This window comes from Arachis stenosperma, chromosome 8 (assembly GCF_014773155.1).
Source record: "Arachis stenosperma cultivar V10309 chromosome 8, arast.V10309.gnm1.PFL2, whole genome shotgun sequence".
Taxonomy (NCBI): domain Eukaryota; kingdom Viridiplantae; phylum Streptophyta; class Magnoliopsida; order Fabales; family Fabaceae; genus Arachis; species Arachis stenosperma.
In genome coordinates, this window is record NC_080384.1 from 10769383 (window position 1) to 10910738 (window position 141356).

Genomic DNA, 141356 nt, shown 5'->3' on the forward strand with positions numbered 1-141356 from the left:
ATGATGCTAACTCATGCATCACATTACACACTATCGTACCGTACCGTCTCATCGCCTTCAATCATATATCATAATTTGATTATAAGTCTTTAATATGGTTAATTGTGAACTAACAAATATTAGATTCCGGATGAAAATTGTTCCTATCGACCCATAGGCTTCTCTTCATATCTGCTCTAGTCCAGCTAAACAATCTGTGTAAAACGAGTATCAATTCTAAAATATATAATTTATTATATCTGATCTGATTTGAAGAGTGCATTAGTAGCTAGCTCCACACTTACGAGAGGGTTCCGCGTATTAAATGGGACTTTAATCTTCTAATAGACAAATGACCATGCCACCGAGGGCCGTAATAATTTGATTTATACCCTAAACTACTTATAAATATAAAATACCTCTTCCCGTAATATTTTTAATCGAGTTAATACTCAAAATCGTCCCTGAAAGATACTCGATTTCCATTTTGGTTCTCAAAAGATAAAATTAATCGAAATCGTCCCCAAAAGATATACGACTTAGTCACGTTAGTCCTTCCGTCAGTTAGATGATGACGTGGTGGGTTGATACCACATGTCACGAGATGATTGGTTGACGTATCAGGTCAGTGACACGTGACACGTGTCACCTGACATGTAAAAAAGTTATTTTTAATTAAAATAGTCTTTGAAAGTTCAGACGTAAGTCATTTTCATCTCTAAAATTTTAAAAATTAATCAAATTAGTCCTTATATAATTTATTTATTTTTTTTTGATAATATTAAATTTGAAATATTTTTTGATACTACTAATTTTAATAAAAATGTAATTGACAAACAAAAAAAATTGTAATTGTATCTTTTCTTCTTAAAAATTTTATCAATAAAATTATCGCTCTCCTTTAATTCTTCTGAAAATCTCTTTTATTCTTTTCTATTCTAAAACATTTTTCTTACATTATCACATTTTGCTGGAATATATATACTCAAAATTGAAATGTATGTATTTGTTAACCTAAACAAAGTTATATGCTCAAAATCAAAGTTTATGTATTAAAAGAAAAATTATATAATCTATCTCAAACATATGAAACACACAAAAATTTATGTATTAAAAGAAAAATTATATAATCTATCTCAAACATATAAAACACACAAAAATTTATCATGATAGATTATATGTGTATTTCATATGATAAATTACATAAATTTTTGTGTGTTTCGTATGTTTGAGATAGATTATATAATTTTTTTTAATATAAATTTTGATTTTGAGCATATAACTTTGTTTAGGTTAATAAATACATACATTTCAATTTTGAGTATATATATATTATAGTAAAATGTGATAATGTAAAAAAAAGGTTTTAGAAAAGAATAAGAGAAATTTTGAGAAGAATTAAAGGAGAGAGATAATTTTATTGACAAAATTTTTAAGAAGAAAAGATACCATTACTAATTTTTTGTTTGTCAGTTACATTTCTATTAAAATTAGTAGTATCAAAAAATATTTCAAATTTAATATTATCAAGAAAAAATTAAAAAAAATTATATAAGGACTAATTTGATTATTTTTTAAAATTTTAGGGATGAAAATGACTTACGTCTGAACTTTCAAGGACTATTTTGATTAAAAATAACCTTTTTACATGTCAAGTGACACGTGGCATATGGCGTGCCACGTGTCACTGATCTGACACATCAACCAATCATCTCGTGATACGTGGCATCAATCCACCACGTCATCATCCAACTGACGGAAGGACTAACGCGACCAAGTCGTGTATCTTTCGGGGATGATTTCGATTAATTTTATCTTTTAAAGACTAAAATAGAGATCGAAATATATTTCAAAGATGATTTTGAGTATTAACTCATTTTTAATCTAAGTGATTTATACCCTATTTATAAACGTGTTGATTTTGTTATTAGTCTCTTGTAAGTACTTAATATAATTGTCATTCACATGCAGAGACTCTGGACCACTCTCACTCCAAGTTCATTTCTAGAGTAACACTTCAAAACAAAAATATAAGGAAAAAATAATAAATAGATCTTTAACCTTTTAATTGGTAAACATTTAAGTTTTTAAAAATTTAAAAAGATTTTGTTGGATAGATAATAATTTTTGTGAATAATATGAAAAATAAATTTTAAAATTGACCCAATAAAGTAAAAACACACTACACCTCAAATTATTCACCTAAATTTTAATATTAGAATAATTATCTGCACACCTAGTAAATTGAACATCCGATATATCTATTGTTCACATTGTTTAATATTTTTATTGTCTATCTATACTTTTTCAATTAAAAAATATATTTAAATTTTTAACCTTTTTAAAATTTGGATACATTCATTTATACTGTTCACTTGAGTTTATCATATATCAAACCTTAAAAATTAACTATGACTCTCATTAACTTTTTTGTATATATATATATACACACAAAAAAGTTAGAGAAGACATAAATAAAAGATTGTAATAATAATTGAATTGTTAGACTGTTTTTTAAGAATATTAATAGTATTTTTAATTAGATCAAGATTTACATACAGTTGTTTTTATATAAAGTTATTAGTTAAAAATTATTAGATAAAAATAACTATTATTTAATAACTCTTAATTGTTAAATTCACATAAAGATAATTACAAGTAGATTTTTACCTTCCAATAAAAGTCGAATGCCATATTTCCTTGATTGTTTACATGTACATGAAAACCCATCAGATGATAGTCATAGATACATTATTGTTGAGGATGGACGCACCTCCGTCCCTTGTTTAGGACTTTAGTATATATGTTACTTGGGGTTACCCTTGAGACCCTATCTTTGATGGTGGTGCACACAACCATCACATGGAAGTTAATTTGTGCTTCAAAATCTTATAGTTTAATTTGAGTGTACACTTCATCAGTTTTACTGAAATCATATAAAATTTGATTAAGTTGAGATTGTGAGATTGAACGCCAAAAATCACAATCAAGTAGTTATGTACTAGTCTCAAGTAAGATATGCTTTATTTATGACTATACACACTTTTACATTTACTGCCACATGGTTGGTTCAAGACTTTAAGCGGCAGATTCACTTAATGAAATGAATACGTGATTAAATTGACCATACTCTATAGTCTACTGTGTTACGGAATGTTTAGCTATCTATGTAGGAACCTTTTTTTTTTCTTTTGTATACATACCCCTCGAGTATTCTCTCAATAACGAATTCTAATACAACATTAACGGCATTCTCAAAATTCAAGTACTAATTAACTATAGACAAGGTTATATGAGTAAGCCACTTGGCTTTACTTTTGTTTTTACTCTTTAGCAACCTGTGTATTTGAATCCGTGATGCACCTTTTTTTGGGACTAAAAAGTAAGGGTTTAAGTTATCGAAACGGACCGAAAAATACCGCAAAATCGAACCAAAAATTATAACAACTGACTGAAAATCGAAAAAAAATTGGTTTTTTTTTTCGAATCAAACCGATCGGTTCGGTTCGATTTTCGGTTGGTTTAATAATAACCGAACCGAAAAAGATGCTACATAAGGATTCTTTTTACTGATTTATCCTTACTGATTTAACCTAAAAATAAAACCCTAGACTCTGAATACCCTCACAGTCTCACTCTCTTTTCCTTTCACTCGCGCGGCACAGTCACCCACTCACCCTCAGTGCTCACTCCTTACATAGACACGAGATACCCACCCACCCACAGGCCACAGCTCACTTTCATCTTCCATTCTTTCTCCTCCATGCGGCCATGCCTGAGAGAATGAGAGCATGAGAGAGCCAGAGAGCGTCGTCCATTCATCTCTGTCGCAGGCTCGCAGGCGTAGCAAAGAGTAACGCCATCGTGTAGCCAGCAGCATCGTCCAGTTCGCGTCCTCGTGCAGTCCTAAGTCCACGTCGTCGTCCAGTCATAAGCTGTTGGAACAAACCCTAGGTCGTGGCAAAAAAACCCTAAGCGGAGCAGCACTCCAGTCGCCGATCAGCATTCTGGTCGCCGAACCCTCTCCTGCAAAAAGCACCTGAACAATGCTTTCTTCAGAGGTTGGAATCTGATTTTCAAATTTTTATAATTGATTAAAGACATATATATTAGTTAAATTCACAAATCATTATATTGCCATAGTATATCAAATTTAATTTGCCCCTAATTGTCGTTGCTAGTCTCTTCTTAATTAATGAGATGAGTTTGATTTTTAATTTTTATCTCTGAGGACTGTTACTGGTTTGTGCTTAATTAGGAAGACAAGTTTGATTAAAATTATTGTCTCTGATTGTTGTTGCTAGTTTGTGCTCAATTAGAAAGATGAGTTTGATTGAAATTTTTTCTACAGAATTTTTATTGTTGTTGCTTAATTATTATTCTTGCTTTTTATCTTGTTTACCAAACCCTGGTCTCTGTTTTATCCAATAAAAAATTAACAATTTTTCTTAGTTTCTACTAAACAGCTTTAATTATTTGGTTAATTTGTTTGCTGACATGGTGTCTAAGTGGTTATAGGAGTTCATATTTGTTGCTCCTATTTTTTACAAAGAGTGTGTCTGGTAGTTTGCTTGTGACTTCTTCTCAATATTTTCGTAAATTTTGTAAGATCTTGCGAGTGTACTGTTCAAGACTTCTTGTGGTAGTCGAGATCCATTACTTGGGAGTATGACTGAGAGGATGAAGCTTAAGTATAACAAGTACTGGGGTAACATAAAAAATATCAATATGATGATTTTTGTTGCTGTGGTTCTTGATCCTAGATACAAGTTGAAGTTTGTGAATTTTAGCTTTGAAAAGCTATATGATAAGGATGATGCTGATTTTTTGGGTGCAAAAGTGAAAGAGATATTCTCCAAGATGTTTGAATTCTATGTGAATGCAAATAATGGGGGTAGATCTTTTACTTCAGCAACAATGGATGGTGCATCAGATGTGGGAGTACCTGATGGCGACATGGCTGGTGATTTTTTCAAGGAGGTGCATTTTCATGAGATCATCAACAAGAATGAGGTGGATTTGTATTTGAGGGATGGTTTAGAGAAACCTCGTGATCAAAGTACTTTTGACATATTGAATTGGTGGAAGGTAAATTTTAGCAAGTATCCTATCTTATCTCAAATAGCTAGAGATGTCTTAGCAATGCCGGTCTCGACTGTTGCTTCAGAATCAGCTTTTAGCATTGGTGCAAGAGTGTTTAACAACTATAGGAGTTCTTTAACTCCAAAGACATTTGAGGCATTGATATGCACACAAAATTGGCTTCGTGCTTCTCCAATGACAACTGATTTTGAGGAGCTTATTGAAGAGTTTGAGAAACTTGAATTAGGTATGCAAAAAAGAAATTTGTAGTTCCTTTCATGGTTTATGTTTATAATTTATAATCTATATTATGTTTATAATCTATATTATTTTTTGTTTTATTTTTGTAGAAATTGCACCAACCGGAGAAGATGATGATGAGTCTGATATGGATTCAGATTAAGCATGGTAGCTGTTTGGATTTTATTTGTTTTAAAGTGACTATTTCGGTTTAAAGTGTGTTTATTTTTGTTGTTTTACTAGACATTTTTAATTGTCTTTGTTTTATGTTTAATTAAGTTGAATTTGTATTGAATTTGGATGTGATATACTCTTGTTATTCTAGTTTATTGAAGGTTTTAAACTTCATTTTATGGTAATTTAAATTCTGATTATTAGGTGTAAAAAAACTGAAAAAACCGACTGAACCAAATTGTTATTGGTTCAGTTCGATTCGGTTCGGTTGTTTAAACAACAGCCAACCGAATGATTAGTATCATTATAGAACCGATCAGGTTAGTTCGGTTGGTTTTCGATCCAAAATCGAACCGATTACACCCTTACTAAAAAGGCGTACATGTATGAAACATATTTATTTATTCTTTTTTGGACTGAAAAGAAAAAGACAAGTAAGGATTTAACTATGGACATAATTCTGATGTCAAACTCCAAATTATTTGAGTAAAATTTTACTTCAGTCTTTATCCATTTCACGAACTCTTATTTCGTCTATCGTCAATTAAAAAGTGATATTGTGGTCTCTAACTATTATTTCTATCAGATTTTTTATTTTCTCCGTTAATATTTTCATCCAGAATTAACGAATTTTATTTACGTAAACTGTTAAGTCAACACGTGTCAAACAACAATTTAAAAGAACAAATCACCTCCTGTACAATCAGCAAAACGTCATTATTTTGGAGAGTTCAAGAACACTTTACTTCTTTTTCTTTCTTTTATTGTTCAATTATAACTCAATGCCATACCTCTTTTCTCCTCTCCTCCTCTTCACGAACCAGATCACTACCAAACCAACTCTCTTTTCTCTCTGTCTCTTCTTCACCATTTTTGACCACCATCATTACCAACATCTATGGCACCACCATTCTCTGTTCTCACTGCACAACTCTACTACCATATCCTCCTTCTTCTTCTTATTCTTCTTCTTCAATTGAGTAATTTTATCTGTTTAAATATTTGAATTTAGTTTATAATATGCTCTTACGAGTTGTCTTTTTTTGAATTTTGATGATTGAATATAGATATCTACTTAAAGTATCAATTTTTATGTGAAAGAGTGATTTGGTGATTATAGAGTGTGTCAGTATTTTAATTGGTGTATGGATAATATTTGCAGTCAACTAATTATTGGTCCATAAAAATTCACTGTCTTTGTTTAATGTCAGATTTTCTGGTTGGAATGCGAATTTAGAATTTAGTGTAAAGCTAAATAGAGACAGAGGCGAGCTAGATGTGAAGGATTGTGTTTGTGAGGATAAGGAGAAGAAAAAGGAAGAGAGGGTAGCTGTGGTGACACTGTGGTTGTCAGCAATGAACAGAGAAGTAAAGAAAGAGATATAACTTTGTGATTTTGGTTCGATTAAAAGAAGAATCATCATGGTAGTGAAACGGTGCAGTGAAAACAGAGAATGATAGTAGATGATGATGATGGTAGCCGAAAATGGTGGAGAGGAGAAGGAGAGAATGTAGAGAATGGTGGTGGATGTTGATGATGATAGTGACCAAAAATAATGGAGAGGAGAAGGAGAGAAAGAAGTTGGTCTAGTGGTGTTATGGTTCGTGAAGAGGAGGAGAGGAGAAAAGAGAAGAAGAAGATCGAGGAGCAATTTATCCCTTTAAATTGTTGCTTGACACGTGTTAACTTAACAGTCTATGTAAGTAAGATTCGTTAGCTCTGAACGGAGACATTAACAGAGGGCAAAAGGTTTGACGTAATTAGTGGTTAGGGGCCACAATGTCATTTTCTAATTGATAAGGGGCAAAATAGAGTTCCTGAATTGGTTAAGGACTGCGGTGGAATTTTACTCTAGAAATTTTAAATACAATAGAAAAATGGACAGTAAGTGGAATTAATATTCAATTTGATCTCTGAATTTACACGCGAACCTCAATTTAGTTCTTACAGTTTCAATTGCCTCTTTAGTCTCCAAACTTTGTAAACGTGACTCATATTAGTCCCTAAATTATTTTGCAGCACAAAAACGTTAATGAAGCGTTGATATGGACAACCAAATGTCATGTTAGAACTTGTAAAACAATGCCGTTTTGATTTTAACACTCAAATAGCACAAAAACGACACCAAATCACTTGCTTTAGAAGGAAAAATTTCAATAAACACCATTTATGATATTTTTTGGACTATTTGAGTCTCAAAACAAAAATGATGTCGTTTTACAGAATTCAACGTGTCATTTCAATGTTCTGTTAAGGTGTGTGCGTAAAAAATTATCTCAAAGACTAACATGAGTTATATTCACATTTAGAGACTAAATAAAGACAAATAAAATTAGCGTGCAAGTTGAAGGACCAAATTAAATATTATCTCACAGGAAGTATATATATATATAAAGTTTGTGGTCAAAATCAAATTTATCTCCAACGTTATTTTGGATTTAAAATCGTCCCCAACGTTTCATTTGATATTAAAATTGTCATTTTTAATAAATTTTTAATTTTATTACTAAATTATCCTTAATAAAAAACATTATATAAAAAAAAGAAAGAACGCGAGGAAAGGGGGAGAAAGGAAGAGGGGGAAGGGGGAAAGGGAAGATGAGGGGAAAGAAGAAGAGGGGGAAGGGGGACAGCGCCGACGAAGTTTGGAGCCACTGTCACCGTCGAGAATCAGAACCAGAGGGAGAGAGGAGACGTGAGCCAGGGAGAGAGCTCGCCATTGCACTCCGCCACTGCCGTCGCTACTGCTGACCTTGCTGCCACTTTGCGTCCTTGCCGATTCTGCTTCTGCTTTGCTTTGGATTTGGCTTCTACTTCGACTTTTGCTTTCAATTCGGCTTCTACTTCTGTTTCGGGTCTGTTTCTATTTCTAATTTTGATTTGTTATTTTTTTTATTTTATTGTTGTTGTGTGTTGATTTTATTGTTGAATTTGATGTTGTTATTTCTAAATTTGAATAATGTGTTATTATTGGTATTGAATATTGTGTTCTTGAATCTGATTATTGGTATTTTCTAAGAGTAAGGAAGGTGGTGATGGTGGTAAAGGTGGTGGTGGTGGACTGGAGGGTATTTTTATCCGTAAAAGGTCAAAAGGACGATTTTAATATCAAATTAAACGTTGAGAACAATTTTAAATCCAAAATAATCTTAGAGATGAATTTGATTTAGGGTCAAAATAATATTTATCCCTTTATTTATTTATAGTTGACAGAAAAAAAAATCAAATATGGTTATTACAGCAGCTAAAGTAGAGCTTTATTGTATATATGGGTCCGTTACATGAACTTTAATTTCCTTCTTGGTTGGTATCAAAATAAGTAACTTAGAAGTAATCTCTGTCCTTATGAAATAATAGGAAGAAGAATACATGATATATATCCGGAAAATGAGATGTATAGACTCTAATTAATTAATTGATGACGAGGAGGAGAAGACTTCCATGGTGGAAAGATCAAAAGAACTCCAATTATTAGTGTTCCAAGAAGCGTCATCACTTACTAAATTCATAGAAGATGGCATCATCAATAACTCATCATCATCATCATGATGCTCATTCATCAATGGCACCATGGAGAATTCCATCTCCTGCATCTGCATCTGCATCATTGATGGTGGTGGTAGTGGTGGTTGCCATGTAGCAACACCATCATCATGTTGGACCACATCATCAAATCCATCCAACTCGATCCCACTCATCAGACTCAGTTCTTGTTCAAACGAAGAAGGTTCCACGTCAGCACATAGAACTCCGAAATCATCACCATTGTTGTTGTTCTTCTTCGGCTGCACAACTACTGCATCGTTCTCGGTCTCACCGCTGGAGGAAGACGAACCGCCATGATCCTCACTTATTGGAGCTTGGTTCAAGAAGTTGGCAAACACAACCGCCATGTCTATGTCACGTGATGATGATGGTTGATGAGCATCAGCAGATGACGATGAGTAGTCTTCTCCCTGAAGGCGGTGTTGCGTTTGGTTTCTGGCGGACTTGGAACGGCGGTTCTTGCGGCATCCACCGCCGACGGGGACGTTGCGGAGGGAGCCGCCTTTCGTCCAATATCGGCGGCAGGCCTTACAGAAGTAGCGAGGCTGAGAGAGGCTGTAGTTGTTGTAGTAACAGAATTTGGTGTTGGTTGAAGCGCAGCGGGGGCAGTTAGGGGCTACCTCTATGGTAGGTTTCCAGGTTGGTGGCATAGGCATAGGAATATGGTTATGCAGCATTATATGGTGATCTACACTTGATGGCAACATTTAATGGATGAATTGAGAGTTGAGAGTGAGAAGAGAGAAAGCAGAGAGAGCAGAGAGCATGTATGTATGTATTTGTGTGTCCAGAGGAACTATAACGTGGGCGGTTGAGAAATCGTTAACATTAAGGAAGGGTGTGTGCAACTGCATCATATCTGCACTTTCATAGCCGCCTCCCCCGTCTCTATATATATCATTCCCTCACGTGCTCTACCTTCTTAAGTCAAACCAATTTGATAGTCCAAAACTATTAGACGAGCCAACTAAATTATTATATAACAATTTTTACAATCGATTTAGTTAATTATTAATTAATTTAGATTATTCGTCACTTTATTTATTCGCTTAAGTAAATATCGAAAGTTTAAATTTTATTGTATATATAATAATTTATTAGTCAGTAACTAATTTTCAAGTACGATAAAATTAGTCACGTATATTAAAATTAGAAATGAGAAAATTTAGGAGACTAGCATTTTTATTAAAATCTGACTAGTACTTAATTAGTAAAAAAATGAAAAACTTTAAAATTATTAGATAAAATTTTATACTACTAAAAATATTAATAATAACTGATTAATAACTATAAATCATAAAATTTGTTGATCATTAACACTAAAGATATCTTATTGCATCTAAAGGGTTGGTCCATTATTCAAAAGTATATGAAATTAAAGATCCATTCCTCTCTCCTTTATTATTCAAAGATCCATCTATATCTAGCTACTTAAGTCATTATAACTAGTCTTGGTCTTAAATACCCTATTCTTTAAAAAGATTTCATTTCCTTAAGAAGTAAATACTTAGTATTTTAAGGAGAAATTAAAGGTGGGATTTGAGTCTCTAATGAAAAGTCGGCAAGAATGTATGAGTATGAAACAATACTGTGTATTGGATTTAGTGTGGACGGTACTTTAATTTGGTTTATGCAGGAAGCTTCACATACATATGCAGTTGCCAGTTATACACATCATATGGCACCATCATCACGTGCATTACAGGGTTACGTGGCACATATCTTTCCATCATTTTCAAATTCTATAATCATCCTTAATCCACAATTGACCATTCACATATCACCACATTTACATGCCTAATTTTTTATTATAAATTACTCATCTTGCTCAATTCCTCTTTTACACTATGTTTGGTTTGATAAAAAATGAGTGAAAAGAAAATAAATAAAAAAAAAAATGGGTGAAAAATGATATTTTTTTTGTTTGGTTATGAAAGAAAATAGAAAGGAAAGAAAATTTTAGTGTGGGTCCCACTAAAAAAATTTTCTTTCCATCACAAGCAAAAAAACTAGAAAAAAAGTGTTATATTTTTGTATTTCCAATACTACCCTTAGTTATATTATTATTAACAAATATTAATATAAATTTAGTTTTACTATATTATTATAATAGAAATTTATATTTAAATATTATATATATTAGATAAATAATTTAAATTAAATATATAAAATTATAATATTTTATAATATTTATAAAATATAATAAAATATGAATAAATAAAAATATTTATATTTTATTTTATAATAAGGGTATTAACGTAATTTTATACTATTATGATTTTCTTTCTTTTCACTTTTCTTTCCATCCAAACAAAAGAAAATTTTCCCTCTATTTTCTTTCCATCTATTTTCTATTCATCCAAACAACACACAAATAACTCAACTTTTCTTTCCATTTTCTTTCCTCTCATTTTCTTTCCTCTTATTTTCTTTCCTTCCATTTTCTTTCCAACATCCAAACAAACCCTTAATATATTATTAGTGTGAACTTGTATTCACTTTAAAATTATTCATAACTCATATCAATTGCAAAAATACATACCGTGACCAGAATTTTAAATACATTAATAATTAAATTACTTTCAGAGAATTCAATCAAATTCCAATAATACTTTTCAATTTCTCAGATATTATTTTATCCCACAATAATTAAAAAACTTTTTATTAAGACCGGTGATGATGATGACCATTATTACTAATTAACCTATCATATGAATATAATATATATACATTGTGGTGCTCTGATTTATATGAAAAGTTTTTAGATGATTAAAAAATATTAATATTCTAATCATTTTAGTCATAGATAAAAAAAAATTGAAGATGAATAATACTTGATTCTTCATCTGTTTTTTTTTTTCTTTTTTATAGATGATTATTTTGAATATTAAAAAACTTTCAAACATTAAAAAATTTTTAGAGAAAAATCAAATAAAAAAATACCTGATAAAAAAATCTCACATGTAATTATTTTTATATAAAATTGATAATAAATAACTATTAGATAATAATTTAATCAAATTTATTAAATTATATAATAATTTTTACTATCAAATTTATATAAAAATAGCTGCACATCAATTTTTACTTAAAAAAATAAACACATATCAAACTCAAAATCTTAATATATCGAATTAATTAATATCTTATCTTATAAACTCTTGGCATCTTAATGTTTTTTCAATGCGAGATTAACACTTTATACTCTTTATCCTTACTACCTAACAGTAGAAACAGCAATTTGAAGCTAATTAAGGTTAGAAGGAGTTGGTAATTAATTAGAATTGATGATGAAAAGGAACAGTATAAATTAAATGAGAGAGTATGGGGCAGCTAAGGGTTGCAATCATAGGTGTGGGGATTCGATCCAAAAAGGAACATTCGAATCACGTGGGGGTTTAACGTTGCTTTCACGAAAGATGCCAACGTACGTATTCGTAGTTAGAGGATCACTGGCTTCCACGTCTCTAACTCCTTATTATTCATTATTTCCAATAATAATTAATATGTCAATATATGAAATTGCTTGCATGTATGTCATAATTCACTATAGCTTATTAGGTAGGTAGAATTAAGCAGTAATAAGCGTTACGTTGTTGGTGCAATCATATGCAGATATCTATATATGCGGAATGTGCATGCATAAAAATAAGAGATTAATTAAATTAAAGAGAGGGCTTGATCCATGCATCGGTTATAAGATGATGGGCCATGTGATGCTTGCGGGTCTCTGTTAGTTACGTTGATCAATACTATTGACCTTATTCCTAAAATCATGATCAGAGATTCAAGAACGAGTAGAAATAAAGCCATCATAATTATTGTATACTTGATTATTAGATCATACAGCAATGTATATTGAAAAAACATTCACACTATCGTTTATTATTGCCTCCAATATTTCCTTTTAGTCCAGCTATTCTTTGGAGAGTATGGGGTGAAAAAAGAAAAAAGTTTCCTACCTAATCAACTAAAAAATTCAATTTTGACGTATCTTTTGCAATATGATGCAATTTGGTAGGATGTGTTAGGAATAAAATAATTTATATATATATATATATATATTAAGAATTTAAGTTTTTAGGACAAATAATCATATGTTATAGTATAAAATTTTGCATAATTTAATAAAGATTTTGAGTTTGATTCTTGTTAATATATGAAAAATACAAAAGCTTCAACAATAGTACGAGCTTAGGATAGTTACATTTAATGAAAAAAATATTGGTGGTTCTTAAGAAGATTTTAACCTGAAACATGTATATATGCTGGATGCAAGACAGTGAGAAATTAAAAAAATCGTTGACCCAATAATCTAAACAACACAGTCAACACTCATAATAATAATGTGAAGTCCACTAATAATATCACAATTAATAATATCACAATTACTAATGAAAACTAGTTGCAGAGTTGAATTTTAATATTATAATTTATAGGGAAAATTCCACTCCCCTTCCCTGCGAGATGTTAAAATGACACTCTCCTCCCCTCTATTTTATAAATGTACATTCCCTTCCCTTCTAACTTTTAAAAAACCTTCTCTTTAATCCATTTTAAACTTTTTGTGTTAACTAATGTTAACTTTAACCATTTTTTAAGAAAAAATAAATTATTTTTAAAAAAATACCCATTAACAAAAATTTTATTTTTTATTATTATATTTTTTTACTAAAATATTTTTTAATAAATTATTTTTTATTGATTAAATTGTATTTTTTTAAAAATTTAATAATTATATTATTTTTTTCTAAAATATCCTTCAATAATTTTTTAATTATTAAATTATAATTTTACCAAAATTTTCGTTAACGATTTTTTTATATTTTATTATTAATTTTTTGATATCTATATATATTATTTTAACATTAAATAAAAAATTTTAGTAAGATTATTTTTCAATATCAATATATATTAATTGTTATATATATTAATTAATAGTGGTAAAAATTTTTTATTTAATATTAAAAAATAATATATATTGATATCAAAAAATTAATAGTAAAATATAAAAATAATTGTTCATAAAAATTTTGGTAAAATCAAATTTTAATAATTAAAAAATTATTGAAAGATAGATATCTTAGAAAAAAAATAATTTAATTATTAATTTTTTTAAAAGTATTTTAATAAAAATACAATTTAATCAATAAAAAATAATTTATTAAAGAGTATTTTGGTAAGTAAAATTTAATAATAAAAAATAAAAAATTTTGTTAATGGATATTTTTTTAAAAAATAATTTATTTTTTTTTAAAAAATGGATAAAGTTAACACAAAAAATTTAAAATGGATTAAAGAGGAAGTTTTTTAAAAGTTAGAAAAGAAGGAAATGTACATTTATAAAATAGAGGGGAAGAGAGTGTTATTTTAACATCTTATAAGAGAGGAGAGTGAAATTTTCCCTAATTTATAAGCACCAAGTTGGTAGTTTAAAAAGAGAGAGATGACTGGTTAAGTGACCAACTTTGACCAAACAAATTAAACCAAGTGGATATTTTATCACCGAGGCAAGTTACAACTGAGACTCGGATTGTCATAGAAATGTGGAGTTGCATCCGTTCGTTCTGCAGCCGCATCTAGTGAATATTATAATTGATACTCCTATAACCGGACTAGTAAATTACGCATTAGGCCAATTTAAATTAGTTTTTATATTTATTATTATTATTTAAACAGTTATGTTATTTATATCAATCTTTTTAATATACATATACATAAGGAAATATATACTTTTTTTCCTCTTCAAATTTTATCAAAAGCATAAGCCTCTTCCTCCATTACACATGCAAATTCATTTTTAGTAGAATTTGCACCATAAAAATCTTAGGATTTATGATGTATGATGTACGAATACTAATACGGATACGGGACACGTCTACATGCGAATTTTAAAATTTTACATGAAACGAAACATACATACATATAAAATATAAAGTATTTTTTAGATAAATCGTAATGATATTTTATTGATATTAAAATATAAATTAAAATTTTTAATTATTTTTAATGTCTTATTTTAATTATATCAAATATTTAAAATATTTTTTTAATAAATAATAATATATATTATATCTAAATTTATTTTAAGAATATATGTTAAGAATAAAATTAGACACGCTGACACGTGATAATTTTTAGGTGTGTCCAAACGTGTTCGGAGAATAATTTTTTATTTTTATTAAGACACAGTTGGACATAGCAGACATGCGTGTCGGACGAGTGTCGGTGAGTGTCATATCCAAAATATATCCGATAAACGAATACGGCAACTCAGTAAAGTGTCCGTGCTTCTTATTATTTATCTAGTTAAAAGAGAATAAATCAGCTTGATATAAACAAAATGAACAATACAAGAATCTGTTCTACGATTTGAATTCCAGACGATTCTTTTTTGGTCAGGGTCCAGGCCCACACATGGGCCCAAACCGTCGAAAAACCCGGAGCCCCAACCCAAAGAATATGTATAAAATACACAACATTAGAACTTTCCTTTTTGGGTCTGGAGCATTGGAAGCTCTTTATTTTAAGTTTCACTGTATAGTGACTAACCATTGGATCATGATTTGTGGAAAGAGCCCAAGTGGTAGTGGTGATTATAAAATCTAATTTGGGCTAGGCCCATTATTTCTTGGGCTAAATGAGGAAGTTGGGCAGGGTAAATGCCTAGGTTGACTATTTAGTTCAAAGGGCCCGAGAGCTCTTTTATGCTTATAGTATATAAGGGGATGAAGTTACCAAAAATAAAAATGTATATAAGGGGATGCAACAACTAATAACCATTACTTGATATCAAAATTGTAGTCAGCAAAATGATAGCAAAAAAAAAAAAAAAAAACCTGGTAACCGTTCCCTATTCAACAAAAAAAAAAAAAAATCATTAGCTATTCTTAAAAACCAAAAAAAAAAAAAAAGATTACCTATTCTTCAAAGAATATCATAGCCTATTATTTAAAAACCAATAAAAAAAGAAATCAATACCTATTATTTTACTAGATTAAATCAAACTTAAGTCACTTTTATAGTTACATTGTGAGATAAATAAACGAAATATTTGTGATTGAAGGATGGCAAAAAATATGTTGAAAGCCCAGAAAATATAACGACAAAAAAAAGGGCCCTCCAATGTTAAGTTAAGTTGTGATAAGAATGTCTGTTTTCCAATTTTCCAGCCTCAATTTAATGCTGAAAGGAGGGGACTCTTGGTTGCTCACACTCTTTGATTTCCTCACAAGTATTAAACCTAATGTGTCCAAATACTTGAGACAAATATTTATCTGTTTTGTGACCCCATTCACCAAAACATCATCCCCACACTTTTTTTTTTGAGGGTGAAAAATAATATAACTATCAAATCTGGATCATTGGGTGCATGATGGCCATATTTAATACTATTATCCTAGAACTACAACATATATATTATTGAAAGATAACATAATACTCCTCACACTGCTAATAATATAACAACATTGATTTTTTAAGTACTAGTTATAATATAAACTTTGTAGTATATCATAAAACAAATTAAATAATGCAATAATTATGGACAAGAAAACTAAAGAGAGTTTGGGCATGTGTCTATTGTTACCTTTTCAGTAGTTCTTAATCATTATGATTGAATTATTGATATCTTTTTTAGTTGAAGTAGTATAAAAACTACTCAAAATAAAAGGAGAAAAAACTCTACAATTAACCTTCGTTTTCTTTTATCCATTTTGCAAGAGAGAAACAGCAAGGTAAGTCAATCTTCTAAGGAAGAGGTAAAAAAAAAAAAACTTTAAAAGACAATAAAAAATTAATATAAAAATACTTAAAAGTTATTTTATTTTATATTATTTAATTATTACTAGAATAATTAATAATTTAAATATAATAAATGTGTCTTATAAATATTATATGCATGAATTTACAAATATTAATTTAAATAAGATAACTTTTAAATTGTTATCTCCCTAATATTACCATTAAAAAAATAATAATCAAAACACAACGGTTTGTAATATATAAACACTTTAATTAAAAAATTAACTATCCTAAAGATATATTAAAATTTAATCATAAAAGCACTTATATAATATATATATATATATATATATATATATATATATATATATATATATATTAAAGTTTAAAATACATACTAAAAATAAGTTAAATAATATATATATATTTTATGATAATTTTTTTTTGGTTGTTTGAAATTTCTTTTATGATAATAGATTAAGGAATAATTTATCGCGGATCTGAGTTTAATTAAGAGTCTCTCATTTGGTTAATGGATTGTATTTGTCACATGCATAAAGTAAGATTTAAATTCTCAATATTTATTTAAATAGACAAGTAGACGAATGAACTAATAAACTAATCACTCAACCAACTTAAGTTAATTTTATGATAATTAATTTGATATGGTTAATTTTTAGTATGCTTGTAATATTTGTTGGATATTTACTGTACAAATTAATTATTCGTTAAGCTGTAGTTGTGGTTAGGGAATCATTTGTCCCCACCTTCTAAATCCGGGGCTAACCCTAGCTATGGGACCCACATGATGCCTAAACAGATACTCATCTTGTTTTCATCCCCAAATCACTCAAGCCATCTCCTTAAGCACTGTACAATTGAAATATCATTTTCTGTCTTCCAATATTTTTTTCTTCCTTATGTCTCCTTTAATTAATTTCTTCTCATTCAAGTACCCTTTTTCCTGTTCCCTAACAATTATTTCCCAATTGATGATCTCACACACCATTAATAATTCACTAGTGATGCTAATTATTATCACATATCAAAATCCTTGACCCACATATGTTCATTCTCTAGTTACATCCCACCATATATAGTGTATGGACCAAAACTAATTACAATTAAATTACCTAAACTAATTTTCAAACAGAGACTATTAGTGACTTGAAGAGTTAGATTTACATTATCAAAATTAGTTGGAATTGGAATTGGAAAGGGTCCATGTATTGGAAGAAAGGCATATTTTATTTGCACCTATATTTTTTGTCCCTTAGAAAGGTGACTCACTCACTGGCTGACTTTCATGATAAGAAATAATTTTATCAAATACAATATGATTTTGAGACCTTACCATATTCATATTCTAGTTTGTACCAATTTAAAAATATGTGTTGATTTAATTCATTTGTTTATTAGGTGCATCTCAGATCAACACTTGGATTCTTATGCCAAGTTAGATGAACCATCATTATGATGCATTTGGAAATTCCCAGCAACTCCTATCATTTGCACCTAAATAGAACTCCTGTCATTCTCTTTACATCTGATACAGCGATATATAGAACCAGCTTCAGTAACTATGCTATGCTTTCTGTTTTTTATTTATTTATCTTTTGGTAACAATATATTTTATATTTTAAAAGACTATCACTAATTGATTATCCTATTTTTTTTCGAGTAAAATGACAAATAAATTCCTAAAAATTTACACTTTGGACAGATTAGTCCCTAAAAAAAATACTAATAAAATCCTTCACAATAGCAAATGTGGATACACTACTTTCAAATTAGTTTTTATGATTAGGGTAGAAAATCTTAATTTAAACTAACTTGTTCACGTTTAATATCTTAGAAGACTTTATTAGTATTTTTCTTAGAGACTAATTTATCCAAAATATAAATCTTTAAGAATTTATTTGTCATTTTATTTTTTTTTCTCCTTATTTTTTTGGTAGTCTATGTAAAACTACATGCAATTAATTAACTTAGGTTGGTTTAAATAGTACATGTTTATTTTTTCTAAGATAAGATTTTGAGATTGAGTATGAGAGAAACAGTCTTATTATGACATGTATGTTTTTTATTGGAATAAAATTATCTATTATTATAGAGAATACTGATGATTTTGATAAAAAAAATGTTTAGATTAGGGGTAAGTATTGTTTTAGTCCCTAACGTTGAGGCTGAAAATCGATATTAATACGAAAAAAAGAACGTTAAGGACCATTCTAAATAAAAAATTAGATGAAGGACGATTTCGATTTTCAGCCTCAACGTTAGGGACCAAAATAATACTTACCCCTTTAGATTAAATTATTATTATTATTATTATTATTATTTTTCATACAATTTTTGCATCAAAGTTTATGTAATTTTTAATTTCCTTACTAATATAGGGAAAGAAGATAGGACCTAAGTCCACCACTAGTCCACTCCACCAGCTTGCAGGCTTGGTAGTTACATTTAGGTCTCATAGTTTATCTAATGATTCTTATCCACCATGAAGAATGTTCTGTCAATTTATAGTAATATTTAAATTTCCTTTTTCCCTTTTGCATTTTGCAACTAGGTTTCTATAGATACATGTGCATATGCACAGGACCCCAGTACATGCTAAAAATGCCAATGCTATCATTTTCACACCCAATATTCACTTTCATGACATCTATACAGCACAATTACACTCTAATGAAAATTTGCTTCTAAATCTCATAAATAGTTGGTAGCAATAGCATCACTTTCTTTTATACTGTCTTCTTGCATTTAAAATTTACCCATTTACAGTCTAACTATGAATTTCAATATAAATTAAATTAAGTCTGAGGTCAAATGATATTGCACACAACACTTTTTAATTAAATTATTAAGATTATACATTAACTTTACACTTGATGCTTCTGTATTTTATAAAATATGAGACTACTATGTGTTTAATGCTTCTAGTTTGTCGGTTTCAACTTTCTAGAGCTTTTGGTGTAAAATAAAAGAACTTCAAAGTGAAGTATTGTTTTCAGGGTGAAGAATGAATAAAGGAAGTGTCTACATCTTTATGAGTAGTAACCTTAAATGGGGATATATGGGAATCATAGAAATTAAGAGAGTAACTTTGAGAGAATAGTGTTGCTGCTACCTGCTATGTTTGGATGAGATACTCATCATCATGTCAAGAAATGCATCATCAACAACTCTTCTTATCCTTTTTCTTCTTAACATCTCTTTGCTTCTTCCACCACAAATCTCTTCTCTGAACCAAGAAGGACTCTCACTACTTTCATGGATTTCAACCTTCAATTCCTCTAACTCTGCTACTGCTTCTTCCTTCTTCTCTTCATGGGATCCAACTCATGAGAATCCATGCAGATGGGACTACATAAAGTGTTCCAAACAAGGCTTTGTCTCAGAGATCATAGTACAATCCATTGATCTTCATAGCACCTTTCCAACACAGCTTGTTTCCTTCAACCACCTTGAAACTCTTGTAATCTCCAATGGAAACCTCACAGGTGAGATTCCAACTTCATTGGGAAACTTAACATCTCTTGTTACCTTGGACCTTAGCTTCAACACTCTATCAGGAACCATTCCAGATGAAATAGGACAGCTTTACAACCTTCAATGGCTATCCTTGAATTCAAACGCCTTAAATGGTGAAATTCCAACAACAATTGGAAACCTTACAAAGCTTCAGCAGCTAGCACTCTATGACAACCAGCTCTCTGGAATGATCCCCGGCGAAATAGGCCGGCTGGCGAATCTTGAAACGCTTCGAGCTGGAGGCAATCCGGGCATCCACGGCGAAATTCCAATGCAGATATCAAACTGCAAGGCTCTTGTTTTTCTTGGACTAGCAGATACCGGAGTTTCTGGGGAGATTCCACCAACAATAGGAGAACTCACCAATCTTCAAACACTTTCAGTATACACTGCACATCTCACAGGTCACATTCCACCAGAGATTCAAAACTGTTCATCTTTGGAAAACTTGTTCCTATATGAAAACCAGCTTTCAGGGAACATCCCTGATGAGTTAGGCTCTATGCAAAGCCTTAAGAGAGTGTTGCTTTGGCAGAACAATCTAAGTGGTACAATTCCAGAGAGTCTTGGAAACTTGACTAATCTGAAGGTGATAGATTTCTCTTTGAATTCTCTGGCTGGTGAATTACCTTTTAGTCTCAGTAATCTACTCTCATTAGAGGAGCTTCTTTTGTCTGATAACAACATTACTGGAGAAATTCCTTCCTATATTGGAAACTTTTCGAGGCTGAAGCAACTCGAATTGGATAACAACAAGTTCTCTGGAGAGATTCCAACTGTCTTAGGGAATCTCAAGGAGCTTACACTCTTCTTTGCCTGGCAGAATCAGCTCCATGGAAGCATACCAGCAGAACTCTCTGACTGCAAGAAGCTTGAAGCAATTGATCTTTCGCATAACTTCCTCACCGGTTCGATTCCTCGAACACTGTTTCATCTAGAGAATTTAACTCAGTTGTTGTTGATATCAAACATGCTTTCAGGACAAATTCCACCAGATATTGGCAGCTGCACTAGGCTGAGCAGGTTGCGCTTGGGATCGAACAATTTCACCGGTCATATTCCACCAGAAATAGGCCTTTTAAACCGGCTGAGCTTCCTCGAGTTATCAGATAATATGCTCAGTGGAGATATTCCCTCTGAGATTGGTAACTGTGCTAATCTAGAGATGCTTGATCTGCACGGCAATGCCCTGCAAGGAACAGTTCCTTCCTCATTAGAATTCCTAGTTTCTTTGAATGTCTTGGATCTTTCTGCAAATCAAATAAGTGGAAGCATTCCTGGAAACTTAGGAAAACTTTCATCTCTAAACAAGTTGATTCTAAGTGGAAACCATATCAGTGGTTTGATTCCTCTGTCACTAGGCCTCTGCATGAATCTGCAGTTGCTGGATATAAGTAACAACATGATCATTGGTTCGATTCCCGATGAGATTGGCCACTTGCAAGGGCTAGACATCCTCTTGAACTTGAGTTGGAATTCTCTAACAGGCACCATTCCAGAGACCTTTTCGAATCTTTCGAAACTTTCCATATTAGACCTCTCTCACAACAAGCTCTCAGGCACCCTCCGTGTGCTAAGCAGTCTTGAAAATCTTGTCTCTCTAAATGTCTCCTACAATAGATTTTCTGGTTCTCTTCCTGATACCAAGTTCTTCCGCGATCTCCCTCCGGCTGCATTCGCTGGCAACCCTGAGCTTTGCCTTAACAAGTGTCGTCCGGAGGGAGATCGCCAAGAAGCAAAGTCAGTAAGAAACATCCTTATCTACACTTTCCTTGGTGTTATTTTAACATCTATTGTTGTAACCTTGGGAGTAATCTTAGCACTCAGAATTCAAGGGGCTACTTTTGGGACAAAATTTGAGGAAGGTGGTGAGCTTGAATGGGCTTTCACTCCATTCCAAAAGCTCAACTTCTCAATCAATGACATTGTCACAAAGCTAACAGATTCAAACATTGTGGGAAAAGGTTGCTCAGGGATCGTTTATCGAGTTGAGACTCCAATGAAACAGTTAATTGCAGTTAAGAAGTTGTGGCCAATAAAGAGCGATGAGCCGCCACCAGAGAGAGACCAGTTTTCTGCTGAAGTTCAGGCCCTTGGATCAATAAGGCACAAGAACATTGTAAGACTCTTAGGATGCTGTGACAACGGACGAACCCGGCTGCTCTTGTTTGATTACATATGCAATGGGAGCTTGTTTGGATTGCTCCATGAGAAGAGACTGTTCTTGGATTGGGATGCAAGGTACAAGATCATGCTTGGAGCAGCTCATGGTTTGGAATATCTTCATCATGATTGTATCCCTCCAATTGTTCATAGGGATATCAAGGCCAATAACATCTTAGTTGGTCCACAATTTGAAGCTTTTCTTGCAGATTTTGGCCTTGCCAAACTTGTCAATTCATCAGATTGTTCTGCAGCCTCTAACATTGTTGCAGGCTCTTATGGATACATAGCTCCTGGTGAGTATACAACTTCTCTTACCTTGTAAATCCATTCTTTTGAATTAGTATTCATTGTGCCTTATTAGTAGTATTCATTGTGAAACTGCAGAATATGGATACAGTTTGAGGATCACAGAGAAAAGTGATGTGTATAGTTTCGGAGTGGTGCTACTCGAGGTGTTAACAGGGATGGAGCCAACAGATAACAGGATTCCAGAGGGTGCACACATTGTCACCTGGGTTAGCTATGAAATCAGAGTGAAGAAAAGAGACTTCACATCAATCCTTGACCAGAATCTGATACTGCAATGTGGAACAAGGATCCCTGAGATGCTTCAAGTTCTTGGAGTGGCTCTCCTATGTGTGAATCCTTGCCCAGAAGAAAGGCCTGCCATGAAAGATGTAACAGCAATGCTTAAGGAGATCAGACATGAAAATGATGAATTCGAGAAGCCCAATTTCCTCCATAAAGGCATGGTTACAAATCCTAAAGCAGCTGTTCATTGTTCAAGTTTCTCTAGATCATGTCAGCCACTAATAGATTCACCATCTTCTTCTTCATAGTGTTATTATTTATTAGACTTGTTCAATCATATTCTTTTTTCTTGTGACAAATTATTTAATGCATATTAGTATTAGTCAACCAAAGAGAACTCTTATTTATACATGAAAATACTCCATCGTAGACATCTTAGATAATTTAGGTCTTTTGATAAATATTTTAGATAATTTTTAAGGTACCCAAAATTTAGTCTGAAGAATAAAAATTAGCTTATATTTATAAAGACTATCAGACTTTTATTTTTAAACAATGTGAAGCGATATAATCTTTTAAAAGGGCTGCATCTACTTGAAGCGTTATGGATGAAAATGTTAAGTTCATTGGATCTTAAGGAATATGTTAGTTAAATAAAACCAAGAGATAAAACATAAGGTTTTGTACTAAAATACCAAAGTGCAAGTTGATTGCACTAGGATCCAGGAAGAAGAGGCTTTAGGACGTAGTCCCATCTGACCAATATAAGAGTCTACTTTTGCCGACAAATGTATCATGACAGAGGGTACCGTTTCTTTTCCTTACATTCAATTAATTCCATGAACAATGACTGAAGATTTTGTTTTTGATATTGGAGTTGCAAACTTGCAATGGTATTTTTAAAAAATGTGGGTTGATGGGGTGTTATTTTTAAATATGGAACCGTTTAATTAGATAAATAAAAATTAGACTGTCTGATTTGTGAGAAGTACAGAAATCGGACTGAAGAATTTATGAGAGTATAGAAATCGGACCGAGGAATTTCTGTTAAACAAAATTAAAAAATTTGAAGTATAGAAATCGGACCCTCCAATTTGTGTATCTTCCACACTTTTGAAAAACACCAAAAATTATCATGTTAAAATATATCACTACTTTTACTTCCATATACAATGACTTGTTAATAGAAAACAGCTCTTGCTAACAAGTACTTTGATAAATTTACAGATAAGTTAAATTTTTATGAACTTAATATCAGAAAACTTTAAAATTTTATCTTTTTTATAACATCTTTCTATTTTCACATCCTTAAAATGCACACCGAAAACATTTATTAGTAAAAAATTGGACTTTGACAAAACAAAACGGACATAGCTTTCAAATGTACTGTGAGAGATGGGCCAAGAACCAAAAAGCAAGAGTTGACACTGCCTTCTTTCCTGGCATATATATATATATATATATATATATATATATATATATATATATATATATATATATAAGCAATAATATACTAAAAAAAATTTAATTTGAGTTAATCAAATGATTAGTTTCCTCATTCACTTAAACAAGTATCATGAGTTTGAATTCTGATTTGTGTAAGTAACCTATTAGCCAGCAGCAAACCTTTAGATGATATTCGACGAATTAATCTTTAATTTGTTAGGCTGAAAATACCGTAGGTAACAAAAAAATATATATACCAAAAAAGAAAAATATACATAAGCAACATTAGAATTAAAAATTATATAAACAAATAAAGAAAGAAAAATAGTAAAAAGAAAGAGAAAACCAAGCATATGGACCACCCAATCCTTCACAAATGTCCCTCAGCAATTATTTGTGTGAAGATAGAGATAGCTCTGTGCTGCATGTTACTCAAAAGAAACTTCGCTTTAATTCATGTGATTGGAGACCATACTAGCCCCACACATACATATAGTTTCATTTCATATTATCTATCTTATCTCCCTTGGTAAGGAACTCAAGCAATCATCTCCCATTAAGTAACTCACTATTTTTCCTAAGAAAGAAAAAAAACTGGAAAAGTAAGTTTTGTAGTTCTTAATTAAATTAAAACACAATGAGAAAAGTTAATATCTGTACTTCAGTTCATTAATAACACCAATAACACATGCCATATAGCTTCCTTCTAGAAACTAGCCATATAGCTGTTGGAAACAAACGAATTAATGTTCCTAAAGCAACACCCTATTTACTAGAAAGCAATTTATTATATTTTATGATTAAATTATATGAGACAATTCAGTTTGTAATATGCAGAATAGAAAATTCAGTATGTTATTATATTATATATATAACTAAACTAGAGAACTAAGGTAACTATGACACGTATATAAAAATAAATCATAAACCTGTGATTCCTAACTTGATGAGTATTAAAGGGTACTCATTAATGAAGCACAACAATCCTTGTTTGGTATCATGGGAGACAGATGGAAGAAGTAACTAGTGACTTCTCAAAAATTAAAGTATGAATGCAAACTAACAGATGTTTAAACTAAAGTAACACCAAATGTCAGAAGAACTAAGGAAGAGTCAACTGAAAAAAATGATAAAGACTAAGCTTTAGAGGCAATAAGAAGTCAATCGAATAAATTTTTGTAAACCAAGTTAGTGAATGTATTTAAGCCACCAAATCCTGCAGTGGGACATGCAATGATGACGCTTCTGTGTTTATAGTTGCAATCTGCATGTGCTACTTTTTTTCAAGTGGTCACAAATGTACTGATGAATAAACGTGGATATATATTATGGTGAAGTCACAAAGAAATGAAAGAATATTAAAGCAAGCAGTATTCATATATAGGAGACAAAGACTTCATAGAGAATCATCATTTAATTAAGTATAGAAAGGTTATTATGATTACCACCAATTGATGAGACCAATAAACTTTTTGGTGTGAACTTTTGGACTAAAAGGAATGTGTTATGAATATAAGTAAATAATTAGAGTGTTTTAGAATATAAAAGTAAGTATCATTTTAAATTAGGATTGGAAAGTTCTAGAGTATTGCTATTGTAATATGAATATGTTTTATGGATGAGAAAAATTACAAGAAAGATTATCATAGTTAATAGTACTTTTTCTTACTTTCCTGAGCAATACTTTTAGTTTTCTTTTTTATAATTATGCTTAATTTCTGCACATAACAGAATGATTGCAAAAACTAGTGGCATGAAGTATTTTCTGTAAAAGTGTAGTAGTATACACTTGTCTCTTAATTAGAGAAACTGGAACAAAGATTTCCATATGGTGATGATAATTTCAGTGCAATATTCATTTGAAAGAATTTATACTGTTAGATTTTATTTATTTTTTAATTTCTAAACTAAAAAGACACAGGTATGAATTTAGTTTAGTACATTGTGATATGTGAAATCAAATGGAATTCATGAAAATAGAAAAGAGAGAGTCTGGCAACAAAATTTGTCATATTAAACCTTTTTCATTTAAAAAGATCTCAAATTTACACTTACATCCAAAATATGAAAAGAAAGCCATAAGGAGTTTGAGTTACATGACTCAGCATTTAAATTAAATTACCATCGAAACGCAGACTATTTGCATGGAAAGAACTAGATTCTATTTCTTCACACTTTGCAACTCCAGAAGCATAGTTTATTTGTATTTAAATTTTAAACACATTGAATTTTTAATACACCAACTAATTCAAATGGATAGTTATTTTAGATAAAGGGGAAGAAAATGGCTATAATTTTATTTTAAAGGAGATACAAATAATATAAAATCTTATCCATGACATAGTATTTCCAAAGGCTTTGCTAAAGAAATTTCTATATTATATATTACCACATAATAAGCAAAGAACATAGATACCCGAACTTAATGTGACTGAATGCTTTCTCATTTTGTACATACATAGTCTTATACAACTTGACTTATCCAGCAAATAGAAGAACCACAAGTTACCCCATCGTCTTGTACCTCACACTTACCTGATAGACTGAATGGAAAAGGAAAGAACAAACTGGTATAAGAGTACACAATGGTTAGTGACATTGAATGGAAACATACAAAAAAGAAATGCAAAATGAAAGCTTGAACTCACTGGCTAGTATCTTATCCAAGATAAATACAATTTACAGATCAGGATTTCCTCTATGGGTGCCACTTTATGCTGCATCCAATACTTTATTCAAATAGAAACTCACAACCGTAAGTATGTGATTATTGATTACAACAGAGACCAAAACTCAAAAGATTCTGAAGCTTTCGGAAGGAGAGTAATGTACAATACCTAGGCTTTTGCTCTGAAGGTACTGGCTGGCCACTCAAAACGCGATCTATTGCTAAGCTCAAGTCTCTTTATACAGAAATAAATAAATAAATAAATAAAAGGTGGTTAATACAATAGGGAGATTAGGGAAGTTCAAACAATTGCTCGATGATAAATAATGTGAAGCTAACCTTCCTGTCACTGGTACATTATTACTTGGTCGCGAATCATCAAACTGACCATGATAAACCAGCTCAAATGGCCTCCGACCATCCTATCATTGTTTGATTAGCAATTCAGGGCTTGTTAGCAGCCAAATCAAAGTAATGCTGAACAATGTGCAATACAATGAACAATGCTGGCTGTATTTACCTTTTTGTAGAGGAGAAATTCAGGTGTACAAACTGCTCCAAAATCTCGTGCAACATCCTGTGACTGCAACCGAAAAAATTCAATCAAATATACATTTTTACCAAATTACAGAAAAGATAGCATCGGTTTCAATAAGTTCCAATTAACTGATCAGAAAAAGAATGATCTGCAGTCATGATTCAGGCCTGATTGAGTTATTCTGTTATTGCTAGTAGAAAAGAGCTTCCAATTTTATGATAAAAAAGCGCTAATATGATTTGCAAACACAACCTTTAGAACATGTCTTCAAATGAACATAATAATTAATAAATAATGACATTCAATATCTATTTATGGCAAACAAATTGGTTGGTCATGTACATGTAGGTACTTAATAAAAGGCGACTTAAGTACTGAAACATACCTCATCATATAAGTATGGAAAAGGATAGCTAAACAACTTAGCTTCTTCTGCCATGAATTTCGGTCCATCCTGTAAGGCACAACTCCAAGTTTGACAAATCATTCAATACTTTGCTCATATCTCAATTAAAGGATATGTAGTTATGATAACCTGGGGGTGAGTGGCTACAGAATTCGAAGAAATGGCAACCACGGCAAGTCCTCTCTGTAGAAAGAAACCATAAAATTCTTAAAATGTTTTTTTGCTCATTCAATTCCAGCCTGCTACTGAAGAAAGTAAGATATTTCTTCCTGGGTAATCGATTTACTTACCTCCATATAGAAATTCGTAAGCTTTACAATATCCTTTTTCAGATGCTTAACAAATGGACAATGATTGCATATAAACATAACCTGCATAACACATAAAGAGGAAAGTAAGGGAAAAAAGAAAAAGAAAAAAGAAGGGTCACTACATATTACAGTCTGAACAGATAGAAATTTCACATGTTCACTGAATAAGCATCTGGAGAAAGAGATTAAAGGAACAACTTCTAGAACAGTTCTCAAAACTTAGCCACTATGTTTTAGCACATTGCATAAGAGAACTTAAATAGCATATATTAATCCACACACTAAGAAACCTAGTATTAAGCAAAAAGGAAGCTACTGACTTGGTGGTGTATAGCTCAGCTCCATACAATTGGCGCGCGAAGTTGGTTAGAACCTAAAGTTAGAATCAGTTACTAATGCAATTAGTTAGCTAAGTCCCAATGTAAAATGTAAGGTAGTAATTAGCTCTGTGCTTATAGAAAGTAGTATATAAGGACAGAGTACATCACTCTATTATTGAAACTCATTTTGAATGCCCTCAAAAACTCTGCTCATGTAACTTCTCTCTCACCCTCACATCTGAGTTCTCTGTTTACCAAGAACAGATTTCCACATGACTAGAATATCTGTTTCAATGAATTCTTACATGGAAAAAAAACATGCTTGGAAAATGGAGCAGAACAAAAAAAATAAGCAGAAAGATAATAAAGAATAAAAAAAAGTGGAGGATGGTACCAGTAGAGCTGGATATGCTTCAAAATCCTCCAATGACCAAACTTTACCAGTAAGAGGCTCTGGAAGCTGATTCAATCCAAACAATTAAAATTAAATTAAGGAAAATATTCCATTTTCAAAGTAAAAAAAGAAAGAGGGAAAAAAAAACCCTAAACCTGAAATTGAGGTGCTCTGGAGCCCAAGGTTGCAGCTTTGGACTCGGTTCTAGAAGCACGAATCATTAGTCTCGTTGGTGATGAAGGTGTGGCTATGGTGTTTGGGTGTAACCGCAATGCACGAAAACCAAGAGAACGTGGTTGGGAGAGTGAGAATGATAATGTAGGGAGAGCAGTGCTTAATTGAATTGAAGGTAACACCCTCAGCTTCAGTGCCATTATTCACATCTACCACCTTCAATTCTCCGTCTTCATCTTCTTCGTAACACACAATTTTTTTTTCTGGTCTTCGTTTTTTTCCCGTAATTTTCTTTCTTAAAAAAAATAGTCCTTATTGGGCTGAATTGGCTGGTCCTCATAAATGGGCTGGGCCTATTCATTAATCTTAATGGGACGAGCTGGATGTGTCAAGACTGAAACAATAGCTTGTCCGAAAAAAAGGACCAAACGGGCAGCACGAATAGGAGAGTATGCGAGCTAATAATTAGAGGAGAAGGGTGAAATAGAGCTAAGATTGAAGCAGAATTTTCCCAACATATGATGCAAAAAATCTTTCAGACACTAATCAGCTTGAGAAAAAGGAAAGATTTCTTATACTGGCCTTATAAATAGGACGGGATGTACACTATTAAATCGAGATGTTACATAGCAAGAAAGGAAGCATCGGCAGGAAAACAACAAAAGTCTTCGAGTTCAATAACTGGAGCAGATTAGAGAGAGTTATGAAAAAGTATACGGGAGTTACAAGTACCACAAAAAGTTAAAAATATTTTTGTGGAAAGCTTCTCAAAATGTTGTACCAGTAAATTCTAATTTACACAAAAAGAAGTTAACTAACACACCAATATGTCATATTTGTCATGAAGAAGAGAAAACTACTGAGCACGCCCTTCTATATGCCTGTGGACCAGAGCTACTTGGTTTGGAGCACAATGTCAGTGCATTCCAGCAAAAGAGACAGTCTCATTTTTTGGGAATTGGTTCTTAGAAAATATTTTGAAGATAAAACAAATCGAAGAGAAAGAACAAGACATCATGATTAGCAGAGTTGCAGTCTTATGCTAAGAGGTTTAGAAGACACGAAATTGAGTAATATACCAAAAAGAGGAGGTGAATCCTAAGTTGATGATCATGAAAGCCAAAACATGAGAACAAGAATACAGAAAAGCCATACAATCAGACATAATCAACAAACACAGAATCAGCAGAGAAAGAGTGGGACACATTACCGGGAGAGCACCGTCAGAGGGTTGGTTAAAAGCTAATGTTGATGCATCATTTAGAGCAAGCACAGGGGAGACAGCAACCGCGGTTGTGATCAGAGACATAGATGAAAAGCTTCTATTGGGAGCAGTAGAGATAATTGCTTCATGTTCAGCACTAGCAGTAGAAGCAAATGCTATAAGAAATTCAATTATCATAATAAGTAATTTAGGACTAAGCAATATTTTGATAGAATCAGATTGCTTACCCTTAATCCAAATATTGAAATCAAAAGGTAGCTTAGGGGAAGTGGATATGATTCTGATGGATATTACAGAGATGAAGCAGGAAGTCTCTGGTGGAGAATTCACATGGACACCTCGGAAAGGGAATCAACTGTCCCACCTTGTGGCCACCCTCATACTTAGCGGAAAATTCAGCAATGATTGGAACCGGCATCCATCAGGAGAAATAGCAAGAATCCTAAAGAGGGAGGAGACGGCAGCATGGAGAAGCAGAAGAAGACAGGAAGATTCGCCTCAGTACCTCAATCAGGGAGAAGAAGTGCGGAGACACGATATCACAACAGAGCAAGAGCGGCCGTGGACCACAGCGACAGCGAACGGCGAGGCGTGCCAACGGACTCTGGTGCAGCAAATCAGCGATGAAAGGGGTAATAATCTACGATGGCAAGAGAAATCAATGCAACCGGCAGCAGAGATGCTTCGAGGAACACAAGCACAACGAGGAGCAACCAGCAAGCAGCAACGACGATCCTCGGAAGGAGAGGAGCAAAGTAGTGAACTTGAAGGCGTGGTATCAATGCAACCTTTGGTGGAGGCCGGAGGTGGCAACGGATACCAGGCCGATTGGGGGGGGGGGACGACGTATCTGTTAAGAATGACGGCGCGAAGTCAATTGGAACAGAGGACAATCAGTTGAATCTAGGCAGATGGCAGGGTGGACGGCGACGCGAACGGCGGTGTAGAAGTGTAACCGAAGCTGCAATGGAACCTGAGAAGCAAAGCAAAGGAAGATCGACAATTACAGAACCAACGACGGTCGCGACGGCCATGCGAGCACGAGAAGGAATTGGCCTAGCGGGTGATGCGGGTGACGGTGGCATGTTTGCGGCAAATGAAAGTCTTCTTGGAAGTTCGGAGGTGTTATAGGCTTAGAGTGGTGAGAAGCACACACGCAACTACCTAGAGAAGAAGGAAGAAGTTTGAAATCTGGGTCCAGACCTGGGTTTGACCCTCGTTCCTTGGTTTTGGGCCTGGATCGGACCAAAAAAAAAAGAAAAAAAGGACCAAAACAATAGACACAATTCTGGTCAATCAAAGATTTTCGACCTATAACCAATTTGGGTTGATCGAATTGTCAACTCACTTGTCCACTTAAATAAGTGTCGATGGTTCTATGTATGCATATTTGACCCATAATACCCAAAAGAAAAATAATTGACCCAGAAAAGTAAAAAAATGTGCACACAATCAATTCTCAGCATTTTTTCCGTCAAAGATAATATCCTTTAGTCCATTTTCCGATGTGATTCACTAACGGAAGACAAAACAATTCCTGGCAAAGAGGACAAAATAGTCTCTAGTAGCTTTCTTCTTCCTCCTTTTCTCCGCCGCCATCACCATCTCATCAGCTCAAAAATCATTCAAACCAAAAGCACACGATAATATTGTCGTCTTCGCACACGGTGTTGTGTTGTTTCTGTTAACGACTATAACAGAAAAATCCAAAACAGATGGTAGTTGTAGTAGGAAGAGAGGGATGACAGATAATCCAATTTAAAGAGGAAAGTGAGAGTGAAGGAAAAGAAGAAATGCGAAACAGTGACGTTTTGGCCTGGGTTGAAGTCATTAGTGGATTGTATAGACACGACGTTTTCGGCAAACTCGCTGCCGGTGGCGGTGTGGGGGGTGGTGTTATCTGGTATAAGGCCGCAAGTGTTGTTATTGTATCCTGGGTAGGGAAGGGCGTTGCAGGTGTCACAGGAGGTGAAGCTGGCTAAGGAGCAATGGGCGGAGCCATAACAGGCAGGCAGTAGGTGGAGGAGACATAGTTTTTATTGCAGTAGTCGCTAGGAAGACCAATGCTTTTGGTCTGAATGATTTCTGAGGTGAAGAAACGGTGATGGCGGCAGAAAAGAGGAGGAAGAAAAAAGTTACCAAGAACTGTTTTATTCTCTTTGCTAGGGACTGTTTTGTTCTTAGTGAGCCATTCTAAAAAATGGACTAAAGACTATTATATCTAACAGAAAAAAATACTAAAAATCAATCTGTATATTAATTTTTTTGGATTAAAATATCTGTTTTTAAAATTTTTTTAAATTGATTTAAATAATTATTTTAATAATAATCTAAATAATTATAGGGTAACTCTTAGACAAAAGCATTCGTATTTCGTTGAGTATAAAAAATTCTGGTTAAAAATAAAATATAGAAAACACGACGAAGCATTTTGATCGTTTGTGGAACCATTTTCAAGAGAATCATATAGAGTTCATATTGAACTGTTTTAAAAACAAAAAAATTATGAAGTGCTCAGGACGATGTGCATATATTAAGTTGCTTAGGATTTGAAGCAGTTCCAAGAGGTGGAATGTAGTATTCACCAGGAAAAACAAAATTTGTTAAGAAATTGAAATTTATGTCATCTTCTAGTGAACATAATCAAATGTTAAAGCAGCCAGCAAACTTGAGAAATCTTCACATACAGAGAATCTAGTATGTTCACACTTCGGTACAGTACGTTGATACGTAATAAAGTATATTTTCTACTTATTATTTATTTATTTATTTATTTTTTTGGTGTTTTATCTTTAGGTGACTTGAGTATGGTGATATAGATATATGATATGAATTTATATCAAGGAATAGATAAAATTAGATAAAAATTTATAGAAAATAGAATAGAAATCTTTAGAATTAAGGCTTAGAGAGAAACTAAAATTTTAAATTATAATATTACATCATATATGTTTATATTATTGCATCATATTCTTATTTATAATATAATTTTTTAAGTTGGACTAAGTCCAATACTAATTCTAACAATATATCAGATTTGAGAAAAAAATATGATGAAATTAGCTTTTGGTTTGTAAAACTACTTTTAGATAAGCAAAGATTTTAGATTTAGACGAAGAAGAATTAATATTTTAAAATATTGCAATACTTTATGTATAGCTTTAGACATAATAAAGACTAAAATTTGTCTCTATTTTTTCATATTCAGATTCATTGTAATTGAATGTTAGTTCACTCTTAATTTATAATAATTCAACATAAAACATATCTCATTTTATTTTTTGAATCAAAGTTATTATTTTTAGTATTTTATAAGCACCGTTTAACATTGTTTCATTGTGATGAATAAATTTTTTCTTCTGTTTAAAAATATATATATATTCTACTTTACATAAAAATTAAATAACTCACATAATTTTTTTTAAATTATTTTTTCACTAATTATTAATATTTTTTGTTCTTAATGTGTTTTCCAATTTGAATATTTGATAACTCAAAAATTAATTCATGATAAATATAAATTTTATACAAGAGTCTATTATTTATCAATAAATTACTGAATACATGAAATGAGATTTAAACTTTCAACAACACTTGAGCAACCCAAAGTTTTAGATTTGCAATCTTCTGACCTCATAACTAAAATAAACTGAACCTGATAATAAGAATTTATATATCCATTATTTAATTTGGAACTTTGTTATGTCATCCATGACATCCGGCAATAAAACAATTAATAAACAAGATGATATCATTCTTTCAGGATGAGCCAAGTATTTTTAATATTCTGATCTCTTTTTAAATCATGAAACAATACATGCCAATCTAATTCTAATTAATAACTTATATGAAGATTAATTAATACAATAAACATCATAATATCTGGTGAGTTTGTATAAAGTTAAAGAATAATAAAAATGTGGATAAGAATCTTATAAAATAATGTTCTCTTCAAAACAGAAAGCAACAGCTTTATTCACATTTAAATTAATTAATTATTTTATTATATCAATGAAGCATATACATGATAATGAATTATAGTTTGATATAAGGACGGGCAAAATAATCTTTATTATTTTCTCATTTTGAAAACAATATTTCTTTTAATCATGCATGTACTAATCAGGAAAAATTAAAGGGAAAAGCTATTTAATAAAAGTTTCATACTTTTAAAAATAAAACTAGCTCCTCGATCAAGTGTCTTCTATCTGCTCTTTTTATTTTATTTTATTTTTTAAAAGCATCCATAATTATGTACTTTTTAAAGTTATTGTATGTGATGCACATTGTTCGCTTAAAAACATTTTGAGAATAGTAAAATGACATTTATTCTTTATTGTAAACCATAACCACATTTCAAAAGAAAAATCATAGTAATAATGAAAGAAACCATTAACCAATTACATGAGGTAGTTATTGCCCAACTATTTTGCTTTTTTCTTTTTTTTCTCTCAACTAATTAAAGTTATGGTTATGCTATTCAGAAGATTATTATTTTAATAATGTTAGAGATATATCTATTAATATTATCTTTTTCTATTAACTTAAATTTTTAAAATGAGTAATTTTATGACAAATAAAAAATTCAGATTGTTCACTTTGTAATAAAAAAAATAAAAATAAAAACAGCATACACAATATACACTCTTTTAGAATTTCAGTTATAAACTTCATTTTTCATTAAATTTTACCTTTTACCAAAAAAATTTCCTTTATATGTAATCCAAAACATATGAATTTTTTATTTTAAGTAATTACTTTGGCTAAAATAATGTGAATGCTTTAACCTTTTAGTACAAGTAAAATTGTTTCTATTTTCTAATATAAGATACTTGTGATTTACATTGACTAGAAGATAGTCAAGATACCCTAGCTAGACTAGAGACTCCATAAAAATATGATAACACGCACAACTTCCTTCCACTAATTTACTTTCAACTTTAATAAATAAATAAAATAATATACTCTAATAGATTTTCTCTTTTTGATACTAAAACATATTTAATAATAATATTTTAAAATTTTAAGATAATATAATATATGTTCAGTCAATTGCATCAATCAATATTAGCACCGCATAAGTGAAATTCAAAGCTGGTGATGATGTCAAAATACACAAGCCAATAACTTATATTTCTTTGTATTTTAAAACTAGTTATAGGTCATCAATTTTCAATTAACATCTAATAATGCTAACTTGTGAAGATAATTAACCTGAGGGGCTGAGGTACACTTGTATTTAAATAGAACACTGATGTAAGTATGAAATTTATATTAGAAATGGAGATGCTTATCCTCAAATGAACAAGTAGCTCACCCAGATGATTTGAAATCTACCAAAAATTAATCAATATGAAAGCATTATTCCGCATATAATTTCTATGGTCTATTAAGCTCTCTTAAAGTGTTTTTTCTTCTTTTTCGGTCACTTTTTTAATAATATTTTTCGTCATATATTATAAAAAGTAACTCTTTATTAATTTTTGCGTTATAAATAATAAATAAAAATTCAAAGTATCTTTTTTTATTAAGAAAAATTAATTTTAATTTCTATATTATGGTAACACTTAATTAATTAATTAAAATAATTAAAATTAATATAGTTACTATTTTTTATAATAATATTATTTAAATTTATAAATTTAAAAATAATTTATTATTAAAAAATATTAATATTAAAAAAATCATATATAACAATAATATACAATATATAATTCAAAATTAAATTAATTTATAAAATTACTTAATATAAAAAAAATAAAAATTCAAACTGCCCCAATATAGTGAAGGAGGGAGAGAAAAAACAAAAGAAACCAACTCCGGTAAACCTAATAAAAAATTTTGTCCGTTTTTTTGTCCAAGAAAAAAACTCACAATGCAGAAAATAAGAGAATGAAGTACAAAGCAATCCCAAACTGCTAGCACAAGAAGGAAGTAAGGGAGAGACACAAGGAAGAAAGGAGATATTGGAGGAAAGAAACTGTAGCACCGAAATGCAACAACAATAATTCAGGTTATACTACACAAAAAAATTTGTTCACATTTGGTGCGAAAGAGGGTGAAGGGGGACAACAGGGAGCTAGGAAATAGAATTTAAAGCAATTGACAAGGAAGACCAACACCCACAAAAGGAGGGATGAAAATGATGATGTAAAACTGTCAGGGTTTGGGGAAATCCCTGACAGTTCACAACATAAAAGGGATTAAGAAAACTCATTCCCCCGATGTTTTATTCCTATGTGAAACAAAGAATAACTCCTCGACTGTGGAAGGTGCGTTGCGGAGGTGTGGTTTCAATTCTATGTTTACAGTTGACCCAATCGGTATGGCAGGAGGATTAGTAATTGCGTGGAAAGAAGAGATTATAATGCAGATTGTGGAACACGATTCCTTCTATATTTACTTCAAAATGGAGAATAGACAAGGCAAAATGAAATGGGAGGTGATAGGTGTCTACTTGCACACTGAAAAAGGTATAAGGGCGGGACAATTTAATAAAGTTCTTGAAGTTCTCGAGAGATGGGGTGAGAGTATTATAGTGATGGGTGATTATAATGCAATCCGTTTCAATCATGAAAAAGAAGGTGGCGGAATCAAGACTGCAACGTCTATCCAGCAGTTTAATGATTTTATAAATTCCAGATGGTTAGTAAACATGGGATATGAAGGTGATAAATTCACATGGAGCAATAGACAATTCAAAAGAAACTTTATTAGAGAAAGGATGGACAAAGTCTTAATTACGAATAGCTGGCGAATTGAATTTTCAGTGGCTGTTGTGAAGCATCTAGAGGACACAGGTTCTGATCATAGACTGTTACTTCTCAATTCGGGGATGGAGGAAAGGAGGGGGAAGCGCCGTTTCAGGTTTCAGGAACGCTGGTGTGAAAATGAAAAGGTTATTAATCTGATCAAAAGGTCTTAGAAGGTAGACATTCAAGGCTCACCAATGTACAAGCTGGTCGGGAAATTAAAACATTGCAGGCATAAGATTGTTGAATGGCAAAGAACCTCTTCCTCTAACTCACAAACCAATATTCAGCACCTTAAGGACCAGATTGTTCAAGAATCCAATAAAGGTTTCGAGGCGAATGAAAGTAGTATTCGAATATGGGAAGTGAAACTAGAGGAGGCATTGGAGCAAGAGGAACGGTATTGGAGAGAAAAATCGAGAGTGCAGTGGCTTAATTGGGGAGACAAAAACACTAAATTTTTTCATTCTAAATTTTAAGCCAGGAATAGAAAAAATAAGTTAGTGGAGTTAGAGGATAAAGAGGGTGGAGTTGCTAATGATCCGGAGGGTATGGCAGCAATAGCGCAAAAGTACTTTGAAGATCTCTTTGCTACTAGCCAACCTAAAAATCCGGAAGTCGAGTTGCAAGGTATACCAAACAAGATAAATGTAACCACAAACAGGTCCCTGATTCGTCTAGTTACTGAAGCAAAAATAAAAACAACAGTTTATTTCATCAACCTCTTTTTCTCTCCGGGGGAGGATGGTTTTACAGCCATATTTTTTCACTTTTTTTGGAGAATATCAAAGGTGACGTGGTTCAGGCAGTAAAAAGTTTCTTTTTCGGAGGTAAAATTCTTAAAGTCTTCAATCACACACATATCTGTCTTATTCCAAAAGTACTGAATACTAAATCTATGAAGCACATCCGCCCTATAAGCTTAAGCACTATTTTTTACAAAATAATTTCTGAAATTCTGGCCCATAGGCTACAAATCGTGATTAACAGAATTATAAGTGATTCTCATAGTGCTTTCATCAAAGGCAGGTTGATTAGTGATAACATATTGATTGCTCATGAATATATGCATTTTCTGAAAAATAAGAATTATGGAGATTATGATACAGCATTGAAGTTAGATATGAGCAAGGCCTATGATCGGGTTGAATGGAGCTTTGTGTGGAATATAATGCAAAAATTGGGATTTTGTGAAAAATGGATGGTTTGGATAAAGGAACTTATGACAACAGTTTCCTATTCTGTTATTGTGAAAGGTCAACCTTATGGTTTTTTCAAGCCATGTAGAGGGTTACGACAAGGTGACCCTATATCCCCCTATCTATTCCTGTTTTGCGCAGAGGGACTCTCCCATCTGCTCCATAGAGGAGAACAAAGGCTGAAAATATCTGGGTTGAGACTCAATCAGAGGTGTCCTAGAATCAACCATTTATTTTTCGCAGATGATTCAATACTTTTCAGCAAAGCAAGTGAGAAAAAATGTCAAAAATTGCTTCGAATTTTACAGGTTTATGAGAAAATAAGTGGGCAAAAGGTTTATCGTGATAAGTCATCTGTCTTTTTCAGCAAAAATACCCCAATTCACATCCGTGACCAACTAGCTCAAATTCTTTTGGTACCACACATTGGAAATCAGAACAAATATCTAGGCCTCCCAGCAATGATTCAGAGATTCAAGAAGGCTACTTTCAACTTCATTTAGGATAGGGTGATTCAGAAATTGAGTCATTGAAAACGAACTCTTTTATCTACTAGTGACAGAGAAGTGTTAATTAAGTCTGTGGCCACGGTGATTCTTATTTACACTCCAAGTTATTTTAAATTACCAGAAACTCTCCTTGAAGAAATTCAAAGAACCATTCTACAATTTTGGTGGGGCCAAAAGGAGTCTGAATGGAGAATGCACTGGATTGACTGGAGAATTACTTGCAGACCAAAGAATCAAGGAAGACTCAACTTCAAAGACCTTAAAGCCTTTAATTTGGCAATGCTAGCAAAGCAAAGATGACGTCTACTCACCAGGCCAAACTCTCTTATTAGTAAAGTTTACCAGAGTAAGTATTATCAAAATTCTGGTTTCCTAAGAGCAGAAACAAGTACAAATCCCTCTTGGGGTTGGCGTAGTATAATGGAAGGAAGGAAAATCTTAGAGAAAAGAATTCTCTGGAAAGTAGACAGAGATCTATCTTTTCAAATTAGGGAGGATTCATGGGTCAGAGACTATGTAGCCATCACTCCTAATCTCTCACAACATACAGAAGAAAGACCAGAGAGAGTCTCAGACCTAATCATACCTAACAGGTCATGGAATCAACCACTAATTCAATCAATCTTCAGCCCAGAAATTGCTACAACAATCCTTAACACACAGATACATGAAACCAAAGATAGAGTTACCTGGATGAAAGAAAAAGGAGGTAGTTTCACAGTAAAGTCGGCATATAGGATAAGCTTCCAATTTTTTCACCCACCTTTAGAATACCTACCGGAACAGTGCCAACACAAAGCATTATGGTCTAATTTGTGAAAAATAAATTGTCATCCAAAATTTAAGAATTGCCTTTGGAAGATTATGCATGAGGGACTACCTGTTCTTTAGAAGATTCAATCCCAAATTCAATTAGTGAACCCAATTTGCCGGCGGTGTAACCAAGTTGAGGAATCAACCTTTCATTGCTTTTGGGAGTGCACATAATTGAAGGATGTTTGGCAAGCAGCAAATTTGCCCACACTAGACCAATAAGAAGAAACCTGAAAATGGTGGATGAGACTGAAAAATGAGTTAAGAAGAAATGAAGCAACTAAAGAAAGAAGAGAATTTGCAGCAAATATTACTTGGCAAATTTAGAAAACCCGAAATATTTTCATCTTTGAAGGCCGTTAAATCCCCCATCTGAGGTCTTGGCAGCAGCTCGGAGGGCTATGGAAGAATGTTGAAGAATATGAAAGCCTCACTTTCCCTTTTCTTTTTTCTTACAACAAGATATGTATTAGAATTTTGGTGGATCTATCCATTTTTTACTCTTGCTTGTAGTCCATTTCGGACCATCTGTTTTCATTAATGAAAACCATATCCTACCATTGAAAGAAAAAAAGAAAAAAAGAAAAACACAGTTAAATTCTATAGTTGACGACAAGTATTGTGAAATTGTCATATGTGTTCAATCAAGTCCTCTTTCAACTGTTTATGTTGCTGCTTATTTTGAAGTTTGGCATTTCTTTGGAGAAATTGATGGTATGGTGCAAATCTTCTTCTCCCAGCTGAGGGTTGTGATAAGCCGTTTTCGACATCGTCATATTCTAAGTCTTGAGCAAAATTTCCCGCATAAACGCCTTTTTCTTCCTCAACAATTATATTATGCAATATAATACAAGCTCTTATTATGTTTGCAAGCTTTTTCTTTGTCCTTTTTAGTATTGTGTAAATAACTTGTGTTTCTCTCCTTATGGCTTTCAGATTGATTTGACAAATATAATTCATTCAGGAAAAATATCATCTGCTAAATAGTATCTCATAGTATAATTATTATCATTAATAGTATAATTTGTATGTAATTAAAAAAAGAGTTGAGTTGGTTTGGATCTATTTTTTCAAACAAAAAATAATATTTTCATAAACTTAAAAGAAGATGAAGAAGAGTAGAAGAAAGTGTGAGAATAGAAGTGTATCTAAATAATATATATAGAGTAATAAAATATCAATTTATTAATAATAACAGTAACATAATAATGACTAGTTTTCAATAACTGATTTTGCAACGGCTAGTTTTATAATGTGGTTAGCATTTTTAAATTTTATAAATAAAAATAAATAACTCAACCAAAAATTATTTTATAATGTGTAAAAGTTAAATTTTTGTTATGTAAATAAATTTAATTAATTATAATTTAATATAACAATGTACATAATATTCAATAATGATTTAATATACTTATTTAAATAATTAATTAATTAATTATAATTTAATTATTTAATTAATTATAATTTAACATAATTATTTATTTTAAAGATAACTTACCACATAATAAGTTATTATTAGACACTACAAATCCCTCTAAAGAGAAACTCCTTCTCCTTGAAATATGAGCAGGGACGCCATTTCTCTCTTCTCTAACGGTTCGGACTCCATTGTGTCGGAAAAAAGGGAAATGGAACCTTGGGAATTTATGGGTTGAAAGTGCTCTTATGCATCATCGATTGTACCATCATGTGTTTTAAAGACATAAATTTAATTCACTAAAAAGGTTTTTTAGAGAAAAATATATAAAGTTTAGGGTTGAGCGTGTGATTTGTGTATTTAATATAATTATTTAATTAATTATAATTTAATATAATTATTTATTTTAAAAATAACTTGTCATATAGTAAGTTATTATTGGACACCACAAGTTCCTCTAAAGAGGAACTCCTTCTCCTCGAAGCATGAAAGCATGAGCAGGGACATTATTTCTCTCCTCTCTAACGGTTCGGACTATATTGTATTAGAAAAAAGGAAAATAGAATTTTGAGGATTCATAAGTTGAAAGTGCTCTTATACATTATCGATTGCATCATGTGTTCTAAAGACATAAATTTATTTCACTAAAAAAATTTTCTAGAGAAAAAATATAAAGTTTAGGACTGAGGGTGTGATTTGTGTTTTTATTATTATTTTGTGAAGAAAATAAAAAATATAAAATAAAAAAATATCATATTTAATTTAATATCTTAAAATACCTAAATTAATAAATCTCATCTTATAATTCAATTTTTTTGTTTTTTTTAGTGAGACTAATTTCATACACTTTTTACACTTATAACATTAACATAACGCACATAATACCTAAACACTATTCTGTAATAGTTGCAATTCAGAACAATAACAATCAATGCAATTGTTGATCTGAGCCATTAATTTAATTTATTTAAACTCAAAAGATCATGGAATATCTTAGGCTCCCAAAGTACTAGCAGACCCAATGATTAAAGTATATCATAGTACTGCTCCCAAGGCCCAATAATGAAGCTAATTACTTAACACAAATAGCAAGATCAAGCATGTATAATATCCAAGCAGCACATGGTAGTTCATCACAGACGGTTAGATTGTAAAGCCCTTGTCTATTTCAAGTATGGGACCTACATGGACTTGATTTATTCAGATAACGTTTTATTGTTTTCTTTAACATAAGGTTAGATGATAAACCCAAGGTCAAATATAATGTCACAATCAAATAGTTCATTGGAGATTAAAAAAAATTGATAGCCCAAGAGTTTTATTACCGTAGAAATTAAAAGAACAATGATGTAACTAGATGTGTAGAACAACAATTTAATAATTGATGGCACAGCAAGATTAGTTTAGTTCTTCTATTTCCAGCAACTTGTGATCAAAATATAGGAAGCTTCATTGCTATTCATCTCTCTTTCTATCTATCTATTTCCATATGCATATAAAGTATTTGATAAAAGTCCAAGCTTAGTTTTATATATATACGAGAGAAGAGGAAGAGGGACAAGGAAGGAACATAGCATAGGTGAGAGATGAAGAGGAAAAGGGATATGGAGAAGAAGAGTTCAGAGATAAGCTCTGCCATTGAAGAGTTATCTATGATGGTTGTTGTTAAACCTTCTGCAGTTGGAGGGAATCATGAACATCATGAAGATGGTGCTTCTGCTATAGAACAAATCCCCACAAAGCCTTTTCTATCTATATGTCACTTGGTTCTACAAGTTCTTGGTTGGTTTATCACTCTCTTTGTTTTCTCAAAAACATGAATAGTAGGAATGTGATGTAGCAACTAACACACACATTGTCCTTTTGCTTCTTTTTTTTTTTTATGCTCTTGTAGATAAGATAGGGCCAACCATGGCTGTCTTGAGACAAGACATTCACCAGAATATTAAGGTAAAAATAGTCAATGCTTAACCTTGAAAGGAGGGAAAATCTGTTACTGTATGGTAACTTTTGGCACTATCTAAACTGTTTTAAGTTCTTTTTCACTGCAGAGATTGGAATTGATGTATGAATCAAACCCATCATTGAATTCAAATTTGGTTGAGATGTTGAAATTAGAAGCTAGTAAAGGCACTGCAAGGAAGAGGTGTAGTTGTAGTAAAGCCCTTGTTTGGCTCACAAGGTTAGCAACTACAAAATTTGCATAATCAGCTCATAAGATTGTTCAGGAAAAGAAAAAGGGTCAATTAGTTTACTTGCTTTCGATATTTTAAGTTGCGTAAGTTTTACTTAGAGAGGTGGCACTCTGCAGATCCCTTGATTTTGCCATGGCTCTGTTACAGTCACTTGCAAAAGATCCTAACAAGAGTATGGAACAAGTAGTTGAAGAATCTTATGCTGCAACTTTGACTCCATGGCATGGATGGATTTCCTCAGCTGCTTTTAGAGTAATAATTTCCATTGTTCAATCAAACTTTTTCTTTTATGATTCTAGTTGGATTCCACAGGCTACCCTTCAATCATATAAAAGCTTGCACTTGCATAGTTTAGCATGGTGGCTAAACTTGATAGAAATGACACTATTTATTTGCAGGTGGCTATAAAACTAGTCCCAGATCGCAAAACTTTCATGAATCTCCTTAGAGAAAAAGATGAAACTTGTGAGGCCCTAAAGGAGAAAATGCAGATGTTGGTTTCTTTGCTTGTTCCTTTTCTTGAAGATGTCCATTGTATTCTAGTAAGCCTCAATTTTCATTCTTCATAACATATTGTTCATATCATAGTGATACCAATTTTAGTGTTAGGTGCTTACGAATATTTATTTTTGCAGAAAGTGTATAACTTGGACAGGCTGAAGTCAACCTGAAGTCAAATAAGAATCAAGAATCCATGTATAGTTTATCTTTATCATGTAAATGGCTTGTACAGTGAAATTCGTATCCAAACAACTCTGTAGTTGCAAGTTTGCAAAAGGCTGATTAGCATAGAAATTTTTAACAAATTATACATCAAAGTTTTGTTAGTTGAGTTTGAATCCCAATCTATTTGCTTGGTGGATCCAATTTAAGGCTATGCTACGTCCAAAAGGGGCAAACTTGATTAGTTTAAATGATACGTGTCAAAATTTGTACACACAAGAGAAGAGTGAATTGTCTTATTTAAGGCTGTGTTTGGTTGCTGTCTATGTCCATCTTAGACATAAATTTTTAGAAAGACACACTCACGTACAAAATACATGTATTTAGTATCTTGCTAGAAAGTTGACACAGATATTAGACATGAGACATAGTTTTTTATACTATTTTATCCTTTCAAAATTTTTAAAATTCTACTTTCTACTCTCATCACCTTGATCACCAACAACTTCTTCCTTATTGGGGGTAAAATTGGCTTTTGATGATAAATGTGTATATATCTTCTAGTGTTATAACAACCAAACAGACTACATGTATTCATGTATATCTATGTTTGCGTTCATGTATGTCTGTGTCTGCATTTTTATTGTTCTGAGATAATAAGCAAATATAGCCTTAATATACATGGAAAGGATTAAGTTACAGTTTAATATGCATGTTTGACAAATTAAGTCCCTTACAAATCTTATTGTAAGATAATTAGACCCACAAAAAATATCATTATAAGATAAATTACTCCTTTTTAAAATGACAGAGAACTATATATATGACGGAAGTAAGTATCGAAGACTTCTAGAGAATAAAAATTTGTTGGGGGAGCAAAGCAAGACTTTTAGAGAATAAAAATTTGTTGAAGAGCAAAATCTCTAATCTAAAATTTCTTGAAGACCAATTTAAGTGTTTACTTACTATAAAACATAAAAAGCTCTCCATTGGTGAAAATATCTTATTTATAAAATCTTTTGCTCTGTTCTTCTCACAAAATTGGACGTGAAATTTACACTAAGATCAAAAGATTGATGTAAAAATGAAACCAATTTGATCAAACATAGTATAGCAAACAGAGAAGTTCAAAATGAATCCTTCAAGCCACATGAGTTATCAGAAAGTGCAATAAGTGCTGCAACTAAACCAGCATTGCTTGCTATGTTTGGCTCAGTGAACCTTGAATTGTTCCTTTGATCTATGAAACCATCATGCATGTCTGGCCCTCCCACCATGGCTCCAACAAGAACTTGCAGATTCGGATCCTTCGAGTTGAGCCATTTCTTGCCACCATCACAACTATAATGCTTCTTATCATCCCATGGAATTGATGCACTTCTGTGATGAACATGCACTGGAAATTTGTCACCATATCCCACTAAGTAACTCATCTTCAAAGGATTCTGTCCCAATATGTAGTTAACCTGAGGAGCAAGTAACACAAGGAATCAACATTATAGTATAGTTTTTTTTTTTAGAATTAGGCTATTTTCAATGGAAAGTGTTGCATGAAAAACATAATTAGAATATTTGTACTCTTTTTTCTATGATCATTTAATAGGAATTTGCCTGAGAACTAGCAAATTCGCGAAGCATAGCCACCGAAAACACATTACTCTTGCATTTTGCACCAGAGAACTTGAGATGATGAAGATAATCACTATATAATTTACTGAGGAATGATGCTGTTGCAGCATACTCTAGTAATGGCCCATTATCATCTTTCATGATAATCAATCCACCTACAATTATCATGAATCATATAAATAGATAATGAACACTAATTACACACATGAAAATCTATTGATAGAGCAGCTTTAGAATTTACCAGGTGTCCTGCTAAAATCATTGAACAGCAAAGAGCACATGAGGGAGTGTGTTGAGTTTGATGAGAGCCTCAAAGCATGTTCATACAATCCTCCGGGATCACGAAAGTATCGAATTCTTGTTAGCAAAACCTGCCAAGAATCCAAGATCAGTACATTAGAATTTCAAGTGTAAGTAGTTTAGTCCTACATCAGTTAATTTTAGATTACCGCGAGCGCATTGAGCTTGTTGTTCCAATCAAAGGTTCCATTATCAAAATCTGATTCATTGTTCTTGGCAGATTTAAAAGTCTCAGTAGCATAATCAAGGTAAGTTAAGTTTCCAGTAGCAAGAAACAACCATGTTCCTCCCCATGCCAATTCATCTTTGTAACTTGATGATTTGTAGAAATCTCTTGCTTGTTTTCCACATGCATCAACCATTGTGTAAGTTCCTTGCTTCTTTGGATCTTCACTTGTGACTAACTTGTGTAGAGTTTCTGCTGCTTTGACTAGTTTCATTGAGTATTCTGTGTCATTTTTTAATACCATAGATGATGCAGATAATGCTGCAACAATTTCACCTCCTAAATCTGAAGCAGAACTGTCACAAATTGAAACTGGTCTTGCATAATCCATGTCTTCAGGTCTTTGCCAGCAGCTTATATCATTTTTTGGCTCTCCCTTATCACTAATGGTATTTCCAACCTAATCAAATAGAAGGTGGAAAAAAAAAGTAAATTAAGTTTTTGGTTATGTAAAATCAGCAATTCACAATTTTGGTTCACAAGTTTCCAATCATATTCGTTCTTTTAGATAACAATTCATGTGATTAATGTAAAAAGTAGTTATTTTTGCTTATGTGGTGTTACGTAATTGGATCCAAGTATGAAACTGTTTTATACTGATAGTATATCAAAATTAACTTCAAGAAACAATGATACAAATTTAATATAAGTTTACCTGCGAGTATATTGTAAGGTTAGATTTAGATGAAGTTGGGAGAATGAACACCTTTAGGAGATAGTCACTTCCCCATCTGATTATGTCCCTAACATGTTGAAGCTCACCAAGATCAGCATATTTACTATGATATTCCATCACACTCCAACTCAACAAGGTTGTAGTATAAGCTGTGGTGAAAGTAAATTTAATGTTATTGCCAGAGTCATAGAATCCACCAACAAGATCAGTATCTGCTGATTTTCCATCGCCTAATCCTGAATCGCCTCGAAATTTCACTGGGCTGTTCTTCGGATAGTGTCCAGCTTCAAAGACAAAAAGTTAAAAATTAAAAACATAATGATCTGAAGAAAATATGTTACACAAAGAGAAGTAGTGTAGTGTAGTATAGTATAGTACTAGTACATTTTTGTGCATCATAAAAAGTTAGAGCATGGTTAATTGCGAGTTTGAAATTGATTGAAGTTCCTTGATGCTTGTTCTTATGGGGTAAAAAGTGCAAGATTAGAACCAATGCTATGATGGCAAGAATGATTGTTAATGAAACAAGAAGGAAATTACGGAATTGGTCCTTATCAGTGATAACAAGATTGTAGTGATAATATTTTTGGTAGTGAGAATGAGAAGGGAAAGGTTGATAGGCAGAGGAAGAATCTGAAAGTGAATGAGTATATGTAAGAGGCAGCTTCTCTAACTCAAAAGTTGCCATACTTGGTTGAAATTGAAGATGGATTTACATAGTATATGGTATTGATTGATATTCATAATTCGTAATATGGGTTGATATTCCAAAGCATAGGTTTGTCTTTGTTCTAAGTTTGCCGTCCAAAAAGAGGAGAATTTTGTTAGGCTTAATCTAATATAAAATTTGTTCTACCCTGAATTTCTAACTAACGAAAAAATATTTGTATAGTCCTCTGAGATGATTTTGGTTTCTACTTTTAGTATGAAATCCATTTCACATTTTTCTTGTGACTATCCATTGAGTATTGGTTACTAACTACAGTAATTTTTATATGGAAGTTCCCATCTTGTACTTCATTAATCATTATACTACACATAACGCATGCATGGTTTGGTAACAAAGGAGGAAGGTTTCGTTACGATGAGTTTGGAAACTCTAAGCTAATATTTGTGATGACTAAATATTATTACTTTGATAAATAGCAAAAATATTAATTCACATATTGTTGTGAAATAAAAGATATATTAAATATAAAATAAAGATGTATTAATATAAAACTCTAGCATTAAAATAATTAGCTCAATAATGATTTATATATATATAATAATATTATATATTGTAATGTGTATATATATATAAAGATAGAAAATAGTATAAAAAGTAAAGAGAGAGAGAATTGCATACATATATATAAAGATAGAAAGAAGTATTAAAAGTAAGAAGAGAGAAAATTGCATTTGTTTATAGTAAGAGAAAGAAAGAGAATATTATTATATTGCTGTGTGTGTAATCTATTTGCCTCGTCCATACTTTTATAGGCAAATGAATTCAACCTTTCAAACCATATTAATTGTGCTGTCATGAGAATTTGTTTCTTTCACCATAGAAAATCAGATCCACCATCAATGAGCATCCATCCTTATCCTTGTTGTAACACTCCCCCTTGGATGCTTATTTAGGAATATGCCTCATTAAAACCTTACTAAAGAAAAACTCAGTGGAAAAAAAAACTTTAGTGAAGGAAAAAGAGTACAATATCCTTTGTGACGGGGACTGCCTCATTAAAAACCTTGTCAAGAAAAACCCAATGGGAAAAAAACCTGACCAAGGAAAAAAGAGTACAGTCTCCCCCTCATACCGACATCATTTAATGTCTCGAAATCGGCGCATCCCAATCTCATGTACCAATCTCTCAAAAGAGGATTTTGGGAGTGACTTTGTAAATAAATCTACCAGATTGTCACTTGAACGGATCTGTTGGATATCAATTGTCCCTTGATTTTGAAGATCATGAGTGAAGAAGAATTTGGGAGAAATATGCTTTGTTCTATCACCTTTGATGTATCCACCTTTAAGTTGAGCAATGCATGCTGTATTATCTTCAAACAGGACAGTTGGAGCTATCTTATGATCAATCAGTCCACATGATGACAGAATATATTGAATCAAACTCCTCAGCCAAAAACACTCACAACTAGCTTCATGAATCACCAGTATTTCAGCATGATTAGAGGAGGTTGCTGCTATCGTCTGTTTCGTGGACCTCCATGATATAGCTGTACCACCATATGTGAACAGATATCCTGTTTGAGATCTCCCTTTATGTGGATCAGACAAGTATCCATCATCTGCATAGCCAACTAATTGTGACTTGGATCCATAGGGATAAAACAATTCCATATCAACCGTTCCATGAAGATATCGAAAGATTTGCTTGATTCCACTCCAATGTCTTCTGGTTGGAGAGGAACTATATCTTGCTAGTAAATTCACCGTGAATGATATGTCAGGTCGCGTATTATTAGCAAGATACATTAGCGCTCCAATGGCACTAAGATATGGTACTTCAGGACCAAGGATATCTTCATTCTCTTCTTTAGGGCGGAATTGATCCTTTTCCACATCCAAAGATCTTACGATCATTGGAGTACTTAATGGATGTGACTTATCCATATAAAATCTTTTCAAGATCTTTTCTGTGTATGTTGTTTGATGAATAAAGATCCCACTTTTTATCTGCTCGATCTGCAGGCCGAGACAAAACTTAGTCTTTCCAAGATCTTTCATCTCAAACTCTTCTTTTAGAGTTTTTATAATTGTTGGAATCTCTTCAGGAGTCCCAATGATATTTAAATCATCAACGTACACAGCAATTATAATGAACCCAGATGTAGTTTTCTTTATGAAACACATGGGCAGATATCATCATTCTTGAATCCGTTTTTTGGCCAGATACTCAGTAAGACGATTATATCACATTTGTCCAGATTGCTTTAGACCATATAAAGATCTTTGCAATTTAACTGAGTATAACCCTTGCGAATATTCATTGGATGGTTTAGATATCTTTAGTCCTTCAGGGACTTTCATATAGATATCCCGATCTAATGAGCCATATAAATAGGCTGTTACCACATCCATTAAATGCATATGCAGTTTATGATATGCAGCTAAACTGACCAAATAACGCAATGTTATCGCATCCACTACAAGGGAATACGTTTCTTCATAATCTATACCGAGCCTTTGTGAAAAACCTTGTGCCACAAGTCGGGCTTTATAGTGCACAACTTCATTTTTTTCATTTTGTTTTCTCACAAATACCCACTTATATCCAACAGGTTTTACATCTTCAGGTGTACGGACTACAGGTCCAAAGACTTCACGTTTTGCAAGTGAGTCTAATTCAGCCTTCATGGCTTCTTTCCATTTTGGCCAATCATTCCTTTGTCGACATTCTTCGACTGATCTTGGCTCAAGATCCTTACTTTCATACATGATATTTAATGCCACATTATATGCAAATATTTCATTGACAATTGTCTTATTTCGGTCCCATTTCTCTCCTGTAAAGACATAATTTATTGAGATCTCGTCATTTTCAAAATTTTCAGGTACCTGAACGTCTTCTGGCATTATATCAGAATTTTGGACAACTGCAGGTGTCTCTACTATGTCTTTTTCAACAGGAATATTATTTACCTCTTTTCTCTTTCGAGGATTTTTATCTTTGGAACCGACAGGCCTGCCACGCTTCTGGCGTGAATTTGCTTCAGTGGCTACTTGTCCTACTGGGACATCAATTCGAATTGGAACATTTTTTGCTGGTATATAAGATTTGGTTATCCTCTTTGTATCGAAAAATGCATCAGGCAATTCATTTGCTATTCTTTGCAAATGTATAATCTTTTGAACTTCCAGTTCACATTGTCCTGATCGAGGATCTAAATGCATCAACGATGATGCATTCCAGTTAAGTTTCTTTTCAGGAAGCTTATTCTCTCCCCTTAATGTTGGAAATTTTGATTCATCAAAATGACAATCCACAAACCGGGCTTTAAATACATCTCCAGTTTGTATCTCAAGATACCTCACTATAGAGGGAGAATCATATCCAACATATATTCCCAATTTTCTTTGGGGTCCCATTTTGGTGCGATTAGGTGGTGCAATGGGAACATATATCGCACACCCAAATATTCTCAAATGGAAAACATTTGGCTGCTGGCCAAAAGCTAGTTGCATAGGAGAGAACTGATGGTAACTCGTTGGCCTCAAACGAATAAGTGCTGCGGCATGTAAAATAGCATGCCCCCAAACTGAGGTTGGGAGATTTGTTCTCATAAGTAAGGGTCTAGCAATTAATTGGAGGCGTTTAATAAGTGATTCTACTAACCCATTTTGTGTGTGAACATAAGCTACTGGATGTTCATCACTTATTCCATTAGCCATACAATAAGCATCAAAGGCTTGGGAAGTAAATTCACCAGCATTATCAAGACGAATTGCTTTGATTGGATTTTCTGGAAATTGTGCTTTTAATCGAATAATTTGAGCCAGTAATCTCGCAAACGTCAGGTTGTGAGAAGATAATAAGCACACATGTGACTATCTCGAAAATGCGTCTATTAGGACCATAAAGTATCTAAAAGATCCACATGGTGGATGAATAGGTCCACATATATCACCTTGAATCCTTTCTAGGAATTCAGGGGACTCAAATCCAATCTTTACTGGTGATGGCCTTAAAATTAACTTTCCCTGAGAACATGCAGCACAACAAAATTCACTAGTTTTAAGAATCTTCTGGTTCTTTAGTGAATGTCCATGAGAGTTTTCAATAATTCTTCTCATCATGGTTGTTCCCGGATGATCCAATCGGTCGTGCCAAGTTATGAACTCATTTGAGTTAGTAAACTTCTGGTTTACAATGGCATGTGATTCAATTGCACTAATCTTGGTATAATAAAACCCAGATGAAAGTAAGGGTAATTTTTCTAATATAACTTTCTTATTTGAATCATGAATTGTGATACATAAATACTCATGATTTTCCTCATTCATCGTCTCAACATGATATCCATTTCGGCGAATATCTTTGAAACTCAACAAGTTCCTCAGAGACTTGGTAGATAATAGTGCATTATTTATTATAAATTTTGTTCCTCCAGGAAACAAAATTATAGCTCTTCCGGAGTCTTCTATCACATTGCCTGAGCCAATAATAGTATTAACATATTCCTCTTTTGGCACAAGATGGGTAAAATATATATCACTTTTGAGAATAGTGTGCGAACTTGCACTATTCGCAAGGCATACATCTTCATTACATATCATTGCCATTCTCTTAAAAAATAAATAATAATAAAATGAGTAGTATACACAGTTAAATTGAATACTTGATCAGAATTATTTTTCTAAGAAACACTGTACATAAAATAATGTCATATACTAAAATTTTATTTTAAAATTTGACATATTTAATAATTTCAAAATTCATAAACATTAATATTTCATTATTTATGTACATCACATTTGAAACTTAAATACATAGAAAATAAAACTTAACAATAAGTTCTTTACATTATTTATTTACATAGACACTTCACAATCCCACATATTAAACTATTCCATCATTGATCAAATAACCAATATTTTCTTCAGGATCCTCAAAGAAATCAGATACATCATAATGAGTGGTGGAGTTCTCAGCATCATTTGAAACAAAATTTGTTTCCTTTCCTTTGTGGTCCTTTTTCAAAGATGTCTGGTAAAGATCGACTAGGTGCCTTGGGGTACGACAGGTACGTGACCAATGGCCCTTTCCACTACAACGGAAACACTTATCCCCTGTTGATTTATTGTGCCCGATATTCCTTTCTTTATCCCACTTCTGGTGAGATCCTCTCTTTTGAACATAATCCTTTTTCCTTCCACAATTTTTCTTATTATTAAAACCTTGCCATTTACCTCTTCTGGGGTAATTTGCCACATTTACTTCAGAAAATGGGGCAGCGGCAGCTGGGTGCGCTTCATGATTTTTCAATAACAACTCATTGTTGCGTTCAGCAACAAGAAGGCAAGAAATTAACTCAGAATATTTTTTAAACCCTTTCTCTCGATATTGCTGCTGCAGGAGCACATTCGAGACATGGAAGGTTGAGAAAGTTTTCTCCAACATATCATGATCAGTTATTTTTTTCCCACACAATTTCATTCATGAGGCAATTCGAAACATTGCAGAATTATATTCATTTATAGATTTAAAATCTTGTAAACGCAAATGCGTCCATTCATATCGGGCTTGAGGAAGTATCACCATTTTCTGATGATTATACCTTTCTTCAAGGTCTTTCCAAAGATCTACAGGATCTTTTAATGTAAGATATTCATTTTTCAATCCTTCGTCAAGATGACGACGAAGAAAAATCATGGCTTTAGCTTTATCCTTCTGGGATGCATTATTTTTAGCCTTAATGGTATCTCCAAGATCCAATGAATCAAGATGGATTTCAGCATCTAGTATCCATGATAAATAATTGTTTCCAGCTATATCAAGAGCATTGAATTCAAGATGAGAGAGCTTCGACATAATGAAAATTTGTTACCTGAGTCTTCCTAAAAATTTGATCAGAGTCTCGTGCTGATAACGCTTTGTGAAATAAAAGATATATTAAATATAAAATAAAAATGTATTAATATAAGACTCTAGCATTAAAATAATTAGCTCAATAATGATTTGTATATATATAATAATATTATATATTGTAATGTGTATATATATATAAAGATAGAAAATAGTATAAAAAGTAAAGAGAGAGAGAGAATTGCATAAATATATATATAAAGATAGAAAGAAGTATTAAAAGTAAGAAGAGAGAAAATTGCATTTGTTTATAGTAAGAGAAAGAAAGAGAATATTATTATATTGCTGTGTGTGTAATCTATTTGCCTCGTCCATGCTTTTATAGGCAAATGAATTCAACCTTTCAAACCATATTAATTATGCTGTCATGAGAATTTGTTTCTTTCACCATAGAAAATCAGATCCACCATTAATGAGCATCCATCCTTATCCTTGTTGTAACACATATGTTAATAATTTAATTTTTGCTATGCAGGTATGTTTGGGTCGAAAATAAAAGAATTCTGGTGCAAGCCCAATTATATAAAAAATATTCAGCTTTGGTATTAAGATATTGTGATTATGGTGGCTGAAAACATGGTTATGATATTTGGGCCAGAAATTTTTACTTAAGCCTAATTGGTTAAATCCATCAGCATTGATGCAAGAATATATGATGAGTATGGCTGAATTGATTATTATGTTACTTGGGCCAAATTGATCCATTATTGTTACAAGCCCAAGTTAATCATTTTTTGCTATACACCCCAATGCATGATCCGAAAATAATTAATTAGAAAAGCAAAGGTTGTTATTGCTTTATGCCTTCAACGGATCTCACACTTCACCATGTGATGGAATTCAAATTTTATTAGTATGAAGTTAATAAATGCATTGGAACTATGAGAGAGAAAGTTTCATTGATTTGATTGATGGCCTTAATGAAAGGCACACTACCAAGAAACAAAAGGGAAGTGGACATTTAATTTATTTTGTCTAAATCTTTTAGTTAATGTTCATATCTTTTCTTCTTCTCTCTCTGCTTCTAACCCTCGATCATAACACAGAGAAACCATGGAAGCTAAGCATAGCCAACGAAGAGAAAAAGAAGCACGCTACAAGACCATCAAAATGATGGCATGAAAAAGAAAAAGAAAAGTATGCTGTGGCTAAGATTCTCATTACTTGTGGTAAGATTTTGTGATGAGATCTTGGCTTCTTCATACCAAAAATGGTTGAAGAAGATTCGGCCAGCAAGGTGAAGATTCTTGGAGGGATGGATTGTCTCTGATTCTGCTCAACCACCACAGAAGGTAGCTAGGGTGGCTACGTAATAGAAGAGGCAGAGATTAGAGCAGATGAAGCTATCATCATCATGAAGCATCAAGGGCTAGAAATTCATCTTGGAGAGCAAGCCAAGGATGGAGCGCTCGGATTGATGAAGAGTGATGACCAAGGAAGGACTAGAGGTAATTGCATGTTGGTTTTTGCATGGGTTATCTCTTCTCTCTCTCTCTAGCCGAACCAGTTTTATTCTTGGAGAAGAAGAAGTTGGCTTAGTTTTTTGCTTCAAAGGTGGAGGCTTCCCTCTTCTATAAAAAGAGAGAACAGCCACAAGTTGAAGCAAGGAGTAAGGAAGAAGAGTGAGAGTGCAAGGCACAGAATTCTCAGAGCTACCTGAGCTAACAGATTTTCTTCTCCTTTGTAATTTTCTGTTTAATTTTGTCATGTCTTGAGTCTCATGGAAAAAGACAAACAGTGAGCTTTGTATAAAAAAATCCATAGAGCGGAAAAAGGCAGAGAGTGCAAAATTAAAAGAAAAAGCCATAGATGTCCTTAGAGTTCCTTTGTACATCTGTGTTGTATTTTATGATTTTGTGGGAATCCCCTTGTAAGTTGGGTTAGCACTTTACAATCTGTAATCAAGAAGATTATAGTGAAATTCCATCATTTTTGTGATGGAGACTGGATGTAGGCTGCACTGCACTTAGCAGCTGAATCAGGATATATCCGGGTGTAATTTTCTCTCTCTTCTACCCTATTTCTATTTCTACTGCACATGAGCTAAAACTGAAAATATCTCGTGCCAAGTGACGAGACAAAAATAAAAGTCTCGTGGCTAGGAACGAGACAAAATTAAAAAGTATCCTCAAAGACCAGCAAGTGTAATCAAGCAAAAAAGGAGGCTAAGATTCAACCCCCCTTCTCTTAGCCACTGAAAACCATCAATTGGTATCAGAGCTTCGTCTCAAAGAGATCAAGCTTTGCAGCTTGGAGAAAAGATCCATATGGCAGAAAGCAGTGGCTCAAATTTGGTGTCCTACAACCTTACAGAAGGACAGTCAAGCAACAGACTGCCTCTTTTCAATGGAAAAAACTATACCTATTGGAAGGAGAGAATGAAAATCTTTGTGCAAGCAGTAGACTACAGGCTTTGGAAGATCATCCTAGAGGGTTCTCAGTTTCCAACTAACACAAATGCTGAAGGAGTAGTTACTCTTAAACCAGAAGCAAGCTGGACCGAGGAAGATAGAAAGAAGGTGGAGCTAAATACCAAGGCTGTAAATCTACTCAATTGTGCTATCAGCTTTGAGGAATACCGACGGGTATCACGATGCACAACGGCAAAGGAAATCTGGGACAAATTGCAAATCACTCATGAAGGAACCACTATTGTGAAGAAGACTCGGATAGACATGTTAAACAGAGAGTATGAAATGTTTGCAATGAAGGAAGGAGAATCTATTGACGAACTGTTCGAACGGTTCAACACCATCATCGTTGGCTTGGATGCTATGCGAATAATACATTCTGATTCTGTGCTTGTGAGAAGAGTGTTGAGATGTCTCACTAAAGAGTGGGAAATAAAAGCTTTAATCATTTCTGAGAGCAGTAGCCTTGATTCCATGACATGTGATTATTTGAGAGGAAATATTCTTGCTTTTGAAAACACTTATTTGAAAAAAGATTCAAAAAAGAAAGAAATTGCCTTTTCTTCTGTAACTAACCCTCTGGATGATGAATCCCGTGATAACTCCTCTGAAAATGAATTTGTGTTGTTTGCCAAAAAATTCAGAAAAATGGTGAAGTTCAAAGGCAAATGAAGAAAGACCTTAGCAAAGTAACTTATTACAACTGCAAGGAAATGAGGCACTTCAAATCTGATTGTCCCAAGTTAAAGAAGGAGAAGAAACTAAAAAGAGGAAAGAAGAAGGGACTGATGGCTTCATGGGAAGATTTGGAAAATGACTCAGATGATGATGATGAGGAATCCGAGACCAAGTCACAACCATGTCTCATGGCAGATCACATAGATCAGGTATGCCTAGCATCCAAATGGAAGAAAAATATGTGGTATATGGATAGCGGATGCTCTAGGCACATGACCGGAAAGACAACCTTCTTCATAAAGCTTGATGAATATGATGGAGAACTTGTCACTTTCGGTGATGATGGTAAAGAAAATATAGTGGCCGTTGGAAAAGTTGGTAAAAGCTATTCATCTTGTATAAATGATGTTCATCTTGTATAAATGATGTTCTTCTTGTAAATGGTTTGAAACATAATTTACTTAGTGCAAGCCAATTGTATGATTTAGGATTTGAAGTTATTTTTAGAAAGTTTGTGTGTTTGGTTGTTTGTGAAAAAACTGGGGATATTCTTTTTGAAGCTAAAAGATGCAACAATGTGTATGGTTTAACTCTTGAGGACTTGAAAGAACAAAATGTAACATGTTTTACTTCTCTTGAATCTGAAAAATGGCTATGGCATAGAAAGTTGGGTCATGCTAGCATGTACCAAATTTCTAAGCTAGTAAAGAAAAATCTGGTTAGAGGAATTCCTAAAATCAAATTTGATAAGGATCTTACTTGTGATGCTTGTTAACTAGGCAAACAAGTTAAATCCTCTTTTAAACCAAAAGATGAAATTTCAACCAAAAGGCCATTAGAGATGTTACACATTGATCTTTTTGGTCCAACAAGAACTCAAAGTCTAGGAGGTAAACACTATGGTTTGGTAGTGGTAGATGATTACTCTAGATTTGGTTGGGTACTTTTTCTTGCTCATAAAAATGATGCCTTTCATGCTTTCTCAACCCTTTGCAAGAAAATTGAAAATAAAAAAGATCTAAAAGTGGCCCACTTGAGAAGTGATCACGGAAAAGAATTTGAAAACCAAGACTTTGAAAAATTCTATGATGACTTTGGAATTACTCATAATGTTTCATGCCCTAGAACACCTCAACAAAATAGGGTTGTTGAAAGAAGGAATAGAAGCCTTCAAGAAATGACTAGGGCTATGTTATGTGAGAATGAGGTTCCAAAATTTCTATGGGCTGAAGCTGTAAATACAGCATGTTATATTTTGAATAGGACCATTATTAGAAAAGGGTTAAAGAAAACTCCTTATGAGCTATGGAAAGGAACCCCTCCAAATCTTAAGTATTTTCATGTTTTTGGATGCAAGTGTTTTGTGCTTAATAGCAAAGAAAATCTTGGCAAATTTGATCCAAAATCATATGAGGGCATGCTTGTTGGATACTCCACTACTAGCAAAGCCTATAGAATTTACATCAAATATCATAGAACTATAGAGGAATCCATACATGTTACTTTTTATGATTTTAATTTAATTCTCAGTACTGTGATAAATAATAATTCAGATTGTGAAGAAGCTGGAACAAGCAAAGAAAATCCCAAGTCTACTCAAAATGAAGAATCTGCCAGTCCAGTTTTGTCTTGTCAAAATGGAGGAGACACTTCCATTCTGTCTCCTGAGCCAGCAAGAGAAACTGAAACAGTGAGACCCACAGAAGTTCATCAAAGCTCAACACCACAAAGGAAGCCTAGAGAATGGAAGTCTATGAGGGGTTACCCTCATGACTTTATCATTGGAGATCCTTATCAAGGTGTGACCACAAGATCCTCAACCAAAAGGCAATCTGAACCAAGCAATTTTGCACTCTTGTCACAATTGGAGCCCAATAATGTCAAACAAGCTCTTGAAGATCCATCATGGGTGAAAGCCATGCAAGAGGAGCTTGCTCAATTTGACAAGAATGAGGTTTGGACACTAGTACCTCATCCGGATGGTAAGAAAGTTACGGGTACTAAGTGGGTGTTTAAAAATAAACTTGATGAGGATGAACAAGTTGTTCGTAACAAGGCTAGATTAGTGGCCCAAGGTTACAATTAAGAAGAGGGTATATATTTTGATGAATCTTTTGCTCCGGTAGCTAGAACGGAAGCAATTAGGTTGCTTCTTGCCTATGCTGCCCATAAGGATTTTAAAATGTTTCAAATGGATGTTAAATGTGCTTTCCTTAATGGCTTTATTGATAGAGAAGTGTATGTGGCTCAACCCCCCAGTTTTGAACATAAGGATTTTCCAAATCATGTTTTCAAACTTTCAAAGGCTCTTTATGGCCTTAGGCAAGCTCCAAGGGCTTAGTATGAAAGGCTTAATGCTTTCCTATTAGAAAATCAATTTCAAAGGGTGCCACGGACACAACTTTATTCATTAAAGCATCTAATGATGATATTCTCCTAGTTCAAGTTTATGTGGATGACATTGTGTTTGGATCGGCCAATGAGTCCTTGTGTGAAGAGTTTGAAAAACTCATGACTAGTGAGTTTAATATGAGTTTAATAGGAGAGCTTACTTTCTTTCTTGGCCTCCAAATTAAACAAACTCCTAGTGGTACCTTTATTCACTAAGAAAAGTATGCAAAAGAACTTATCAAAAAGTATGGCCTAGAAAACTCTAAACCAATGGGAACACCAATGCATCCAAACACTAAACTTGAAAAGGATGATGATGGCAAAGATGTGGATGAAATACGGTATAGAGGAATGATTGGTTCACTAATGTATCTTACCTCCTCTAGACTGGATATTGTTCAAAGTGTGGGTATATGTTCAAGATTTCAATCTCACCCAAAAGAATCTCATCTTACAGCCGTTAAATGCATCATTAGATACATTAAGAGAACTAGTGATTATGGCTTATGGTATCTAAAATCTGATAATTTTTGTGCAGTAGGGTTTTGTGATACAGATTATGCAGGAGATAGAGTGGATAGACGAAGTACATCCGGCATGTGTTGCTTCCTTGGAAGTTCACTTAACATGTGGTCAAGCAAAAAAACAAGCAACCGTAGCTCTATCCACAGCTGAAGCTGAATATATTTCTGCATCTGCATGTTGCTCACAATTAATTTGGTTAAAAACGTAGTTAGAATATTACAAATTAAAGATTAATAGTATACCATTATTTTGCGATAACATGAGTGCTATAAATATTTCAAAAAAACCCTATTTTCCACTCAAGAACAAAACACATTGAGATCAAATATCATTTTATTAGAGAACATGTGGAAAAGGGTACTATTGATATTCAATTTATGAAATCTGAAGACCAACTTGCTGACATTTTTACAAAACCCCTCTGTGAAGACAGATTCTGTTCACTAAGAAAAAGTTTGAGAATGATTGATCTTGTTTCTGTTGATAATTTGTGAAATTTTGATTCTTTTCAGTTGTCTCGTAGGAATGGACAAGATAAAAATAAAAGTGTTGGAAGGAATGTGATCAAGGGAGAGGCTGCGCAGAATTTAATTTTCGTGGGCCATACCAAATATCTTTGACCCCACCATGACCGTTTTGTTAGTTCCTCATTTTTTGAAAATCACAATCTCTTTGTGGTCTTATCAAATCTTGTTGAAAGAAGCATAGTGTCAAATCAAATCTTTCCTTTCAACTAATCCCTTGATTCAAGGAAACCACTTTTTCAAATAAATGGAAACCACCTTGGTTAATAACCGTGCCCCCTTGATGGTCATTAACTTCCTCCACTACCTCTTTCCAATCAGCATTTAATGTCTCTCTAACCTCCCTCCACTCACATCAACCTTCGGCCTTCTCTTCAACTTACATATCCACTCCACTTCTTCATCTTCTCTCTCACTTCCAACCAAACAGACCAAAACCATGCACACTAAGGTGATTGCTCAGAAAAGTTCAAGAAAAAGTGGGAAGAACAAAGAGCCAAGCATTGAAATAGAAGAAGAATCACTCACTTCCACCAGTTCATCACCGTTGCACTCACCACACCAAAAAAAATCACACCCGGAAGCAGTGCTCAGAAGTCTAAAGGGTTTGCCTTGAATAATACCAAGGAGTCAGCAAACCTGGAGACATGGGATTTCAAGAAAAAGCTCCAAAAATCACATTCTCACTATGATCCATCTAGGTTCAACTCTTGTGTATCCTATGAATTCCACAAAGAAGATATGAGAAAACGTCATCTCTGCGCTACTTACCTCATCGATCTTAACTCACTCACCAACAAAGGAATCCATGTCTCTTCTCTGTTTGACAACCTTCAATGGACACCACTGCTTCACATTCAAAAACCGGTTTATCCCGGTTTGGTCTGTGAATTCTATGCCAACATGCGACTAATGGATGGCATCATTCACTCCTATGTGAAGGGAGTTCACATAATCCTTGATATTGCAACCCTTGGGATGGCTCTAGGCTACAAAGAAAAGGGACCAAGGGTATACATGTCCAAGAAATGGGATTTACAGATTGGGATCACTTACCAGATGGCTTTAAATCAAACCTGCGAAAGTCTCTCTAGAATGGATGGTACGAATCCAACTCTCAAGGAACTTGGTCCAGATAAGACAATTCTTCTTTACAAACTCATATCTCATGTTCTTATACCACAAAGTAGTTCACGCCACCGGGTAACAATTTCTGACTTTCTTGCTCTTGTTACTTCTTCTCAAATTTCCTTTGCATACCTTATGATAAGGCATATGTGGAAATCTGTAAAGGATACCAAAAAGGCTAGTCTTCCATATGGCATGTTTCTCACCAGCATTTTTGAGTATTTTGAAGTTGATTTAACAAATGAAGCTGTTGAGAATAAGGTTTCAGTCATTAAGGGAGGATGAGTTACAAGGAGGATGATGCTAGAAAATCTTGAGGACGAGTTGGGTGTTGCCAGTGAAGAAGGAGTTGAGGAATATGATTTTAATTTCTCTAATGATTAATTACTGTTTTCCTTTTTTTATTTTGATATTGGCATACTGAGGCTCAATTTGATATTCTGTTTTATTGGGTTGGATACTGTTAGTACTATAACTCTGTGATACTTTATGGATACTTTTGGGTTACATTTTGCATACTCTGTTTTCTATGTCAAAATTTTTTTTGTAGGTGCCCCTTTGATGACAAAAGGGGGAGAATAAATGTTGAAAATTGAAACTGAAAAATATGGAAATTGAAACTGGAAAACAGGGGATGAAATTCTCTTTTGAGAGTTCATGATCACCCTTGTTAAAAGGATACACCTAATGCTTGATATTGCATACTAATAGTAATAATGCTTGGTTGATTATATTTGTGATGCATTTGTTTTGATATTATGGCTGCCTGGTTATTAATTGGTTGTTAACATGTATTCTTGTGATAGTTTTATCTTGATGAATATGCTTGCTACTAGTGGAATAGGAATATTCTGACTCATATTGGTAAACATGTTTGCTGAATATTTTATTTTTGGCAATTTCTTTAAGCATTGGGTATGAAAATAAATGTTGAAAATTGCTGTGATCATGCTGTGATTAAAAATATTTTTTTACTATAAGTATGTTGCTCTGATTTAAATGGAAAATATTTTAAACATCAATTTATTTTCAAAAGATTTTTTGGTTGATCATAGTTTGAGCAGAAAATCAAATTATTGATAACAAATGAGTTTTGATTATCATCCAATTCTGCTCATAAATTAAGCATTCAACATTTCAAAATTTTTATATGTTGAATAACATAGTTGCCTCAAGCTTGATTTGAAAAGTTACAGGTATAAAGCTTCCCTTGGTAAAATAGCATATATTAAGGGGAAGCCATGTAACAATTTGAAAAGGAAAGAAATACAAATCTTCAAAAGGAGTATTCTTTACTCAATCTTAAATTTCTTTCCATTTCAATTTTAATAATATTTGTCATCAAGGGGAGATTGATGAGTTTGGAAAACTCTAAGCTAATATTTGTGGTGACTAAACATTATTACTTTGATAAATAGCAAAAATATTAATTCACATATGTTAATAATTTAATTTTTGCTATGCAGGTATGTTTGGGCCGAAAATAAAATAATTCTGGTGCAAGCCCAATTGTATCAAAAATATTCAGCCTTGGTATTAAGATATTGTGATTATGGTGGCTGAAAACATGGTTATGATATTTGGGTCAGAAATTTTTACTTAAGTCCAATTGGTTAAATCCATCAGCATTGATGCAAGAATATATGATGAATATAGCTGAATTGATTATTATGTTACTTGGGCCAAATTGATCCATTACTGTTACAAGTCCAAGTTAATCATTTTTTGCTATACACCCCAATACATGATCCGAAAATAATTAATTAGGAAAGCAAATGTTGTTATTGCTTTATGCCTTCAACGGATCTCACACTTCACCATGTGATGGAATTCAAATTTTATTAGTGTGAAGTTAATAAATGCATTGGAACTATGAGAGAGAAAGTTTCATTGATTTGATTGACGGCCTTAATGAAAGGCACACTACCAAGAAACAAAAGGAAAGTGGACATTTAATTTATTTTGTCTAAATCTTTTAGTTAATGTTCATATCTTTTCTTCTTCTCTCTCTCCTTCTAACCCTCGGTCATAACACAGAGAAACCATGGAAGCTAAGCATAGCCAACGAAGAGAAAAAGAAGCACGCTACAAGACCATCAAAATGATGGCACAAAAAAGAAAAAGAAAAGTATGCTGTGGCTAAGATTCTCATTGCTTGTGGTAAGATTTTGTGATGAGATCTTGGCTTCTTCATACCAAAAATGGTTGAAGAAGATTCGGCCAGCAAGATGAAGATTCTTAGAAGGATGGCTTGTCTCTGATTCTGCTCAACCACCACAGAAGGTAGCTAAGGTGGCTACATGATGAAAGAGGCAGAGATTAGAGCAGATGAAGCTATCATCATCATGAAGCATCAAGGGTTAGAAATTTATCTTGGAGAGCAAGCCAAGGATGGAGTGCTCGGATTGATGAAGAGTGATGACCAAGGAAGGACTAGAGGTAATTGCATGTTGGATTTTGCATGGGTTATCTCTTCTCTCTCTCTGGCCGAACCAGTTTTGTTCTTGGAGAAGAAGAAGTTGGCTTGATTTTTGGCTTCAAAGGTGGAGGCTTCCCTCTTCTATAAAAAGAGAGAACAGCCACGGGTTGAAGCAAGGAGTAAGGAAGAAGAGTGAGAGTGCAAGGCACAGAATTCTCAGAGCTACTTGAGCTAATAGATTTTTTTCTCCTTCAATGTATTTTGTTTTGTAATTTTCTATTTAATTTTGTCATGTCTCTAGTCTCATAGAAAAAGACAAACAATGAGGTTTGTATAAAAAAAACCATGGAGTGGAAAAAGGCAGAGAGTGCAAAATTAAAAGAAAAAGCCATAGATGTCCTTAGAGTTCCTTTGTACATCTATGTTGTATTTCATGATTCTGTGAGAATCCCCTTGTAAGTTGGGTTAGCACTTTACAGTCTGTAATCAAGAAGATTATAGTGAAATTCTATCATTATTGTGATGGAGACTGGATGTAGGCTGCACTGCACTTAGCAGCTGAACCAGGATATATCTGGGTGTAATTTTCTTTCTCTTCTACCCCATTTCTGTTTCTACTGCACAGGAGCTAAAACTGAAAATATCTTGTGCCAAGTGACGAGACAAAAATAAAAGTCTCGTGGCTAGGGACGAGACAAAATTAAAAAGTATCCTCAAAGACCAGCAAGTGTAATCAAGCAAAAAAGGAAGCTAAGATTCAACCCCCCTTCTCTTAGCCACTGAAAACTATCACCTTAAAAGGGGGCGGCATCATAGGTAGGGATGGCAAAACTTCCCGAGGCGCGGAGATTTCTGTGGAGACCGCTTGGAATGGAAATCCAATTGTGAAGAATGTTTTTTTTCTCTGTTCGCGGCGTTCTTTCTCCTTTTAGAAGTGCGTCTGTTCTCTTCTTTATAACTCTCGTGTCCGTTCTCCTCTTTGCTACTGGATCTCACACCTCGTTCACTGCTCTATGTTCTACCTCGCCATTGCATCTGCCCACCGCGTCAGTTCGAGAATGTAATGAATGCAATGCTATTATCAAAAGCTTATTCATAATTTTGGCTTACTCAAGTAATATGTCTAGCCTCTAAAATGTTTTGTATCTTCAAACAAATTTATGCAAACCCAAAGAGAATTAGCCCTTTAATTTCTCTCTAATTTATTAATTGTAGAATTAGAAAAAGAAAATATTTTAGATATATTATTCTTAGGTTGATAATATATATCATATATGTAGATACTTATTATTATTGTTGGATTATTCAAGTGGTTAGTTTGCTCGTCTACTTAAATAAGTTTTAAAAGTTTGAATTTCGTTTTTTATATGCAGTAATTCATTAGGTAGCAACAAACTTTTAAATGAAATTATGATAGTAGTGGATTAGTTATTAAACTACTGGGTTGAGAGATATCAATGGAAAAAAAATAATAAATAGGCACTACAATGGCACAAGAACCTTTATTTGCCTGTAACCCTGTATTACAATCTGAGTCTTAAGGTTAGGGTTGTGCTATCTATTCCTTAGCCAGTGTTCCTAAGTACAGGACAGCTTGAAATAGCATCTTCACCACTTGCATCAATGGCAGGACCTTTCAGGAGTCCACCAAGGAGTTCAGCAGGATCATAAAAGAACTCCACCTTCACTATCTTCGAGGCCTCATCCAACTGTAACCATAACAAAAACCATGACTTACTAAAAATTGAATTTATTCCATAAATGTATGGAAAGCATAGTATAAATAATAAGTGTTAACATCAAAGCAATGCTATATATGTTGCTGCATACAGTTAGATTCAGATTCTTAATTGAAGCAAATATCTTTCTTTTGGTTGTCCACGATAGACTCCAACTCCATAAGTCAAGGACTAAATAACTAATCTATTAGGATCTGAGCTTTATTTAAAGGTCTGCTGGTCGATGGATTGCTGTTTGCACAAGGTGAGATTCGACCCTCGACACTTGTTTAAGCGGACGAGTGAGCTGACCACTCGAACATCCCAAGCTAATTTTCTAATGTTCTTTCTAATATCATGCATATATGGATATTACTATTTCGAAAATGGAGCAAGCAATGATATAATATACCGTGAAAATGGCGATTCCAAAAAGTTCAACTTTTTGACCAGTTGGGGCATGGCCCTTGAAAGGACCCTCCATGAATCCCCAGTGTCTGAACTTGTAAATAATAACGGGTGGTCCAGAATAGACACGAAGAATCTCCAGAGCAAAACCACGTGGGAAAGTGGTGGTGAAAATGTTGTGAGATGAATCTGCTGTTTCTTCATTTGGGTCGTATACCCTTAGTTCTTGTGGCATCGATGTTTGCAGCAGTGCATTATACCCACCTCCAAGCTTCTTTTTCTCTTCCAACGTCATAGCATTCCTTCCTATCACCATTAATTCTCAAAAGCTTAAGAACAACTTTTCGCTTTCAACTTATAATCTGTCCAAACTTTAGAATAAGTAATTTCGTGACATGATATCAGAACTAATATTCCAACCAATATAAGGCAAAAATGGAGATATGCTAATTCCTTATTGCCTGAAGTGTGGTATTAGACAATAGTTTAGTTAAATATGTCAAATCTTTTAACAATTCTTAATCATCAATTTTACAAACACTCGCACGTGAGTTTATGAGTTTATAATACATGGTTAGATATATAACGTGATGAAAAGTGAAAATTCACACACAATTATTTTTATGTAAAGTTAATAATTGAAAATCGTTAGATGATAACTTAACTAAATATATGTCCAATTATTTAATAATTTTTAACTATTAACTTTACGAAAACAAGTGCATGTGAGTCTCTGCCGTATAATACATGGTTAACTTATTATTACCATTGAGGCTGAAAGTGTATTTCTGTGGATCCAGTGATCTGTATTGATTTACATCAACTTTATGGAAAACTTCCATTTCCCAATTCTTGACTAGAGTCTGCACCTGCTCTTCAAGAGATCCAGGAGGCCATTTCTGCCATCAAGAATATAATACTAGTGTATTATATATATTACTTAGTAGTAGTTATTCTAAAGTGTGGGGGTACCTTGGTTCTGCCCTCTTCAAAAAGCTTGTTGACAACATCATAATTAGGAGGGGCACCAAATCTCCATTTGGTGTTCTTCTCTTGCTCTTGATGCAAAAACGTGCGGTATTTGTCCTCTGATGAACCCATCAATCTCTTGCTGCCATATAACTCAATATCTTATTAGCTTTGTGATGATATCTATATATATAATTGAAGAGGTAAGATGACTTTTCATACTTATTCCAGCAGAAAACAATGGCTTTATTATTATATTGTAATAATGAGGAAAATAATATCATGGTCAATTTTATAGGAGAGAATAATGCCACAATAACTATAATGGACTAGCATATCACCTAACCAAAAAATTAAATAGGACAATTTCTCTTAATTATGTGGCAGTAGTTTGTTTGATTTTTCAAGTGGTGATAGATGAGTGGATAAGGCCATATGTATCTATGAAATAAAAAATGACAATTACTTAAATGTTACAAAATTACTTCTTGTCAAAGGTGGCAACTCAAATGCATTGAAATAATTTAGGTGAAGTAACTATTATAAACATCACACAAGAAGAAGAAGAAGAAGCATCATAATAGTATATTTCCTTTGTGATATTGGTTGACAGTTTTGTTATTTTTAGTTACTTTTATTTGTGAGGAGTTTTGAATTATACACTAGTTAATTAGTTTAGTATCCTGAATTATTTTGAAATCTTTTGAAATTTGAGTTTGTGTGTTATTGGTTACTATTTTAGTATCTTATTAGTGATTTGATTTAAGTGAAATTATTATCTATCTTGTACGTTCCTCATATTTTATAGGAAAATATTTGTTTGTCATATTTGTATATAAATGTTAAAATAAACTACTTAAATTTTTCTTGTGTCAATTTTATTATTCTACTTCTACTCTAGTGCACGTCTTGCCTATTTCCTAACCAATCAACCACTCACAGCTTACTATTTTGTTAAATATATTAAACTTGAACAAAATATTATTTAGGGTAAAGTACTAAGTTAATTGCTATGTTTGAGTGTAATCTTGTTTTTATTCTTAAGGTTTAAAATTTTTTATTTGAATTCAAAAAATTTTCATTTAGCTTCAATGTAGTCTCATCCTAAGGTCAAAATTAAATAATTAACGGAATGTCTTACGTGACAGCAGTGCATGAATAAAGTCGATAATTTAAAGAACAAATACAAGTTCCAAAGGTAGAAAATCAACAATGATACATCAATACACTTATTTATTATTCTCCTTAGTTCTATAAAAAATATTTTATTTAAATTGTAAGGAGAATGATAAATAAATGTATTGATGCATCTATCGTTGATTTTGTGTTTTTGAAATTTGTACTTATTCTCTAGATTATCAACATTGTTCTTGCATTGTTGTGACGTATGACATTCCGTTAATTATTTAACTTTGACCTTAGAGTGGAACTATATTAAAACTAAATAAAATTTGTTTGGATTCAAATAGAATACTTTAAACCTTAAGAATTATAACAGGATTATGTCCAAATATAAAGGATGAATTTTATACTTTACCCATATTATTTATTAAAAAAGCATGGACATTTTAAAAATGAGTAAATTGTAAAATTAGTTTCAAAATTTTTACTAAATCAAATTGTCTTTTTGAATTTACAAACATTAATTAAATCGATTGATTATCCATGAATTCTTGATCGATTTAGACTATTGAAAACTTTAGTGTTTCACATTAACTAAATTATGTAGGATATTTTGTTTTAGGTAGGGTTTTTAAAGTTATTATCAAAAATTGATTTTGAGGTGAATATTATGACAAAATTAAAATTATTTTTTATTTGTTTACAATTGTGCATGTTGATGAATGATAAATATACATATTATTAAAAGTCGTTTTAGTCACAAAATTTGACTATATTCAAAAGTCAAAAGAAAATTAATAGATTTCAAGTTAAGGGTTAGCAACAACTCAGAAACTGTGTGTACAAGTTAATAATAAGATAGTTAAGTTGCAGAAAATCTTATTATAAAAAATCAAATATCCAATATAAAACTTGTTAAGAATCAATTTAAATATTTATTCTATATTAAAAAGTTTTAAAATTAATCATTGAGAATTTTAATTTATCCTCCAAATATTCTAAACATTTAAAGGAGTAAAAATTAAATATATATGTCCTTTTCTAAAAACATCAAAACTAAAAAATTAAAAAAAATTATTTAAAAATTAGAAGAATAATTAGAAAATAAGTTATCACTCCCAATCATTTTTCAAGTTTTAAATTGCTGTATTCTTAATTAGTCTCCACAAGACAGCAATAAACTATTAAACTCACGAATATTGTTATTTCATTACTCATTGGTTAATGGTTAGAAATGGATTTTTTTAATTTTTTTAATAATTGAAGAAGTAAAATATAATTTTAATTCTTTAATTTTTTTATATTTTTATTTGATTTTAATTATAAAATTAATTATAAAATATCACATTTTATTTTTTTAATTGTTAAAAAAATTGAGAGTTGAGAGTATCTATTCGCATGAATGGTGAGGTCATAGGTGGCTAAGAAAAGTGACCCGAGAGAATGAACTTGAGCAAGAAAAGCGGCTTCATCCAATAGCATCCACTATTTTCTCACACAAGTTTATTACTACAATCCAAAGTATGCTTTGACTCAGCAAAACCAAGTAATTGAATCCTAAATAGTATATAATCTTTGGGATGTGCTAACGTTTTTATTTGTGTGCTTGAGGAGTTAGGAGAATGGAGGATAGCATATGGGAATAGAATAGGATAGCATACAAAGCTGCACTCAAGGTGTTTGTGTATTTGTCTGTGTGAGAAATGGGGAAGTTGACACTCCCATTTGTGGGGATGATCATGGCCGAACTTGCTCAAGTTGGATTAATCATACTCAGCAAGCAAGTCATGGCAAAAGGAATGTCCAGCTTCATCTTCATTTTTTACTCCAATTCCCTTGCTTCCCTTATTCTTCTCCCTTCTTCCTTCTTCATCCACAGGTAAAACATACTATTGCAATTGCTTTCTTGTTTTGCAGCTGAAGAACTTCACTATGTATTAATCTTTTCAATAATTGGCTTCTGAATTCTCATTCTTGCAAGATTTAACCGCCCTCCAATTACCTTCTCCACCATTATTGGATGCTTCTTCCTTGGACTACTCGGGCAAGTTTAATTTTGCCTTATTATACTCCATCATCCATATTGTGCAATATCAAGTTCAAAGAAGAATAATTGTGTTCTAAAAGTTCGATTTTTTTTGTTGGACCACTTGGAATTAATTGTGTGGATTGAATTCTAATACTCTCAATTGTGTTTGTTTTTTTTTTTTTGGTTTTAGATTGTCTTCAGTTTTATGGCACAGGCTTTTGGGTATGCTGGTATTAACTACAGTTCAGCTACACTCAGCACTGCAATGCTCAACCTTGTTCCTGGCTTTACCTTTGTACTTGCCGTTCTTTTCAGGTTGATAATCTCATCTCCTCTTTGTTGCTAATAGCCACTTTTTATTAATTATATCTATGGTCGATGTTGTCATTAACTCATTTTTGACATAGTGGTGGGGGTAAAATAAAAAAAGAAAGTATCTCTTCTGTGGTAACTTCAAAGATGTTGTAATTATGTACACAATAAAAATGATTGATGGCATTCCACTAATATCAATGGAGATGGAAATATTGTTTTGTTGGATTAACTGTTTTTTAAAATTTAATAGCTTGTCAATCAACATGGCTTAAGATGAGACACAATGGTATCGTCAAATCCATATAGTTGGCCCCACCTAGTGTGAAAAATATTCTGTTGTTATAATCATTTGATTAATTTCCACAACGTAAGGGTTCATTTTAAATTACATTATGTCTTGAGCGATGGCTTGCAGAGTCGCAGTAGTTCATCATCTTACTAGATTTCTCCCCATCTGTTTAGTAGTTGCATTTATGAATAAATTGTTCCTTTAAATAACTCTGTTGAATCAAGTCATGCCAATTTACAGGATTAGCTTTTTGTATCCTGAAGTCCATTTGTGTATGTAATTAGTACACTTTAAATGGCATATAACATCTGCAAGTGGTCCTTATTTCCTAGATTTTCCTTAGATCATATTATAAGTGACTGTTAACACCTGAACAATAAATCTTGTACTACTAAAAAAAACCTCTGAAGTTGTATCCAGAAAACGAATATACAAATATGCCATTTTGGTAGGACATCTGATCCCTACATATGAATTTGGATTCAACATTTGCATAAACATATATCCAGATCACCATATGTGAACTTAGTTTGATTGGTCAATTGAAAAATCTTTAGAAACTCTTATGAGAAAAAAAAGGCTAATAAACTAACTCATCCGAGTTTTGAAAAATTTTCTATTGCTTCTGGGTGTGTCTATCCTTCTTTCAATTATATATAGAAGGCTCAAACTAAATATGCACTTGGGGACTATAGTTCACTGCTACATACTCTGTGTAGCTTATCCATCTCGCTGGTTTCAGGTTGGAACAATTTGATTGGAAAAACTCTAGCAGTGTAGCTAAATCATTGGGAACAATAGTATCAATTGCTGGTGCATTCATTGCCACTTTGTACAAGGGCCCTGCAATTCTGATGGGACTATCACCTGCTAACTCATCTCTGCAGCCACTTTCGTCACAAGATCCCAACTGGATACTCGGAGGATTATTTCTTGCACTGGATTGTGTGATGGCTTCGGCATTTTTAATCGTACAGGTGAAGTTACCAGCTTGTAATATGGCTTGTATAATATGCAATTTCAACTTGCTTGGTGAAAAAAAATACAAGGAACTTAACTTTTCTTGAAAAATTACTTTAACTGATTAACCATAACTGGATGTTTTCAGGCTTATGTTCTTAAGAAATATCCAGCAGAGTTCATTGTTGTATTCTTTTATTGCTTCTTTGTGGCCATTCAATCTGCTGTGACCTGTTTGGTTGTGGAAAGAGACATCGATGCTTGGAGCTTGGAACCGATGCAAAGATTGCTCACAGTTCTATACTCGGTAATCAAAATAATAATGAATCGAAGCACAACTAGTAACAGCTATTCACCTATAATTCAAGCTTCATCTGTGTAAACATTTTCAGGCAGTCTTTGGTTCTGTCTTTCAAGTTGGTGTTGCTACTTGGTGTTTACACCAGACAGGACCTGTTTTTGTTTGCATGTTTAAGCCTGTAGGAATCATCATATCAGTGGTCATAGGCGTTGTTTTCCTCGGCGATGCATTCTATCTTGGAAGGTACATTTTGTGTTTCTCTTGTAGACTGTGTTTGGTCATAGTAATGATAAGATTTGTTTCATGTTGCACAATTTCATTTGCTGTGTTTTATCTATGCAGTTTGGTTGGTGCTACTGTGATTGTTGTTGGGTTTTATTCTGTACTGTGGGGAAAAGCCAGAGATATTGAACAAGTTAGCTTGGAATCAAGGGGGAAACAAACCCCTCTTTTGAAAGAAAACAACATTGAAGAGATATAAATGTGTTGGATGGTTCATTCTAAAGGATGCTACAATTCTGCCACCAAATTAGGCATTTTCTATTTTTTTAGTCACAGCAAGTGGCTATCATACTGCCATAACCCTTTAAATCTGTGACAAATTCTGTTACAAAATATTGGAAGAAAATTATTATGGTAGTATTTATGTCGGATATTTGTACCATTGGCTTTAAATAAGGGGGGTATGTTAATCCATGTATGTATAAATAATACTGGATAAATGGGGAAGTCTTTGAAAGTTCTCTAATACACTGGAATGTTTCTCCTTAATTTGCAACTTTTTTCTATTACATATCAAAATTTGTGTACTCTTCACACTTTTTTTTTTTTAATTTTAGTTTTTAATTTTATTAGTATTATTTTGTTGTTTTTATGAAGCAAGAAATTCCCATGTTAGAAGCAGACTATCATATTCTAGGCACTTGGAATTAGCTAGCTTTCTTTCTTTCAATGTTCAATTAATTTTGGTCCAAAATGAGAGAGTATATATCCAAATTTAGCTAAGAAATTTTATTATACATTTACATATTCAATATTGAAGTAACTAAAATCTAAAAATACAGTTAGCAAACTGGTATTGTAATAAGAATTTAGCTAATTTATATCTTAAGGACATATTTTAAGAAGATAATAATAAAATTTTTAAAGTTTTTGATATATTTAATATATTAGAAATATATAAAAAAATAACTATTTTCAGTAACTTTTAGTAAGGATGGATTTGTAAACATGAAAATAGAGCTTTTATATAATATAATTCGTGACTTCGAATTAAAGTAAAATATTCTTCTAAACAAGTCAATGTTTTAAGGCACCTTGTCCATTTTTATGAGTGAACTAAGTTTATCAAAATTTGTTTTCTCTTCACACCATTTATCTATCTTTTATTTTTATCTCTCATTTTTTTTCTTTTTCCTCCTTACTCTTTCAAATTAATGGTTATGATGATGAGATGGATGGTGACATGGTGTATATAAAAATGACTCTTAAAAATACTTGCATTCTAAACACTTCTGAGCATTTCATTTCGTTTCATTATTATATCAATGAAAAATAGGCCGAATGGCCCATCAAATTGATGACGATCTCATTAATACAGCCAAGTTGAGACTGCAGATCTGGTCCATTCGGGTCTTGACAAAACTGGTGAAAAGATTCACAAAAAATTATTCCACATGAAAACATTTTATTCAGATTCCAATATAGTCTTTCTTAATCACACGCAAATTAGGCAGGTTATATCAATAAACACTATTGAAAAGAAAAATCTTCTCTAATGGTAGGGCCACAAAACATGCCAGCCACTAAAGGATTCCAAACCATACTAGAAACTCTTCACTCATTTGTCCACATTTATTCATTAAATATCCTCTATACCTGCGTCATCAACTTTATAAAACCATGTACACATCATAATAGGATTAGTTAATAACAAGCCATAGAGTAAGACTAAACCAACCTCATTGGCACATCTTTTTAATTTATAGGGTTGCAATATGCATACCTAACTTTTGATAGTTAACGTAAGACTAGAAAATGAAATAATAAGAATAATTACAATAGTATTAAAACAAAGATTTTACCGCAAATTAAAATAGTAGTCAGGTATATTATGTATTAAGACTATACTGTCTACACTCTACAGATAATAGATGTTCAACAAATATTTTTCTATTAAATATTAGAGAATCAATTGTTTTCGGTCAATGTCAGTTAATTTTTTTAAAATTATGAAAAAAAGACAAATTAATTTCTCACCTTTTTATTTGCAGATATTTAAGTCCATAAAAATATAAAAATACATTTAAATTTCTGATTTCTTCAAAATTTGGACACATCTATCTTGAGTCTAATTTGTTCTATTTTAAAAATTCTCTCAGATGTGCATCCGTATCAACCAGGTCAGTATAACGGGAGTCACGTTTGATTTTTTTGATAGGTCTGACAAGTCCAAATAAAAATGAGAGATCGATATGTCCAGGTTTTGAAAAGGTCAAAAATTTAAAAATATTTTTAAATTCTCGAAAACTTAAATGTCTGCAAATCAAAAGATCAATTACCTATTTGTCTTTTTTTTCTAAAATTATTTTATTTATTTTAAATTTTAGATCTCAAATTATAAATTTTTATTTTAAATTCTAAATTAAAAATTTTAAATAAGATTAACATTAATTAATTAAAAATTAATTCCATGTATTTTTTATTTTACACATATGTAATATTTATTTTACCTTTGGTTAATTAAAATTTAGAAAGATGGCAAATTGGGCCAAAAAGAAGAGTAATAATGAAAGAATAAATAGGTAACATGTGTACAACTTCCATCCAATAAAGAAAAAAGTATGAATGATTTAACACCACATGACACGTCATCATTTGGCCCCTTGTTTAAGAATTAGGGACAACTCGAGTTGCAGCTTCTCTTCACAAAGTAGCTCCCTTATTCTATGAAGGGTTAAATAATGGCCTCATTCTCTTCCTTTACCATTGATTCATTCTTATATATACAAGCTAAGCTTTTCAATTCCATACCTTATAATAATTAGCTAGCTTTATTTATGTATGATATTATATATAGTGTTCAATAGTAGCACACCATAATAATAATTATTAACTTGTGGAGTTTGTGGTGCATATCATATACTTCTCAAATTAAAAAAAAAAAATTCCATTTATTGCATTACAACTATATAACATAAATTTGATTCATCAATGGAATCTAAGATCACAAAGATATGGGAAATCATGCCATTCATAGTGATGGTGATGATGGAAGGGTGCACCATAGCACTTACAATTTTTGCAAAAACCGAATTGAATAATGGAATGAGTCCTTTTGTGTTCATTGTTTATACCAACGCTCTTGCTACCATAATACTCTTTCCTTCTTCATTTTTATTACACAACAACGGTGGCAGGTCCTTCAATTTCTCTTCTCTCTTTAATTAATTTAATTCACTCTATCTTAGCTTGTTCCACTTACAAAATTTTTTTTTTCTTGCGTGAATTTGTTTGCATGGTTCATTCATTTGAGTTCTGATGTTCATTACAATCTCGTTTGAACAGAAAGGAGCCAACACCATCTTTTACTTTCTCTTTGTTCATGAGATTCTTGCTTCTTGGTTTTACCGGGTAATATATATATATATATATATATAATAATAATATTTAATCAAATTTATTTACTTATGTTTTTTTTTTTTTCACATTATATTGATGGATTATTTATTTTAAATTTGTAGGATAACAATGACTCTGAGCTTTTCATTCTTGGGTCTAAGCTATAGTTCACCAATACTTGTATGTGCTATGGGACTCTTGATTCCAACCTTTAATTTCCTCCTCTCACTCATTTCCAGGTTATTCTTCGTTAATTTAAGTTTTAATTATTCTGTGGGATTTTATAATTTTACTTCATTTTTAATTATATTTTTATACATTTTTTTAATTAAATTCCTCTATTATATTATATTTGATAATTAAATTCTTGCCGTAATAAAAACGTTAGAATTAATAGAATATTCTATTAAACAAAACGAATATGTCTAACACTTAAATAAATATTCTATTTTGTTTATTCAGTTGATTCCAATATTTTTGTAATGGCAGAGATTTAGTTACAAAATTTAATATGTTATAGGGATCTTAAAAAAATATATATAGAGACCCTAATTGAAAATTCGGTAAAACTATAAAAATCAGCGAAATAATTATACCTTAATTTAATTACCTATACTTTATATATGTATATATAACATTATTAATTTAATTTCTTATATTCATTATTTAATTATAGAAATGAAATTTAAAAAAAAAATAGCAGGGAGAGAGAGTTGAATTTGAGAAGTAGTGGATTCCAAGTGGAAGTGATTGGTGTGATGGTATCGATAATTGGAGGAGTGGAAGCTGAATTCTTCAAGGGTCCACTAATAAGACCAACTTCTTCTGATGACAAACTTCAATTCACTAACACTAATAATAATAATAATAAGCCACTTTTTATGTTCTCTTCGGTCCCTGAATTTTGGGTTCTTGGTGGCATTTTGCTTGCTTCAGCTTCCTTATCAGTTGCACTTTGGAACTTTATTCAGGTAAAATCTATAACTGTTATATTTCTTATTCTTTAAACATTAATTAAACTATAATCATTTTTATATTTATTGTATTATATAAAAAATAAAAAGTAGTACCTAAAAAAAAAAACTAGTATTAATAATACCTTTTTGGCTAATCTATTCAAATAATACTCGAAAAACAAAAATAATTTCAAAAAATACCAATAATATAAATAAGTCTTGAAAAAATTTAAAAATGTAACAAAAGTAATATAAATTATTAAAAAGATTTTATTGATAAAATTTTGACGTGATTTTTTTCAAATATTATTAGAAAAACCAGACATTTTAATTTTACGGCAAATGAATTTTTTTAAAAAATGAAAAAGTCTGAATATTAAATTTTGCTACAACTTTTGCATGCATCTTTATCTAAATATTTTTATAAAAAATTTTAATTATATACACAAGTCATTTGCTAAATATAAATCCATTGCTATTTATAATTAAAAAATAATTTTATTTTATCAGTTTTGTTACATTCTTAAATTAATCCAGATTTATTGGTGAGAATTTAATTTTGATCCACTATCCGTGTAAAATAATTTTACACTGCATCCAATTATATTGACCGCGTAAATGGTCATTCAAGAGGAAGTCACTCAGATAAAAACGTCTTTTTTTAAAGATGTTTTTTAGTAATTAAAATTTAACACATATAATCGATTAAATCGTATTATTTTTGTCAAAATTAGGCCAGATAAATTAATTTGACAATCAAATATTGAACCGATCTAAATTAATATTATTTTTTATAGAAAATAACTATAATATCCTTATTATAAAAAATTACTAAAATACTCCTATATATATATATATCGAAAAATCTAAATCTTAATTCTACAACGGCAAAGAAGTAAAATGCTAGAATTTAAAATTCTTAAAATTATATATATAATAGATGTAGTCTATGGTGGCCACAAGTTTTGGTGCCTATGGTAGCTATGGACTTCACAAAATGATATTTTCAACCAAATAAAATGAAAAATTGAAGCACGTTTTAGTATCTATCATATTTTCAACCAAATAAAATATTAATGCAATGTAAGTATTTTTAGATACTATCATTTTTTAAATTTTGGACATTGGTAGCGACTTCATTTCCAACGACAAGAGAAAACGATAGATCATTTTTTTTGTCAAAAAATATGATAAATTGTCTAATTTTTTTCTTTTATTTACACTCATAAACATGTCATTATTTATTAATAGAACTAAAATGTGCTTCAATTTTTTATTTTATTTAATTGAAAATATCATTTTGTGAAGTTCATAGCCACCATAGGCACCAAAACTTGTGGCCACCATAGACTACACCATATATATATATATATTTCGAAAACTCTAAATCCTAATCCTACAACGACAAAGAAGTAAAATGCTAGAATTTAAAATTCTTAAAATTATATATATAATAGGAGTATTTTAATTTGCCCATGAAAATTAAACTCTTATTTGTGATTGGTAACTTTAGAATTACTTTTGTATTGGAAATGGATCATTCATCATAAATCCTTTTTGTTCTGTTAAATAGAAGAAGACAGTAAAGGAATATTCGGAACCAATGAAGGCGGTTGCATATTATTCCTTAATTGGGACAATTCTGAGTGCCATAGTCGCTTGGATTGTGGAGAGGGATGATGCAACTGCTTGGAAGCTCAATCATGACATGCAACTCATTCTCATTCTTCTTACTGTAAGCCTCAACACTTCTATAACATTTTTTTTCAAACAGTATATATTGATGATTGATGATTAAGGTGCTATATACATTATGGTGCAGGCACTATTTGGAGGTGTGATTCGTCCAAATATTCAAATTTGGTTCACTCGAATGAAGGGACCATTTTATGTGCCATTGTTCAAGCCCTTTGGTATTGCATTTGCCACAACTTTTGGTGTTTGCATCTTTCCTAACAGCCTCCACTACGGAAGGTACTTGTATTTATTTATCTATTTTTCTAATATGTAAAATATTTTACACAATCATCTAATTGTATATGTTATTTTATATGGCCATTTATGTGTTCAATGCAAAAGATAGTTATTTTTTTACATTCACGTATACAACTGTTTTCTGCGAATTGAATTCTTTTATATAAACAAAATTGTGCAGTGTGTTAGGAGCAGCTATAATTGGAATGGGGTATTATACAATAATGTGGGGACAAATGAAAGGAGAAGAAGAAAAAAGATCAGATGAAAGTTCAGATAACTTGGACAAGAAGATACCTCTTTTGCAAGAAAAGATGGAAGAAGTGTAAAAAGAAGGGGTTCAAAATTTCATTGATGCGATGCAGGGGAAGCCACCTTACCTATTATCAAGAAGCTTTCTCAAAATTCTCTTGTACAAAGGAGCTCTCAATATCCTTGCAAACTCTGTTAGAATTCTTTCCCAAGTTGCAAATCTTTTTTGTTATGAACTGCAACTTTTGTGTAAATACAGTTATATAATTTGCAAAAAAAAAGTAAGTTGTAACTGTAAATATAATATGTATTGAATGTTGTATATATTACGTCTTAATAGGTATTAAGCCTCTTAAGCCGCATTTTTTATTTTTATTTGTTTGAATACTAAAATAATTTAAGACTTGCATGCTTTATGTAAATTATTAGGTAAAGTAGCAAATATAAGATTTATAAATATTGTACCATAATATGCCTTTAATAGTAAAAGTTATTCTAGGGTTGGATGGGTAATATATGGGGGATATAATACTGCAAATTTTCATAACCAAAAAAAAAAAAAAATTATCAGATAGAAGAAAGAACAAAATATAGCCTCATTGCACCTCTTCCAATGACAATATTTTTTTCTTCTAAATTTGCTTCGTCCAGTCAATATATTTTTAAGAATTCTTGTATGATTTTGTCTTGGAACAAACTGTTCTCTTTTTAATTAATTTATTTAAACATGGATCCGACTCCTCTAAAGTTGTATTGTCATTTTAGAGGAAAAAAATACATCATTAATCACCATTGAATTAAGATAATGAGGCTCACAAATAATAAATGTTACAAATTCAAATGTGATTAAAGTATCACTTTATCACTTTACTAATATTGTCATTTTAGAAGATCTTTTTCTTTTAAATATTTCACAATGTTGTGTGCTATCCTTGACGTGTCCTACAAAACTCATCGCTCTCCCAACTTCTATACTAATGGATCTTACTAAATAACCCCAAAAGTAATTACTATTTCATTTCACCACTTTGCAAGTTTTCTCACTTTTTTTGTTATTATTGTTTGCAGAATCTAAATTCAATTTATTGATATAATTGATTCAAGTAGTACTGCATAATTCTATTATTCTCAACTCCAATAGAATTGCCTCCAACACTCTGGTATATAACTATGATAATGATACCTTAGTGGCATCACCGACACACTAAGTTCAAGCAATTTTCCTTTCTTGTATGGACTGAAATGTCAGCTTCACTTCCTTTCAGCATTTTTTGAGTGGTTGTTTGCTTTTCTTCACAATCCATCACATCTTTGTGGCTCAATTTCTTCTCAATTTCTCAATCCATTACTTTCGGGTCACACAATGGTTACGCCATCACCATAAGGGTGGACCAAACGTTAGACATTCCAACCCCTCTCAATTCTTTTTTCGTATGTTATACGCTATCATGTATATCTATTCAACAAATGTAATTGTTTCTTCTTTTTTAAAAAAAAGAAAAAGCTATTTTACATTTTCCCTTTCCCGAAAGCACGAGACTAAGCAAGACTTGGGTTGAGAATATGCATGACTATGCTATTACATGTCAAAATCCTTGTGAGAAAATTTTCCCCTATGTAATATGTGCAAAAACTATATACAAAGTAAAATGGTGAATACTATCTTTTCATCCTGGAGGCCGAGTCTTTGGAGTGTTGTTGTCTCTTCCCACTGGGCATACCACTATCACTCACACTTCCTTCCACAAGTCCATCATGAACATCAGAGTACTCTGTTCTCCATGAACGCATCGGAACGACATAACTGTCGTCCTTTGTGCTTCTCCTCCGCTCCTCATCGTGGCGTTTCACATTTTCTGATATCTGATGGAAGGTTTTGTTTATCTTTGCAATGCTCCTTTCAACTGGTTCCACCACATGCGATACTGTGAATTTCATGTCATCAACAATCTGAAACACAAGGGATAAGCAGAAACAGCACCGATGAGTTTTACAGAGTGATGAGTGAAAAACTTTAAAAGGTTTGAAACTATTGGAGTGTTGATATCTCACAATTTCACCGCTCCCAACAACCACATCACGAACATTATGGGTGAACTTCACACGCCTCTCTTTCTCATCTTGTCTACCCAGATGCACTCTGGGTGTTCGCTCGGCGTCTCGGACCTCTGCTGGATCTGGAGGTGATCCTAGGGATGCATACTCAGCCATGACCGCTACATTGCGTACACACCTCTCTCCCCTCTTGTATGGTGTCGCAGGAAAGACATAAAGATGCACAACAGCAGCAATGCCCATCTGTTAAATTACAAAATAGAGAATCATATTTTTAATAAAAAGTCTTTCCTGGAACATACCATAACACGCTTAAATAAATAGGAATCTAACTTAACATATACGTGTGTGAGTGCGCGCGTGCACACGTGTCACAGCAACCTCCACAACATAAAAATAGCATACCTCTATACAGATTATATAGTCTTGTATACGTGTTTTCAGCTCTTGAGCAAGTGCCCCTTTAAATGCTCCCATGGAAAAAAGAAAAGCAACAGCCACACCTTGCCACCATGTCAGAAAGATAATTGACTTGAAAGTTAGAAACTTTGCCAATGGTTTGATAGGCTCCAGTTTATCTTTAGTGACAGTATAGAACTGTACAAGGCAATATAGGGCCCACGTCTGACTGAAATTAAGAATACTTGCCAAGTATGGATACCTACAAAGCAACAGATGACAGGCTACAATGAGGATAATAATACTCACCCCCAACCCCCTAAATTTTCTTTCAAGAACCCAAAATACAAGTAATTAGAAAATGTAGAAATAGTTTAACCAGTATTCGTCTTTTCAATTGCTTTTCAATGGAACAGAGTGCAGTCAAGATAAGGAACAATCTTTGTAATTGAGAATTTAGATTATATACTAGTGGTGTGCATTTTACATAAGCAGACAAAATCAAAGACAGAGAGCAATATAATCTTACCCATATTTCCATTCAAACTTCCCCTCTCCATAAACCCCGAAAGCCTGGAGGATCATTGCCAGCAATGCACAGATCATTTTTAGTATCATCTGAAATGTAGGTTTTAGTCAGCAACAAAAAGGCATGGATTGTTCTTGCCCAAACTTGGAATGGGGAAGGGAAGGAATGGGGAAAAAACATTTTACCAAAATCCTACATACATATTGTACAATGCCAATTTTCACAGACTGATAGAAGTCGGGGCCAAGATACCAATCTCTTAAACAGCAGTTTAATGGAAATGGATGCTCTACAACTCCATATGCATATTCTTCTTTCAGGAGAGGAGTGTTGGAATCTGTTGGGCTTTTACCTTCCATAAATTCAATTGTTTTGTCCTCACCACCTAAAGGCAGGCATAAACAGTTTTCCATCTAAGAACATGAGAAGTTCAATATAATTCAAGGTTTGAGTAGACCTATGATATCTTGAGGGATTGGAGAAGCAGGTTACAGTAACTTCTATTAGAAAACCTTGATTGTTATCCTTGACATTTATGGGAACTATATATACATGAATAATAGCTATAATTGTTGAAAATCATACTGGTAACCAATCTGTTCAACATACCTAAGCTAGCAATCAAGTATCTTTCAAAGCAATATAATGCAAATGCCTCGTAGCAATCCCTTATAATTTCACAGTTAAATGCTGCGCTGGAATCCAATAGTGACAAAAACTGCATCATGTAAACACCAGAACTCAACAATGTACAATTAGATATATCAAAAGAAACTATCATAAAATCACACACGTGCATCAGAAAGCAGACATGCAGATTCTAATGTTCAATGCAACTTACTACATTTGGGTTTTTAGAAAATAGCAACCAAGTTTTTCCACTTATCGGTCAAACAAGAATCAAATCTTAAGTATATCATGAAAACATACAAAGCAGTCATTCTTTTAAATATCAATATTTAATTTAGATACCATAAAGATCAATGGAATTTAAAAAAACAAATTAACCTTGTATAAAGATGCATGTTAAGAAGCTATAAAAGCAGCATTTTAATCTAACGGTGAAAGACACTGGAACATGAATCCTTTGATGATCAAATGCACAATTAGTCATTTTAGTACAGAGGTAAAGCTGAAAAACAAACGAAACAAACAAGTATTGGTAAACCCCAATGGATTCCCAGAAGAAAACAACTTAAGAAAATAGTGTAGAGAGCTGCAAGAACAATGGCAAACAGTGATTTTCCTCAGAATGAATTTAATTAAGACAACAAGAGATGCTATGCAAAGATAACAGATAGTATTTGGCCATTGGTGTCTCTTACCGATTCCAATGAATAAACAGGAATCATTAAAATGAGACCAATCAAAAACTTCTGTTCCTGTAATTAAAAATAATAATAATAATAATGAATTAGACAATATTATGAAAGGAAAGGAAAACATAATACAGGGGACGAATAGCCAAGTCAGACAAATGGGCAGAGTTATAAGAAACCTAAAAAGTAAAGGCGCAAAAGGAGAAACCTCAGGCTGATTATAGGCAGCTAAATGCTCAAATATCAGATACGTTGAGAGAACAAGAGCAACAAGTACAAATATACTTGCAGTGAAGACTGTCCAGCTTACTGTTCCCGTGGACTCAGCACCAACATTGAGGGGCCAGATATTCCCTGATCTGCTGGTGGCCTCAACCAGTGTAAACAGAAATACAGAAGAACACAGAATATCCAGCAAACCCATTAATGGAAGCTCTATTGTTTACTATGTGAAGTGAGTGCACTTCCCAAGAGCTATTTCATTTAATTTTCCCTCCAGCTGTCTCTTTTGAATGGCAACAAACAGTAAGATATGCTATATATTGCAAGAAAAACACTATTTTGGAGCAACTTGTAGAACTAGCATATGCCATCAACAATAGACAACGATGTCTGCTTTTGATTTACATAGGAAACCCGAACTGAAATATGACAACAATCCTGCAAAGATAATCAGATTTGTTTAACAAATAATGTACACTGATAATAAAAAAACAGAAGACCTAGTAATGATAAATCTTAAAATTACCAGAGGACAAAAAAAAAGAGACTCATATTTGCATTTGGACCAGAAAAACTAAACTATGAAGAATCAGTCCTACCTTACACCTCAAGATGTTAACAAGTATAGTAACAGTTGAACATGTACGCTCAGTTTATTGAAAGTGTTAACAACTTAGGTATTGGTAGCTCCTAATGTAGGAACACTACTAACACAACCATCAAAGAACATAGCAATCAGAATAAATAATTCTACTCCCCACTAGAATTTAAAGCTGACAAGAATTAACAACTTTTAAAACCCATTTCCACTCTCCCAAACCCTTATTAGCTCAATCACAGATAATTACAGTACAAATTGGGATATAACAAGTAGATAACTTGAGAAAAGAAGAGAGATTTCACATTTCATGTAACACAATGCTCTGCCGACAACAACGTCCCTCAATTCTCAATTAACAGAAACAGTGAGGTGCATACCACCCATCAGTTTCAATCAAGCACCATATATATTCGTCGGGGAACATAATATATGTAAAGAAAGAAATAAAGAAATATAGACAATGCAAAACGCAAAAACCCTAGAGCATATGCAGATGGGGTAAAAGTAAATACGACAATGCGAGGGAACGAAAATCAATGCAAGAAGAAGAAAACAAGTGATGGCGAGGATGTCAACTACGACTTTGCAGCAGGGGTGCAAAGGAAAATATGAGGAGAGAGAGTTCAAACCTGCGTTCAGCATTTTCTCTGCATTTTCCGGGAAAATCCAGACTGGGATATTATTTTCCGGGAAAATAGAAAGCAAGAAAGGAGGAGCAGAAATCGCATAGATGAGGAAGAATTTTAAAAAAGAAAATTAAAAAAGGGGCACGAAAAATGAAAAAGAGACAACTGAATTTTGCTTCGGCGGTTGGGAAAAGATAAATCGGGAAATTATATTAAATGTTTTTCATAAATTCGAAAAAGATAAAAAAAATGAAAAAGAAAAAAAAAAGGAAGGGGTGAAGGTTCTAAACTTACCAAGAGGGGAAAATGTTTTTTGGTGACAGGTGCAATCGGGGACGTTGGTTTTGGGTGGGTTTGTGATTTGGCATTTAAGTGTAGGGTTGTGACAGTGAAGTATGTTACTGCTTTGTAACAGTGAGAAACTGTGATTGGCCCACGTCAGCTGTGTGTTCGTGGCGAGTGAAGAAGAGGGCTGAATGTTAACTTAGATTTCAACGAAACACGTCAATACGTGAAAAAAATTTGGAGCTTCTTAAACTTTAGATACGTGATCAGATTTATGAGGGTTTGTCCTTATTGTTTTACATTATTTGGTAATTAAGTATTGCTACTAGACGTTTAAAAATTAATAGAAAAACTAGATATACAAGTTTTTTTCCTGTCAAAATCTTAGTCAAGTTATCCAAAAAATGGCTGTATTTTTTCTTTCTCCCTGTTACACGTGTAGCAATACGTAAATGTATCTTAGTCAAGTTACCCAAAATCTTAGTCCTATTATGAAATATTCAGCAAGTAATAATCATTTCGATTTTCCTTAATTCATTTGGCACTAGTTAGAAAAACCTACTAAATGTATCTTATTTATTTATTTCTGGCGGCGGCACTACTCGTTTGCCAAACGGTCAAAGCGTAATGTTTGGTCCAAGTTTTGTCTTCTGTATAAGAATTGAACGCCCGTAACTTAGCTATTAAGAATTTATTTAAGATTTCTTAATTTTTCACGGATATGTCTAAAACGAGCTCAACCATTATGTGCTTATTGAATGAATCACATTAATATAGGTCATTAGATTTTATTAGATAAAAATCAAAGGCTAATATAAAACAAGAGCATTGATGAACTCTAATAAATATAGAATATCCTAGTACATAAATAAATGTTTTAAATAGCAATATTTTAAAACACAATACTTTAAATAGCAACAAAATTTTTTATTCTTTAATAATTAAATATAAAATATATGAATATTTTTTATTTAATAAAATTAATTATTATGCAAAACTTTTTTATAATATTAAAAAATTATATTAAAATAATATTTTAAACATTAACATAAAAATATAAAATCATTAAAATTTATTTTATAATACTTGATAAATAATTAGATTATTATATTCAAAATTTATTAACTAACTACTTTTATTAAAGATATTATTATATAATATAATTTTTTATAAAAATATTTTTAAAAAATAATTTATTTAAAATATTATATATAATACATGAAAATATTATTTTTTAATTTTTTTTAAAAAAATAGAATAAATAATATAATTTTACATACATATCTAAATAAAAAAGTTAATATTTTCATGTATTATATATAACGTTTTAAATAAATTTTACTTTTACAAATATTTTGATAAAAAATTATATTATATAATAATATATTTAACAAAGTAATTAGTTAATAAATGTTAAATATAATAAACTAATTATTTGTCACGTAATATAAAATAAACTTTATTTATTTTATATTTTTATGTTATAATTTAAAATATCATTTTAATATTATAAAAAAAATTTGTATATAAGAATTAATCTTAATGAATAAAAAATTTATATTTTTTGTATTTATATTTTATATTTTTTAAAACAAAATTTTTTTATCTTTATATAATAAAATATGTGATAATCTTCTTTTATATATATTAAGGGTGGTGAAACAGGTCGAATTCGTCGGCCGACCCGCCGAACTCGCTAAAAAATGTGGGTTGGGTTAGAATTTAAAACCTGTCAAATTAAAAAAAATCACTAAATTATGTATATATGTTCCAATTATGTGACTTTATTTATTTTATTTTATAATTTCGTATATATGTTTAAATTATGTGACTTATTTTTTAAAATAAAGATGGTTCTATTGACAAATATTATTTTAAATAATTTTATTGAAGTTAAAAATTTTAAAAAAATAATAAAAAGTTATATTATAATTTGACTATTTTTTTATTTGTAATTAATTGTTTAATTATTATTTTTTAGTTAATTTTAATTAATTTTATTTTTCAAAAAAAAAAACAAAGTCAAACGATTAGCATTTTGTATCCACTTTAGTTGGCGGGGTGAGCCGGCCCGTCCCGCTTAAGGTGCGGGCCTAGGTAAGGCGGGGCGGGTTGGGGCGAGCCGGCCCGCATTGCCACCCCTATATATATATATATATATATATATATATATATATATATATATATATATATATATATATATATATATATATATATATATAGGGGTGGCAAGCGGGGAAACTTGCCCCACCCCGCCTAGTGAGGCGGTCCCAAAATCCTAGCCCTCCTCGCCTAACGGCGGGCTAGCGGGCCGGCGGACATAGCCCGCCAAATATCATCTTTTTTTTTTTACTTTTAACTATTAAATAATATATATAAAAGCATAAAAAAATATCTCATATTTTTTACTTTTAACTATTATAATTTCTAAAAGTATAAACAAATTATAATTTTTATATTCACAAACATTAAAGTCTTTGTAATTATAAATATCTAATAAATATAAATATAAACTAAGTTTTCATCCAAAACATAATTATAAATATTATTCCCAAAGCAAAATAAACATAATCCAAAATATGATTATAAATATTGTCTCTAAAACAAAATAAATATAATACAAAACACTCAATTTTCATCTTCATTCTCTTGTAAGTTAGGTTGGGGGAAGTTGGGTTTTGGCAAAAAAAATTGTAAAAATACCCATTGCTAAAAAAATACTAAGCCCGGCGGAAAAACCCGCCCCGCCCTGCCAAAGCCCGTGGTTTAAGCGGTGCGGGTTAGGCGGGCTTTTACTATTTGGCGGTCCCAATTTTTCAGCCCAACCCGCCTTTTTGGCGGGTTACGCGAGCCGACCCGGCGGGTTTAGGCCCGTTTGCCACCCCTATATATATACTATCTAGTAATTTTTTTATATATTAAATAATTATAATCATATAATAACATTGAAATAAAAAAACATATTAAATCTATTACAGTATAACTATTTAAAATATCATTTTAATATAATCTTTTAATATTATAAAAAAAATTTGCATAAAAATTTTGCGGATTTGGCGAATTCTTTTAATTTGACTGGTTTCAAATCCTAGTCCGACTCGCCTTTTTTAGCGAGGTCGGCGGGTCGGCCCAACGGACTCGACCCGTTTTGCCACCCGTAATATATATTAAAAAGATTATCACATATTTTACTATATAAAGGTAGAAACTTTTTGTTCTAAAAAATATAAATTAAATAAATGCAAAAAATATAAATTTTTTTATTCATTAAGATTAATTATTATGCAAAATCTTTTTTATAATATTAAAATGATATTTTTAAGCTATAATATAAAAATATAAAATAATTAAAATTTATTTTATATTACTTGAAAAATAATTAGATTATTATATTTAAAATTTATTAACTAATTACTTTATTAATATATTATTCTATCATATAATTTTTATCAAATATTTGTAAAAGTAAAATTTATTTAAAAAGTTATATAAAATACATGAAAATGTTAACTTTTTTATTTAGGTATGTATTTAAAATTATATTATTTATTCTGTTTTTCTAAAAAAATTGAAAAAAATAAAAAAGTTAATATTTTCATATATTATATAATATTTTAAATAAATTATATTTTTAAAATATTTTTATAAAAAATTATATTATATAATAATATCTTTAATAAACTTAGTTAGTTAATAAATTTTAAATATAATAATCTAATTATTTCTCAAGTAGTATAAAATAAAATTTTAGTTATTTTATATTTTTATGTTAGTTATAGTTTAAAATATTATTTTAATATAATTTTTTAATATTATAAAAAATTTTGCAATAATTAATTTTAATAAACAAAAAATATTCATATATTTTATATTTAATTATTTAAGAATAAAAAATTTTGTTGCCATTTAAAATATTGTGTATTAAAGTATTGCCATTTAAAGCATTTATTTATGTACTAGAATATTCTATATTTATTAGAGTCCATCAATGCTCTTCTTTTATATTAGCCTTTGATTTTCATCTAATAAAATTTAATGGCCTATATAAATGTGGCTTATTCAATAAGCACATAATTGTTGAGCTCGTTTTAGACATACCCATTTTTTACGTCCAAAAAAAATAAAAAGATTTCTTAATTTTTATATTAGCTCGTTAAGAACTAACTAGGAGTATAATAAAGGATAATCAACTAGTTGAAAAATAGAAAATTTGTTATAAACAAAAAAATTTACTATCTTAATTTTTTGAATTTTAAAATAAAAAATATATAAAATTGACTTGAATTAGTTTATGTTATAGTTAGTTGGCTCAAGAATTTTGTTAAAAAATAAAAGGAGGGGTATTATTTGAAAATAGATATAGAGAGTATATTTATATTTTGGTAGACGTGTCAGATGAAAGGTCTAACATATAAGAGGCGTGTAACATGCAGCATGTGGGGGGCGTGAAAAATACGTGGCAGAGTTTGGTTGGTTGAAGCAGGCACGTGAGGGGCGTGTTGAGTCAGCACACAGGGGGCGTGTTGAGTCAGCACGTAGGGGACATGCTGACACGTGGCGAAAGCTGGTTGGTTGAATCAGGCAGCACGTGGAGGGCGTGCTGATTCAGCACGCAGGGGCGTCTGGTTGGTTGAAGCAGGCAGCACGTGGGGGGCGTGTTGAATGCTCACCTCTGTATAAGACAAAGTTCAGTACCATTTTCATTCCGAAGAAGAGTGTGCTTTGAGTGTTTTTTTTTATTGTTGGTAGTGTAATGGAAGGTACCGCAAACTTGATAGTGTATCGCAACGGTGAGATAATACGGAATACTCATGAGAGAGTGAGATTTGTTTGCGAGAATCCATTTTCGTTTATGGTTCCATGCACCATGACGTTAGTGGAGTTTCAGAATGGTCTCTGTCAAAGTATGAAGAACAGTGTGTTAATGAGAGTGAGCATAATTCTGTACTAGAATCCGATTGTAGTTTTTGGTGGTCTAATATAGTTTGATATCATGCCGATCACTGACGAAGCGAGTATGCAGAATATGTTCCAAATTCACCGGCAGACTTAGATGCGACAACCACAGATTGAGCTATATGTTGAGTTTGAAAACGTAGAGGTAGAAGGGATTCAAAATTATTTAGATATAAAGGATGATAGAGCTGCAGTATACGAAGGAAGAATAGTGACAGCGAAGAAGACTTTGAAGTCACTTATGAAGCCTGCGACAAAGACGAGGATGGTGATGTGATAGTTGAGGTAGCAACGAAGAATGTAGTGGTTCATCCCTCGAGCAGTCAACCGATGAACGTTCCACCTTTTATGCGTGACTTGGATCTCGACGCCATGCATGCACTGGAATTTTTCGAATATGCAAACATAGGTACGTGATGACTGAATAATAGGATTTTTTTAATTTATACTTTAGATTGATTAATGAACGATGAATAAATTAAAAAAAAAACATATTATTCAGTCATCACGTATAAAGTATGTGTATGATCAGCAATGCTTACAACTCTAAAGGAGTTGACTACAATGTGTATGAATCTGAGCCACAAACGTTCTATGCAAAAGGCAAGATGTATGGGCGTGGGTGCGACTGACTTATCCGAGCCAGTTTGATACGGAAAAAAAAGTTGTTCTGGCCTCCACCTTTCAACCAGGGCAGCTAATAAGGGGGTGAAATTCTCTTATCACCCCAATCCTAAAAACGTGGTAGAATCCCGTGATGCGTAAGTAGTTTTCGACTATCGGATTCCACGTCTGTGGCAGATCCAATTTACATACCAACAAATTTTCTGTTAGACTGAATCAACAAAATTAGATTTATTAGTTTAAATAAATAATAATTTTTACAAACAATAAATCAACGTCAAATATAAATATTTTAATAAATATTCACATATTTATTTCAATATTTTATTTATTAAAATATTTAACAAATATTAGCATATTATTTATTTATTAATATTCAAATTGTTTGTTAAACATATAGAGAAATACGTCCATTTTAACAAAAATAATTAAAAAAATTATATATTGACATTTATTTATTTAATTAACATTTATTTATCTATTTCTTTAAATAAATATTATAAATAAATATTTATATTTACACTCCTTTTTTTAAATAAATAAATATAAATGATTTTTTTCTGAAATTAAATAAAATATTTAATAACAATATATTTTATATATATTTACATATTTATTATAATATTTATTTACTAATATTTTAAAAATACATGTTCGCATAGTTATTTTTAAAAAATCAAAATATTTATTTATTCATTAGTGTATATTCATAACAAAAATTATAAAATATATACTTTATTATAATATTTTTATAACAAAATTAATCCCATTATAACAAAAAAAATTATACATTCACTGTTTCTACTATATATTTATACATACTAACAATGACAAAATCTAAAAAATTTAAATACATAAAAAAATAAAATTTATCAACTTACATAAATTAGATGATCCAAATAATTGATAATATGTTTTTCGGGCGCCGTATAATTACGTACCATTTTTTAATCACTACAAACTAATAATAATTTCTTTTCAATTTTTTTTTCTAAATCACTACTCATACTATACTGCATACTACTATCACTACTGCTACTAATACTCTCTTCTTCTTCTTCTAACACGCTAACACGCTACTCACACTACACACTCTTTTTTTTTCTCTCTCATGGTTGCTTCAGTGTATACTTCAATGGTAGGGAAGAAGATTGTATTTATAAAGCGGTGTGGGCTGGTCGCTGTTTATCGGAGGGGAGCTGTTCCCTGCATGCAGACAGGCCTGCAACATGCCCTCCCGTGCTGCTGTTGTAATATTGGAACCCAGCAAAAACTTGCACTGCTTTATGGGTTTCACAGCACCACGCCCCCGGCGTGTTGACAGGAGTCTGTCACCCGTCTCTGCTCGCCACTTCACCACGCCCGCCTGCGTGTTGACGGGGTGCTGACATGCCACTGACGGACTCAGGCACCACGCCTCCGGCATGTTGAATCAGACACCACACTTCGACAAAACACCTCCTTCACCAATATTCAGCCAATACAACAAAAGGAGTTCCACAAGAAAAATAATTTCTGTAGTTAGTTCTCTAGACTTTTTTCTTTCTATATATAGACATAAGAAAGTTTTAGCCTTTTAACCATGAAATTATCATATTTGCATAAAAAGCAACGGATTTTTTTGTAATAAATTAAAAAATATATTATTTAAAAAAAAGATATTTTAACTTTAAATATCAGGATACATTTTTTTTGTGTAATTTAGAGGAAGTTCCCTGCACCTCCGACGAACTCTATAATATTAATAGAGTTTGCCGTAACCCCCGACGAACTTCATACTGCACCCCCGGCGAACTTCACGCTGAGTTCGTCGCACTATATACACCCGTGGGGACCTTCATTTGTCGCTTTCATATTCACCTTCATTTGTCGCTTTCATCCTATCTTCTCTCCCGAATCTTCTTTCTTCTGATGTTTTTAAAGTTTTTTATATGTTCTGTTGCCAGTTTCAGGTGAGTATATTCTTCTATTTTCGTTTTTAATTGAGTTGTTGTTTATAACATATTTTTCTATAGTTAGAGTAAGTTATTAGTTAATTATTAGTTAGTTTAATAAGAATGGTAAATTTAAGTTGTGAGTTAAATGTTAATTAGTTGAATACGTAGTTAGCTTGGAATATGCATGCTAGTTAGTTAAATTAAATTATCAGTTAATTATAAATTAGCATAATTATGGAGTTAGTTTATATGATCATGTAGTTAGTTTACATGTTAGTTAGTAAGTTTATAAACTAATTAAGATGTAAGATAGACAATTAGTTTAAATATGTCTGATAAAAATTTAGTTAATGTGAAAGTAACTAAATTCAGTTTATTTTATTTTATTAGAGTGTAGTTTGATGGAGCAGCAGCTGTTGGGGTACGAACATATCCTCTATAGACAGGATTAGGTTGACCACATAGTAGGCAAACTTGATCAAGTGGGATACTTTTATAACTCAAGTTTATTATATTGTAATGAAATGTGAATTTGTGATTTTATGTGTTGACCTTCTTTTCTTTAACTTATTTATTTTGTTCGGTAGGAACCTTGGATCTTATGCACTAGACGTAATTCGATGAGACGTCCATCTAAGCAAATTAGTCCATATATTAGATGAATTGGGTTTGAACATGTTGCTTACATGGTAGAGTTTGAGCATGACTGGCCGTTGGCATCAGCTTTGATTGAGAGATGGAGACCTGAGTCCTATATGTTTCATCTTCCATGTGGGGAGATGACTATCATCTTGCATGACGTGGCGTACAAGTTGGGACTCAAGATTGATGGTGATCCCTTCAGTGGCTGCATTGGTGGGTGGGAGTAGCACCATGAGGGACGATCCATTGAGGACTTCTGCCAGCGGCTACTGGGTGCTATTCTGGGCCCACAGGATAGTCAGACAAAGTGGATTGTGAAACTTAACTGGTTTCAGAATACGATTTATAGAGATCTGGAGGAGGACACGACTGAGGAGCGCCTGTTGCACTACACCAGAGAGTATATCATGCAGGTGATCAGAGATATCCTATTTTCGGACGCCTCTAACTCTCAGGTGCACATCAGGTGGCTGCCTTTGCTAGAGGACCTTGACACATGTGACAGGTTATCATGGGGCTCGGTTGTGTTGGCATGGCTGTACCGTCGGATGTGTCGTGTCACGGAGCACAGTCAGCACAATTTGAGTGGTTGCGTCAGTTTGCTACTCTACTGGGCATATCATCATATTCGACTGCTACGACCGAATGGATTTGAGACTCGTCGATTTGAACTAGTTAAGAGGTATTATTCATTTTTTCAATTTTTTTCGTTAGTTATTGAAATAAAGTTGTGATGTTTAATCATTTGCGGTATATTAGGTGGGTTGAGTACCATCCAGATAATGACAGAGGCAAGAACATGCTTAGACATTACAGGCGTACGCTGAATGGGATCGGCATCCTCTATGTAAGTGATAAAGATTTAAGAATTATAATTTTATATTAATTAACTTTGAAACTTGTATATGATGGCTCTTGGGTTTTGTGAACAAGTTGACTAGACATCGTACACTGACCTACAGTTGCAGGATGTAGTTCCACCAGGGATAGCTCTGTAGCAGTTGTATGTCCTCTCCTTTGCTTCGCTATCATCGAGTGCCATCAGGTTGACCTGGTTGTGCATCAGTTTGGTGGCCTACAGTATATGCCGACCAAACCATTGAACATCGATGAGATGCATAGTCACGATGGAAGGTTGAGGCGAGGCGAGTGGTTCCCGCATTTTCTGGGTAGCTCGCATGAGATGTGGGATGCTCGTGCAGACCATCAACTCCATATACACTATCATATCGAATTGCATCCATCACGTGCATATATGACATGGTATCTTCAGTGGGCTCACATTGAATTTTTTGGTCTAGGTGACTAGCACATGGTGGTGGGTGGAGTTGTCCTAGACAACTTGCTGATTCACCTCCCGGATGCTCCAGAGTTATATCAGCCAGAGGATGGTGAGCTTCCAGAGGTGCGGCCTCGTGCTGGGGGAGGGATAGGTAGGGGAATGGGAGAGGGGGACGCAGTTGAGGGAGAAGGGGATCCAGATATTGCCCGCGACATAGATTCGGTCAGCCTGCCGGCACATGAGGTAGAGGATGGTGGACACCCTGTTGGGGAGCTTTCAAGACCCTTTCCTGGAGACTATTTAACCCTTGGACCACTTGGTATGTCACATCCTTCTGATGCTGAGCACAATCACCAGGGGCATGCGCCAGGAGCCAGCTCTAGTGCACACTTTAATGTACAATTTGACCTGTCATTTAGCCTGTCAGACTTCGAAATTGAGACTGACTATCAGCCCATTTTGGATACACAGGACATGGTGGATGTGACCACCCTGGGTATGCCTGACTGGATGAGTCATTAGATCCAGGGAGGTGATGGCGGGTCGCCGGATGTTATGGCAAGGCCACAGCAGACCTAGCCTTTTTCGCAGATGCACACCACTCCTCCACAACCTGCATACCAGCCATGACACATAGACGATCCATCTAGCAGGTCATCATCCACTTCAGATTATGGGACACTCAGGGACCAGATGAGCACTCCCGTACTTGTTCCGGATCCGCCCCTCTGGTGAGGATAGCGCGATGTCAGAGCTCCTGAATGTGGCACAGGTGGATGTCTCGATGCGAGGCCTCCTAGGTGACGTCCTGGTCCACGTGGTGGTAGGCGAGATCGTGGACAGTAGAATAGTTTAGAGTTTTATGCATATAAATGCCTAATGTACAACAGTAACCTTTGATAAAATATTAATTTTGTTATCGTTATTATCATGTTATTATGCATATCATCAGTTAGAGTTATGTAGTAAAGTTCAATCATGTATTCCAATTTCAAGTAGTCAAACATAGTGAATTACATAGTACAACGTTTTATCCAAATTAAGTAAACGATGCTTAGAATACAAAACTTATCCATCATAAATGATACTTATAACTAATGTCGACTAGATGATGCCCTACCACCATAAAGAGAAGTACAAGTCCTATATGTGGGACCGACTTGATGATACAATCCGCATCTCTTCTGCCCACTATACTCAACATCATCCATGTTGTTACGAATCCTGGAGCTGACGAGGTGACCTCTCTTTACTCTCATCATCCTAGGATTAGGCCGAATACAGGCCTCATTATAGGATGCTAGTCATCCTTGTGACCTATGGGTCTAAAATCTGTTATGTAAACATTAAAGACCAACTCCATGCGATACACGGGATGAACATACCCACAATCACACTTACCCTCATCAAGTAGCACTTGGTAATTCTGTTGCCTTAACCCGGGCACTGCTGCTAACTCTTCAACCGTGAACATAGTCCTCGGCCGATCAAACTAATAAACATTCATAGTATTGACATGCTTTGAGTTGAACTCTATGGCCTTCATCAACGTCTGTGAGAATTCAGAGCTGAGTTGAAGCTGCGCAAGGGGCTCTAAATCTTTCCTGGCAAAAAGTTCACCCAAACAGAAATAAGTTGACTTAATAAGAGCAGTGATGGGCAAATGACGAGAACCCTTCATGTCAGCGTTAATGCATTGCGAGATGTTTGTTGTCATGTGACCAAATCGACGACCCTCATCTGCATATTACGTTCAACGTGAATGAGGTATTTCTTTGAGCCAGTTCGTAATTGCGACGTTCTCGCCTCTCAGACGACCAAAATGATGAGTGAACTCTCACTCGGACTTTGAATATGTTGTGTTAACAAGAACCTTCTTCAAGTCCTTGTTTTTGAAGTGAGTCATGAAGTTGGCAACAATATGTCTTGTACAAAATTCCTGAAAGGCATGCAGTGGTTTCCATAAACTTCCATCGGCGTTCAACGTAGCATCAACTGATTTGTGCCTGTCTAAAATCACTAAGACATCGTGTTGTGGTGTGACATGCTGCCGCAAATACAAAAGAAAAAAGACCAAACCTCCTTCGTCTCACCTTCAACAATGGCAAATACAATAGGCAATATGTTTGCATTGCCATCTTGAGCAATAGTCATGAGCAATGTGCCTCCGTATTTATCATAGAAGTGGGTGCCATCGATGAAAATAAGTGGTTTGCAATACTTGAAGAACTCAACACACGGTGGAACCGTCCAAAATACCCGACGAAACATGACAATATCGACTGAACCAGGCCAATGTGTGTCACAAGTTGCACCCAAGTACCTAAATACCCACAAAAGTTAGCACATATAAATGGTGACTTTATACATAACTAAGGACAGTGTAATGAATCTTATCAAGTAAGTATATTTACATAGTGAATAACCAACAAGAAAGCTTGTTATATGACTCTTCCCAATCACTATATATCCTAGCAATGATTTTCTGCTTTGTAATCCAAACCTTTCTGTACGACGCCTTGTAACCGAAGTGATTCTCCACACCTCCTTGCAGAACCCTTATGCTGATTGTTGGATCTGCTTTGACCATTGTGAATATGTGATAAGCATTCACCTTCGAATCCAACCTGCAATGGTCTTGACCCATTGATATTTTCATGCAAGTATGAGGACCATTGTATCTCCTAACCTCCCATTTTTCTTACTTTCAGTGATATGCTATGCGTATGTTCCATCTGCAATTGGGCCCGAACCGAATACACTATACATCATACTTCAACTGGTCACTCTCTAGTATTTTATACTCCACAACCCTCTTGATACTGTATGTCTTAACTGCTAAGATGACTTCCTCCTTGTTTTCAAATTGTTGTCTAATCTCAAACTCATTGGTTGGATACTCTTCAGGACCTCCATGGATAAATGACCAATCCAAAGTCATTGCATCGAGATTCAAGGTAGAAAAGTGATTCGGCCAGTCATATGGTCGAGAAATGGCAGGATGTGTTAGAGCAATTTGTGTGTCACCATAGTAGTTCATCTCTTCTTCATCCTCACCCTCATCAGAAATTTTCATTGGTTCATCATCAGTATCTTCTCCGTCATCGGAGTTAACTTCATAGGGATCCATCATCGGATCTGTAGAATCCTCATGACTTTCAACATCATCTTGCATCATGCCAGCATTAGAAAGTTCAACGTTTGACCCCTCTTGATTACCTTCAGGTGACATATTTAGATCAACCATCGTCCTTCTAATATTTTTTTAACTGCTCCACTTAACGGACTACCATCAACAGTATCCGCAGATGATCTTCGCCCACCCAACTCAACTAGAAAACACGAATAATTCTAACAGATGAACATTTGTCTATTGGTTGTGCCACGACCTTATAAGACGTACGTCATTGTCATCACGTAACCGATACCTAATTCAAAACAACAGAAAAATTTTTCAAAACCGTGGTCTAATAAAATTAATAACCAAAATAACAAAGACAATTGTAACATACTTTTGATAAAACAAATTGTCATCTACTTTGGTCGGATATCTGTAGTAAATTTTTTTTACTCTTTTCGTGTGTTGCTGTCTAACAAAATGCAATATCAAATTCTTTAACGCTGTTAGACTGTTGACTTTCGGTGTCATGTATGTAATTACTGGTTGTCCAGATCTAAAAATGATAAAACATTTTTTCATCATACACTATTTTATCATCATAATAAATGGATAACAATGGATTTTTAGACATTATTGAGAGAAAATTAAAAGATGAGAACCAAAGACAAGAATGAGCTACTGAGTTCGATTCTCAACCGACCATGCTTTTTATTTGGCGAGTTCAGCGTGAAGTTCATCGGGAGTGCAACAAACTTCATAATTTACATGAAATTCACCAGAGAATATGGTGAACTTCTCCCAAATTAAAAAAAAAAACATATTCTAAAAATTAAAATCAAAATATTTTTTTTAATTTATTACAGAAAAAATCCAAAAACAACGGACTAACTTGTTCAGTGTTTCAAAAAATTGAAAGGACAGACATTTAATAAAATGACAATATAAATATAAATACACCCTCTTTTACATCTACAGTCATAACAATCAAACTAGATCTTATTTAACTGCACAAGTAGTATGGTTTGGTTGATATCATAGAGAAGATTAATAAGCAAGAATATTTTATAAAAGGAGCAACCTCACATACATACCAAATTTTATGAAGTCATTTTAATTAATCGACAAAAGTTAGTGCACTCTAAGTAAAGTAAGGAGTTCAACACTCTTTAAAAGTTAGTGCAACACTCTTTAAAAGTTAATTTACTATCAAAAGTGATCAGGTAAAAACCAACTTAGGTTGGTCGAGTGGTCAACTCACTCATCCGCTTAAGCAACGAGTTATAGTTCAAATGATATGATAAAAAAAGTACTTCTTTCTTTTATTAACTTTTTTTATTATTAATTATTTATTTTACATGCAATATAGAAATAAATGAATATAATACTTATTGAATAGACGCAGTTACATAAAATTTTTTTTGTTGTCATAGTATTTGAAACAAAGAAAAGAAAATGTTATTTTAAAAAAAACTAATAATATATTTTAATAATATTCCTAATACAAAATAATAAATTTTAAATATTCTTTTAAATAATATATATTAACTAAAATAATATAATTATTCTAAATAATATATTTTAAATATGGTAAAATAACACATTTCAATAAAAAAAATTGTTAATAAAAAAATTATATAAATATTTTTTATATGAATTTTTGTTTCACACAAAATAAAATTATTATATGTTTGCTTTTTACGTTGTATATATGTTTTTTTTAAAATTAAATTTATATAAAACAAAATCTCTTATTATTCTGTTCATATTTAATATTTTAATTTTATTTCACACAAAATAAAATTACATATATATTAATTAAATTTATATAACAATTTTTTTATCATTGTGTTTATATCTAACATTATAATTTTGTTTCATACAAAACAAAATTTATTTAAATTTTAATATTATATACATAATATATATTTAATATTATTTTTTTAAAATTTTAATATATCTTTTTTTTTTTCTGAATTTACTACATAGATTTTCAGCTTATTTTTTATGTATTATTTATTTTAATTCTAAAGCCTAATAAATTTTTTTGTACAAACATATTACTTTTAATCTTTATATATTATTTTTTTTATTTTAGATTTTAGCCCAATATTTGAAACTTACAAAAAATTTTAAAACTTATAGAAAAATAGTTAACCTGATTAACATTTATCTTTTTAAATTCAGACCATTCAAATAAAATATAATAAATAAAGAGTTCAGATTTGACGAATTCACAAAGTGTGCATTTTTAAATTCAGACCATTTAAATAAAATATAATAAATGAAGAGTTCAGATTTAATGAATTCACAAGGTGTGCAGTACTCTATATTTAACAAAGAGCGTTTAAGGATGAGCCCAATTAATCTTGCAAACCTACTTTGTTTTGTCTCAAATTATTTTAACTATACTACTATTTTTTAAACCCACTTGGACACTCTCCTGTCTCCTCAGACACATAAAAAAGCTATCAATCGGAGCAAATATTAATCACAAGTACAACTCATTCTCACAACCCCGACTTATAAAAATATATGAAGCCATGAATCTACAAATGAACTACATCCGTATAAGTATACAAAAGAATGGGACATTCATTACAAGATTATACAAAATTGTTTTCATCAGTAAGTGTAAGCAAAACCATTCAGACCCTTCAAAATAAAAATAAAAATAAAATTGAGACTCGATTAGCCAAAATGATGAAGAAAAACTACACAAAAAAGATTTACTTCTTTTCTTTGTTCCTATACTTTCGTGTCTACTTTTTACCCCATGAATGAACAAAAGAAAGAGGGGAGTGGCGTGCCCTTTATGTTTGGTATTTCAATTTCCAATCGCATTCATCCGCAAGCAGCAACCAATACAACCCAATCGAAATTAGGGTTAATAACTATCTGCAACAACAATGGATTGAGTTTATACCGACTTCGAGCTCCCTCTGCAACTATTTTTATACATGTACATGGTTGCAAAACAGAAATTCCCAATCCAAAGCTGCAAAATATTTTTCTATATAGCCCTCAAAATGCAAATTGTGCCAGGATGGATTTCAAACAATGCTGGTGTTCAAACGAGCTACCCTTTGAGCTTCTTCCAGGTCCCTAATAAACCTGCAAATTCAAATAAAACACACGACTATACCTAAGAAATCCAGAACACTAACAAGTTTTGTAGTCAATCAAAACAAGAACAAAACTGGAACTATCAACTCAAAATTATTGGCATTGGACATCAAATTGAAAACCCACTTGGAATACACTAAACATGAAATGACCACTAGTTGAATCAAAACTATTTTATTCACTTCATTATACCTCTTAGAATTGAGAACAGAAGAGCCACCAAGTATAAACCGCATTCCAGGATTGCTGGCATTTTGTAGAGCAACACATCTTGACTCCTCATAAGTTGTCCCACCAACAATGAAGATGATTACTTCCTGTGGCCTGCATGTCAATTGTCATGTAATCGTTAAACATAAAAACTCATACTATTCCACAATTCTATTGTGCGTGTGACTTCTAGAAATTCACAAAGAAAATACAACTGCTAGATTTAACAGCAACAAACCTTCCTTGTTGAAAGTGATTTCCAACAAATGGGTAGTCCACATCTCTCAGCCGTCCTTTGACGATGCTTTCCATGGTTTGGAAAAGAAGGGGTTGGTGCTGGGTATACACATTCTCAACACCCTGCAGCAAATCTCAAAACAGAAGTTGTTTAGAGTTGAACTTAATCTATCAAAGATAGGGCATGGTAATCATAATACTTCTGTGCATACCTTCAACCCACGGGCCATATTACGGGCAATATTCATTAGATCTCGATTTCCAAAAAGATCACCAGTTCTCTTGTCAACACCTGCTTGCTTTAAAAGAAACTGGACGAGCTGTTGTGTCAAAAACAAAATATCGATATCAGCAACTATCGCAGGCATGCATAGCCACATTTATTTATTTGTAAAGAGGTACTTTCCATCTATTTGTAGTTCTGTACAATTTAATCTAGTTAACATATATTTCTATTCTCTGGAATCCAAAACCAAGGATATAAAATGACAATATGACCCAAAATTGACTTTACCAAACACACTACTTCTCCAAGGTTTAAAACATGGACAACATCCACTAAAAGATTAAGGACAGACAATCATGCCTGAGGATAAAAGGATTCAAGAAGAAAGCAACATCGTAGATTAATTTACCCCAGATTTATACTTGGCAGATCGGGAAGCCAGTTTGTTGAAAAGCTGCATTAACTGAACAGGGCTATCCTTCTCATATCGCAAAGCATATAGCATGACTAAACGCAGCCGGTCCACATCTGATATGCTATCATCATTTAGTAGATTTGTCACTGCCTGAAGATAGTACATTGAGACAAAAATTGTCACTTTTGTTAGTCTAAACTCCAAAGCCATTGTCAGTACATATGATAACAATTAGAAACATCGAGAAAAAATATTGGGGGAAGATAATAAGACACTAAAAAAATTGCTTTATGTATCTTGTAATCTGCTAGTGTAAGCATGGGTTGTTGGCCAAGGGAAAGGATTTTACACCTATACTTCACAATGTATCCTTGTCCTTACTTCACATCATTGATGGAAATTCAAATATATGTCAAGAAGTCCCCGATTGCAGAACGATGTACCGAGAACAGAATAAATTTTTACCCCATTAACAAATCAACTCTCCATGAAAACAATATGAAGCTTATTAAGGCAATGAACAGAATAATTACAAGATAAAATATCCTTTGAGATGAATGGTAGCACTGAAATGAGCAAACTACTATAGTCGAGTTTTCTAATTTATCATAACCATACAAAGAAATATGCATAAATATTCAGAGCTTAAAATAAATTAAAAAATATTGCACCGCCAGCACCGCTCAAAAAGAATATCCCCCTTTTTTCATCTCCAAAGAGCCTTTTCTTTGAGTGAGAGAGAATACATTAGACCATCACCCAATAACTCTTGAAGTTTGAGCAAAAGCAAAGGAAATTTTGCTAATCATTAATACATACCTCAAACGCAGCCCCTTGTCCTCCATTGCAAGCCAGTTCCTGTTCTGTTTGTGAAACTGTCATAAGTTTTCGCTGTTGTACTATCTTGCTCATTTCTGTTACCAAAGTCACATGCTTTGACACATTCCCATGCATTTTTCTGTACTCAGGATAATTGTCAACAAATTTGGCCATGTCCTCTGACAAGAGTCAAACCATAAATCAATTAATTACATACTATGCTGCCATGTATAAAAATAGGTGTAATAGCAGAAGGAATTTTATTATTCTGAAATGTGAGACAATTATAAGTACAAACCTATCGTTTGGATGTTCTGGTTGCTCTTTGACACTTGCTGAAATTCATCAACCAGCCGCTTGATATTCATACCTATATCTCCAAAATTCTCATACATGTTAGCTTTGAAAAATGAATCTTGTTCCGACGACAACACAACCTCCTGCAACAGCAAATAGCACAATATTTCTTTCAATTTGTATAAAATCTAAACTCAAAGATATTGCTAACGTGATTAAATAGCATAAAAGTCTCTCTAACCTCCTGATCCTTTGAAAATTTATCAATGGATTTCAAGTCCACCTTGTTGTCTTGGATTCCTATCAATTCATGAACCATAGCCTAGAAAGTAAAAGGCCACAAACAAGAATTACTTTATGAATAAACAAACTATCAGATAGTTAAGCTGTAAGATTGTCAGTAAGCACTGACTATAGCATTAATCCCATAGATACCTGATAGGTCCATTGATTGAGCAATGGGGTTACAGGATCATCTCTCCTGTCAAGCACCAACAACAGTGGTGAAACTTCTGTTCGCCTAAAATCGAAAAGACCACTTTCTTCTTGGTACATCAATTTCTGTTTGAAGCCCATTAATGTAAATTAGTTTTCACTACATATGCATGATAAATTATAACACATAGGGATACACATATTGCCAGATAAAACAACAATAAGATGGCTACATCTGTGCCAAAAGTATGCCTAGAGATATGCATGGTGAGTTCAGAAAAATGAAAATTATAAAGATTTAAAAGATAAAAGTTAACAATTAAAAAAGAAAAAATAATAAAACACATGCAAACGCACCTTAAAAACATGCAAAAGTTAAAATGCATAAGATTGTCTAACATAAACAGGAAAATAACAAATAATATATATTATCTACTGAGAAAAAGTGACTACATAATTATATCAAAAATTCTACTCACATTTGCTTCGTGTGCTATTCTTTTGGCAATGTCAGACGTCCTTTGATATCTAATAACTGGTCTCCGTTTTAATGCCAAAAAGACAGCTGCTACACCATCAACAACCCGATCACAGAAGCGTTGCAGTGTTGAAGGATCCACCACAGCTGGGAGCATATAAATATAACTTGAAGGGATGTGCAAAGTGAAATGATAAGGATCAACTGCAATAAAGTCTGCGTAGAACTCCTGAATGATCGTAACAAAAACTACATCAGAATTAAACTTCGCAATACAAATACCAGCGTTTGAGATCACATATTCACAACAAAAAGGGATGGGGGGTTCAAGGGTTCCAGCACAAGAACGTGTGCAGTCATCTATCATCATAAAACAGATAGATAGAAAAGTTCCCATGTTTACAGCGCAAGCAAAAGCAGTTACCTGAACTTGCTGGACAGCTTCATGTTCATCTGAATCAGCAAGTATGTGAATTTGAGTGTCCTTCAATATGTTGGAGAAAACTGTAAATTTCAGAATGCATTCACAAAGTGTCTTCGAATCAATGCGAGAAAAAAAATTATCACTTCAACTAGGGAAAATATACAAAACGGAATTCCTAAATAGGGATTGCTTTATATATACTACAGCATCTGTAAAGATTTAAAAGACCTACATAGGTGATATTCCCCAAATCTAGGAGCGGCGAGCTGGCGGCGCAAATGCTGGATGTTCTCCGTCATTGGGCGAAGGAAGTAAACGGCCTTGAGATGCGACATAAGCTCCTTCGACTTGGTTATGGAATCCACCAACTCCACCAAGAACACTTCCTTCTGAAGAAGCTCTGACTGTGAATACACAACGCTCACAATACTCACCTACACCATCAATTTCACATTTCACATCCATGTTGTAGCTCAACACCATAACCAGCAACACATATTTACGAGTTTACAATCATATGGAAAAATGAACGCCAATATCATAATTGAAACAATGAATGAAGAATTATATCAGAGAAAATGAATTGATTCGTTGAGATCGTGGTGCGTACCGTTTGGGAATCGAGGATTAGGACCTTCATGCCGGAGATGTCCTGCAGCATGCGGTTGACGTAGTCACGTGCAGAGGACGTGAGCACCATTTTTTTTTGTAGTGGTGACTCGAATAATATGGATCAATCTAAGTCTCAGTGGAGAGATTATAATCGAAGATGATTAACACCAAAGGGTTGCGAATCTGGTAGAGGGGTTGCAGAATTTCAGATTCACCATCACTAAGGACCGAAGACGACGAGTCTTAAGCCTTCGGTTCTAAACGCACCGTTTCAGGCGTAGTTAATTGCCGAGTAATGCTGTTGATTCCAAATTTTCATTCCATTGGCAGCATTGCAACTAGTAACAACAACTCTTATGGTTAACTCAATAAATCTACAATTATGATTATTAATATTTTTATTTATAAAATAAATTACTAAAAATAATAATAGAAGATATACATTAAGAATAAAATCATTGATAACTGAGAGCTAGAGATATTTTATAAATAAAATAATAATAAAATTTTGTCACTGTAATAATAATAATAATAATAATAATAATAATAATAATAATAATAATAATAATAATAAATATTTATTTTAAAAGTAAAAAATGATTTTAAAAAATAACTACAATGTTTTTTAAAATTGTAAAATTTAATATAGTTTATATCTTATTAAATATTCTAATTTATTTTTTTAATTTTTTTATAATATATTTTAATTTATCAAATTAATAATTAATCTATCACAAATTTAAATTTTATTTAAAAATTTATTATTGATCGATGAATTTCTATATGCACAAAATTAAAATCAAACCCTGACACTTAAGCGAGTTAAATATTTTAATTTATTTTATAGTTACTAAAAGCAACCTTACCAAATAATTTTTTTCTTAATGATATTTTCAGACAATTAACAGTTGTTTTTGTCATTAACACAGTTACTTTTGAAAAGGCAATACAACAATTTCTGGTATGGGCTTCAGCCCGTCACGGTTACTCAATGCGAAAAATGGAGGCCCAAAACAAGTGACCCAAAAGAATGTAAAGACTACAGACGACGTCGTTTGAGTGAGTGTAAGTATTAAGTAACCTCACATTATCAACTCGAAGTAGCTAGCGGCAACAGCAATCGAGCTTTTGCATTTGAAGCTTCACAGCACGAACTCGCTGAACTGAAGTGCAGCTTCTGAAAAACCCTCAATAATGGATTTGATTAAAGCTTCGAATTTGACACCTTCACCGTTACCATTCTTCACTACAACGACCAAATTCTCTTCCCACTTTTGCACATTTCTATGTAATATTCCCAGAAAGCCCCTTACTTTGCGCGCCAAGAAGAGAACCTCAGATTCTGAGCCGCTTCTAGAACCTTCTCTCCTCCAAGAAGTATCCTTCGACGACGAAGAAGAAGATGACGAACTTCTTGACGAATTTGAATTTGGTATATACATACACCTTCTTTCGTTCTCTCTCTCTATATTATTGCTGGTGTTTTCTGACGAAAGTTTTTATTTTTTAATTGCGTTGCACAGAAGCTGAACTGGATGATGATGATGATGACGATGATGTTATTGTTGATGATGGTGATGATGTTGATGTCGGTGCTGGTGAGGATGAAGAAGAGGAGGAGTATGAAGATGGCGATGCCTTAGTCTATGTAAGTTCTTTCGGAATTTCCATTTTGTATTGTTTTATTGATAGGAAAAATAAGATAATAATTCAATTTTATGTTTATTTTTATCTTTGGGATGATTATGGTTTTTATTTTCAATTTTGAAGGTTGGTGATGGCGGAGCAGGTGGTGGAATCTCCCTTGCTGGGACATGGTGGGATAAGAAGGCACTAGCCATTGCTAAAGAAGTTACTGCCTCTTTTGATGGTGACCTGCAAATTTATGCCTTTAAGACTTTGGTCAATTCCACCATTCTAGTGCGCATTGAAAGGCTTACCAACAAGTTAGTAGCATAACACATTACTCCAAAGTTGGCTAACTTGCTATCTATCTATATTGTTTTATTTTACAGTAGACAAGAGGCAAAATGCTGAGGGGAATTTTGTAGTTTAAGCTGTCTCGAATTTAGTTGGCTAAGTTTCCTAGTTTGTAGAATGTATAATTCTTGATTCACATTTGGCTGAACTTCCTAAAATAGTAAAATGGATGGTTGGTTTTATTATTTAGTGGCTTTTATATGAATCTTAGTTTTATTTCGTGTTATTGTTGTTTAGGGAAGTTCTGAACCTATGTTTAATTGCATGATTAGATTAGATATACTAGGCTGGATAATCCCTAAAGAAAAAATGAGACGGTAACTTTGTTTTTGAAACAATGCATATAGCTATATTAGTGATATAACTATGCATTGCCAGAAATTTCAGTGATCAATGGATACATGGCCGTTGGTGAAATTTATGAGTTATATATAACGCTTTCCCCTTTAGTGTGTCATTCATGTTTATTGATCTTTTAAGTGTTTTTCTGCCGTCATTTATATTTATTCTGAGGGTTATTTCCTTTGTTTATATCAAGTATACTGAAATAAGTGTGTTAGACTTGGCCACTAGAAGTGGGTTAGTGATGAGGGGTTTGGATAGTTGGTGTGAAAATGAAATCATAGGTTTAAAACTTAACTGCCATTGATGTACCAAAAGATAATGTGTAGATTAAATCTCATTTAGGCTGGATAGATGTGGGGTCACTAATGTAATTTCATCTGTAAAGTGCGTCACAAAGAGAAAGGAATGTTGAATGCAATTTATTAGTTTTAATATTACTATCCCCAGCAAAAAATGGAAAGACTTGAACCTCTATAATTTAAGGGGAGTAGAGAATGTGAATCAACACATAATATTGGCTTGTTGTACCTTCCCTTCTAATAGAATTTAATTACCCATAAAGGACTTTTCACCTCATTGTTAAAATCAGCTAATGCTATTTGCACACTGCTGATTGCTCAATCAACGAATTTTTTTGCCCCCTTTTTTTGGAGATTGGGCTTATCATTGAACTTACACTTATATTTCAATATTTTGATAATATTTTTCCTCCCCGATGCAATGTGTGCTTGAATTACCATTTCCTTTTCATCTTGTGCTGAACTTTGCTATTATAGTGCTATATTCTTAAACTGTTGAGGTCTGATTTCCATATACGTTAGGTCTGGCTCCCCAACAATGGAAGATATTGAAGCCTTTTCTACAACCTACAGAACAAAAATGGATGAAGCAGAGATTGCCAAATTTGTTCCTGAAAATTTGAGTTTGGAGGTACCATTTCAACTAACTTACTTGCAGTTTGTTCTATGTTGAATATATATAATGCGAGACTATCACAATCACAACTTGAAGCCCTATGTTATCATATTAGTTCCACTAGTGGCTTAATCAAAGTTTCTTGTTCGTTGGTTCTATGATTATTATCTTTACAAATCTGAGTTTGTGTTACTTTAGGTGTCTTCTCCAGGTGTTGAAAGAATAGTTCGGATTCCAACTGACCTGGATCGATTCAAGGACCGGCCTATGTATGTGAATTACTCCATTGTTAATGATTCTGATAATTCATCTACAGAAGGTGATGGGGTCTTCAGGCTTGAATCCTTTGACATGGAAACTAAGTGTTGCACGTGGGGTATAGCTGATGTGAGAGTCAACAGAGGGAAAGGAAGACCACTGAATAAGAAGCAAAGAGAATGGCGTTTAAGCACTCCCTTTGATTCATTACGTTTAGTACGGTTGCACTCTGATATTTAAATTAATTTTCCCTCCCCCCCCCCCCCCCCCCCCCCACAAAAAAAAAAGTGTTAATGGCATCTCCATCTTCATGTGCAAGCCTGTGTAGATAATTAGGGGAACAGTTCACACATAGATCCATATTTGTTAAATTTTTAAATTTTTGAAACTTGACAAGTTTGAGGTCTTTGTAGATTCACTGGATTGTAATTTCCCTTTTGTGGATGGTAAATTACAAAACTGTGAAGAGATATAGACTGTATTACGGAATCAATAAGCAAACTGAAAGCAGGGGGATATATATTATTCCATTCCTTAATTTATGCCTCCATGCATTGGTCAATGCACTGCGTTCTAAACCTTATTCTATGCTTGGCAGAATCAATTTTCTCCATGATTTATTCCTCTCTCTCTCTATACCTTAGGTTTCAAATTTCTGTTTATTATGATAGATCACTTTAGTTTTGACCCATATAACTCTTTTTTGGATTTTGATCCGTTTTAATTCTTTTTTTTTCTTTTTTAATTTACATTGTTAAAGTTTTGGTCGGCATAAATATTTTAAAAATGTGTTTAACCACTATAAACATTTCTTAAAATATAAGTTTGGTGTTTGTAATTTCTTTTGTTTCTTATAATATAACCTTTTCAGTGGTGAGAAGGAAAAAAATAACTAAAAATCAAAGCAACAGAAAAATAGGGTAAATTTAAGAATTTTTGTTTATATATTGGATTATAAGTGGTGGATTTTTTAAAGATGATCTAAATTACGTGTTATACAGTTGTGGGTTTTTATAAAACATCATTGACATTTTGTTTTTTGTTGGTTGATCTTGTGGTTAGCTCACTAGTCCGTTTAAACAAGTGTTGGCAGTTAGTTAGTCCGCTTAAGCAAGTGTCGGGAGTTTGAATTCCGTCTGTTGCATGCAGCAACTTATTGGTCAGTGGCAAACCCTTAAATGGAGCTCAGTACCGTGACGGATTAGCCATTAACCTTTCGGACTAAGGGATACCGTAGAAAACCAAAAAAAAAATTTTTTTTTTTACAAAATGTCAATACCATCATAACATTGTAAAATACTAAAATAATCAAATATTCTCGTATTTTATATTGAAATTATTCATATGTAAAAACTTTAGCCTAAATTTAAATTATATGTAAGCTTATATTATTGCTATACATATTCAAATTGAATTGTAAATAGCTGTGAGTTGTCACTTCCATTTTTTATAATTCTTCCCCTCTTCTAATATTTTTCTTTTTGCTGTCAAGTGATGTTTAAACAACTGAATTGGCATACCTAATATTTATTAAATCATGTTTGCGTATCTTTCTTCCTATTACATGTTCGTGAACTACTAAATTAATCACATGAAGCTATAGATATCCATTTGACATTCTATAGATCTAAAGTGTCATCAATTTTAAATTTATATAAAAACAAACAATAAATGGTGTTTCAATGTCAATAACCACTAGATTTATATTGAAAGTGCTATTAAATTAGCTTATTATTTAAGCAATGAAATTGTTCATTTTGTTTTAAAATTGCTTATCTATTTCAAAATATAAGTGCTATGGTGACAATTATAAATGAGTGATAGCAATAGGAAATTACATTGCTTGCTATAGCATCAAAATTTCTTGCGTGTATATAAGCATAGCATAGCAAGCAGCTGCTGCAACATCACTTTCAATTCTTGAGACTGACCCACCTATATTTAGTGTTTAAAAGACGTGAAGACTGAAAGATTGGTCCATGTTTGATGGTGTGGTTCTCTTCACAATTTTAATGCAAGCAATTGCTCTTTCAGCCCAATGGAGATTGATGTTTTACGGAAGGAAAAATATAATATAGGTAACTAATAATATTTTTGAATAATATGTAAATAATGTGACTGAAATATATCTTTCTAATTTTTTTAACACTTAAAAAAAATAAAATGTAATATCTTATTATTAATTTTATAAATAGAACTAAAAATAAATATAAAAAATAATAAAAAATGAGATTAAATAATTAACACCATCTAATTTTTTTTTATTAAAAAGGATCCACTCAAAATGTTTTACTGGTTTTTAATTTCAATTTCCAAATTCATTCTTAAATCACAGTCTAAGGGTCTAATTAACTCTTGAAAACGTGTTTTGTTTTCGTAACTTGCAATGCATTAAAAAAAAATTAGAGATTTAGGGTATAACTGAATTAATTAGTATAAAAAGTTTTATATTTATAGAAGGAGTTTTAAAGTAACATCAATTGTTCTTATTAACTGAAAAAATGAACTCTCTTCGTTTTTTTAATTACTGACAAAATTTTCAACCCCACAAATCAAGATTAACCAATAAATTATTATATGGTAAGATTTGAATTTTCGATACTAAACAAACACATGAACAAAATACTCAGTACCAACTCAAATTAGTTATTTTCTTTAACTATTCTTTTACTTTAGGGCAAAAATGAAAAAAACAAGTCCGTGAAAATGGTGATAGAAGACACGCACCGACAGTTTATAATCTTGAAATTCATGTGATTATTGTTGTTTATTTCCCTTTCTTTTTTTCGTTACTCCTTTTCAGTTAAGAGATCATGTTCTTAATTAACCAAACCGCCCTATTAACATATTTTTAAATGACCGGATTGCCCTCACTCTCAAGTCACATTTTCAACAAAACCAACTTCTTCAACCATAAACCAGAAACCACACCCACCACCTTCTGCAATCTGCATGCCAGTATGCCACTAAATTTTCTCAGCTCTTCAATAACCAACCCCACTTTATCAAGCTGCAATCTTTCTACATATATACATCTACTCTGCATTTTATTACTATTTTTCTTTTTCCATTTTTTATTTTTTAATTAAAAATTTTGCATTGCTCCTTTTCTCTCTCTTCAAACTTGGCATTTTCTGGTCTTAGATTCGGTCTATGAATCTTCTTTTTTGTTGTTAAGTAAGCTGGTTTAGCTCATACTACTCTAGAATTTGACATTTAATGTAGCTTTTTTTGTTTAGTAGCTTCATTGTGTAGAATGATACCATAGTTATTAGAGGACCCTTATTATTTGTTTCTTTTTCTGTGGACTTTTTTTTTTTTGGTACAAAAATGGATATATGGGACAGTTGGTGGGTTTTGCAGTTCATGCAGATGCTGGGTTTGCTGAGTTTCTGGATTTCATTACCAAAGTTGAGAACTTTATTCTCAAAAGCTTTTGGCTTTGGCAACAAATTCATGAAGGGTAGCAGCAGCAATGTCTGGATCTTTGTTTCCATATCGCTTCTCTTGTTCCTTTCCTGGGTATACTCATTCGTGTTTCCCAGTGATCTTTCTGTGATTCAGCATTATGATGAGATAATCCCCAACACTTCTCAGTCACTGAATCACAGTGTTGAGGTTCCCAATGTTTCTCATTCAATGAACCAAAGTTTTGATTTTGAGATGCTGAAATCCAAAGTTGTTCCAATGGGGAAGTGTAATGTGTTTGAAGGAAGTTGGATCCATGATAATAGCTACCCTCTATATGATGCTTCTCAATGTCCATTTGCTGAAAGGGGTTTCAATTGCATAGCTAATGGGCGTAGGGATAGAGGTTATACAAAGTGGAGGTGGAAGCCTAAGAATTGTGATGTTCCGAGGTTCAATGCCCGGCGAATACTCGAACAGCTTCGAGGGAAAAGGGTAGTTTTTGTTGGTGATTCATTGAGTAGGACTCAATGGGAGTCTTTGATATGTTTGTTAATGACAGGAGTTGAGGATAAGAAGAGTGTGTATGAAATCAAGGGCAATAGGATCACCAAACAGATTAGGTTTCTTGGTGTAAGGTTTAGTACTTTCGATTTGAGGATCGATTTTTATCGATCAGTGTTCCTTGTGAGGCCTGGTTCTGTGCCTAAGCATTCACCCCAAAGGATTAAGACAACATTGAGATTGGACAAGATTGATGATATTAGCCATGAGTGGATTGATTCAGATGTTCTAATATTCAATTCAGGTCATTGGTGGACAAGGACTAAGCTTTTTGACATGTAAGTAACTAGTAACTTCATTTTTCCAAGTTATAGGTTCATAAATTGAAGATTTGATTTACTCCATGGCATGTTTTGTTTTGTTTTTGTTTATATGTGATTCATTGCAATTTGCATTGCATTTGTGATTGATTTTCTTCCTTGGAGAATTCATGCTATAGTGCCAGTTTGTTACTAAATGAGTTCCAAGGAGATAGATAGTATTCTTGGAAGCTTATAAAATGAGTAAACACCCAAATTATTCCCAACAAATTTCAGATCGAACATGTCCCAACAAATTTTCAACAAATACGTCTCTAACAATTTTATTATGAGATAATTTAGTTAAAAAAATATTTATAAGACAACTTAGTCTCCTTTCAAAACAACTTGGAAACTTTTAAATGAATGCACTATGATGATTTTTGGCAACAATGTAGAAAGGCTTATTGCAAAAGGAAATTTCTTTGGACTTCTAGAAAGGCTTATTGCAAAAGTAAATGAGAACCTAGATTTTCACTCAAAGTCTAGTGTTTTGCCTCAAATTAGAAGATTGTTATGTTCTTATTTCTCTTAGGTCACTTGGGGCAGACAGATGATAGATTAGAACCAGACTTGTGATTTTTGTTTTGAGATCTCTATGTGTAGGATCAAGGTAAATGTGAACAGCATGGAAATAATTTGATAATGAATAACCAAAACCTTGAATTGAATGTACTTCATGTTAGAATCATTCATTACTTCCATTAATTGTTAGTTCAAGTCCATTTGCTGCATTAGCCGTGTGATTTCATAGTGTGAGATTCTAGAATAATTTGGTGCTAACATGATCTTCAGACAGGGGTTGGTACTTTCAGGTTGGTAACTCAGTGAAGCTTGGAATGACAATCGATTCTGCTTATAACACAGCCCTTCACACCTGGGCATCTTGGGTGGAGAATTCAGTCAACATGAATAGAACAAGAGTGTTCTTCCGTACCTTCGAATCATCTCATTGGAGGTGAGTTATTTCTTCTCCATTACTTATTTTTCATTTTGGCAAGAATGCAAGTAAGTGGTGTTTATATTTTGATGGCAGTGGAAAGAACCACAATGCATGCAAAGTGAGTAGGAATCCATGGAAGAGAAGCAATGGGAAGGAGCGAAGCCCTATATCAGATATGATCAATAGGGTTGTGAAGAACATGAGTGTTCCAGTAACAGTTTTGCATGTAACACCAATGAGTTCTTATAGGAGTGATGGTCATGTGGGAACTTGGAGTGACAATCCATCTGTTCCTGATTGCAGCCATTGGTGTCTCCCTGGTGTTCCTGATATGTGGAACGAAATTCTCTTCTCTTATTTGCTTCCAAAACCTCTCTAGCAATATTAACATCAAACCCTCTATCTTAGTGTGTTGTTATTTGTTGTTTAATTGTAATCCCATATGCCTTGTCCCTTGTTATGAAGCTCTATAACCTCAATTTTGACCTCCATTACTTGGATTAACTTAGATAACATATGCACCATTATAAAACAATAATGTTAAGCATACACACAAAATTGCTATCAAATTATTATATACATAGAATATATGTTTAAATAATAGGAAATGTCACAATAACATGGATGGATAACATGCATTGTGATGATCATGATATGGTATGATGATGACGGTCAATGGGTTGATCTGTCAAATTTGCCAAAAAAGAAAAAAGATGGATTGGGCTAGGATTCGAAATCCCCAAATCTGCAGGTTCGGATTTGATGGGATGGGCCGACCCATTGAGTCAAAAGTTATTATTTTTTAATAAAAAAGAGATTAATACTCTAAAAAATAACAATTGTGTAATTTTTAAATGCACTTTTTAATTTTTTTAAATTAATTTTATTTTTTTGTTTTATATTTTTATATATATATTTAAATTATGTGAATTGTTTTTTAAAATAAAAATAATTTTATTAACGGATATTATTTTAAATAATTTTATGAAAATTAAAATTTTAAAAGAAAATAATAAAAAATCGTATAATAATTTGATTATTTTTATTTATATTTATTTTTTAATTAATTTTTTTAGAAAAAAATTAAATAGGCTAAACCGTCACTCCACCATAAAGCAAGATGAGTTAGTATAGGGATGGCAAAACTTTCCGAGACGCGGGAATTCCTGCGAGGACTGTTCCGAATGGGGATCCGACTGTAGGGAATTTTCTCTGTGGGGATGGGGACAGGGGACAAAATTCTCTCGAGGCAGGCGCTGGGATTCCCGCCCCATCTCCGCTAATCCCCGAAATTCATAAATTTAATAAATTGTCCTTAATAGTTTATTTCTTATATATGTTTTTTAATCATTTCACACACACAGACATATATACATATATACATATATATATATATATATATATATATATATATATATATATATATATATATAAACTCCTAATCCTCATTTGCATAACCCTTCTTCAATTAAAAAATCCCTAACGTTATCCATCCTCCATCCAACCTCTTTGCAGCCACCCTCTCGTCACTCACCCTCTCACCACTCTCCCTTCTTACCGCATCATCACATCTCACCGTGCCATGGTTCTCACCACGTCGTGCTCTCTATTTGCGACGTTCCTTTCCATAACTCTATCGTCGTGTTTATTCTCCTCTCTGTTCTCGCATCTCCCACATTGTCCACTTCTCTGTCCTCTGACTCGCCGTTGCGTCCCCCACTGCGTCATTTCGAAAGAAGCCACCATCTTGTCGTTTAGACTTTTTGTATAAAATCTTATTGTTTTTGTATAGAATGGATACTTACACCTCTATTCATATGGAAATTAATAATTAGTTAGAACTATCAGATAGATGGAGAATGGGGCCCTGTGAAGAATGGGAATGGGGAGCAATATTCTCCCACGGCGAAAAACGGAGACGGGACAGAGAGTAAATCTGGGGGCGGGGATGGAGAGCAGGGAGGCATCCCCCACCCCCGCCCTGCCCCATTAACCCACCTTATTTTTGGGGTGGGCCTTGACTACCGCTTTATCATCCCTATGCACCTCTATTGTCATGTGGCTTACAGACTATCAATACTTTATTTAGACTGTTTTTGGTAAATAAATGTTTGTGTTTGTATTTTTTAAAGTATTTAAGGTAAAATTTTTTAAAAATAATTTATATTTATCAAAATTAAAGTTTAATATAATTCTATATATTAATTAATATCTAAATTTAACTCTTATATTAATGTCTATTATAATATTTTTAAATTTTAAAATTTATTTTATTAAATATATTTATTATTTGTACTTATTAAAAGTTATTTTTAATTTAATTTATTAAATATAGATGTTAAAATTTAAAAATAATAACACTATAGAGACAATAATTAAAAATTATTTTATTTAACTTAACATCTATAACATCTATAATTATATATATAACATCTAAAATTACATACTTATTATATTTAGTATTATATATTTATTTTAAAAATAATAAATATAAAATGAGATAACTTTAGACTAATTTAAACTTATTTTTATTATCTTTTAAATATTTTCGTTTCAAAATATAAAAACTTTACCAAATTAAATATTGGTCTAGCCAAAGTGATTTGTTATTAACGCAAGTTGAAGGTCAACCTTCACAGCCCCCTCTACGGCGCCAAAGAAGGCCACTAGAATGGAATATTTTATTTGATCCTTTGAGATCCTGCTACTACTTCCCCCCTGTAGAGGATACCATGATTCTAAAACTTAATTCACCCTTCGTTAAATGTCGCTATTATTGTAGCTAGTTTGAGGCTGGTCAAACATCTCTACCTGCACATGTACTCTTTGTAGAAAAGAAGGGATGATGTGGGGATTTGGAGTAGCTTTTTATTAAGAACAAATATAATTATTCGTGCTATGCATATGATAAAGTTAAAATTATAATTTTAAGTTATTTTGTTAAAATTAATTTAAATTATAATAATTTGACTAATAAAAAAATAATAAGTTATATATTATTTGTTTTTTTTAATTTATTGTTAATTGTACTAACTTTAAAATAGTTATTAATCGATTTTAGTAATTTATTTTTTTTAATAAATCAGACATATATATTAAATGTGATCATAAATAATCTAGTAGTACCTAAATTTACCAGTAAATTGTTATATATGTAAGAACATATCAAAATCAGTTAAAAATAAATAACAAATTATTAGAGAATTTTAATATAAAAAGTTCTCCAATAAATAATAAATAATTTAAATCTACTAAATAACAACTCAATACTATCTTTTAATGCCTGCAAAATATATACCTAAAACAATACTATATCAATGTTAGTATACAAAATTATATGATTAACGTAATTATGAAATTGTTTATCAGGAGAATAAAATAATACGGATTTTTATGATAATTCTAATATTCTAAAGATACAAATGTACAATAAGAATGCATTACCCATTAGCACCTAGAATTTGTCAATTTTTTAAATTGATAGTAATAAATTTTAATAAATTAATAAAATTGGAGAAAGGAAAAGGGAGAGAAAGAATTGGAAGAAAAATAGTTATTTTTTCTTGTTTGGTTGAGGAAAGAAATAGGAGAAGAAGAAAAATAGATGGAAAAATATTGGTGGGACCCACTAATTCTTTTCTCTCCAACAATGGAAAGAAAATAGAGAAAAAACTAATTCTCTTTCTCTACTTCCAATATTATCTCTTTACTTTTTTCTATATAATTTATAATATAAGGATAAAATTGTCTTTTTAAAATATTTCTTTCCTTCTTATTTTCCTTTCATCCAAACACATCTAAGAAAAATAAAAATTCACTCAATTTCTTTCATTTTCTTCCTCTCTATTTATTTCTTTCCAACCAAACATAGCCTAAGAGATTTCGCTATTACCTTTTCATTATAAACTCTCAAAAACTACTTTATATACCACATTCATCGTGCAGTTATCTTCCAAGTGTCCGTGATCTTGCAACAGCACTCACAGACCATCTTTACTCGTTACTCTTGCCTTTATTTTCCAAACTTTTTTATTACATAATCTATCATAGGTAATACTGTTGATAGAATCGTAGGCCATTATGTATGAAAAAGTTATGAATTTTCTAAATGATAAATAGTTATTACAATTCACTATTACTCCTTATATATATATATATGGTGACAAAAAATAATGGTGTCTAAAATGGCTAAAGATTAACCCAGAAATTAGAGATTGACATGTAAAATGATTGAATATGATGAGAATTATTTTAGGAGTATATTTTTGTGAATTACATTAAAAATAGAAAAAGCTAAATTATAGGAAAAATATATATACACGGAAGGAAAAAAAAGGGGGATAAAATAAAAGAGGTGAAGTTAATAAAAATTGAAATTTTTTATTTAAATAAATTAAATAAATATTTTATTTATTGAAATAAATAATTATAAAAATTATTACAAAAATACATCTTCTAGTCTTATTTTGTTTACTATGTAAACGATATCATTATGAATATATTTAAACGAGATATATAGAATTAGAAAAAAATATACATATCTCGTTTACATTGTAAACAAGATACATTCATAATGATCTCGTTTATTGTGTAAACGAGATATGTGTATTTATAAATATAAAAATATAATTTTTGAAAATAATAAAAAATATTAATAATTTAAATTAGACCAAACTCTTAAAATAGAACGTTTCAAATAATAAGGAAAATAGACGATTTCAAATAATAAAAAAGATGGACCGTTTCAAAATAACAAAGAAGATAGACGATTTTAACTAACTAATTAATGAGCGACTGAATGTATCACGTAATTTAAAACTGCCAATTATAAATTAACACTTTATTTTCTTAGAAACCAACCCGCCTATCTTCTTTATTATTTTTAAACTGTTCATCTTTCTTATTATTTGAAATCGCCTATTTTTCCTATTATTTAAAATTTTCCATTTTAAGAGTTTGGTCTAATTTAAATTGTTAATATATTTTATTATTCTCAAAATTTTATATTTTTATATTTGCAAATATATATATGTATCTCGTTTACACTGTAAATGAGATAATTATGACTGTATCTTGTTTATACGATAAACGAAATAGGTGTATTTTTTTAAATTTCATATATTTCGTTTACATTGTAAACGAAATATATTCATAATTATATTGTTTACAGTATAAACGAGATAAGGTTGAAAAATATATTTTTGTAATAATTTTTATAATTATTTATTTAATTTATTTAAATAAAAAATTTTATTTTTTTAACTTCACATTTTTTATCCTTTTTTTCTTTCGTGTATTTATATTTTTCTTTTTTTTTTATAACTTAGCTTTTTTCATTTTTACCTAATTCACAAAAGCATATTTCTAAAATGGTTCTTACTATATTTAACCATTCCACATGTCAATTTTTAATTTGCGAGTCAATCTTTGGCCACTTTTAGGTATCATTGTCTTAGTCACTATATATATAGCCAATATTTTTAATGGAGATACTTGCTCAATATATATGTTATCTACATTAATTATGTGCCAATATTTTTAGAAAAAAACTAAAAGAATATATATATATATATATATATATATATATATATATATATATATATATAATATTGTTGTTCTATAGGAAGCAGATATAAATTACTACGTTCTTTTTTATTATATTATACAACTTAAAATTATAGTATCATGTTATTATTAATTATAGATACTTGCTACAATTATATCAAATTTAATTATGAATCTAAATAAATAAAATAGATAACAATCAATATTATTATTTTTTTATATTGAATATTTACTGTAAATATAAAAAATAAAATAACTAATGAATAAAAATATATGTAAAAAATAAAACATAATAATTAAAATTTAATTTGTTAACTAATTAGTCTTGTGTTGATACAATATTATTATTATTATTATTATTATTATTATTATTATTATTATTATTATTATTATTATTAAAGCAGAAGATAAAGAACTATATAATTAACGAACCATTATTAGAATGAATGAGAGTTATAGCATGAATTATTGTGGATACAACTATCTAGTAATAAAATTGTGGATACAACTAATTATTGTAGATACAATTATTTACTAATAAAATTATTGTACATGAATAAAAATTAGAACTATATCAATTAATATAATTAAAATGAATAAAAATATTGATGATTGATAATTAGTTTCATAATTGAATATTGATTTGTTATAATTATAATAAAGATATTTTATAAAATAATATAATTATACATTATTCATGAGCTAATTATAATATAATTAGAATAAATTCATTTGAAAAAAAAATTATGTGTAATCTTCATAAATTACAGTAGTTTTTTTATTTATGTATACATATATATTAATTTTGTTAAATAATTCTAAATATATTTTTATTTATACATACATATATATTAATTATACATAAAAATATTTAAATCACATATATTAAATATTTTTGTTATAATTATTTTCTTTTATATATATATATATATATATATATATATATATATATATATATTATTCCACAATGCATGCAATAAATTTTTATATTTGATATTCATATATAACCTTTAATCCCAGCCCCATTTATATGCAAACTGTATACAATTTTTTTAATAAAGTAATTTTAATTTTTCATTTTATTTTCTTTCACATACATTTTCTTTTTTCTTTAAATAGTGTTTTTTTTCGTTTTAAGTACACTTTATTTTATTAAGAATTGCATTATTAATCTAAAATACAAAAAGAGAAAAAAAATGATACATATATCCAAAAAAAAAAAAATTTAAATATCAAAAAAAAGAAATCTTATATTAAAACATTTAAAAATAACATATCCAATAAAAATAGTTGTAATATATAAATTGAGATAATAATTTAAATTTAAATTAATATAAAATGAATTTAATCAAATACCAATCTTAGAACTAAATTATTTAAATAATATTTAATCTATTATAGTCTTTAGACACGTATAGATTAGAGTCATTCTCGTAATGACAACCAACTGAAACACCATAAGTTTGGACATTTAGAATTCGTGCAAATTCTGACCATCCTCTTGTTAAATAAACTTCATCATCCGCTATCCATGCAATATGGCAAAATATAGAATTGCTATATCGAGAAACTAAACTGACCCTTATTCCCCTCAATGGCATTGCATTGATGTAAAAGAAGATCAGTAATTTCTGAAAAAAATCACAATATGTTATAAAATTATTTTAATAACGAAAAACTTAAAATAAGAAAATTTAAATATATTACCAATAGTTGAAATTGCATATCCGAGTTTGACACGAATTTAGCAAAACTGAACTTAAATTGAGGGAATTTAATCTCATTATGTGCTCCACTTCGAAAATCTCCGGGCAGACGTAGAAAGTATGGAGGGGATAGAACTTGAATTTGGCCTTCAAAGCTCCGTGAAAATAATTCCTCAATAAAAAATCGAGCTCCTCTCAAGAAAACTAATTTTACCCACATCCTATTAGGTTTGTCATAATATATGAGTTGATCCAACCATCCTTCGATAAAATAGAGTTTACTGCATCTTCTTTGGACGTTTATATCCATGTAGTTAAAACCCGAATCAGTGAATATAACTCGATGAAGTATTTCATGAATGTGATGCATTGTAAACGATTGTGACAAAAGACAATCGCACTAAAACATTAGACGAAAAGAATAAGTTGGAGTAAGAACAATCACTAAATTATCAAAAGAATAATATAATAAAATGAGTATATAAAAAAATACCATACAAAATTATAAATTGTACCTTAAAAGGATCAAATTCGATGAAAAACGAAGAACATATTTTATGAAGTAGTAAAAGAAGAGTAATAAATTTAAAGAAAATGAGTTGACTCTTAAATCCAGGCTCATGTACTACAAAAAAACTCTATATATAGGCTTTATTAAAAAAATATATGTAAATTAGTTATTATTAAGATAATTTTTTATTATTTACATTAGTTATACATCATATATTTGTTTTGTTAAAATTATATGATTTTATCATATCATATCATGATTAGAATCATTGTTTTTTTATCATGAATAGAGTAATCGGGCCAACTTCATATCATTATCATACCATAATATTATTATTATTATTATTATTATTATTATTATTATTATTATTATTATTATTATTATTATTATCAACATAAATAGATCACCATTAAGATAACAACTTGCCATTAATAAATCATTGGATAATGAATAAGAATTAGAATTATATCAATATAATTAAAATTAATATAATTAAAATGATTAAAAATATTTTCGAGTGATAATTAGTTTGATAATACATTAAATATTGATTTTATATAATTATAATAAAGATATTTTCTTAAATTAGTATAATTATGCATTATTCATTAAATATTAATTGTTATTGTAATATAATTATAATAAATATATTTTTTTTAAATAAATTTATTTAGAAAAATATAAATTGGTTATTAATAATTGATGTCATTATCATATAATTATCATATCATATCATATTATTATTATTATTATTATTATTATTATTATTATTATTATTATTATTATGATTATTATTAAAAATATTTTCAATTGATGATTGATAAATAGTTTAATAATGTATTAAATATTAATTTATATAATTATAATAAAGATATTTTTTAAATTAGTATAATTATGCATTATTACTTAAATACTAATTATAGTATAATTATAATAAAAATATTTTTATAAAATAAATTTAGAAGAGAAAATAATGCATTCATTTAGGCAGAAAAATAGATTCACGAAAAATCGATACCTCACTTCCATTAGTTAGGAGAAATTCTAATTTTAATATATTGAGTAGATAAATTACTATTTTTAAATTTAAAATAAAATATAACAAAATTGATAACCATTCTAATTATAAAAAAGATAAATAACTTAATATTCATTAAGAATTTTATCATTTTATTAAATCAGATGGATTAAACAATCCTTCAATTCCTCTCCACACTTTGCGGTAACAACTAAAAAATTTTTTCGATCCATTATAACGAGTGAAATTTGAACTCGAGATCTTTAAATAAAACTAGAGATATTATGTCATTTGAACTATAATATAATTTTATATGATTAATAGTAGTAAAACATACTAAATCCATCGGATTATCTCGTCAAAAAAATTTGAATTTAGATTTTGAGCTCGCCAAATTCGTACACTGGCCTACCGATTAGCCTTTCTCTCTTCAAGAGGGATGAGGACTACAAAAATATATATATATATATATATATATATAAAATGTTAAAAATTAGAATTTTAAATACATCTTCTTCAATTTATTTTTCTTTTTTATATTTTTGTATTTTATTTATTTTATTTTTTATTTTTCTTTATTTACTTAGCTTGTTTCTTAAAATAAAAGAATTTTTTTTTGTATTATCACAAAACTCTGCTTCTATTTTTGTATACTATATTGTGTTATAAATTTTGTTGTTCCAACGTTGTTAATTGAAAATTAAGTTGAAAGTATTATATTTTCATTATTTATAGAAATTTGATAACAGATATTGTGAGAGCAACCCAAATTGATGTTGAGAATTAAAAAAAATTGTAAAAGAAATTATGTTATAATTTAACTGTTTTATTTATATTTGAATTTTGAATAAACTTTTACTTATCACTTTTTATTAGATATATTTTAATGAATTATAATAGTTTTTTAAAGAACAGTTAAGCAAATTAGTATGCTGACCCATCAATTTATTATAAAACAGACATACTAGTATTTTAAATTCATTTTACTTTGCTATTCATTGGATAGAAGTGAGGCAGGAAGAGATAATTCGATTTGCCACCTCTCTGTATATCTATGATGTATTGATAGTTGGAAATTTGTTCTTCTACAATAATCATCTATGATGCACGAATACCAACACGGATATAAAATATGATACGATACGAAATATACAGATACACAAATTTTAAAATTTTATAAGATACAAAAATATAATATATATATATAAAATATAAAGTATTTTTTAAATAAATTATAATAAATTTTTAATATTTTATTAGTATTAAAAAATAAAATAATTTTTTAACTATTTTTAATGTCTTCTTTTAACAAATAAAAGTATTTAAAATATTTTTTGTTTTAATAAATAATAATATATATTATTTCTAAATTTATTTTAAAAATACATGTTAAGAATAAAACTAAATACGCTGATACGTAATGATATTTAGGTGTGTCCACACTACAAAAAAAAGAGTTTAAAATGACATTAATATTACGGCGGTTTTAAAGAACCGCCTTAATAACCGGTTATTATGGCATTTTTAGTTGCTGCCATAATGAATTTTGAGTTTGGTGGCGGTTCAAGTGATTATGGCGGTTTTAAACCTCCGTTTTCACAGGTATATAATATAAAAATTTACAGTAACCCTAGCTTGAAATAGATGAGGGCTCGCTTTACAATTTCCCTTCTATCCCTGATCTCCTTCGTCTCTCTCCGTAGCTACCTCTTCAACCTCCACCGTCGCTTCCTCTTCAACCTCCACCATCGCTTCCTCTTCAACCTTTCACCATCCCTTGTTCTAGGCTACATTCACCTCAGATCTCTGATCTCAGATCTCAGATCTCAACCTTTCAACCTTTCACCCTCCCTTCTTTCGGATCTCAGATCTGCCGTCGACGTTACTCATTGCCACTAGTTTACTACACTCCCTCATGCCGCCGAGCTCGTTGTCGCCGCCGACGGCTCTTTCTCGCCATTGCTACTCAGCTTCTTTGAGGTTATTCTAATGTTTATGCAGCATGTTAACGAATCTTCGCTTAACATCTCTTTTTCCTTTTGATTTTCCTTTTCTGCACTTTGCACTTCGCACTTCGCACTTCCTTTTCTGCACTTCGCACTTCGCACTTCGCGTATCTGGGAAGAAGAATGCTGTAAGAATAAGCAAAAACATTTAGATTTAGTTGATAGTTGATTTAATGATGTCATAAATTAATTTGTATGTTACAAGACATTTTACTTCAAAGTTTAAATTGATGAGCTCGTTCAATTGTTTTACTGAAGACTAAATCTGCTGAAAGGTTCACAGTTGGAATCTAAAACAGGTTTAGGCTTAAATAAGTGCAACAGATCAAATTTACTTGAACATGGTTTCTTTGATTTTTAACAAAATAGTATCTCTTGTTTTCAAGATTTTGTAAAAAGAGAGGAATGATTATTGATATTTCATCTATAATATTACGTTTAATTTCTTAAGTGTTCTCAAGAAATATGTAACAATTAGCACATTAAAATTGTTGAAAACAATAAATAGTATATATCTTATTAGTTAGTTACCATGTGAAGCTTTGTGGTGCCATATTTTAGATTTAATTTCCATGAATGCTAAATCAAGTACTATTAACATCGTTATTATAATTTTATTGCTTTAAGAATGCTCCTGACGCAGCAGTGATTGCCAAATGCCAAATGCCTAAACTATTTAATACATTAACAGCAGATAGTTTTGATTTAAATTTGTTTTTAAACTTCTAATAATTCATCAATATGATTGCAGTCATCCTAAATTTGCTTCTTTCTATTTTAATAAACTAAATGTTAGCTGCTTTGTGTTTGCAGAAGGAAACACCACTAGGTTTGGCCACACTATCTGCTCACCTAGGTAGTTATAAATGAGTAATCTCTGCAGTTGTTTAGCTCTGCTGCCCTTGTTCTGTTCAATATTTTTTGCATTAACTGAACATTTATTTTTTATTCATTTATATCTTTTGGATAAATTCTAGAAATCAAAATATGCCCTTGCTCTGTAAATGAGTTCGAGTCATCCGTTCTTGCTAGCAATCTGAGTTGCTCTATTGAAGGCTAGTACTTATATTTTATACATGCGGTACAGCAGTAGTCATGTTGGAAATTTGAACTTAATAATTGGGACTGATCATGTCCTGTTTCACTATGATCTTACTTATTAGATTTGATTAACATATCCTTGCACTTAGATTTGATTAACATGCTGTAATTCTCTTATGATTCATTAATGATTTTTTTTAACTGTTTGTTGTAATTTTAATTATTTTCAGTTGAGAAATGTATGTCTAATTTAATTTCTTGTTCAGTGTTCAACATTGAATGAAGAAAAAATATTTGAAGTTCAGGACAGCTTATCACTCTTTCCTTTAGGCTGGATACATGTAAGCTCCATTATCTTGACTGTCACTTATTCATTCTTAGCTCTGATGGTGGGTTGAACCATCAATGTTTTCCCCAATAATAGATAGTTAGATACAATTAAATCGTCATAGGCTTCAATCCAATTGTCTATTTTCTCTTGTTATTGGTGGTTTTAGCCTGGAGTTTTAAATCTTGACTTCCTTATCTTTTCTTTTTTTCCTTTCCCTTTTTTTTTTCTATTCTATCACATGGTTTGCAAGCATAATATGTTGACAATTCTAGCTGATGTGATTTGATTTATTGTAAGCATCTTAGTAAACTTGTACGTTAATGTTTAGTATTTTATTTCTAAATTTTCTGCAATACAAAAATGTAGAGTTGATGGAAACTTTGGATGGACTGGCTGTTAGTTAAGTACATTAAGTTCATGAATACATTTGGGAAGCAGTGGATACTGTACAGAATCATTAAGAGATCTTGTTACTCTAAATCCGAAGCTGCTGTTAATGTAAGAAGTCAAAATTTTGATATTTTGAGGATCCTTTGTTCATAGGGTGCCCCTTCCATTTCCTCGGCTCCCTTGCTACCAGGAATAATCTTAATGTGTACTTGTTGAATTACAAAAAAATGAAATATTGATTGTGTTATAAAATGTTTTGATATTTTGTGTGCTTCTCCTATCAGTATTCTCAAAATATTGGTCTGATATTGCTTATAATTTCTATCATAGATGATGTGCCTTTAGTTATAGATTGTTGGTAACAATTCCTTAGTTTTCTACTGTAGTTTTGGAATCATTATCTTGCTTTTTCGTATTTCTTTGAATGAAACCCACTTTGAGAAGGAAAATGTCTTTTCCTAATGTGTTGTTTCTTGCAAATTGCCACTGGTTGTTTGAGCCATTATTTAGAGAATTCAGAACAGAGAGAGAAAAAAAAAAAAGGGGGGGTTCGGGTTCAAATTATTAAAATTAATATTGGGTGCCACTATTTATAGAGTAATTTAAGAAACTTTACTGATGCTTGCTAGTTCGAGGGAAATTAGTATTCAATGGTATTGATGGTATTGGGAACACATCTCATGTTGGTATGAGTTCTCATTAGGATCTCTGTTTGTACCTTATGTTGGTGAAAATCTGGTTTAAGGCAACTTCTTGTACTAATGAAATATGATCGAAACCTGATCTATAAATGACAGTGATATATTTTTAATGTTTAAATTTTTAGTTTATTAATTTGTATATTATATTACAATCAGGATAGTACACCAAAGAATGAAGAAAATTTCTTTAGTTTCCATTATGTTTGGATAAATTTCATCTCTTTTATTGTAAGTGAATATAAATAAATAATAAAATTGTATTTTAGATATATAGATATATAGATGTGGCGGTTCATCTTCATCAATATTATTATTTTTAATTTTGTCAGCTAATAATATAGTATGAATAGTAATTTATTAATTAAATTTCTGGAATGGGCAAGTTGGGTGATAATTAAGCAATGACGACAGGCTTTATTAGGGGCAGGCTTATTGAGAATAATTGCATTTTGTAGAAATATTAGGCAACAATTAATGAACATGTTTGCCTGTGTTTTTGTAAGTTTTTTTAAAGCCAGGGAATTTTTTTGTGAATTAATTTAGTTCGTGTGGTCACTTCTATATACAGGTTCATATTGAAGCTATTGAAGATCTTCAATAAGTTACTTTTATTTTTGTCAATAAATTTGAAAAATAATGGTAGGAGAAAAAATTGATATTTTTTTTAGATTCACTCTCTTTTTTTATATAATTTTTTTAAATTTAAATTAATAAAAAAATACATAAATAATTAATTATATTCTCTTAAAAAAAGTGTAAAACCAGAATAAGAGAAAAAAGAGATAAAGAGAATTGAGGGAGAGAATAGAGTTATTGGAAGTGAATACAGTGAATCTATCATTTGAAACTCTGTTAATATATTTTATTTGAGAAAGAAGATAAGAACCAGATTTGGTCTTAGTGGCTTCAATGCCAAGAAAAAAAAATTGAACTCACCCAGATCTTTTAAAGAGAACAGAGAGTGTAATTGAATCATTAGTTTACTAATTTCATTATTGTCCATCTCTTTTATACGAATTTTTTTTATAAATTATAATTTGAGAATAATATATTTGATCTATTTATTTTTTGTCTCTTTTTATCTTGTAGAAAAAAATTAATTTGCATATATACAACTACTTGAGAAGGAAAAGTTCACAAAACCACTGTTACAGCCACAAAATTATCATTTGAAAGAGGTAATTATAATTTTTTTATAATTTCTTTTAGAATACTATTTTGGGTATAGCCTCAACCACACACATAAGATAGTTCAAGTAGTGGAACACAACACAACACTGTTTTGGGTAAAGGTGCAAATTAAAGTCTTACCTTCTAAGCTCAACATAACACAAAAAGCTTAGCTTAAATTGTCTAAGGAACTATAGTTGACAAAAAGTGGTACTGATTTCTGCCCGTGCCATGATTACAATTACATAGGTTCTGATTCTGACCTGGAGGACTTTGGCCCTGTGAATATCACAAAAACTGGTACTGGTTTCTCCATCCAGTTTTCATAAACTAAAGAATTTATGGTACATTGTATTCTTCAGATTGCCTCTGCCATATGTGTTGTTCAACTGGTATTTTATTTGTTGAATGTCACTTGACAGATTGTTTTACAAATGTACTCTTACTTTATGTATTAGAGATTTAGAGCATCAATTAAATACTGAATTTCTGAATGATTGGACTGGCCTTGTATTTTAAATGTTTTCAAGTGGTTAGTTGGCTCTATAATTTTAAATTGGTTTCATTGTTGTATCAATGCTATGTAATTAGACATGATAAATGTATATCAATATATGCCATTTTCTTGCATTTCTTATGCTCATAATAGTTATATTTTTGTTGTAGGGATTGGATCAGGAGAGTGAGATTTCATCACCAAAGAGTTAGGAAGTAGGTCTTCTGGAGCAAGCAATAAGGAAGCATGACCTTACTTGATATGTTAAGACGTATATTAAGAATTATATGTTAAGACGTATTATTGAAAAATGTTACTTTGATACTTTGTTTTTGGATTATGACATTTCAATTATGACTTGGATTATGACTTTTGGATCATGTACGAATTAAAAATTATCTAATGATGTTTGATTTATGATTATGCCTTTTGGTTATTACGAGATTTTTAAGTGAGTTTCGAAAATATCACTTTAAATTGGTAGATTCAATCTTATTTTAAAAAGCATAAAATTGTCATCATAATTAGGTACAAACAGCGGTTAGAAACCTCCATTTTAAATGAAAACGATGTCATTATACGCTGGTAGAAACGACGGTTAAAAACTGCCATTTTAAACACAAAAGATGCCATTATAACATGGTAAAAATGGCGGTTAGAAACTGCCATTTTAAACACAAAAGATGCCATTATAACTTGGTAAAAATGGCGGTTATAATAGTAAAAACGGCGGTTAAAAACCGCCATTTTAAACAAAAATGATGCCACAACATCCTGGAAAAAACGGCGGTTATAGACGCCATTTTAAACAAGTCAGAAACTGCCATTTTATACGGAAATAATGGCGGTTACAAACCGCCATTTTAACCCTCAGAGAACCGCCGTATTATCCTCAGGTAATTGTGGCGGTTTTCTGAAAACCGCCGTAATAACCAGAATGGCGCCCAGAATAACGGCGTTTCTTGGGGGCGCCATTTTCGGTAATAATGGCGGTTCTAACCGCCGTAATTTTCCAAAATAACCGCCGTTTTAACCCTGTTTTTTTGTAGTGCCAAATGTGTCCAGAGAATAATTTTTTATTTTTTATTAAGACACGGTTGGACACGGCAGACACGCATGTCGAACAAGTATCGTATTCAAAATGTGTTTGACACGAAAAGACGACAACTTAATTAAGTGTCCGTACTTCATAAATAATAACTATTACGTTTTAATGGCTCCCATTTCTTATCTCTTAATAATTTATTTTAAACACCAAAGTAGATAAATATGTATATGTTAAATAAAGGACCAATAAAAATATTAAATACACACTACATTAACAAATGACTTCAGAACACATGATGCCAAGGGGTTACACCTAGCTTGCATCTATATCCCAACTTTAATTAAAAAAAAAAAACAGTAAATTATCATTTTTCCCGATAAATATTTAAGATGCTAATAAAATTATTCAGAAAAAATAAAACTAACTTTGTATTTATAAAAAATAAATTCCAATTGATAAAATCATAAAACTATTCAAATACTAAATTTTTGTTAACTTCATTAAAACTATCCAAAATTTTCAATTAATTCATTCTATTATCGTCTCTATTATACTCAATAGGCTCCCGTCTTCTCTCCCTACCTTCTACATCTAGATTTTCAAATCTACCTTCATTGTATCTTCTCTTCAATCTCTTTCTTCCTCCTCTTTAACATCAATAGATCATTAAAACAGAAAACAAAATAATTGTTGTCAATTTTTTAAATAAATCTTTGTGCAACAACTTCAAAACTTCAATAACTATTTCAAAAAGTTTTATAATTAATTCTTGATTTTGAAAATTTTAATTAGGTCACAAAACTATATTTTAAAAAGAATATTATTTTGTTTTCTACATATGAAAAGCATTATAAAAATAAAAATTAAAACTCTTATTAAAATAAAGTGAAAACTTATATGCAATAAATTAAAAGTTAAAAATTATTAAATAATCATTTAATCAAATTTTATATGAAAATAATGACTTTTTATATAAATCCTAAACCTTTATTCAGAGTATGCATTGCTTGGCAAGGTAATTTATTGTGCAATATAAATGTCATCTAACATTGTCAGTATAAATAAATCATCAGTAAATAAAGCATGTGTGTGATACAGGTAAAAAAGGACAGTTCAAGCCCCCTATACTGTACTCTGTTTTGGACCAAACAGTTATGATGAATATATCAATAGTTTCAATACAATCACATGGCAAGTTATGTTTATTATGATCTTTTCTTTAATTCTCTTCTGCCGATACTACATAATATTTGTATCTAGTTTAGGTATAAAAAGCACTATTGTACTCGTTAAATTACCTACACAATTCATTTCCTATAATTAAAACATAGGTACATCAAACACACATCTATACTCGCCATTATTACCACCAACCATATCCTTGAATTGAAGCCATCATCATCTATAATAAGACCATAACAGCTCACATGCATGTTCTAAGAATTAAGAAGATATATATGCATCTAGTTAGCTAGCTAGTGGCATTTGTTGAAATAGAGAAATTCATTTATCTTTTTAATTAGTTAATATAATTAGTTTTATTTTTGTATTTGCTTAATGACATCAATTTTTATAAAAAAAAATATAGATAGACAATGAAAATATTAAATAATGTAAACAATGGATATATCGAATATTCATTTCACTAGATATGTGGATAATTATTCTAATATTAAAATTTAAGTGAGTAATTTGGAGGTATGGTGTGTTTTAATTTGATTAGTAGTTGTTTATGTTATTTAAAAAAAATTATTGATTATTTAGCATTACTACCCATTTTTATATTCTCATATTCTCAAATTAATTATTTCTTTTATTTTTTAATTTATTAAGAGATGAACGTATTTAAATACAAATATGTTTAAATACATTAGTTTTTAACTAATCCAAAAGTATAAAATAAAAATTAATTTGAAAAGAAAAAGTATATGATAGTATTAGCATGGCACATATTTCTTAAGTAGACTAACCTACTTAGATTATGGGAATTAATATGATTTTCTCATCTGAAAATTTAAATAATATTGTCACACACACATATATATAATATTAATTGCGAAAGTGAAACGAAACCTTTATAAGACTTTTCAAAAATATTTAATTGATTGTGAAAATTAACACATAAAATTATGCAAACTTTATGTAGAATAGTCTGTTTTCTTATTTAGATACATTAATAATTTAATATCATAACATGACCGGTGATTTTTTAAATTTGGCACTAACTAGTTAATCTCTAATTTCTAAATCAAAGTAATGCCTCATCACATCTATATTTTCATGCATCAAATTTAGTATGTAGGGAGTTTATAGAATTTAATTTAAGTTACCTTCACATATTTTCAATTTTCATGTATCAAGCACGAATATTGATATAAATATAAAACACGACAAAATACAAAATATATAAACATATAAATTTTAATTTTTTATAAAACATAGGAATATAATTTATATATAAAATATTTAAAATATTTTTTATTTTAATAATACATATTAAAAATAAAACAAAACACGCTAATGCGTAATAATATTTAAGTGTATTTAAATATATTTTTAAAAAAAATATTTTTTTTATCAAAATATAGTCACACACATATCAAATAAATATTAAATATTTTTCTATACTCAAACACAACAATTTGACTAAGTTTCCGTGCTTCATTATTGAGTGTGGCGCTCTCATGTCTTTTTTGTAGAAAACAAAACTTCTTTCTTTCCTGATTTTAATTGAAATATTTAATTGAAGAACCCAAAATATCAAGACCAAATTTAATTCTACTAAAGTATTGTGGCTCGATCGCATTGACTATGCATACCAAGAATAACGTCAGCATCAACTACATTCAACGAACTCCATGAACCATAGAGTATATCAACTGGAAAATTAATATGGGCCAAAATGAGATATTTTAAATATATTTCTTTTTACCTTTTTTCCTAAAATGTAGAGATTGTTTAAAAAAATTTGAAACATTCGATTTTAATTTTTTTTTTTTTGCATTTTTAAAAAAAAAATAGAAGGTATACTATCAATTTTAAATTATTGAATTTTTTGAGATAAAAAAAATCAAAAAGTCCGATTTTAATAATTATCTAATTTCAATTTTAAAAATATATTTAACTTTTTTAATTTATAAAATTTGTTAATGCTTTAACACTAAAATAGACCATCCCATTTATGAAATGGTCACATTAGTATAATATATCCCCTCTAAATCACATGTATGTATACATTAGTATTATCGTCGTTTTTGTTTGTTCTGGTGGTGAATGTGCTTAACAGGATGATTGAAGAGGCGGTAAGGAATGGTAGGATATCTCCATTTTTAGTCGGGAGGGATAATATAGAGCTGTTACACTTACAATTTGATGACGACACTATATTATTCTATCCACCGAAAAAGAAGACAGTAAAAAACTACAAGAGACTTCTGAGGTGCTTTGAAATGATGTCTGGCTTTAGGATTAACTTTGAGAAGTCCAACTTGATACAGTGAATTGCAGTCATGAGTGGGTTAGCCGTATGTGTCATCTACTGGGATGCCAGAAGGCAGCCCTATCTGTGAGGTATCTTAGCATTAGTCTAGGAGCAAATCCACGGTTGGTAAAAATTTGGAAGCCAGTTTTAGATAAAGTAGAGGAGAAATTGAGCTTGTGGAAAGAAAAGATCCTTAGTAAGGCTGGAAAGCTGGTACTCATTAAATCAATAATCAATAACCTACCTATTTATTACCCGAGCTTGTATAAAATGCCAAATGCGGTTGTACGAAAAATCATTTCTTTGCAGAGGAGATTTTTTTGGGGGAAAGATGATGGACGAACTGGTATGGCTCTCGTAAAGTGGGAGATGGTCCGGCACCAAAGAAGTTAGGAGGGTTGGGGTGGGTGATACGGTGGTACGTAATACTGTTTTGCTGTTTAAATGGTGATGGCGATTCTCAAAGGAGGATTGTCCTCTATGGAAGAAGAATGAATGCTCTTGTAATAGCTTGAACCCGAATCACTTGTTGTCAACTCAAGCGTTACCAAAGAGAGGGGGCCCCTGGAGAGACATATGTCAAGTACAAATAAAGGAGCAACATGTCAGGCAAAAAATGATTGATGGCCTTGTCATGGAAGTAGGAGATGGTAGATCCACCAGATTCTGGGAGGATACATGACTCCAAGTGGGAAAGGTGAAAGACTCTTTTTTATTTCAAACCAAAAAGGATTAGTAATTGGAGATTGTGGATTCTGGGATAGGATAGAGTGGGTTTAGCACTTTCAATGGAGCGAGGAGGGAACTACGCCAATGGGAGACCGATACATTGAATCAATTGCTTCATGTCTTGCAATCTGTTAGATTAATAGCAGATGTGCAATATAGAGTAGTGTGAAAATTTGACAAGGAAGAAATGTATTCTTCTAACTTATTTGTGCAGGTTTTGCAGGAAGAGACCTTGGATGAGGAGTTTCTGAGCAACAAATTCACAAAGGAAATTTCAAAAGGTTTAATTCTACTCCGAGTCGAGTTGTTCGCTTGGTTTGTATTGGTAGGTAGGGTCAACACAAAGGATCGGTTAAGTAGAATGGAAATCCTACCACTGAATGATAATTTATGCGTGTTGTGTAGAAAGACGTTGAGAATAAACAACACTTATTTGTTACTTGTGAGTTCTCTTGGCAGGTGTGGTGTGCATGGATCTCGACGTTTGGACAGGAGTGGACTGCTCCCGAAACTTTGAAAGATCACTTTGAGAGTTGGAGATCCATGCCAATGAGGAAGGAGCAACGCAAGTATTGGCTAGTTGGGTTCTTCTTAGTAATATGAATTATTTGGCTACGACGGAATGATGTCATATTTCAGAGCAAGACAACAGGAGTCATAGAGTGTGTGGATCAATCGTTTTCATTTACTACAGAGTGGTGTGATAAATAACTCATGTTGTTGATGGCCAGTGACAAATCTAAAAAATTTTAGTAGTGAAGATAAAAATAATATATAAAAATAATAAAAATTTAACATAAATATATTTAGGTATTGAAAATTCAAAATATATTAGTCAAACTTTAAATAATTTAATTAACACATAAAAAATATATAAATTTAAGAAATATTTTTTTTATTAAATATCCTCTATATCCATCGGCTCACATTTTATTGATTATTTTTAATATAATACAAAAAAAATTATAACTCAATAATTAAAGAATCTATAAAAAATATATAAAATAAAAAAAACACAAAAATAATGTCTTTTTCTCTATCAAATAATTATTTAAATTTTTTTGTCATTTAATTAGACAATTGATACTTTATAATATTCATGGTAATTTTTTTTATAAAAATAGTTATTATACATAATACCAAAACTAAATTAAATAAATAGTAAAATTAAATAGACGATATATAATATATATTATCTCAATTAAATTAAAAAATTATTAAATACTAATAGTCTCATTTTTATTTGAGAAACTAAATTTTATTTTGAATAATTAACTAATTAAATTATTATTATTATTTAATCGAGCATATTTATTTTTTTAATATAAATAGATTAAATTTATATAATTCGAACATTTTTATCATTGTGTTATTATTCAATAACCTAGATTTTTTACACATACATTTTAAAAAAAAATTAAATATGAAGGCAAACCTATTATTTTAAGGAGGCATTTTATACCTATGTATATACTTAATACTTATTATTTGTTTTTAAAAATTTAATGGGTTCCCACACACTCAGTGACGGACCTAAAAAATTTAGTTGTGGGGGCAAAAATATAATAAAATTTAGTTATAGATTTTTTTTGCTTCTTATAATACCCAACAAGTTAAATTAATCCATCATAAATTTGAGTTCCATTTAAAAATCAGCTACTGACCGGCAATAAGTTACTACACATACCAGACAGAATTTGAACTCCAATACTTACTTAAGCTAACGACTTACTTGACCAATCCAAATTAGTTTAGATATATTTAAAATTTTAAATTAGAACTATCTAAATATCTATACATATTGATAAGAACTAAAAATATATATACAATCACTAATTATAATATTTAAAATAATAAAAATATAATTTCATACACACAGTATAATATTAAAAATAACAAAAAAAATTAATTTATAATGACTTTTTTTTATTTTTAACATGACTAAATATTATTTTTTTATATATGTTCTTAAACAATTATTTTACTTTTTATTTTTTTATATTTAATTGTCAAATCTATTTATTATAGTCTTTATGATATAAATAAATTGTTTAACCAAAATAATTACATTATATTAACATAATATAGATATTATGTTTTTTTATCTTAAATAATTTTTAGAAATTATTAATTTAAGTTGTTTTTAATTAAAAACTAGGTTTTAATTTAATTATCAATTAATTAACTAATATAATAAAATTAATTATCACTAACTTTTGAATTTATTTATTTATTTTTTATGTTAAATCAAATTTAACAATATAATTATTAAGTTTAATAAAATATTTTTTAATATAAAATACAAAAAAATTATACATATTTTATTTTGAGACAAACATAATATAACAAATGATATATATATATATATATATATATATATATATATATATATATAATATAAGTATTAAGTTTTTTGAAAAAATTTTGGAAGGGCAAATGCCCCCTCTTGCTTGAGCGTGGGTCCGTCCCTGCACACACTTGCAAGTAAATCCGTCCCTGTAATGATGGCTATACCAAAAGCAACATAGGAATTATTTTATCTTTTATGATTCTTGTCTGTTTATTTGCTCTACTTGAATATTGAGCTCCTCTTTTTTTTTTTTTAAAAAAAAAAAACCCATAAAATAATTACTTTGTATCATTTTACATCCCTTCTATAGTATAAACTTTTAAGTATAATAAGCGGATTTATAAGTGGTATAGTTCGTATAAATAGCAAAGAGCGTTCATTATTCTCATGCTAATACACCATTTGATTTGGCAGTTCTCATAGAAGAAATCTGTTAAGATAAGTAGCTATTCTTCAACAGATCCTATTTTATTATGCAGGTTGTTATTATCACAGAAAAAATTAACTAGACACAAATTTTTTAGTAGAAATAATATGATGTTATTTCTTTTATTTAATGTTAAAAAAACAGAACATGTAGTAGAAGTTTAAAATTTATATAATTGACAAAAAAATAAAATATAATAAAGCTACAAAATTAGTTAATACTTTATTCTAATTAAAGTCTAACAAGATACGAAATGATAATTAGTAATACTATTTCGTTTTAACTAATTTTTTTAAAAAAAATCATAAAAATGGGTGACACTCTACTCAAATAAATTTTTTGACACAGAAATATAAAGTGATAATTTGTGATATTTTATCAAAAACTACATTTAATTACACCTAAAATACTAAATTAAATAAGATAAACACACAATTCAAATATGAAGAGAAGATAAAAAAAATACAAGATCAATATTCTCAACAAAAAAAAATTAATGATTTATTATACAAAACAAATGTAGAGATCAGACATGACAACATACAAAAAAAACTTAACAATTTTCAAAAGTTCGGATCTTGCTAAGGTATATATGTGCATGAAGATGATTAGCATGCCTTTTCCAAAAAAAAAAAAGACAGAAAGAAAGAAAATTAATGCAAAAGAATTTAATCACTTCCAAAAAACTTTACTCATTTTTGTGGGGTTTATCATGTGTTGGGTGGCTGTTTTGAAACTCATAACTTTTGTTTTTGATTGTTCTTTCATTATTCTTTTTCTTATGTTTTCCACCATCACACTTGTTCGTTTTATAAGGGATCGAACAACTTATTAGTTTCATCTTCTTACATTTATTGCAATGTTTTTTTTTCTCTTTAGCTTTGATTTGATTTTTGTTTAATCCAAATGTGGGGGTTTCAAAAAATTATACTTTCAAAAATTGAAACAATGTGATTTTGTGAGAGTTTCTAATTTATTTTTAAAATATATTGCATATTTGTGGAATTTGAAAATTTAACAAAATGTAGCTCTAGGGGGTTGTTGGGCGTTTAAATCCCATATAAAAAATAAATCCGTCACAAATGAGTGAAAACAAGGTATGAAAGTGAAATTATTGAATACAGGAATGAGCATGATTAATGTTAGGAAATTTGGAGGACTAATTTGATTAAGAAAAAAGGATAAATAGCCCCTGACTTTTTTTATCGAGAATATTTTTGTTTCTAAAAATTGAAAAATACATTTATGTCCTTAATCGTTTAAAAATGTGGACAAATCGACCTCCTCTCCTCTTCACTCCCGGGTTAAACTCAGTCCGTTAGCCCTGTCGGAAAACACTGACGTGGCTTCCGTGGCGCTGACCTAGCCATTACGGGATGACACGTGGGTTAGACCTTTTGAAAAAAGGACGTATTAGTTCTCAGGCTCTAAAACGACGCTGTTTCTCCCCACCCCTCCAAACACAGTTTAATTCCCATATGCAATACCCGTAATACCCATGTTTGCTCTTCTGAATTACTGAAAATCTAAGAAGACAAACAATCAAAGTCCCTCCCCCTGTTTCTCCCTCCAAAAATTACGCTACGTAGAAGAGCAATCAGTGCATGGTGAAGTTGCTGTGGGAGGCCAAGAAGGAGGTTGCTGTTAAGGTCGTAGTTGTTGTTTTCGTCAGAGAGTAAGATCTTGATGCTTAGCGTTTAAGTTTTGGTTATTGTGGTGTGAACAAAGGGTGAAGGCAGTGTGTGTGCATGTTGAGAGTGTGGGAAATAGTGGTGTAATGAAGTAGAAAAACTCTTTTGAAAACATTGTGGGTATGATTAGAAGGAGGGATTGTGTTCGGGCAAAGGGTTTTGTTCATAATTTTGGTAACTATTTTTGGACTGACACGTTGTTGATCATTGGTTAATTTTAGATGGTTGATGTTTTTGTGGTACCGGTTTTTCACCATAGAGGTAAGTTTGTCAGAGGAAGTGATGGAGCCCTGGTTTATAAAAATGGGAAGGAAGAGAGGTTCCCTGAGATGGACCTGGACTTTGTAAACTTTGGAGACCTTGTAACGTTATTTAAGGGTTTGGGATACCAGTCATACAAGGAAGTAAATTGGTATGATCCCACAAGTAGCGACATTGAGTCTGGGCTGAACACGTTAACTGGGGATGCAGGGATAAATGTAATGCGAGAGAAGATATCGAAGAACCAAAAGACTTATGAGTTCCATATATACTTTGATCACGGAGTTGATATCCCTGAGATTATTGAAGATGCTGGCAAGAATAGTGATGGGGCAGTGGATGTGGATGTGGATGAAATTTTAGAGGAACTGAAGACATCCTCTTCATCAGATGACGGGTACGAAAGTACAGAAGATGTGCTGTACAAACCTCCACCAGCTGGAGTGGAGACCGATAGCACTGAAAGTGACAGTAATGGCAGGGTTGCTGGTTGTAAGAGAAAAAGTAGTACCAAGGGTGGAAAAAGGTAGTGAATGTAAGAGGAGAATAGTGCAGGCGGTAATGCTGGTGGTCAGGGGGCTGATGGGCCAAATGATCAAGGAGGTGGTGGTGATAATCCTGGTGTGCAGCCGGATAATGCAGGGGTAGGAGGATTCTACATCAGTGAAGTGCTAACAGAAATAGAGGAAATCGTATTTGAGTATGAGTCCGAGGAGTTGCATACACCTATTTCATCCGATGATGAAGGTAATAGTAGAAGATTTCCTAAGTTTGATGATGACTATGCTCACGGTGAGGGGAGATTTGAGTTAGGAACCAAATTTGCTACTGTTGAAAGGTTTAAGGAGGTGGTAAAAGATTCATTCATTGCTGAGGGGAGGGAGCTGAAGTGGGTAAAGAACGACAAGGAGAGGATCAGAGTGGGTTGCAAGGATGAGGAGTGTCCATTCCTGGTTCATTTGTCCTACAACAAAATCTTGCAATGTTATCAAGTTAAGACGTACCAGTAAGAACATAATTATGTAAGGAATTTAGGGAGTAATGCAGCTGATTAGCATTGGCTTAGTAAGAAAATTGAAAAGAGGATGGCATTTTCATTATGTCCCCACCCTAAGATGGTGTACAGAGGAGTAGTGGAGGCCAGGGAGAAGATCTTGGGCAACGAGAGAGACCAATACAAAAGGAGCAGATTCTGATAAGTAATCCAGGTTCAACGGCCAGGTTGGAGCTCATGCCAATTCCAGAATTACCTCCTGTATTCGATAAATTATACATATGCTTGGATGCTTGTAAGAAAGGGTTCAAGGATGGGTGCAGGCCTTTGTTGCACCTAGATGGTTATTTTCTGAAAACCTACTAAATTGGTTGGTTTCTAACAGCAGTTGCGCAAGATATAAACAATATGTTCTACGTTGTTGCATATGGGGTTGTCAGAGCTGAGACCAAGGATGCCTAAAAATGGTTCCTGACAAATCTTTAGGAAGACATATGAGACGATGCCAGCCATGGCTGGACCTTCATATTGGACCAACAAAATGTAAGATGTAATTTTGGTTAATCAATATGTTTGATTCACGTATTACCACTTTAACTTGATATATCATTCTTTTATGTCGTCATTCAATGCAGGGTTTACTCCCTGCGCTAAAGGAGGTCATGCCACAAGCAAAGTTCCGCAATTGCGTGATGCACATGTGGAAGAATTTCATAAATCGCTTCAAGGACTTGTACATTAGAGAGGTTGTGTAGGAGTGTGCTAGATGCACTACTGTTGCGGAATTCAAAGAATGTATGAAAAATCTGAAGGAAGTGAACCATGGGCTTGCGGAATTCAATGTTTGATTATCTGTTATTTTGCCAGCTTTCATTTTCAATCATACATTGCAATATATAGGCTAAAAACTGATACATTTCTAGAAAGAACATGTTCAAATTTTTCCTAGCTACAAGTAACCACATTTATCATTTTCAACCATCAATCAGTTTTTACAACTTAAAAGAGCAGCAATAAGGACAATTAAAATCACACATATACACCACCCTTTTGGGTTTTTTTTTTCAACTCTAAAACTACTATCCTCTTCTCTAAAAAACTGATCAGATTTTTCATGCCTTGCTTCCATTGATGCTCTTCAACGTCACCAAATTTCTTCTCTCCCCGGTCCCTTGAATCACTCAACCCAAGCCTTACAATGTGCTCATCCAACCACAAAAAAATTTGCAATGGAGTTGTCTCACCTGCACAAAATCAGTCCACATAACTCACCATAAAAACTGGTTTCGAGACCCTAACACTAACAGAATTCTACACAGTTATACATACCTTGTAAAACAAACATTTGAGAAATAATCTATTAAGGTTGCTACTCGTCTTCGACATGAAGAGAATGGCTTGTTCTCCATAGAAGCACTTCGGTGAGACGCCATCTTTGCCATCCTTCCACTTAGGACCCAAGCCTTCAGCGAATTGCTCTTCTCTTCTACACCTCCACTTCTTCTCAAGCTAGATGATACGCCATCGGATGCCATGCTCCCTTTCTTCGTTCACCAGCTTCACACTTTTTGTGCAAACGAGGGATTAGGGATCAAGAATTTGAAAGATTAGAGTGGAGGAGAAACGACATCGTTTTAGAGCCTGGGGACTAATACGTCCTCTTTTCAGAAGGTCTAGCCCACGTGTCATCCCGTAATGGCCAGGTCAGCGCCACGGGAGCCACGTTAGCGTTTTTTGACAGGACTAACGGACTAAGTTTAACGGGAGGTAGATTTGTCCATATTTTTAAAGGGTCAGGGACATAAATATATTTTTCAGTCTTTGGGGACAAAAATATCTTCGAAAAAAAAGATCAGGAACTTATTTATCCTTTTCTCTTTGATTAAATAAAAAAATTGAGTGGATCAATTTAATTAAATGATAAATTTTGAGGGAATATATTAATCATTTATTCATTATTACCTTATTAATATAAAAGTATAAATATTCGATAACATAATATGTTAAATAAAAATTATTTTAATTTAACAATCAAAATACCAACATGGCCTGTGGTCATGTGGAGGACAGAAAGAGTAAATGATAAATATTAAAAAATTCTTGTGGCATTTACTCCTTAATTGATAAGGTTACTGTTTTATTAATTTTATGTTATTCTTAAATTAAATTATTCTCAATAAAAAAGTTGCTATGACTATGAATAATAATAATAATAATAATAATAATAATAATAATAATAATAATAATAATAATAAAAAGATAAGTTAAAACAACCTCACAAAAAGAGAATGACAATATCAAATTTGAGAATTACAATATTATTAATCCCCTAAAGATATTAGGAGAGTGTTTTTAGTATAATTTAGATCAATTTTGAGTCAAAAATATATTTGATTAGAACACAAATTTTATTT

At 31.7% G+C, this 141356-nt stretch overlaps 14 protein-coding genes across 22 annotated transcripts; 8 read left to right on the top strand and 6 right to left on the bottom strand.

The window, feature by feature from the left end:
- Positions 1-8703: 8703 nt before the first annotated feature.
- LOC130946742 (dof zinc finger protein DOF3.2-like) lies at positions 8704-9835 on the bottom strand. The gene has a single exon (XM_057875584.1). It carries the CDS (start codon positions 9727-9729, stop codon positions 8884-8886), a length of 846 nt encoding a protein of 281 aa, XP_057731567.1. The 5' UTR covers positions 9730-9835; the 3' UTR covers positions 8704-8883.
- Positions 9836-19797: 9962 nt separating this feature from the next.
- On the top strand, positions 19798-23427 carry LOC130943866 (LRR receptor-like serine/threonine-protein kinase RGI2). Its single transcript, XM_057871927.1, has 2 exons — positions 19798-22761; positions 22853-23427. The coding sequence occupies exons 1-2, from the start codon at positions 19929-19931 to the stop codon at positions 23305-23307; spliced, it is 3288 nt and encodes a 1095-aa protein (XP_057727910.1). The 5' UTR covers positions 19798-19928; the 3' UTR covers positions 23308-23427.
- Positions 23428-26702: 3275 nt separating this feature from the next.
- Positions 26703-29514, bottom strand: LOC130943882 (uncharacterized). Of its 4 annotated transcripts, XM_057871956.1 has the most exons (11): positions 29238-29387; positions 29083-29148; positions 28689-28935; positions 28348-28428; positions 28187-28240; positions 28037-28105; positions 27634-27696; positions 27453-27535; positions 27283-27348; positions 27094-27174; positions 26703-27012 (listed from the first exon to the last, which is right to left on the bottom strand). In XM_057871956.1, the coding sequence occupies exons 4-10, from the start codon at positions 28423-28425 to the stop codon at positions 27144-27146; spliced, it is 444 nt and encodes a 147-aa protein (XP_057727939.1). In that variant the 5' UTR covers positions 28426-28428; positions 28689-28935; positions 29083-29148; positions 29238-29387; the 3' UTR covers positions 26703-27012; positions 27094-27143. The 4 variants fall into 4 exon arrangements, with proteins under 4 accessions (XP_057727939.1, XP_057727938.1, XP_057727940.1 ...); XM_057871955.1 differs by lacking the exon at positions 28689-28935 and having other exon boundaries at positions 26703-26988; positions 29238-29514; XM_057871957.1 differs by lacking the exon at positions 29238-29387 and having other exon boundaries at positions 28689-28741; positions 29083-29121.
- A 13042-nt stretch (positions 29515-42556) lies between these two features.
- LOC130946657 (glycolipid transfer protein 3-like) lies at positions 42557-44353 on the top strand. The gene is made up of 6 exons (XM_057875485.1): positions 42557-42953; positions 43066-43121; positions 43223-43353; positions 43483-43618; positions 43765-43908; positions 44002-44353. The coding sequence occupies exons 1-6, from the start codon at positions 42758-42760 to the stop codon at positions 44035-44037; spliced, it is 699 nt and encodes a 232-aa protein (XP_057731468.1). The 5' UTR covers positions 42557-42757; the 3' UTR covers positions 44038-44353.
- Positions 44354-44982: 629 nt separating this feature from the next.
- On the bottom strand, positions 44983-47548 carry LOC130945362 (endoglucanase 25-like). The gene is made up of 6 exons (XM_057874090.1): positions 47245-47548; positions 46840-47144; positions 46108-46584; positions 45900-46029; positions 45641-45813; positions 44983-45495 (listed from the first exon to the last, which is right to left on the bottom strand). The coding sequence occupies exons 1-6, from the start codon at positions 47546-47548 to the stop codon at positions 45157-45159; spliced, it is 1728 nt and encodes a 575-aa protein (XP_057730073.1). The 3' UTR covers positions 44983-45156.
- Positions 47549-55717: 8169 nt separating this feature from the next.
- LOC130945363 (uncharacterized) lies at positions 55718-61392 on the top strand. Its single transcript, XM_057874091.1, has 4 exons — positions 55718-55990; positions 56506-56596; positions 56684-56748; positions 60517-61392. The coding sequence occupies exons 1-4, from the start codon at positions 55718-55720 to the stop codon at positions 61390-61392; spliced, it is 1305 nt and encodes a 434-aa protein (XP_057730074.1).
- A 3592-nt stretch (positions 61393-64984) lies between these two features.
- Positions 64985-66884, bottom strand: LOC130943550 (pathogen-related protein-like). The gene is made up of 4 exons (XM_057871472.1): positions 66625-66884; positions 66419-66551; positions 65657-65958; positions 64985-65235 (listed from the first exon to the last, which is right to left on the bottom strand). The coding sequence occupies exons 1-4, from the start codon at positions 66751-66753 to the stop codon at positions 65092-65094; spliced, it is 708 nt and encodes a 235-aa protein (XP_057727455.1). The 5' UTR covers positions 66754-66884; the 3' UTR covers positions 64985-65091.
- Positions 66885-69139: 2255 nt separating this feature from the next.
- LOC130946969 (WAT1-related protein At3g28050-like) lies at positions 69140-72408 on the top strand. Of its 3 annotated transcripts, XM_057875880.1 has the most exons (8): positions 69140-69264; positions 69358-69622; positions 69725-69787; positions 69974-70087; positions 71119-71353; positions 71485-71643; positions 71729-71880; positions 71980-72408. In XM_057875880.1, exons 2-8 carry the CDS (start codon positions 69447-69449, stop codon positions 72116-72118), a joined length of 1038 nt encoding a protein of 345 aa, XP_057731863.1. In that variant the 5' UTR covers positions 69140-69264; positions 69358-69446; the 3' UTR covers positions 72119-72408. The 3 variants fall into 3 exon arrangements, with proteins under 3 accessions (XP_057731863.1, XP_057731862.1, XP_057731864.1); XM_057875879.1 differs by lacking the exon at positions 69140-69264 and having other exon boundaries at positions 69278-69622; XM_057875881.1 differs by lacking the exon at positions 69140-69264 and having other exon boundaries at positions 69365-69622; positions 69963-70087.
- A 2260-nt stretch (positions 72409-74668) lies between these two features.
- LOC130943754 (WAT1-related protein At1g70260-like) lies at positions 74669-78843 on the top strand. 2 transcript variants are annotated; one of them, XM_057871763.1, is made up of 7 exons: positions 74669-75056; positions 75205-75270; positions 75381-75497; positions 75959-76229; positions 77788-77949; positions 78037-78188; positions 78370-78843. In XM_057871763.1, exons 1-7 carry the CDS (start codon positions 74851-74853, stop codon positions 78515-78517), a joined length of 1122 nt encoding a protein of 373 aa, XP_057727746.1. In that variant the 5' UTR covers positions 74669-74850; the 3' UTR covers positions 78518-78843. The 2 variants fall into 2 exon arrangements, with proteins under 2 accessions (XP_057727746.1, XP_057727747.1); XM_057871764.1 differs by having other exon boundaries at positions 74670-75056; positions 75962-76229.
- Positions 78844-79488: 645 nt separating this feature from the next.
- On the bottom strand, positions 79489-84436 carry LOC130945196 (protein LAZ1 homolog 1). Of its 3 annotated transcripts, none has more exons than XM_057873912.1 (9): positions 84195-84436; positions 82951-83402; positions 82749-82805; positions 82033-82141; positions 81609-81808; positions 81424-81512; positions 80901-81156; positions 80493-80738; positions 79489-80390 (listed from the first exon to the last, which is right to left on the bottom strand). In XM_057873912.1, exons 2-9 carry the CDS (start codon positions 83164-83166, stop codon positions 80100-80102), a joined length of 1464 nt encoding a protein of 487 aa, XP_057729895.1. In that variant the 5' UTR covers positions 83167-83402; positions 84195-84436; the 3' UTR covers positions 79489-80099. The 3 variants fall into 3 exon arrangements, with proteins under 3 accessions (XP_057729895.1, XP_057729896.1, XP_057729897.1); XM_057873913.1 differs by lacking the exon at positions 84195-84436 and adding an exon at positions 83868-84140; XM_057873914.1 differs by having other exon boundaries at positions 79495-80390; positions 81624-81808; positions 84195-84435.
- Positions 84437-92679: 8243 nt separating this feature from the next.
- LOC130945364 (protein MAIN-LIKE 1-like) lies at positions 92680-93633 on the top strand. The gene is made up of 4 exons (XM_057874092.1): positions 92680-92852; positions 92985-93317; positions 93395-93482; positions 93577-93633. Exons 1-4 carry the CDS (start codon positions 92680-92682, stop codon positions 93631-93633), a joined length of 651 nt encoding a protein of 216 aa, XP_057730075.1.
- Positions 93634-99548: 5915 nt separating this feature from the next.
- Positions 99549-104626, bottom strand: LOC130943368 (vacuolar protein sorting-associated protein 45 homolog). The gene is made up of 13 exons (XM_057871211.1): positions 104313-104626; positions 103935-104136; positions 103703-103782; positions 103280-103507; positions 102801-102926; positions 102607-102687; positions 102367-102508; positions 102069-102247; positions 101244-101399; positions 100821-100928; positions 100610-100731; positions 100354-100485; positions 99549-100149 (listed from the first exon to the last, which is right to left on the bottom strand). The coding sequence occupies exons 1-13, from the start codon at positions 104400-104402 to the stop codon at positions 100089-100091; spliced, it is 1707 nt and encodes a 568-aa protein (XP_057727194.1). The 5' UTR covers positions 104403-104626; the 3' UTR covers positions 99549-100088.
- Positions 104627-105428: 802 nt separating this feature from the next.
- On the top strand, positions 105429-108065 carry LOC130946322 (uncharacterized). Its single transcript, XM_057875013.1, has 5 exons — positions 105429-105746; positions 105838-105962; positions 106085-106260; positions 107461-107569; positions 107753-108065. The coding sequence occupies exons 1-5, from the start codon at positions 105509-105511 to the stop codon at positions 108050-108052; spliced, it is 948 nt and encodes a 315-aa protein (XP_057730996.1). The 5' UTR covers positions 105429-105508; the 3' UTR covers positions 108053-108065.
- Positions 108066-110710: 2645 nt separating this feature from the next.
- On the top strand, positions 110711-113540 carry LOC130946309 (protein trichome berefringence-like 7). Its single transcript, XM_057874985.1, has 3 exons — positions 110711-112062; positions 112883-113041; positions 113120-113540. The coding sequence occupies exons 1-3, from the start codon at positions 111143-111145 to the stop codon at positions 113403-113405; spliced, it is 1365 nt and encodes a 454-aa protein (XP_057730968.1). The 5' UTR covers positions 110711-111142; the 3' UTR covers positions 113406-113540.
- The last annotated feature ends 27816 nt before the right edge of the window (positions 113541-141356 follow it).

Excerpts from the sequence above, each read along its gene's own strand:
- LOC130946742 (XM_057875584.1), bottom strand. The coding sequence starts at position 9,729 with ATGTTGCCATCAAGTGTAGATCACCATATAATGCTGCATAACCATATT.
- LOC130943866 (XM_057871927.1), top strand. The coding sequence starts at position 19,929 with ATGTCAAGAAATGCATCATCAACAACTCTTCTTATCCTTTTTCTTCTT. Across the intron at positions 22,762-22,852 it reads TTATGGATACATAGCTCCTG|AATATGGATACAGTTTGAGG; the intron begins GTGAGTATACAA and ends GTGAAACTGCAG.
- LOC130943882 (XM_057871955.1), bottom strand. The coding sequence starts at position 29,456 with ATGGCACTGAAGCTGAGGGTGTTACCTTCAATTCAATTAAGCACTGCT. Across the intron at positions 29,149-29,237 it reads CCAGAGCACCTCAATTTCAG|CTTCCAGAGCCTCTTACTGG; the intron begins GTTTAGGGTTTT and ends GGATTGAATCAG. Across the intron at positions 27,697-28,036 it reads TTCCATACTTATATGATGAG|TCACAGGATGTTGCACGAGA; the intron begins GTATGTTTCAGT and ends TTTCGGTTGCAG.
- LOC130946657 (XM_057875485.1), top strand. The coding sequence starts at position 42,758 with ATGAAGAGGAAAAGGGATATGGAGAAGAAGAGTTCAGAGATAAGCTCT. Across the intron at positions 43,122-43,222 it reads ACATTCACCAGAATATTAAG|AGATTGGAATTGATGTATGA; the intron begins GTAAAAATAGTC and ends TTTTCACTGCAG. Across the intron at positions 43,909-44,001 it reads AAGATGTCCATTGTATTCTA|AAAGTGTATAACTTGGACAG; the intron begins GTAAGCCTCAAT and ends TTATTTTTGCAG.
- LOC130945362 (XM_057874090.1), bottom strand. The coding sequence starts at position 47,548 with ATGGCAACTTTTGAGTTAGAGAAGCTGCCTCTTACATATACTCATTCA. Across the intron at positions 47,145-47,244 it reads TTTTTATGATGCACAAAAAT|CTGGACACTATCCGAAGAAC; the intron begins GTACTAGTACTA and ends TTGTCTTTGAAG. Across the intron at positions 46,030-46,107 it reads ACAAGCTCAATGCGCTCGCG|GTTTTGCTAACAAGAATTCG; the intron begins GTAATCTAAAAT and ends GATTCTTGGCAG.
- LOC130945363 (XM_057874091.1), top strand. The coding sequence starts at position 55,718 with ATGGCAGAAAGCAGTGGCTCAAATTTGGTGTCCTACAACCTTACAGAA. Across the intron at positions 55,991-56,505 it reads TGGAGCTAAATACCAAGGCT|AAAAATGGTGAAGTTCAAAG; the intron begins GTAAATCTACTC and ends CAAAAAATTCAG. Across the intron at positions 56,597-56,683 it reads GAGGCACTTCAAATCTGATT|ATGATGATGATGAGGAATCC; the intron begins GTCCCAAGTTAA and ends AAAATGACTCAG.
- LOC130943550 (XM_057871472.1), bottom strand. The coding sequence starts at position 66,753 with ATGGGTTCATCAGAGGACAAATACCGCACGTTTTTGCATCAAGAGCAA. Across the intron at positions 66,552-66,624 it reads TTGAAGAGGGCAGAACCAAG|AAATGGCCTCCTGGATCTCT; the intron begins GTACCCCCACAC and ends TCTTGATGGCAG. Across the intron at positions 65,959-66,418 it reads ATACACTTTCAGCCTCAATG|GAAGGAATGCTATGACGTTG; the intron begins GTAATAATAAGT and ends TAATGGTGATAG.
- LOC130946969 (XM_057875880.1), top strand. The coding sequence starts at position 69,447 with ATGGGGAAGTTGACACTCCCATTTGTGGGGATGATCATGGCCGAACTT. Across the intron at positions 69,788-69,973 it reads TTCTTCCTTGGACTACTCGG|TTTTATGGCACAGGCTTTTG; the intron begins GCAAGTTTAATT and ends GATTGTCTTCAG. Across the intron at positions 71,354-71,484 it reads CGGCATTTTTAATCGTACAG|GCTTATGTTCTTAAGAAATA; the intron begins GTGAAGTTACCA and ends GGATGTTTTCAG.
- LOC130943754 (XM_057871763.1), top strand. The coding sequence starts at position 74,851 with ATGGAATCTAAGATCACAAAGATATGGGAAATCATGCCATTCATAGTG. Across the intron at positions 75,498-75,958 it reads CTCCTCTCACTCATTTCCAG|CAGGGAGAGAGAGTTGAATT; the intron begins GTTATTCTTCGT and ends AAAAAAAAATAG. Across the intron at positions 78,189-78,369 it reads AACAGCCTCCACTACGGAAG|TGTGTTAGGAGCAGCTATAA; the intron begins GTACTTGTATTT and ends AAAATTGTGCAG.
- LOC130945196 (XM_057873912.1), bottom strand. The coding sequence starts at position 83,166 with ATGGGTTTGCTGGATATTCTGTGTTCTTCTGTATTTCTGTTTACACTG. Across the intron at positions 81,809-82,032 it reads ATACTTGATTGCTAGCTTAG|GTGGTGAGGACAAAACAATT; the intron begins GTATGTTGAACA and ends GCCTGCCTTTAG. Across the intron at positions 80,739-80,900 it reads ACTATATAATCTGTATAGAG|ATGGGCATTGCTGCTGTTGT; the intron begins GTATGCTATTTT and ends GTAATTTAACAG.
- LOC130945364 (XM_057874092.1), top strand. The coding sequence starts at position 92,680 with ATGGTAGAGTTTGAGCATGACTGGCCGTTGGCATCAGCTTTGATTGAG. Across the intron at positions 93,318-93,394 it reads CGATTTGAACTAGTTAAGAG|GTGGGTTGAGTACCATCCAG; the intron begins GTATTATTCATT and ends GCGGTATATTAG. Across the intron at positions 93,483-93,576 it reads ATGGGATCGGCATCCTCTAT|ACATCGTACACTGACCTACA; the intron begins GTAAGTGATAAA and ends CAAGTTGACTAG.
- LOC130943368 (XM_057871211.1), bottom strand. The coding sequence starts at position 104,402 with ATGGTGCTCACGTCCTCTGCACGTGACTACGTCAACCGCATGCTGCAG. Across the intron at positions 103,783-103,934 it reads ATTTGGGGAATATCACCTAT|TTTTCTCCAACATATTGAAG; the intron begins GTAGGTCTTTTA and ends TGAAATTTACAG. Across the intron at positions 100,732-100,820 it reads ATATGGCCCGTGGGTTGAAG|GGTGTTGAGAATGTGTATAC; the intron begins GTATGCACAGAA and ends GATTTGCTGCAG.
- LOC130946322 (XM_057875013.1), top strand. The coding sequence starts at position 105,509 with ATGGATTTGATTAAAGCTTCGAATTTGACACCTTCACCGTTACCATTC. Across the intron at positions 105,963-106,084 it reads ATGGCGATGCCTTAGTCTAT|GTTGGTGATGGCGGAGCAGG; the intron begins GTAAGTTCTTTC and ends TCAATTTTGAAG. Across the intron at positions 106,261-107,460 it reads ATTGAAAGGCTTACCAACAA|GTCTGGCTCCCCAACAATGG; the intron begins GTTAGTAGCATA and ends CATATACGTTAG.
- LOC130946309 (XM_057874985.1), top strand. The coding sequence starts at position 111,143 with ATGGATATATGGGACAGTTGGTGGGTTTTGCAGTTCATGCAGATGCTG. Across the intron at positions 112,063-112,882 it reads AGGACTAAGCTTTTTGACAT|GGGTTGGTACTTTCAGGTTG; the intron begins GTAAGTAACTAG and ends ATCTTCAGACAG. Across the intron at positions 113,042-113,119 it reads TTCGAATCATCTCATTGGAG|TGGAAAGAACCACAATGCAT; the intron begins GTGAGTTATTTC and ends TTTTGATGGCAG.